The 144,179-nt window shown below is 37.9% G+C and overlaps 1 protein-coding gene and 1 pseudogene across 1 annotated transcript; both read left to right on the top strand.

Annotated features, from left to right (window-relative positions):
- Positions 1 to 4,904: 4,904 nt before the first annotated feature.
- LOC149194647 (ABC transporter C family member 10-like) lies at positions 4,905 to 111,414 on the top strand. Its single transcript, XM_089407747.1, is given in 15 exon segments — positions 4,905 to 5,460; positions 11,482 to 12,311; positions 12,939 to 13,245; positions 87,301 to 87,563; positions 87,791 to 87,823; positions 87,947 to 88,227; positions 90,477 to 90,771; positions 92,473 to 93,066; positions 93,193 to 93,357; positions 93,459 to 93,753; positions 110,001 to 110,215; positions 110,314 to 110,617; positions 110,716 to 110,781; positions 110,893 to 111,126; positions 111,284 to 111,414. Coding segments are annotated over 15 exon segments (4,569 nt in total).
- Positions 104,446 to 105,377, top strand: LOC149194648 (putative sugar phosphate/phosphate translocator At1g12500 pseudogene; annotated as a pseudogene).
- Positions 111,415 to 144,179: the final 32,765 nt, after the last annotated feature.

The raw sequence follows: 144,179 nt of genomic DNA on the forward strand, positions 1-144,179 counted from the left end.
TTGAATTGATTTATCAAACCCAGAGCTCTGGAGCAATTTTTGTGGGCCCCCAAATTCGTCGCCCCCTGCCCAAAACTGTGAAGAGAGCTGCGGTTTACCCCTATCTTTCAGCTCTGAATTACTACACACCTTCCTTTTTTCCTCGTGCAACAAACGTGCTCTGATCACAATCATATATTTTGTCTTCTTGCTGACATTCTGGTCCATTATTCTCATCAACGGGGCCAGGCGGAGAAGCTTACTGAGAAAAGTGAGACCTCAAAAGCCATTTCGCGAATGTGTTGCAGTGATAAATATTATATTGGGTGCGATTAATTTGGGATTGGGGATTTGGTTTTTACAAGAGAAATTAGGCAATGGATCTCATTTAACTCCCTTGCATGAATGGCTTGTACTTTTAGTACAAGGATTAGCATGGTTTACTCTCGAATTGACAGGCACAAGAGGGTTAAAACGGTCCATGACGAGATTTGTGCGTGTTTGGTGGATCGTGTTATTTTTGCTTGGAACAGTGGACGGTGTTTCAGCTGGGCTGAATTTCATCAATGATAGAGAACTTTCTTATGGGACCATTCTCTCCCTTCTTTCGTGGCCAACATGTTGTTTGATGTTCATTGGTGCTGTGAAAGAGGATTTGAAGTATTCAGAGGGTGGTATTCTGTCAGAAATTTTTCTAAGTAGGATTTACCGAAATTATGGGCCTCTCTATTCCAGCCAAAGGTTTTCTGAGGAAAATCAGATGCTGTTGAAGTTAAATTCCAATGTGACTCCTTTTGCCAAGGCTGGATTCTTCAGCAGGATGACATTTTGGTGGTTGAATTCTCTTTTGTCCCAAGGAATAAAGAGGCCTCTAGAAGAAGATGATTTTCCTTGTGTGTATGGAGGTGATCAAGCACAGAATAGTTATACAATATTTACAGAAGAACGGGCAAGGAAAAAACAGAAAAACCCATCTGCCACTCCAACCGTTATACAATACTGGATTCGACCGGTTGACTTGTTGACTTCTTGATGGAATAGGGGCAATTAATTATGTCTCAATGTTCCTGTCAGATTTAGCCCCACGAGCCTGATTCTTGTTGCCCATCTTGGAGAAGATTATATTCAGACACACATTAGGCATCTTTTAACTATATCTTAGGCATTAAATGTTTCTTGATTGTAGGTACTAGTTGGTCCCATTTACTTCAAGGCAGAGCATATGAGTAGGAAATTCAATGGATATGTACATGGTAGCTAGCTTTCAGGGAAATTTTAATTTTTATCTCAGTGCTTATAACATAAATTTTGAGTAGATATGTTTCAGTGGGTCTATGTTTCAGTGGGCCTAAAGGTTAAGAGCATGTATTTCTTCTTAAAAGGTTACAGATTCAAAATCAGAGGGTGTAGAGTATGTATGTACCCTGAGTAGACTAGCAGTGATGGGTTCCTTATCCCACAAACAAAAAGGCTCATACACCAATTTGATGCCTACCTTGGTTGTAGCTTATATTATTATTATTATTAAATTTATATAATGATGAAATATAATTATTTGGAGTTTCATTAACCAGCATTGATACAGTAAATGTGGTGATGAAGAGGAATAAATGACGTGAGCAAACGTGTTGATGTTCATCCCACTTTAGACGTGCATTTCAAAATCGACATCGACACGGTTAAAACTTGACAAAGTAATTTGGAACGTGGTCATGTATTGTGGCGGTTATAACTAAAATTGTTATTTTCATGCGAATTTCAGGACGACAGTATGCAGCACAAATCCAGGGGATATAAGTTATTCGTTTGAAGTTAAAACAAAAATTATAATGCTCATAAAATAAATTTATGAGCTCCCCACACCGTTTACTCACTCTGGCCGGCAGCAATGACATTTGGTGACATCAGGCCGTGAAATTCCTCCGTGACAGAAGAGTGATGTTTTATTATGGAGTTGTTTATAATGTGATTTTTTGGAGATTCCGGTGACGGAATCCGGCGGAAGAAATTGAGGTTAAATTTTGATTTGTTTCAGTTAAAATGGTTTTTTAACTGCATATTTGGAATCAGCACCCTGAAAAACCCCTGCCACGTTTTCATTGTGCAGAAACTAGCTATCAAACTTGTGATTCCAATAAATCCTGCCGGATTTCGACCGGAAAAACCCACCAAAAAAGCTTCAAAAAGTCGCGTTATGATTGATGAATCGAGCTTATCCGGTTTGCAGAATTTCCGGGAAGCTGCAATATGGATGCGTATTAATTATCAATTAGGCCATTGCCTCGACTCAGAGTTGAATTTGAAAACATATTCGTTACTGAAATGTGGTGGTTTTCACATCTTACCGCTTTATTTTTACAATTTCAAAAAAACTTCAACAATTTTGTAGAATTTCAAACTCCATCAAATTCCATCCTCTACGAATCAATCTACAATCTACCGCCTTGATGTGATGTTCATGAAATTTCTGTGCAGCCGCGCACGGCCCACTGATATATTTTATTGGTTGACCACGCAAACTGATATATTTTATTGGTTGACCACTGAAATAAGTTAAAAATTACGGATTCATGGAGATAACGAGTCTGAAGGTCCTGTTGCTTTCAGCTACAGGAATAATACATAGGAATAATAAATCTCCCGTAATTAAAATTGCTTTTGACGCGTAATTTTTGCTGAGCAATTCTCTGACGTGCTAGAGGGGTCTTGACTGAACACTCATTGGGCATGTCTTTGATCGAAAGCTTTTGGGTTTTTAAATTTGCGGCATGTCTCTTGCGAAGGCAGCGATAGGAAATATAACAGGTCGGGTCCATGTAAGCAAGAAATGAAATGGAATATCTATGTTCTCAGTCAAGATGCTGAACCTATTTTGGTAGTAAGTTTTTGGAATATCTTGAATCCTGGACTGTAGTGAGGTTAATTAATTCCACAATATTTTTTAAATCTGCAATCAAGATAAAGATCCGAATCAAGAAATGTTTCCAAACTACTATTATCATTCACAGCTTCATCAACTTCTTGTTAGGGATCTCACATAATCTTCACAGCTTCATCAACTTCTTGTTAGGGATCTCAAATAATCTCCATTGCTTTTGTGCAATAGAGTTGCAACTAGCAATTGGAAGTTATGATAGAACAATGGACAATGGAATCAAAGTTGATTGACAATCTGCACTGGTTTTGGGCAGCAGAGTTGCAGCATGCCAATGGCAGTTACCATGGAACGATAGACAATCTTATCAAGTTGATAATAAAATGGTGTGTAGCTCATTTCGGATTGAAATCCAACTGAGTTGGTAATGTTTACTTTTAAATAAAAAAATTAACACGATAATTTGAATTAAAATAGAAATAAATAAAACATTTAACAGTGTTTTAAATTGATTGTCTAACTATTACAAGTTTTGGCTTTTTTCTTTTAATTGATTGTCTAACTACTACAAGTTTTGGTTTTTTGTTTTTAATTGATTGTCTAACTATCACAAGCTTTGGCTGTTTTTTGGTGATGATCTCAATTTTTGTCTGACTTGTGAATTCTTCTTGTTTTTGTATTTCCAAGACAAATCATCACCCATGACATCTCACGGCAGTAATTTTTTACTCTGTTTTCGTTTATCCAATCACCTGCCAGGAAGAGCCCTCCACGTTCCCTTCAAGATCTATTATAATTTATTTCCTTTAAAAGAAAATAGGAGTGATTATTTCAACGAAAGCTTCAGGGTTAGCACTGTTTTAAGTGGGAATATTCGGATCTGCTGTGGCGTGCTTCATAACACTGCATTGGATCAGTGCATTTTTTCCTGTATAAAATAATATCACTGCATTAAAGTGATCAGTATAGAGGCTGGAGAAACCTGCTGTGGCTGACTTGAATAATGTGTGAAAGAGTATGGTTTCTAGTCTGATTCGGCTAAGTTCAATTCTTTTAGCTGATAAGTGTTTTTCCCAGTGGGCTAATTGTCTTCAATAACCGATTAGGAAACTCGGGGAGCATACAGAATACTGCAGAAGTAGGATCTTCATGAACTGAACAAATGAAAGAGCTTACCAATTCCTGCAGTGAATGGTGTACTCATTTTACGAGCTCTTCCGAGGAGACTATGATACGCTAAACGCATTAATAATACGTAAGCAGCCAGTGCAGACCTCCTCAGCAGCCACAGTGAGAACGTGGGTGAGCCGGTTCTAAATCAAAATCCATCAAGTATATGTACTAGAACCTGGTTTAGAAAACAAGGATGGCGATATTTACAGGTAAGTTCATTAATTTGATTATATTTTTCATTTAACAACTATCTTTGTTTGTTTTTTATTGTGTAAAAATCACAAGGATTTCACAATAAAATGTTAGGATCACTAAAAGAGTAATGGTGGTGTTTAAAAACATCATTGCTGGGATCCCACTCGAGTATCAATTTATCTGGAGCATGAAAACGACCAATAACTTAACCAACTCAATTTATCTGTTCAGTGATTTTGTTTTGGAATTTACTAGAAAATTCCCAACAGGGATTTGGTTTTTACCAGAGAAATTAGGCAATGGATCTCATTTAATTCCCTTGCATGAATGGCTTGTACTTCTAGTACAAGGATTAGCATGGTTTACTCCCGGATTAAAAGTCACAAGAGGGTTAAAACGGTCCATGATGAGATTTGTGCGTGTTTGGTGTATCCTGTCATTTTTGCTTGGAACAGTGGACGCTGTTTCAGCTGGGCTGAATTTCATCAATGATAGAGAATTTTCCTATGGGACCATTGTCTCCCTTCTTTCGTGGCCAGCATGTTGTTTGATGCTCATTACTGCTGTGAAAGAGGAATTGAAGTATTCAGAGGGTGGTATTCTGTCAGAAATTTTTCTAAATAGGATTTACCGAAATTAAGGGCCTCTTGATTCCAGCCAAAGGTTTTCTGAGGAAAATCAGATGCTGTTGAAGTTAAATTCCAATGTGACTCCTTTTGCCAAGGCTGGATTCTTCAGCAGGATGACATTTTGGTGGTTGAATTCTCTTTTGTCCAAAGGAATAAAGAGGCCTCTAGAAGAAGATGTTTTGCCTTGTGTGTGTGGAGATGATCAAGCAAACAATAGTTATACAATATTTACAGAAGAACTGGTTAGGCAAAAACGGAAAAACCCATGTGCCAGTCAAACAGTTTTCTGGGCTCTGGTTAGTTGTCACCGGAAAAATCTGGCAAGGACTGGGTTCTCTGCTATTCTCAATATAGTTACTCTGTCTTCTGGACCACTTCTTCTGAACGCCTTTATTGGATTTTGAGAAGGTAGACAATCATTCAAATACGAAGGTTTTATTTTGGTAGGAACACTCTTTATTGCCAAGGCAATAGAGTCCATATCTCAAAGGCAATGGTATTTTGGCACTAAACGGATTGGTCTGCAAATGCGCTCTTCAATCATTGCAGCAATCTATCAAAAACAACTAAAGTTGTCCAATGAAGTTAAACAAGTGCATGCAGCAGGAGAAATCTGTTGAAAATGTAATTTCAACGCAGTCGTACTGCGCTCTCCAAAACCGCCAGACTGAAAACCACAAAACCGCCCAGAGCTCATCGCACCGCCATCCATGAAAAGTGGTTTCCGTATTGTTGAGCTCCGATGCGTTTTGGTGCAGGCACGTGGCTCTCGCCTGACGTAGGCAACTTTGACCCATCGGGAGGTAAAGCTCAGCAACAAGGTGGCTTCCGATATTGATCTCCGCCGTCCGATCTGCTTCGGCGCTCTCCACCATTGATTGTCCAAACCTGCATACGGGCAACATTAAACACTTACGTGGAGTAAAAAAAACAAGTCTAGTTGACCGCCACTCCTGCCTGCAAAAGAGTCAAATCAAATTTAAGAAAGTGGGTAAGCCATTTAAGTTTATACGGCATGCATTGTTTTGCTTTGGTATACACGTTATGTGTTATGTTTTAATATATGGCATACACATTGAAAAATGTCAAGTTTTTTTTATTGTGTTGACCACATTTTTTGTAAAACGAGAGCGGGCGGAGGTTGTAAAAAGAACATGGAAAGAATGTGGAGAGTGTGGTAACATTTGGCACGCGGGAAGAAAAAGAACCTGGTTCGCTGCAGCGAAAAACAACCAGAGGAACAAAAAGGATGAGTGCATATGTTTGAAGTAAGTTTTTTTTATGTATGTTGACTAGTGTATTTCATATAAGGCACAGTGCAACAAAAGGAACCAGGGAGGTGTAAAATTATTTTTACAGAAGGATGTGTAAAATTTTATTACACCATCATATGGAAAAACTGTGGAGCACATATATATATTTTCTTTGAGTTAACATTGTATCATGGGAGATATGTAAGAGCGCAGCAGCGAATAGTGTGAGCCAAATGAAAAGGGCTCGTGGGTTAAATTTTTGAGTGAAGCACTGTAAAATGAAGATGCAGTAAAAGCCAAAAACCATGTGTGGTTTTGCACAGCAGTGCATAAAGAAAATGGTTGAGCGAATTTTTTTTTGTAAGTCTGTGTAAATTTTGTTTTTACAGCAGTAAGTTGTTTTTCACTGGAGTGAATGTAAGAATGGGTTTTACAGCAGTAAACCCAGCTTAGTAATTTCTAAGGGTGAAAACAGAGTTTTTGTTTAATATCGTTTTTGGTGAATTCCTCTCAGCAAAGAGGATGAATGTTTGTATGAGGCTTTATATCTTAATCAATAGAAATATTTTTATGCTGTGTAATGGACTGTTATGAGTATATTTGATTTAAAGCTTCCCTGTGCAAAGATCCTGGAACAAAGAAAACAGAGCATTGGCTCTGTGGTATCTGTTTGTTTGGTTTTGGTATTTTCCCCATTTAAAAAAAAAATACCCAACAGTGGTATCAGAGCTAGTCCAGGCTCTTTGATGGTGACAGAGCTGGTTCAGGCTCTTTAAAAGTGTCAAAGAAGCTGAAGGAAGGTGTTGTTGCAGCAGCAGTTCCAGCAGTGTGAAGCCTCAGCGAAAGAGATTCAGGTATTTTTCAAGTTTTTGTGTTACTGTTAAAGGAACAGTCAGTGATTTAAAAGAAAACACAGTCAAGTATTTGAAGCCTAGATAAGAATGGCAAGGTCAAAGAAGAAAGCCTCCAGGCCTGCTAAAAATGTGTCTCCCTCCTCTACTAAACTAGAAGGGAATCTATTTGAAAGCATTGTATTTGAGGTTCCAAAGTTTGATGGAAACTTTGATGTATGGGAAATAATGATAAGGGCTTTCCTAATGTCTGAGGGGATTGAAGTCTGGGAGTCAGTGATTGATGACAGCCAGAAGGATAAAGAATCCATGGAGTATGATGCACAAGCAGCAAAGACTATATTGGATGGTCTTCCTGATTCAGTGAAGAAGAATCTAGGGAAATATTCATCAGCAAAGGAGATATGGGATAGACTGCATGACCTTCATGCAAAGGGAGCACTGACCATGACAATGAGTCAAGAAGAAAGTTATGAACCCATCATAGAAGCTGAGAATGAGAAGCTTGACCTCATCAAGCTTCAAGTAAGAGAAAGGGATGAAGAGCTTGCCAAGCTCAAGAAGGAGCTTGATCAATGCAAGAGGAAACACCATGAAGAAGTCATATCCATGACAAATCAGCTGAATGAAGCAAAGAAGCAGGAAGGTGCCTTGACAAGTCAACTTGAACAAAGACACAAGAAAGTGAATAAGCTTGTGGAAGAGATTGGACAGTACAAGGTAGAGGTCTCCTCCCTTAAGTCCGAACTACAAGAAGCCAAGAAGCAGGCACAAGGAGCTGAAAAGAAAATGAAGAGCAGTCAAGCAAAAGATGAAGAAATCTCCAAGATGAAGTCTGACATTATCTCCTTCAAAATAGTAGCAGCTGAAGCTACTCGTAGCAAGGAAGAAACTGAGGGACAACTAGCAAAGAAAAATAATGAATGTGAAAAGTTAGAAGAAGAGATTGTCCTCCTCAGGAAGAAGGTTGAAGGGATGAACAAGATCATGAAGAGCTCTCAAGCTCTGGATGACATGCTCAGCTATCACAGATCTCCATTTGATAAATCAGGACTTGGGTATGTAGGTGAATCCTCAAACAAGGATGAGGATGCTTTAAGCAAAGGAGATGTGAAGAAGCCAGAAAGAGATGGTGATGCTCCTAGTTCCAGCAAAGGCAAGGAGAAAAATGAAGGCTGCAATAGAAGAAATCCAGCTCCAAGAAGAAATGTAGCTGATGTCAAAGAGGCAAGAGGCAATGGTGATCATCAAAGGATCTCAAGGCAGCAAGGCTTCAGAAGTACATCAAGGAAACCTCCATCTCCCAGGTACCAAAGTTCATTTTATGGTTATTGTTATGCTTGCTCAAACTTTGGTCATATGGCAAAAGACTGTAGAGCATTTCATGGAAATAGATGTTGTAGTCTCCAACAACCTCCAAGAAACAACTTTGCAAGAAGGAATCATGAAATCTTATTCATGAACAATGTTAAATGTTTCAAGTGTCATAACACTGGGCATATGGCACGAGATTGTAACTTAACATGGGATCTTACACAAGCTAGACCCATGCAAAAGAAGAAAGTTACACAAGTATGGAGAAGGAAGGAAAGGCAATCTGAAAACCCCTTGAACTCCCCAGTGGATCTAAATTTGTTTTGAGAAGAGTCTGCCAAAAGAAGACAAGCACACATTAAAGGGGAGCTTGAAATTTTTTGTTTGCTGAACTGTATTAACAGTCATTTGTTGATGGAGGATGTATTGCAGCGCAGCAGTTGCAAATGAAATCTTTGTTAATCCCTCTGAAAGGTAATATGCAGCAGTGATGAAATCAGCAATGTTTTTGCTTTGTGTTTATGCAATATGCACAGAAATGCATAAAGAAGAAAAGATGGCAGCGCTGAAATGTAAAGAGCAGCAGCGCAAGAAGAAAAGTATGCAGAGCTTGGAGACCCTCACAGCAGTGGGAAGATAGAACATAAGACAGCAGTTTTGAAATTTTTTTTTGGAGCACATGGATTAGAATGAATAGCAGTTTTGAATTTTTTCATGGCAATGGAAGGTAGTTTCCTTCTATGTAATGTGAGAAAACATACTCACAGCAGAGTGAGTATAATACACAGCAGTGAAAAATGTAATGTTTTTCTTCATATGCAATGTAGCATGCAAAGAACCGCATAAAGAAAAACAAGGACATCAGATTTTAATGCACACTGGATGTATAAGAATGTGTGTGGCAGCAGAAAGCCAAAGGAATTGCACAATAGTGCATTGTGTAAAAAAAATGAAGACTAAGATTGTGTGAAGCAAGGGTGCATAAGAAAAGGTAGCAGCCTGTGTTATTTTTTTTGTGTGGAGAATGAAGTGCCAAGAGTATGGGCACAGCAGTATGATGAAACAAAAAGCAGCGACAATGCAAATTGCAGAGGCAATGCAGCAGCAAGAAGTTATGGACAGCAGCATGATGGCAAGAAGGAGAAGCACACAGCAATGCAAATAAGAAAATGCAGCAGCATGAAGTTTTGTTGAAAAAATGAAAGCAGTGAGTGTAAGAAATGTTTACACACAGCTGTGTAAATTCGTAAATTGGGACAGTGTAATTGTTCCAGAAAAGACAGAGTATTTTGTCTTTGAAAAGTGCAGAAGCAGTGCAAGTGTAGACACAGCAGTGTGGGGTAGACGCAGTAAAGAAGATGGCACAACAGTGCAGCAGAGAATATGCATCAGCATAAGAGAACATTGTAATGAGTTTGCACACACAGCAGTGCAATGATTGTTTGTTTTGGAACTGCATTTGAAGCAGTCATTTGGTCAATCCCTCTATCAAGAGGATGATGCTTTTCAGCATAGTCATTGGTGAATCCCTCCGTGAGAGGAAGATGCTCTTTAGCATAGTTTGGTAAATCCCTCTGTCATGAGGAAGGTGCTCTTCAGCACATTGTAATGGTGAATCCCTCTGTCATGAGGAAGGTGCTCTTAAGCACAATTTCAGGTGAATCCCTCTATTAAGAGGAAGACAACTTTGTTTGTTTATGAACTGCAGCAGAAGCAGTTGGTGAATCCCTCTATGCGAGGAAGATTGGTGAACCCCTCTATGTGAGGAAGATATTCTTGTAACAGCAGTTAGTGAATCCCTCCATGTGAGGAAGTGCTTGGGTAAGATTGAATGCCCAGCAGTTGAAATTAAAGGGGAGTGTTGAAAATGTAATTTCAACGCAGCCGTACTGCGCTCTCCAAAACCGCCAGACTGAAAACCACAAAACCGCCCAGAGCTCATCGCACCGCCATCCATGAAAAGTGGTTTCCGTATTGTTGAGCTCCGATGCGTTTTGGTGCAGGCACGTGGCTCTCGCCTGACGTAGGCAACTTTGACCCATCGGGAGGTAAAGCTCAGCAACAAGGTGGCTTCCGATATTGATCTCCGCCGTCCGATCTGCTCCGGCGCTCTCCACCATTGATTGTCCAAACCTGCATACGGGCAACATTAAACACTTACGTGGAGTAAAAAAAACAAGTCTAGTTGACCGCCACTCCTGCCTGCAAAAGAGTCAAATCAAATTTAAGAAAGTGGGTAAGCCATTTAAGTTTATACGGCATGCATTGTTTTGCTTTGGTATACACGTTATGTGTTATGTTTTAATATATGGCATACACATTGAAAAATGTCAAGTTTTTTATTGTGTTGACCACATTTTTTGTAAAACGAGAGCGGGCGGAGGTTGTAAAAAGAACATGGAAAGAATGTGGAGAGTGTGGTAACATTTGGCACGCGGGAAGAAAAAGAACCTGGTTCGCTGCAGCGAAAAACAACCAGAGGAACAAAAAGGATGAGTGCATATGTTTGAAGTAAGTTTTTTTTATGTATGTTGACTAGTGTATTTCATATAAGGCACAGTGCAACAAAAGGAACCAGGGAGGTGTAAAATTATTTTTACAGAAGGATGTGTAAAATTTTATTACACCATTATATGAAAAAGTGTGGAGCGCATATATATATTTTCTTTGAGTTAACATTGTATCATGGGAGATATGTAAGAGCGCAGCAGCGAATAGTGTGAGCCAAATGAAAAGGGCTCGTGGGTTAAATTTTTGAGTGAAGCACTGTAAAACGAAGATGCAGTAAAAGCCAAAAACCATGTGTGGTTTTGCACAACAGTGCATAAAGAAAATGGTTGAGCGAATTTTTTTTTGTAAGTCTGTGTAAATTTTGTTTTTACAGCAGTAAGTTGTTTTTCACTGGAGTGAATGTAAGAATGGGTTTTACAGCAGTAAACCCAGCTCAGTAATTTCTAAGGGTGAAAACAGAGTTTTTGTTTAATATCGTTTTTGGTGAATTCCTCTCAGCAAAGAGGATGAATGTTTGTATGAGGCTTTATATCTTAATCAATAGAAATATTTTTATGCTGTGTAATGGACTGTTATGAGTATATTTGATTTAAAGCTTCCCTGTGCAAAGATCCTGGAACAAAGAAAACAGAGCATTGGCTCTGTGGTATCTGTTTGTTTGGTTTTGGTATTTTCCCCATTTAAAAAAAAAATACCCAACAAAATCATCAATTATATAGCAGTAGATGCTTACCGTATTGGGGAATTTCCCTTCTCGTTTCATCTGACTTGGACTACAGTACTCCAGCTCATATTTGGTTTAAGCATCCTTGTCCATGCAATTGGATGGGCAACACTTTCAGCCTTGGCAGTTATCATCATTACCATGCTTTGTAACTCTCCATTGGCGAAGTTACAACAGAAGTTTCAAACTGAACTCATGTCAGCGCAGGATCAGCGGTTAAGGGCTACCACAGAAGCTCTGGTGTGTATGAAAGTACTGAAATTGCATGCATGGGAGGAAGCTTTCAAAGAAAATATTGAGAAGCTGCGCAAGGTAGAGTTCAAATCTCTCTCTGCGGTTCAGTTTCGAAGAACCTACAGTGCGTTCTTGTCTTGGTCAACTCCCGTTTTGGTTTCAACTGCAACTTTTGTAACCTGCTATTTTCTTAATATTCCTCTTACTCCAAGCAACTTTTTCACATTCATAGCCACCTTGAGCCTCGTTCAAGAACCAATTAGACTAATTCCTGATACAATTGCTATTTTCATTCAAGCAAAGGTATCATTAAGTCGTATCATCAACTTTCTCGAGGCTACAGAATTACAGGATCGGGTGGTTGAGAGGGTATTTCATCAGAACTCCGACAACTCTCTTGGTATCAATTCTGCAACATTCAGTTGGGATTCCAGTTCATCAATGCCCACATTGAGAAACATAAATATGGAGGTCAAACATGGCCAAAAATTGGCAATTTGTGGAGAAGTTGGATCCGGAAAATCAACTCTTTTAGCTGCAATGCTTGGAGAAGTACCGAAGCTGAGGGGCAGAGTGAGTACGGATTTTTTAATTTTTTTTTTTCAAAATTAAAAAAAAAACGCTTTCTTTTCATCAATAAAAAGAGAGCACATTATCTCTTAGATTCCCGGTCAGTGACGGTTTCTATTTTCCCATATTTCTTATAAAAAATTTGTCTCTAATTCCCCTGCCAATGCCTCTGTTTGCATATATTCCCTATCTTATCTATACGACTGTAACTATTTTCTACTTATCAACAAAATAGAAAGAAGTTCCCTCTTCAGTTCTTCTTTATCAATAATTTCACCATATTCCCTATCTTATCTATACGACTGTAACTATTTTCTACTTATCCACAAAATAGAAAACAGTTCCCTCTTCAGTTCTTGTTTATCAATAATTTCACCAGGAACAACCTTTTATCTGGAATGAATTTCCTAATTAGTATTAATATACCCAGTATTCATAAGTCTGTCTTGTACATATGCCACGAAATGATACTTACCTGATTCTGAATCGATTCCCCTCTTTGACAGTACATCAGCAACCTGGTTCTGTTCAGAAATTAAATATGGATTATTTACCTCCTTAACCTAACATTATCAACCATTTATATTAGTGGATTTTTTTTTCTCATTATACTCAACCCTGCCTCTGCAGTTGCAAGTCTGTGGCACCCTCGCATATGTTTCTCAGACTGCATGGATTCAAACAGGAACGGTACGAGACAACATATTATTTGGACGTCCCATGGAGGACAAATATCAGGAGGTTATCCTCAAGTCTTCGCTGGATAAAGATATCCAGAATCTTCCCTTTGGTGATCTGACTGAAATAGGAGAAAGAGGTGTCAATCTCAGTGGTGGCCAGAAACAGCGGATATAGCTTGCCCGTGCTTTATATCAAGATTCTGATATTTATCTTTTGGATGATCCTTTCAGTGCTGTTGATGCTCATACTGCTACCAACTTGTTTAAGGTTAATAGGGTCATTTACATTTGATATAAAATGTTTGAAATTTTTACTTAGTTTTAAGTAAATCAGATGTGATTATCTGAAAGCTAATTACAAAAATAAATATGAATCACAAAAGTCTAAATATGAATCACAAAAGTCTAATGTCAAATACATTTGAAATTATTATCAACTTAGCTACAGGTGAAAAAGTATCTTCATAATCAATTCCTTCCTTTTGTCAATATCCTTTTGCAACTAATCTAGCTTTATACTTATCAATATTTACATCAACATTAAACTTGGATTTATACAACCATTTGCATCATATGGAACTTTTTTTTTAGGCAATTCTATTAATTCCCATGTGTCATTCTTCATTATAGAATTATATTTTTCATTCATTGCATCTCTCCATTCTTCATATTTTTTAGCTTTCTCATAGCTTGAATGTTCTACAACATTCATAACAAGAGACATTAACTTGTAATCTTTATAGCTTATAGGTACCTAACTTTGACGCGATCAAATTTTTGGAGTTTTATTGTTTTCATCTTTCTTTCTGCTTTGCGGAGTCTCCTCTCCTCTTCTTGGAGTGTCACGACTACTTGATGCTCATCGCTCTTAAACTTGTATCTGTTCCTGCACTTGTTCATGTTCATGTTCAACAGTTGTGTCTATTTTGACATAATCACCAATATCATGCCATACACCAATATTATTCATTTTATCACCTTCACCTGCATTCTCATGAAACACCACATCCCTATTTGCGATCAATCTATGAGAATTGGGATCACACGACTTGTATGTTTTTGTATTATCACAATAACCAACAAATATACAGTTAATTGAATTTGCATCAAGTTTTTTTCTTTCATCTTTTGCAATATGAGAAAAAACCCTGAAATGACTCACTTTTGGTTTATTCCCATAAAATGCTTCAAATGGTGTTTTAAGCTCTAAACTTTTGGTTGGACTCATATTTTTCAAATAAACAACAACATTAATGGCTTTAGCCCAAAGACCATTAGAAATATTTTTACCTTGAAGCATACTACATGCAAATTCTACTAGTGTTCTTTTTTCCTCTCAACAACTCCATTTCGCTGAGGTGTATGTGGCACTGTAAATTGTTGTCGAATCCCATTGATTTTACAATATTGATTAAATTCCCTTGATTTATATTATCCCCCCTAATCAGAAGTAATGATTTTGATGCACTTGTTAGTTTGCTTTTCCACCATACTCTTGAACTCTTTAAAGTACTCAAAAACATCACTCTTCTTTCTTATGAAATAGACCAATGTATACCTAGATCTATCATCAACAAAAATAAGAAAATACCTTGCTCCACCAAGAGATTTAGTTTGCATAGGTCCACATACATTAGTATGAATTAATTCAAGTATTCCCCTCTACCTTTTTTCTTTATGTATAGTAAATTCATCCCTATGTTGCTTGCCAAGTACACATGGTTCACATTCAACATGATCATTCTTCATAATAGGAAGACCTTCAACCATTGTGTTCTTTTGAAGTAACATTAAATCATTCTGATTTAGATGCCCATACCTTTGGTGCCATAATTCTACTATTAACATTGTTGTAGATGTTAATGCTTGATGATTTGTCTTGGTCACATCCAACTTATACAACCCTCCAACTTTGGTCCCTGTGGCAATAACCTTGTAGTGATATTAAATATCTTTAACAAATTCCACCTTCAAATCTTGTTCAGCAATAGTAGAAACATAAATTATTATTTTTTTAATACTAGGAACATACATCACATTATGGATGTGTTTTTCTTGTCCATTATGAGAATTCACACTTATTACTCCATAACCTTGAACTTTAAGTGATATGTTATCTCCTGGATAAACATATGTTCCATCAATGTTCTCATAATATTAATTAAACCAATCCTTATTACAAGCCATATGAAGTGATGCACCAGAATGAATGAACCAAGCATTCACATCATCAGTTCAATTTAAGATTTTTAAATACATCACTGATTGATGTGTCTTTGTAACAAAATTTCCATTATGCCTTTTGTTTCTTTGTCTGGACTCATTATATTTCCTTTTATAGCAATATTTAGAGTGATGCCCATGTTTTCCACAATAATAACAATCATCATTTCTCTTATCATGAGTTGGAAATTTAGATTGTGCCATACCTTTTTATTTTGCTTGAAACTTGCCTCCTTTTTTCTTGTCCCATGTCGTGCCTCCATATGGTTGTTTACCCTTGGCTTCCAACACCAAATCTAAACTATTGGATCCCAAATTAAATCTCTTCATCCTTTTCTCCTCTTGTAGAAGAATTCATCAATTCATCAAATGTAGGGGGCTTCTCTCTAACTGAAAAACTTGAAACAAAAATTTCCTAATCTTGCACTAATCCATTTAATGTGATGGTGACTAAGTCATTGCTAGACACCTTTTCACCAATATCTCCTAACTTATCACTTAAATCTTTGACACGAGATATGAAATTCATTATATTTTCATTTGCCTCGATTTTTAGAGATAAAAACTTGGTGTTCAAAAACAAGATCCAGTTTGTATTTGTTGTTTCATACAAACCCTTGAGCACATCCCATGTTTCCTTAGATGTCTTGCAATCTCTAACGTGAGGAATAATGATTTTCCCTTATGGACATATGCAACAACACCTTTGCTTTTGTCTCTCGTTTCTCCCATTGTGGAACAGAAGCTACAACATTGGGTTTGGGTTCATCCCCACTCACAATGGACCAAAAATTATAACCCTTTAAAATTGTCAGCAACTTGAATTCCCAATTCACATAATTTTCTCCATCAAGTTTGGTGGATTCATTCAAGTAAGTATCAATAAGAGATTTGACATGATGACAACAAATCTTTCTCCAATCAACAAAATGCAATCAAGTCCACTTGATTAAAGCCAAATGCACCCAAATTCACCAAATCCAAAGTGATCTCAAAAAAAAAAAATCTTAAACGTAATCACCCTAAAATCTCATTTATGGAATTTTCTTCTCATGAATTTTACACCACAATTACATGAATTTTAAAGCACAATTACCAGAAATAATACCTCCTCATGTTAAACCTCACATTAAAAAGAAAACTCCATTTTCTTTTTAGTAATCTTCTCAGGCTGGCTTTGAGATTTGGAACACTTTGGATCTCGAATTCACAATTATAGAGGGAAGTGAACAACGAGAAGATTGGTAGTTGCTCCTACAACTCACAATAGCTACGAATCTTATCCTTCTACACATAGGATCTTATCCTCCTCACGGTCTTTGACCCTCTGATCTCCACCGAATCTGATACCATATTAGAGATAGAGACACAAAACAAAATATTGAACATTTCATTCCCAAACGCTACATTTTATACATGAATGAGTTGGAGGAGAATCAATTGTGATATCCTATGACTAAAATTTATTTCTTATCGACTCATGTAGACTATTGATTATGAATAATCTAGCACGGACAAAAGAACAATGATAGTAGATATCATGATTAATATTCTAACACTTCATTTCATATGGATATTTTTAAATCGAATTTTTTTTTTTATGCCTATAGACATATATACATAATTGGTTAGGTAAGTGCTAGACGTTGTCCAAATTTAATCGCATGAGATGTGCTTCTGGTGAGCTTGCCCTTTTTGATGTCTACCTTCATTTTTGTAAATGTCTAAAAGATAAATATCTTCTCATTGTTTTACTACTATGATAATGGTTCTTTTAATACTATATTTAATTCATGATCTATGTATTTGGATGTTGCTATGAATGTTTAATTTATTTGCATGTTTAAAAAATATGTTGGTTGCATGTGCATATCTATGGTGTGTTGCAGACCTAACTATGATCTAGATACATTACAAAAAGCATTTAGTAACATGTGTTTGTTACATTAATGGTGTGAATGTTTGTTATGTGTTGGGAAGTAATGGTAGATGGATAAAATACTTAGATTAATGGATATATCTTAATATATTTCCAATGCATATTAATTAGAAAGTATGTGTTATATCTATAAATTCATTGACAAATGCACAATAAATATGTAGTACCCATCAAAGTTAGGAAAGAATTACGAAACTAGTTAAATCTTCTCATGCTGCAAGTACCCAATGGTCAATCTTATGTTAGAGGTGTTAGAGGTGTTGCATGGTTTCAGTGGTGGTGAATTTGATAACAATTGCTTTGTAGTAATGTGTAATAGTAATGTTAGTGCTTTGAATCAAATTCATATTAATAGAAAAGATTTATCTTAATATCCATGGTTATGATATGTGAACTATGAATAATGGATCACCTTCACTAAACATAATTGCTATAATTACTATCATGGAGCTATTATAGATCACTTGGTCTCATCGGTGCAATTTGTCTTTCCATCCATGGATGCATAGTATACACCTACTTGTTTTGAATAAGATCTCTTAATTATTTATTCCTGACCTGTGGATCTAAGCAAGAGTGAGAAGCATTTCACAACATTCTGTATCATTTCTGCATTCATTAGGTTTGTTATAACATAATTGCATATGATTTATGAAGGATATCTAGTAATTTGTTGATAATACGACGCATGCTTCGATGATTGATGGTCAATAGAGGAGTTATAATGAAAGTTTAATAATTTTGTGATAAGAATTATAACATTTTTTATAAAAGAAATGTCAAAAACCAATATATTAATATCAATGTGTATAAATTAGAATAAATCTATCTTAAGTATGGACCTACCAAGCATTGAGAGGGACCAAATCTTTTGATATGCAAATCTCTTTTTAAAATGAAAAAAATTGTAAAAAGGTTTACACATTGAGAGATTTGATCCCTTTTAATGCTCTCTCTCTCTCTCTATCGATATATATATATATATATATATATATATATATATATATATATATATATATATATATATATATATATATATATATATATATATATATATAAGATTTAAAAAAAAAATATTTTATCTCTGTAAAGTTGATATCAAATTATATTATTTAAAAAAGACATTGAAATATTTTTACCACATCTCTTTTAGTAGATTGTAATATTAACAATGAACCAAGTGAGCATAACGAGAATGAGATTATTGATTATGTATCATGCTTTTAATTAAAACTAACCAACTAGCTGATATTGTTTTTCTATTTCTAGAGTATTTTTCCTTTTTAAAAATGGGCCAACTCCACATTGAGCACAAACGAAATCACACATCGCTTTCATATCGGGTTGTAGAATGCGCCTCTTGGCACAAAGAGACAATATTATTAGAAAAAAATCCCACATTAATATTTATACAAACATTCAAAGAGTTTTTTTATATATATTTCTATGTAGATTCCTAAATATCAATTTTTAAATTAACTTTGACATATTTGTAATTGTAGATAAAATAATCATCATTAAATTTGAAAAATAAAATTATTTTATTTTATTTGTAATATAATATAAATTTAGAAGAAGTATCATATTGTAAATAACTCAGAATTGAATTTTGTCACAAGTTAAATTGGAACTACAATTTTATTTAAAAAATTAATGAAAGTTGAGAAGATTATCAAAGGTTGAATGGCTTTAGGAAAAAGGAGAAGGTCCTCTTCAATACTCTTGTCATCCTCGTCATTCTATATGGTTGTGAAGTTTTAGGACCATATTTTCTAGGAGATTTGAAGGGAAATTGATTAAATCCAAAACAATTTATAATAATAACTTAAAATTAAAAGTAATTACTATACACCTTATCTTAACTTCTTATTTTGAATTTTAGTTTCCACCCATTGAGAATAATGTGATGATGAGGGATCTAAAATACACGAACAATTTTATAATGATGAATAATGAGATGCTTCCTATAATTGTATCAAACATAAATAAAAGTCACTTGAGTATAAAAGGAGGTTGCATTGGAGACATATATTCTTGGTTAAAACATTTGGAGATAACGGAGGACAAAACCTTCAAAATATATCAATATTTCTGAAAATGCCATCAAAACTATGTTTAGAAAGAAAAATTAATGTTGTTCAAAGTCTAAGAGTAAGAGAAAGTCAAATGATTACAAAGAAATTACTAACCTCAAGATAGAAGATCAAAACTATCTTTCCATCATTGCAAGGTTGAGAAATAAAATAAATATTGCAAAGGTTCCTTGGACAATGTACATATGGTTATACACATGAGATCCATCAATTATCCCTAACTTCATAATGGGATCCACATTCATCTCAGATGTCTATGACTCCCTAAAGAGGGATTATCTCATGGTTTCTAGGTATTTTTCATGGTGCTTGAGATAGATAACATACAATATTGCTTAAGGCTATTATTTCTGCCCTTGACCATGTTTGTATCTTGAAACACATTTCTAGTTCACAATTCCTCTTCATGGTGTCTATATTCCACATAAAAACTTGTATCATGTTCTCCATGAGTAATCTCACAATAGTTCCAAATGTCTAACACATTAAATTCTTTTTGCAACCAACTAAACCATTAAAGTACATGAGCATTTTGAACTAGCCCATGCAACCATTTGACAAAATTCAATTTTTATCCATATGTATATCTCTCTCCTTCAAGTGACTCTAAAACATTTGAAATCATTGTTGTACATAATGTACTATCTTAATTTTATTATATCCTTTAATTCTTTATCATGCCATACATTCTCCCTAAATTTAGATGTAATTATTTTTAATTTATCACTATATATAGAATGATTTCTTGTCTTCCGAATTATTTATACAAGACTTTTCATCCTTATGCCATTTGTACCTCAGTCGTTGATGATTTTGGTTGGAGTTTGAAGTAATTTTGAGGAGCCTCTTATTGTCTAGGTTATTTGTATTGTTCTTGTTCATTAAGAACCTAATCATAGTTTTGTTATTATTGGGGCAAGGGATTTCTTCAATTAGGAGGATATTATATGGTGCATTTCCTTTATTATTGAGATTATAAGTTATAAATTTATTTTGGATTTACTCATTTATCATTTTCTCAATGCTATAATTTGAATTGAGCTTAAGATGAATATTGATTATGAGATATTTGTAAGAAGGAATTTTCCCCAAGCTATTATTCTTAGATACAAATGTATCATAACTGATCCTTTTGATTTTGATTACCAAAACTTTTGTTTTATTAGTGTTCACAGTCATACCCATACTATAGCATAAGTCATTAAGGATTCTTATTTACTCAATAAGGTCCTAGGGATTTTTCATCATAAGAACAATATCATTGGCATAAAAAAGAAGGATGATCAAACTATAATTTTTTTGGATAAAAACAATACGAGACAGATAATGATAAAAATCACACATACCAAAAATACAAATAAACTATGCACACCATGATTTAACCTAGAAAACCCCAATTGGGGAAGAATTAGCCAACAATAGATCTAATATTACCTTATTCCTTCAAAAAACATGCCTCGAATTAGATGTAGCCAAGTCATGACTTAAAAGTAGCCAAGCTAGCTAACATCTTGGTCTTCCCAAGTGAGACCTCAACTCAAATCAAACACATTTCAATGGATAATCCTCAAACCTTTTAAAGGATTCATGACATGTAATCCATGAGGTCTAATACCATGACCCACCAAAACCATGTGCCCAAAACCAACACTATAAACCTAACAACGCCGACTCTTTGATCGAGTTAAGTTTACCCTAAAATTCCCCCTTCTAACATTAAATAGGGAAATCTACATGCTCTCCTCCCCTATCACCTAGGTTTAATCCAAGACCTTACTCACAGACGTAAGCCTGCCTAACCTGATCTTATAGTTGTATATCCATATACATGTAATTTACAAATTTCATTTCCAAAGTAATTTTATTTTCTTTTTTTATTGTTATCTGATGCTGATGTCACCATTCTCTCATGCCCACACACCCTCTCAGACCAGGTGCTCTTCTCAAAAAATCTCTTTTATGTGGTTGCATATCACCTTAGTGGACCATTATTTCCTCTTAGGTAATCTTCATGTATGCAGGTCCAATCTCAATGAAGCTTCGCTAAGTTAGTTTCTACCTCAACATAAAATGTGTTGATATTCAAAATCATCAATTCCTTCTAAAGGTTATGATCCCTTAGATCTGACGCTCCTTGTTAAAAAATAAAACATTAGAGGACAAAGTTAGCTTAAAAACAAAAACGAGCAAAGATAAACTACAATACGCTAGGTTTACATGCAAAACCATGCAATGAAAAAATGAACCAACAATTATGGCTTAAAATAGATCACCCATTGACCGAAAAGTAACCAAGACGACCAATATATTGCCCTCGTTGAGCCTTCCCCTCAACTTAGGCACATTACAATGGAAAATCCCGAAGCCTTTTAATGGCTTCATCACATATAATCAATGGGCTCTAAGACCATAATCCACTAAAACAATGTGCCGAAACCACCACTATGGACTTAATACCTTTAACTCTTTCATGGATTTGTTTACCCTAACAATACTAATAAAATTCACATTGACACAACCTATTTCTTTAAAACATTGAAAACACCTAAATAAATTCGAGCTTGTAATACAATATAATGATTTTATATAAATTATGGGTTTATTATTAAACTCTTCTATAATTTATTTAATTAATATTTTAATATTTTCATTTTCTTTTCTTTTTTATGTTTTTTAATAGATAATATTAATGGGGGTTGAGATGAGTAGCTATGTCCTTTTTTCTTTTTAATTTAATTAAAAAAATGTCATGTCAATAAGTGTTGTTTTTCTTGTTACATGTTTTACTAAATGTATATATTCTTAATTCATATATTAATTCTTTTTATAATTAATAATAATAATAATAATAATTTCAAAAAAATTATAATTATACGAATGTGTATGTTTTGAATTCTAGAATTTTAATTTAATTATACGTAGTTATGTCGATAGGCATGTCTATTTCGTAATATGGCTTTGATAAAAAAAATTGCAAGCAATCCAAAATTCATTATATTATCATAAATTTACATAAAATATATTCATGGAGAAACATGAGCAGAAAGTGTCCTAGATGAGTTTGTTTTGTCTACAAAAAACTTTCTTGTCCTAAATTAAAATTTAGAGAGACCATCTTCCCCTGGGTGGGAAACCAAATGGTCCCTCTGATATTTCTAAGAATAGTTTTAGACAACATGGAGCCACAACAAAAGTAGATGTAAAAGAAACTGGGTGGACATGGACAACGGAAACTACAAGGAAAATATAGAAGTAATAGAGAGGTAATAGAGGCTAAGTAATCCTTTACTGGAAATGGTTAATGAGCCTAGCCATGTTGGGCCTAGTTGTGTTAAGCCTGGTCATGTTGGATCTAGTCATGTTGGGCCTAGTCACACCATGCTTGGTCCTATTGGTTGAGATATTGGAAGGGATCACCATAGCCTTATGTTAACCATGGAGGGAATTGCCACTCAAAAAACACTACCCCTGTACTGGTTTTGGCCTCCTTCTAAGAGGTTTCACCCTTGGTACATCAACTCCCTTATTGGCCAAATTTTGTTCTTGCACCTCATGGCCAGAAGAGGCAAGAATTCCTAATATTTTTTGCTTCTTTTCCTAAGTTCCTGAGTGTTTAGGGTTGGGAGCCTTGGTTCCTTGATCGATCAAGTCTGCAATGTCTAATCCTTCTAGGGAATTGGAGGAAGTTGGAGGAGGGGGGATGGAGGGAATGGGATCCCCATATCTATGGATAGGTTTGTCAAATTTGATCGAGTGTGGACAAGGTATGAACCAATATCTGCAATTATCCTTTCCACCACATTACAGACTTCTTCCTAATCCCTGAGATGGTGGCCAATTAGGTTTCTCACTACCCAATTTCCATTGCTTATGTTCCTACATTATTTTTCTTCCATGGAAATCACTAAGCAGTGGATTTGTACCATGCAAAGGGGGGAGACATCGATACCCTAATCCTCTTCCACCTCTCTTGGAATGTCCCCTTTCATGTACCATGACATTCAAGAAACAAAATCCTCTACCCCTAGCTTCAAGCTTCCTAAACCTCGCCACCCTACAAAAACCACGAAGACCAACCACCTATAGAGGAAATTAAATGAGGGAATGAATGTCCCTTCAAATCTTGATAGCTGAATTCATGTTCTGAGTAGGGAGTAATTACACCGTCCTTAACCAATCACCACCTTCCACTCTAAAGTGAATTAGACCAACTAAGCACATAGACAAGGATCTCCACCCAACCCTAATCATAAATGCCTTCAACTATACTAGCATGAGGAGCCTGCTATCGATCGAAGTGCATGAGGGAAATTGGGTCCGGGGTAGGTTTTCAAGAATTTTAATGTAGTTATCAATAATTATTAGGTGGTGTTGTAGCGGCTACAACCACCCTCCAAAATTTTTGCTTGCATGCAAGTTTCGAAGCCTACCTTGGATCCTAAGATCGATCGTCCTTGGTCACTTGTTGGTAAGCTTATGATCTCAAGCTTCCCCTCCTTAATCTTAAGATTTGTTAATGTTCTCATCTTTATGTAGCATGTATCATATTTGGCCATAGGGGTTGTTGTTTTTCATGCACAGGGAATGCTCGCTTCAAGGGAAAGCAATCAGACATGAGTTATTATCATCACATAGACATGTTTCACACTCACTTCACGCACTCTTGTCACGAAGGTTGTTGCATCAAGAAAAGTATGTCTTATACATTATAGATGGTCTACGGTGTGTCATTAAGTATCTGTGTGCGATCACATTTGAATCCTATCACTGTTCACATTTGTGTCATTATTCTCACAGTTAACCATTTCCCGAACAACCTACCCTCATATAGCTTCTCAGAACTGTGCACTTTGCCTCTGCAACCATCAAGCTTCCTCCCTTTCCTATTGAAACCCTGTAGTGTGCAGAGACCCCAACATCCCTTGGCATCCAAATTTGTGTAGTGGTTCCCTCCAGTGTCCTTCCTCGAGCCGGAACCAACTGTCTTCAGAAAATGTGGAGTGTTGTCCCTCAACTACCCAGCCAGCACTGCTGTCCAGAAATGTGTAAAGTAGTCCGACTACCCTACATTCAAAAATCGCATAGAGGTGTACTTCCAGGACTCCCATCCCATAGCAGTGTCCCATGCCTCAAAATTGCGCAGTGTTGTCCAAGCTACCCTATCTGTCTTGCATTTAAAAATTGTGCAAATGGGCCTCTTATGGCCTCATCCCGGCATTAGTCACTGCCTGTTGAAACAATGTTTATCTATCTCTTAGTGACTATAGGAAAAGGTGACATGTTGAGATCACTCCCAAGTAGTTGAGGAGAAGGAACAAGAGACTAAGTGATAGCAAAATATCGGGACAACATGCAAACTCTATCAGATACATGGTCATCTCGAGGGTAAGTATGGTAAGTAAAGAATACCTTTCATCATACACCTCTTAGTTGAGTTTACAGGATTGCTTGAGATTGTCATATCATCCCGTCTTTAGTAACATGCATGTGTGAAAACACAAAAGGTAATTTCATGTGTTTCCTCTACATGTCTTGCTTCTTTTTTGCTTGTTTGACCAACTGTCATCTTCAACATGTTGATTGCCATGTCATGCTTGAAACCTTGTTCTGGTGATATCGAAGGTTTGTCTTCGTGTGCATGAGTTGTTTCAACCTTAACACCCGTCGCACTCACACACAATGTTGTATGCATGGTCACACAAGTGTCATCATGGTTGTCCGAAGGTCTATCTGAAGTTGCGCACTTACCACTTTCACCATTAGAGAGTCCTGTAGTGAGTCGCATTGAGTATATGTTGTCTTGTTGGTTCGTAGTGTCTTGTCATCAAGTCATGTTGAGTGTGTGTTCGCAAGGTCATGTGTACACAAGTTCACTTGCTCACACACAACCATTTTGCTCAAGATATGCAACTAGAGCATCCTCCATCAGCCAGACCTCCACTGAGTTGTACTGCATAGTCTCAGCCCTCAATGGACAAGCATTGTTTCCCAGAATTACGCAAAGCTTGAGACTGCCTCCTAGGCAGTCTGTGCTGACTAATCTTGGAATTGACCTGGTTGACTGTCACCTAGAACAATGGAGAAGTTTCCCGAGAATCTATCTCAATCTATGCTTCTCGCAATCCTATCCATCAAGCCTCCCATTGGTCAACCAGAGAATTGGAATAAACACTCACCCCGAGCTTCACTCCTCCAAAAACTTGCGGAGAAGCTTTCAACCTTCCTTCCTGAACTGACTGAAGAAATTGCGTAGACAAGAGATACAAACACCCATTGTCTCTCACTGCACTGTCTCTAAAATTTGGCAGTTTTGTCAGTCAGTCTCCCTCCCAATTGGTTTGTTGCTCCTCCTGAAAATTGCACAATTTTCCTGGATTTTTCATGAGCTGCCTAGCACCCCGCTCAACCTAGATAATGCATAGACATGTCTTGCATGAATTCATCACAGACCTGCGCAGTTTTGGCTAGCAAGCTCAAGCAGCCCGCTCCTGACCTCCCATGAAAAACTACACAGTTTTAATTGTCAGTGCTTCCTGCTGCCCACACTACCTTTCCTAGAAAAATTTCATAGTTCTACCTCCTAGCTAAGCCAGACCCCGCAAATGTCACTACTGTCCCATATTGCTCAACCCAACCTCTCAGTGACCTCTACACAATTTGTCTTGATAGTACCTCGAACCCTCGCATCCTGGCCTTAAATGTACTTCGCACAATTTTAGAACCTTGCCTGCTCTCTCATTCACCTGCACCCTAGAATGAAATATGATGCATCATGGTACACTAGGGGATTTTTATATTTGATGTCGTCTCGCCATGAGTAACTACATATATAGGTACATGGATGAGATATTGTGTGACAACGAACGAGATGAATAAGGAGCGCATGCTAGGAGACTTGTTCGCAAACGAACGAACACACAAAGCATACCAAGTAGCAAGCAAAGGGGACACATGCACATGTATGAACCATCAAGCAAACACTAATACTATTGAAGACTCTATGCACTTAGCCTTGTGGAGGTGAAGCTGTGGTACACCATGCACACACTCATCACTTAGCAGCACAACAGCTTGACATGAACAACACAACCATCATGTGCATACCAACAATGTCAGGTCAAGTTGTGCCATGAGTCTTCTTGACCACATCACTACTTTGGGTCATAACTTTGTAATCAATGTAATGTAATGTGGAAGTCCAAGAGACCCACGGTTGAAGTCAAAGAGTCATGTCAGTCGAACAGTCATGAGGTAAGTCGAAAATTCACAAGGATCAATTTCACCCTTGGCTATATATACCTCTCATTTGTACATGAAACAGACTTTTCACCTTGGCTCCTCCTGCATAGCCTTAAGAGTCTATAGTCTTTTCTTTGAGGAGTGAGCACTGGCTCCAACTTCCCTCTATTGGGGCTAGTGATGAATGGTGTAGGATGTGTCTTAGAACTTTCGCTTAATTTAGAAACATGTTAATAGGCCAACACGTTTTCACACATGTATTGTATTCGTTTGTATGACTATTCTTTGGATGCTTGTAATGCATGTTGCTTTAACCTATACTAATATAGTTGAACTATTTCAGTTTTTTTAGTGCATATGCCGTTGGAAATGTGTTGTATCATTTTTTAACGTTGTCTCGCTCATGTGTACTATTCCATTGGACACTCGATAGATTCATTATTGTAAATTTGTTATAATGACTGTTGCACTCATGTGGTCTATTTCGTTGGGTGTTGTACGTGCTAACTGTTCCCTTTGTGTTTGTGACTACCGTATTCATGTGGACTACTCTGTCAGAAGTTGTGCATGTCCTGTTGTGTTATGTGTCTCTAACAAAGTTGGGACTATTCCCTTTCGACTTGAGACTCACTCTCACCTTCTCCCTTTGTAGTGAAAGAAATTAGATAGAAGTTACACTAATCACTCACTAGGCACATGAACCCCACTGTTTGAAGACTAAGTATACCACTCTCATGTGTTGACAAGCAAGAGCTTAGGCATATCTTTAACATAATGGCAACATGTCCATCATACGGGATGGGACTCCTACACCAAATTGTGTGAGGTCTAGTTAGGACTTCATACCAGGGAGATCCCATGAATGCTGGTGGGTCCAGAACCATCAACATTTCTAGCCCTGGAAGGAGGGCCAAATGACAAGCTAAGTCCTCACAATTTGTTTTTAATCTTCACATACTTATCATGACTACGCACAAAATTCTTCCTTCGAAGTGTAGATCAACAGATTATGCAATATACTAAAACACAATGCAAGATCTACTTCTACAACACTTTGCGGAAGGTTAATCGAATTGAGAAAGATCAAGAGAACACATATAACTGAGAATGAGAAATAAATCACACATAACACAGAAGAAATAAACCGGGGCCAGCCTTGGCCTAAAACCCCAACTCTATATTATCATATAAGTGGAAATCTTGTTCAAGTTACAAAAAGTATCAGCTCTCAAGTTATCCTACTCTCTCTGTAAACAAAAGCAAAAATACAGCTCACAGACTGAATAGACACTATATATGTCCTCCTCAAGCCCTCCAAGCCTCCTATTTCCTTGTGCAATTTTTCTTGGGGTCCAGTGAAGCCACATGTGTGAATTGGCCTCATCACACTCACAGAACCTGAAGAAGTAACTCCACAATCCTCTAGGAAATAATTCCTTCTACATGCAAGGAATATTCACAATGGAATATTCTAGCAACTGATAATACACTGCCCCTTAATCTGATCTGAACTAGGTCTCTGTCTGAACTGACATGCATGAGTTATTTATGAGAGAATACTCAATTATCTGAAGTGCAGTTGTTACATGCATGCAAGCATTAACTAACTAAACTTACATTAATTCAACAAACTGTTTGAATTAATCTAACTGGACTTGACTCAGTTAACTAAGCCAACTAGTTACAACTCATCCTTATCTCTTTAACTGATGGATAAATTCCTCAATTAATGGAGAAATTGTTGCATGTCCTCACATAGACTTCATGTTTGATTTTCCTTAACTAATTAACTCAAGATGAATTAATTAATTATTTTACAAACAACTGCTAAGATCAAATTCGAATTTTACTTCACTATTTTAGTTTAGGGACTGACTAAAATAGGAAGGTATCCCGAAATGCTATTTATAGAATGGTATTTTTAGAAATTCCATTTTTCATTCCTGATAGCTATGTTCAACACTGGTTGACCTGCTATTTATAGCAGTGCTATTTTTAGCATTTCTTGTTGCTATTTTCAACACTCCCATTCAACAAGAAAGGAATTATCAGTAACCCCATTCTTGTCTCTGTGGAACTCGAACTTGCATTTTGACAATGCCTTCGTCAAAATATCTGCATCCTGTTCCTCGGTCGAAACATACAGCAACAACATGATCCTCTTGACCACATAGTCTCGAAGATGGTGATACTGGATATCAATGTGCTTGGACTTGTCATGAAAAACTAGATTCTTAGAGAGTTTGATACAACTCTGGTTATCGTAGTAGATCACTATAGGATCCATCCTCTGACCAAACAATCCCACTAGAATATTCTGAATCCAAATGGCCTCACATGTAGCCTAACTAGCAGCCATGTATTCAGCCTCTGCTGAGCTATGTGCAACTGATCTCTATTTCCTGTTGTACCAGGAAACTGTAGCTGAACCAAGGTTGAATATTCCTCCAGAAGTGCTCTTCCAGTCCAATGGACTCCCTGCCAAATCCGCATCTATGAAGCCCTGAAGCTTCACCCCCTCTTTCCGTCTGTACCATAATCTGAACTGAGATGTGCCTTTGAGGTATCTCAGCACATGCTTCGTTGCCTTCCAAAACAACTTGGTAGGTTGAACCATAGCTTGACTCAGCTAGTTCACCGCAAAGCATAAGTCGGGTCGTGTGTTCACCAGATACATAAGTGAACCCATTAGCTGCCGATAAACAATATCAGCTACTATCTCACCTGAAGTAGCATCCTCCTTCCTCCAGTTCCTAGCTAGAGGAGTCTACATGGTCTTTCACTTCTCCATGTGAAAGCATCTGAGTATCTCATTAGCATACTTTCCTTGAGACACAAATACTTCACCATCTTTTTGCCACACCTCCATGCCTAGAAAGTAGTGCATAAGGCCCATGTTCTTCATCTCGAACTCTCTTGCAAGGTCATCCTTGCAAGACTGTATTAGCTGATCATCACCTGTCAAAATCAGATCATCAACATAAAGAAAAATGATCAATGTTTACCTTCTACCATGATGTGGTAAAGGTTCGCATCTGCTTCACTCTTGGTGAAGCCGAAACCGGTTAAATAGTTGTCAATCCTGGTGTACCAAGCACAGGGTTTTTGCTTCAGCCCATACAAAGCCCTCTTTTGTCGGCACACATGCGACTCATGATCAAAGGTCTCGAAACCCTTTGGCTGCTTAATGTACACCTCCTCCTCAATCTTCCCATTAAGGAATGTTTTCTTCACATCCATCTAGTGGATCTTCCACCCCATCTGAGTTGATAGTGCCAACATCAATATAATCGATGAGTACCTTGCTACGGGAGAAAAATTCTCATCGTAGTCGATCCCCTCGACCTGTGAGAAACCTCGGGCAAGAAACCTTGCCTCATGTTTCTCAACACTGCGATCAGCTGCCTGCTTTACCTTGTAAATCCATCTGGAACTCACCCCTGACTTTCCCTGAGGCCTTGGGGCAACATCCCACACACTGTTCTAAATGATAGAGTCGTACTCCTCTACCATTGCATCAACCCAGACTAGTTGTTACACTACCTCCTTGAATGAAGAAGGTTCGGTATCTACACACTCCCCAACCAGGGCCATGTACCTAGTGTACAACTCGGGCAACCTCCTCTATCTACGCTAAGAATATGGTTGTCCCACATTCTCCCATGCATCCAACATCAACCTGTCAGCTTCCCTTGAGAATTTCTGCCCATCTCTGGAAGTATCAACATGAGTGGATGTCTCCACTCCCGAATCCTCTGCATACGGCTGCTTCGCATCAATCTGAGGATCCTCCTCCTTAGGAACTGAAAGTTCCTCCTCTGCATGCAACTTGAGCTCCCTCTCAAGTGACACTTGCATGGCTTTCTGCTCATCAAACTTCAGATCCCTGCATACCATAGTACTCTGAGTGGAAGGTCGGTACACCCCATAGTTGTGGGGTGTATCCGTGTACCCCACAAGTATTCCCAACTCAACTGTTGGGTCTAGCTTCTTCTTAGCATCTCTGGTCACATGAGAGTAAACTGATGATCCAAAGATTCAGAAGTGACTTACATCAGGTCGCTTTCCTGAATAGGCCTCCATAGGTGTCTTCATTCCTAGTATACAGTGCGGGCTTCTGTTCTGAAAGTACACTATTGCGTTGCATGCCTCAGCCCACAAATGCAATGGTATGCTTTGGTCATGCAACATCGCTCGAGCTGCTCCCACAATCGATTTGTTCTTCCTTTCGGCCACCCCATTCTATTGTGGGTTATGGGGTGTCATCAACTCCCATTTAATTCCTTCTGCAGCATATAATTCTTTAAACTGTTGGGAGACATACTCTCCACCATTGTCACTATGCAAAGCTTCTATTTTCTTTCCAGGTTCTTTCTCTGCCAAGGCTTTAAACTCACAAAACCTCAAGAAGGTCTGATCCTTCTTTTGCACAAATTAGATCCACCATCTACGAGAAAAATCATCAATAAAAATAACATAGTACCTTTGTTTAGTGGTGGAGGTTGTAGAGAAGGGTCCACAAACATCTGAGTGTACTCGCTCCAGGATTGCTCCAGCTCTACTATCTTGATCTGAAAATGAAGATTTTGCATACTTACCGAAGGTAAAACCTTTGCATGTAGTTGTCTGCTCAAGTTTTCCCTTGGATAATCCAGTGGAAATCTATTGCATTATCTTCAGGGCTCCATGGTGCAAGTGGCCCAGTCTTCTATGCCATAGCTTGCTAACATCTTGGCTCTGCACCATCTCAGCTTTGGAACTCAAAGCAGCACAGTCATCTACCTCCAGCTCGTAGAGATTCTTGACTCGAATCTATATTCGCTTTGTCTATCCAGTACCGATATGCCTCAGGAATGCCATTCCTTTACTAAATACTACATCATAGCCTTTGTCTTTTAGCATAGTGATAGACACAAGATTCTTCTTCAAACCTAGTACATACTTTACATCAGTCAGCGTGAGGGGAACTCCATGCTCCCTCTTAATCACAACTGTACCTTCACCTAAAACACGGTACTTTCCATCATTTCCCATGTCGATCCACATCTGGAGATCCTTCTCCTCCAAGGTACTGAAAATATTCTTGTCACCTAACATGTGGAATGAAGCTCCACTGTCCAAGTACCACACACATCCCACCATGGATGAAACCATGCATGCAATAAGCGGGAAATCTAACTCAAACTATGAGGCCAATGCCTCACCATCAAATCCCTTTGAGGAACCCTTCTTTGATTTCTTCTGTGGACAATTCGTAGCGTAATGTCCCACTTCATGACAATGAAAGCATCGCACTTTCAATTTTTCAATCTTCTTCCCACCATGGGAAGAACCGGATTTGGGATGGGACGCCTTCCCTTTCCCTTTCCTTGCCTTACTCACTAAGGCTAGATTTTCCTCATCATCTTGCTTCGATGAGGATCCATCTCTGGTGCTTCTTCTTATTTCCTCCTGCATCAGATCCGACCAAAGTCGTTCCTAATCTGGCAGTTTTTCTCTTCCATTAACCGAGTCTTGGTAGCTATGCTAGCTCTTAGGAAGACCGAGGAGTGCAAGACTCACCATGTCATCATCAGCGGTCATGATCCCTACACTTCCAAGCTCATCCCTGTAGGTGGTGAGCTTGTTCAAATATGTAGAGATCGTGTCGCCCTTTTCACACTTGACCTTATGAAGCTTGTGTTTCAGTGCCAGCTTCCTCTTATCGCTACTATTCTGATATAGATCTTTCAATGTTTTCCACATTGAAAATGGTGTCTCCTTCGCATGGAGGCTCGAGACAATGTGGTCTCGAACTCCCTCCAGGAGCATTCTCCTTGCTCTAGCCACACATTTCTTCCATTCCGCTAGTTGAGTAGCATCAATAGGCTTGGGGACTTCTTGATCAGTGAAGTCCTTTAGACCGTTATCCTCTAATGCTGCCTCCATGTGATCCTTCTAGGCTATATAATTCAAGTTGCCATCAAGGGCATACTCAAGTCTTAAACCATTGAACGCCATTGGTGAAATTGAGATGTGATAAGAACTCGATTTCTACATTTAGGAACCAAAAACTTCGAACATCTCCTTCTTTTGTATTGTTCTTCGCCTTGATCACCTTTGCTCTGATACCATGTAGAAATTCTCACTGTATATCAACAGATTATGCAATATACTAAAACACGATACAAGATCTACTTCTACAACATGTTGCAGAAGCTTAATCGAATTGAGAAAGATCAAGAGAACACATATAATTGAGAATGAGAAATCAATCACAAATAACATAGAAGAAATAATCCAGGGAAAGCCTCAACCTAAAACCCCAACTCTATATTATCATACAAGTGGAAATCTTGATCAAGTTACAAAAAGAATCAGCACTCAATCTATCCTCTCTCTCTCTGAAATCAAAAACAAAAATACAACTCACAGACTGAATAGACACTATATATGTCCTCCTCAAGCCCTCCAAGCCTCCTATTTCCTTGCGCAATTTTTCTTGGGGTCCAGTGAAGCCACATGTGTGAATTGTCCTCATCACACTCACAAAACCTGAAGAAGTAACTGCGCAATCCTCAAGGAAAGAATTCATTCTGCATGCAAGGAATATTCACAATGGAATATTCTAGCAACTGATAATACACTGCCCCTTAATCTGATCTCAGCTAGATCTCTGTCTGAACTGACATGCATGAGTTATTTATGATAGAATACTCAGTTATCTGAAGTGCAGTAGTTACATGCATGCAAGTATTAACTAATTGAACTTACATTAATTCACCAAATAGTTTGAATTAATCTAACTGGACTTGACTCAGTTATCTGAGCTAACTAATTACAACTCAATATTACAACTCGTCCTTATATTTTTAGCTGATGGATAAATTCCTCAATTACTGGAGAAACTGTTGCATGTCCTCACATAGACTTCATGTTTGGTTTTCCTTAACTAATTAACTCAAGATGAATTAATTAATTATTTTACAAACAGCTGCTAAGATCAAATTCAAATTTTACTTCACTATTTTAATTTAGGGAATGACTAAAATAGGAAGGTATCCCGAAATGCTATTTATAGAATGTTATTTTTAGCACTTCCATTTTTCATTCCTTATAGCTATGTTCAACACTGGTTGAACTGCTATTTATAGCAGTGCTATTTTTAGCATTTCGTGTTGCTATTTTCAATGCCACGTCTCTTCCATAATGTGTCCCTCTAGGTGCTCAGTTGGTTCTTGTCACTTTTTCCTTAACTTCCTGACTTCACCACTCTCTAGAGTTGGTAGAGATCAACTATGGTGGCTTGTCACAGTGCAAAAGTAGAGATTTTCCTGGTAGTCCTTCATAGTATGACCGAGTGGAGGTCCATGCTGAGCCATTAATTCTTCATGAGTTCCATACCTCCAGTTACTCTCTGAATACGTGCAAGCGGAGCAGTCAAATTCATTCCTGTGGCTATTGTCATCTTGGTTTTCCTGTTACACAGGCTTGCACAAGATCAACCCATATCTATTTCCCACTGCTCCATGCCTTCATTCAATGCCTCAGTTGTCGACCCATTCGCCTTCAAATCTTTGCACAATATTATCGTAACATCACTGCATCGAGACTTTTAGTCTCAAAACATTACAAATGAGTGAGCTTCAATGTCCCTTGGGCCCCTTTGGATTAACGCCTTATTGCATTTCTCATCATCTGAGCAAGGGTTGTGACCTAGTTCTTAGCCGTGAGGCACTAAGACCTTTTGTTTTGTCCAGTGGGCTATTCTTCCTTTGTAAATGGTTTAGCGCCCCTCATCCTTTAAGTTCCTCTTGCATGAGGGCCAGCCCTTAGAACGGAGCCCCTCAATTGGCGTTTTCAAATCAGGAATTTAACTTGGACTGATGTGACATTTTAATTTCTCCAATCACCCTTTGTGCTTAGCCCTTGGTTTCTTTGTCTCTTTATGTGACTACGGGCTAGCCCTTGTATCAGAGCCCCTTTATCGTCGAATCACAATCAAAGCTTTTACTTTGATGTAACAACATGCCCCAACTTGTGAACGCCGATCTACGATCTCTGATGTGACTGTAGAAATTTTGAATAATTTAACACATATTCAATGGAGATTATCCTGATCATGTACTATTGCAGAATACATACACAATACATAAGCTCCTCTACGTTGATCATCAATATAGCAACATCAATAACAATAAAACATCAAGAGCATTCACACATTAACACAGTATGTAACTCGGGGAAAGCATCTTGCTAAAAACCCCACACTATCTGTATATTAATGATTGAGACCATGTAACATTACAAAGTACAATGCTTATCAAAAGCAATCCAGTACCATCTCCACCTGTTACACACAATACAGCTAAGATCTGATCTCCAAATCTATTCCACTGCTTGCCTGCCTCCACTACTCTATACCTGCTCAAGAATGAATGAGAATGGTCTACCAAACTCGTATTTCACCTCCAAGAATCACTCACAATGTGTAAGACGTGAGCAGAAGCTACAAACTGGGCAAATACATGAGCAAACTCATTGGCATACTCAATCTCTTGATTGTGCAAGATCTGATGCACAACTATAGTCACAACTGATAGCAATCTGATTCCCTAACACCTGTCCCTGCTGAACTGAACGTGCACTGACATGCAACTCAGTTAACTGATGTATTCTATAGTTGTATTATGAGTTAATAATTAGTTTAAAAACTCATCATTAGTCTATTTGTAGTTAGACTAACTACAACTAGTTTAACCAAGTCAAACTGAACACAACTCCATCAACTCCACCAAACTCAACTGATTGAGTTCTAACTGAAGTCATGCATGCAACAACTCAACTGACTCATAAGAACTTCCTTTTGACAGCTGCATGGGCCACATCTGTAGCTCAAACTGAAGTTCTCTAAGAGAATAAGATCAAGTTTATAGTCCAAATATTATTATGAGACAATAATATTTGACTTTTCTATTTTTGATAGCCAGTCTAAAAATAGACTTTGATCACCCACACTGTGGTCACCCACACTTTGGTCACCCACATTGTGATCAAAAATAGAACTTGCGCCATAATTTGCCTGCGGGCCCACTTAGTGAAGGCGACTCTTTTCACTAAGCTCCATCATCTTGTTGCAATCTCAACACTCCCTCTCGACAAGATATGGATTATCAGCAACCCCTATCCTGCCTCGGTGGTACTCGAATTTGCTCCTGGTGAGAGCCTTCGTCAGAATATCAGCATCCTGATCCTCCGTTGGAATGTATGAAAGAAACATGATCCTCCGCTGCACACAATCTCTGATATGATGGTACCTGATGTCAATATGCTTAGATCTATCATGAAATACAGGATTAGCAGAGAGTTTAATGCAACTCTGGTTATCACAGTAAATCACAGTAGGATCCAAATGAGAACTGAACAAACCAACCAGGATCTTCCTCATCCATATAGCCTCGCATGTAGCCAAACTTGCTGCCATATACTTAGCCTCCGCTGAATTGAGTGCCACGGATATCTGCTTCCTGTTGTACCAAGAAACTGCTGTCGATCCAATATTGAAGACCCCTCTTGATGTTCTCTTTCTGTTCGTTGGGCTCCCTGCCCAATCTGCATCCGTGAAGCCACATAGCTTCACCTCATCCTCCTGTCTGTACCACAAACCATATCCCGATGTGCCTCTCAAGTAGCGCAATACATGCTTGCCCGCCTTCCAGAAGAGCTTGGTAGGCTTAACCATAGCTTGTGAAAGCTGGTTAACTGCATAGAATATATCAGGTCGTGTATTGACCAAATACATCAGCGACCCCACCAACTGTCGATAAACAGTGGCATCCACTTCTTCTCCCGAAGTGGTATCCTCCTTCCTCCAACCTCCAGGAAGAGGAGTATCAACAGGCTTGCAGCCATGCATGTTGAACTTCTCCAGTATCTCCCGAGCATACTTGCCCTGAGAAACAAACAGTCCACCACTGCGCTGCCATATTTCCAATCCTAGGAAATAGTGAAGGAGGCCCAAGTCCTTCATCTCAAACTCTGTAGCAAGATCCTTCTTGCATGACAGTATCAACAACTCATCACTCGTTAGAATCAAATCATCAACATACAGTAGAATGATAAGCAACTTACCCTCCACCACAATCTGGTATAGGTTAGGATCCGCCTCGCTCTTGGAGAATCCAAGTCCTGTGAAATAGCTGTCTATCCGTGTGTACCAAGCACGTGGTGCTTGCTTCAACCCATACATCGCTCTCTTGAGCCTGCACACATGCGACTCGCTGCTGAAGACCTCAAAGCCTTCGGGCTGCTCAATGTACACCTCCTCCTCAATGACTCCATTGAGGAACGCAGTCTTCACATCCATCTGATGAATGTGCCATCCCATATGCGCGGAGAGAGCAAGAATCGTCCGTATGGAAGAATACCATGCGACAGGTGCAAAGGTATCCTCATAATCGATCCCCTCTATCTGTGAAAAGCCTCGGGCAACAAATATTGCCTTGTACTTCTCCACACTCCCATCAGTTGCCTGCTTGACCTTGTAGATCCATCTCGAACCCACCACTGATTTCCCTTCCGGTCTAGGAACAATCTCCCATGCACTGTTTCTGACAATAGAATCATACTCTTCCACCATGGCGTCTACCCATGCGGGATCCTCCACAGCTTCCTCGAAAGAGGATGGCTCAGTCACAACACACTTGCTCATTAGTGCCATGTATCTAGTGTATTGATCAGGTGACTGTCTCTGCCTGCGTTGGGTTGTAGGTGGTCCTACAACTTTCTCTGCATCTTGATCCAGTCGCTCAACTTCTGTCAAGCGCTTTTTCCCTATGATGGTTGGCGCTGCATGAGTGGTTTCTTCCACTCCATGAACCTCGTACTGTGCCTGATCCACGGTCCTGAAGCTCATCTTTAGGAACTAATAGCTCCTCATCTGCATGCAAGTGTAGCTCCCTCTCAAGCAAACACTTCATGGCTTTCTCCTCCTGAAATTTTATATCCCGTCGCACAACAGTTTTACCATTGTCTGGAAAATACACACGATAGTTGTGGGGTGTATCAGTGTACCCCACAAATATCCCAACCTCTGCGGTTGGCTCCAACTTCTTCTTGGCATCCTTTGTCACATGCATGTAAATGTTATCACCAAAAATCCTCAAATGAGAAAGATCAGGCTTCTTACCAGAATAAGTCTCCTTAGGTGTACTCATGCCAAGTATCCTATGAGGACAACGGTTCTGCACATAAACTGCTGTATTGCATGCTTCCGCCCACAAGTGAAGGGGTAGGCCCTGATCATGCAACATTGCCCGTGCAGGACCCACAATCGTTCTGTTCTTCCACTCAGCTACCCCGTTCTGCTGTGGGTTATGGGGAGCTATGAGCTCTCTACGAATCCCTTCTGCCTTGCAGAAATCCTTGAACTCGTTCGAGATGTATTCACCACCATTATCGCTCCTAAGAGCCTTCACCTTCTTCCCTGAATCCTTCTCAACCAGTGCTTTGAATTCACAGAACTTTGAATATGTCTCGCTCTTCTTTTGCATGAAGAAGATCCAGCACTTACGAGAGAGATCATCAACAAAAATCACATAATACCTGTGTTTTATTGTCGAAGCAACTGAGAAAGGTCCACACACGTCTATGTGAATTCTCTCAAGGATTGTCATGGTGTGACTATCCTTCTCGTGAAAGGTGGCTTTCACAAACTTCCCCAAAGTACACCCCTTGCACTGATCTGACTACGCAAGTGTGCCTTTAGGAAGCCCTGTAGTGATCTGCTGCAGTATCTTCATGGCTCCATGGTGAAGGTGACCCAATCTCCTGTGCCACAACTCGCCATCATCCCGGCTCACCAATCCTTCTGCCTTTCCTGCCATTGCTGCGCATCCATTTACATGCAACTGATAAAGGTTCCTCACTCGAACCCCTATCTTCCGGGTCTCAACAGTTGTCTTGCTGCGCAGGAAAGCCTTTCCCTTGGTGAAAACAACATCATACCTCTTGTCTTCTAACATCGCCACTGAGATGAGATTCTTCGTCAATCCTGGAACATGCATGACTTCCTTCAATACGAAGGGTTTACCAGACTCCCTCTCAAAGGAAATGGTACCGATACCGGTCGCACTGTATCTACCATCATCGCCCATCTCGATGTGCACTCCAAGATCTTTGTCCTCCAGATCAGAGAACAAATCTCTATCTCCCGTCATGTGAAAAGACGCACCACTGTCCAAGAACCACACTGATCCCATCACATTTGAAACCAAGCATGCGATCAATGAAAAATCAAGCTCAAACTGTGAGGCTAGAGCCTCTCCTGCTGAAGATCCAGCAGCCTGCTTGTTCTTCTTCTTCTGCGGATAATTAGTGGCATAGTGTCCGTGCTGGTGACAGTGAAAACACTTCACCTTTGACATATCCTGCTTCTTGCCTTTCGCACCAAATTGAGAAGCTTTCTTGCTCTTCCCTTTCTTTTCTTTGGCAGCCAAAGCACAATTCTCTTCATCAGCTCCCTTTGACGAAGATCCATCCATGGTACTCCGCCTGATCTCCTCCTGCACAAGATCTGACCATAGTCTTTCCCATCCTGGTAATTTCTCCCGACCATTGACAGAGTCCTGATAGGAATGCCAACTCTTCGGAAGACCAAGGAGAGCCAAGCTCACCAAGTCCTCATCATCGACAGTAACCCCCACACTTCCCAGCTCATCTCGACACTTAGTGAACTTCGTGAGATACTTGGGAATACTGTCACCCTTCTCGCATTTGATGTTTCTGAGTTTATCTTTGAGCGCCAGCTTCCTCTGATCGCTCTTGCTTTGGAATAATTCTGTTAATGATTTCCACATCAAATATGGAGTAGCCTTTCCATGGAGGCTGGACACAATGTGATCCTTCACGCCCTCCAATAGAATCCTTCGACATTTTGTGGTCTTCTTTTGCCAAACTTCCGCCTCAGCAGCATCAGTAGGCTTTGGGATATCCGTATCTATGAACTCCTTCAGCCCATTATCATCCAATACTGCCTCCATCGTGTCCTTCCATGCAATATAGTTTGAGCTACCCTCAAGAGCATACTCCAATCGCAATCCGTTGAAAGACATTGCTGCGTTGTCACCAAGAAAACACTGCTGCAATTCGAATTCCACCAGCAACCAACTCAACCGCCTCGGATCTAAGATTCGTGAGAACACAATATTTCTCGTACAGAGATTGACTGTATGGGCATTCACCGGATATCTCACCTTCCAAAGGAAGGATGAATCCAGAGGCTACCTGACCCGATTACAGACTCTGCCTGAAGAAATAGAATGTAAACACTTCTTGAATAGTAGATCTGATGATCAACAACTCTGATACCATGTAGAAATTTTGAATAATTTAACACATATTCAATGGAGATTATCCTGATCATGTACTATTGCGGAATACATACACAATACATAAGCTCCTCTACGTTGATCATCAATATAACAGCATCAATAAAAATAAAACATCAAGAGCATTCACACATTAACACAGTATGTAACCCGGGGAAAGCATCTCGCTAAAAACCCCACACTATCTGTATATTAATGATTGAGTCCATGTAACATTACAAAGTACAATGCTTATCACAAGCAATCCAGTACCAGCTCCACCTGTTACACACAATATAGCTAAGATCTGATCTCCAAATCTATTCCACTGCTTGCCAGCCTCCATTGCTCAATACCTGCTCAAGAATGAATGAGAATGGTCTACCAAACTCGTATTTCACCTCCAAAGAATCACTCACAATGTGTAAGACGTGAGAAGAAGCTACAAACTGGGAAAATACATGAGCAAACTCATTGGCATACTCAATCCCTTGATTATGCAAGATCTAATGCACAACTATAGTCACAACTGATAGCAATCTGATTCTCTAACACCTGTCCCTGCTGAACTGAACACGCACTGACATGCAACTGAGTTAACTGATGTATTCTATAGTTGTATTATGAGTTAATAATTAGTTTAACAACTCATCATTAGTCTATTTGCAGTTAGAGTAACTACAACTAGTTTAACCAAGTCAAACTGAACACAACTCCATCAACTCCACCAAACTCAACTGATTGAGTTCTAACTGAAGTCATGCATGCAACAACTCAACTGACTCATAAGAAAAGCATACTTCCTTCTGACAGCTGCATGGGCCACATCTGTAGCTCAAACTGAAGTGCTCCAAGAGAATAAGATCAAGTTTATAGTCCAAATATTATTATGAGACAATAATATTTGACTTTTCTATTTTTGACAGCTAGTCTAAAAATAGACTTTGATCAACCACACTGTGGTCACCCACACTTTGGTCACCCACACTTTGGCCACCCACATTGTGATCAAAAATAGAACTTGCGCCATAATTTGCGTGCGGGCCCACTTAGTGAAGACGACTCTTTTCACTAAGCTCCATCATCTTGTTGCAATCTCAACAGTGATGTCATCCTCTGCCACATGTCACCTTGTGAGCGGTGACACATGTCACCCTGTTTTGGCCCCTTATGACCCTCAAAACATTGGATTTGTGTGCCATGTGTCTATCTTACTGCCACATCATGCTGATGTCCACTGCCCCATGTCCCTTATTGGGAGCAATCATGTGTCACCTTGTGTCATGTATTGGAGCCAATCTTACATTGCCACACATCCTGTTAGAGGAGAGAGAAAAGGCATTGTCCTGCTCTAATTTTGCGAGGAAATTCTTTGTTAATTTTCAATAGGCCCTCCCCAGCTCTTTAAAACTAAAGGCCCAATCCCGTCGATTTAACATTATCAGCGTTTGGAAATCGTAACCTTCTTAAAGTGGTCACTTTGAAAACGTCGATCGCCGATCACCGATATGGCCTGGACCCGTCGACTACTGATATGCCATGTTGCGGGACCTCCAATATGTTGGGACTTTCGATTCGTGGGATCACTGATATGCCTATTGTGCGATTACTAATCACCAATGTGCTTGGACGTTGATCCTCCGATTTTCGATTGTCGGTATCACTCTAAAGCTTTGATATGCTCTTCTTTCATCCTTTTAAAGGAAACCAAACCCTTAAATTTAAATTGGTCATATCGTCTGATCCAAAAGTTCATTTTGGGACCTCCACATACCGTTGGAAATATTATTTCGAGCACGATTTGATGAAAAGGGTTTGATTTAGCTTTGATTGCTTCTATGACTAAGAAGAGGGCTCCAAACTATTCTGCTCTTTTGCACCCTTTGGATAGCTAAAAACAAAATTTTTAGAGGGCGACAACAGCTACAATGATACACAAGGTCTTGCCTTGAGCCTTCCACGTTCAACACCATGTATCGACATGAATCTCCTCATTTGCAAACTAACGTTCAACGATGTTCTATCCTAGATAACACATCTATTAACATTCTTTACTACCTCTTGAACTTACGCTTGCATTAATGACCTTGGGGGAGGGCTGGCCATGTCATTCACATTTATTCTCGGTGTCTTTTACATTTATTTTCGGTGGGAGAGTTGCAAAGGCCTCCCTCACCTATCCCTTCCATGACACCCGATACTGGTGAAAATAAATATAATTGTTAGAAATCGATAGAAATTACAAATGCTTTTACACTCTGGAATTTTTCAAAATCCATTTTGATTGTTAATAAAATGAAAATTAAAGGTGTAATATTTGTGATATGAGTAAGTCCAATAACAGATCGAAAATTGAGGTGTATTATAAATTTCACAATTTCTCTTTTATTAAATAAAAATTAATTAAGTGATTATCATGCCTTGCCTTCCTCTTCGCGGTAGGCAATTCTTAAGGGCCATGCACTAAGCCAATCATTCGGGCTTAGTGCATGACCGTGCACATGATATAATCATAACATGGGATGAGTAATTTATGCGTGCATGTTAGGGTGATGATATACAAATCTATGATGGTGATACACCGTCATGCCCGTTTGACGACGAGAAATAATTCTTGGGAGATTTCTTGACCTATACGCCACTTCCCATTTTTTGGGATGACCACAGGCCTGACGAGTTAATTAAGCAAGGTGGATGTATATGCATTAATGCATGGTGGGTTGAATAGCAAGTTATAATTTAAAAATGCGCCCATACACATTCAAATTTAACTGATTGGTCCATGTTTTTTGTAGCTGGCGCTTTCAATGGAAAAATATGCACGCCTTCACCATTGTTTTTCGTAACCTGCTAGAATTTCTAGAAAAAGATTAGCTTCTAGGTGGCGTCAGTTTCATATGCAGGTTAAGGATTGTAAATTCTGTGGAATGGGAGGTTTGATTATGCAGTGTTAAAGGTTCTCCCCTTTTTTGTGTATAGATTGCAAAATTTCACAGATGAGCTGGAGTGCGTGGTCTGTTTGTCAAAGTTAAAAGGGAATGAGAAAGGTTGGCTTCTGTGCAATATTTCACTTCTGCCCTTTGTAGAACAAGCATCTAACCTAAACAAGTTTTGGGATGCCCTAAAATAGGGCAGATTTCGAAAATATCCATTCTCGTTAATATATGAAAGGTGTTATGTTTATTTTCAAATAATATTAAATTGACGATTATGGTAATGAAGTTTCAAAGCTGAACTTTGTCCTGCATATATAATTTTTCTCTGGATTTATTAGGCATTGCAAGTCTCTATTATTCTTTTATTGAGTTGCTTTGCTTTGCAAATTGTGGGTTGTTTCCATATATTACTTTTCTTTAGATTTATTGGGCATTGCAAGTCTCTATTTGCTTTTATTGAATTGATTTCCACATTGTGGATTCAATTTATTAAAAAATAGAGTGTTTTGAATATTTTAGTTATTTAAATTAATAGAAGTTGATTGATAAATAGAGTGTTTTGAATATTTTAGTTATTTATCATACATTAATTTTAAAGAATGATATTATAATTGAAAATAATAAAAATTTATTAATATTTAAAAATAGTATTGTAATTTTAAATTATATGAATTTTATTAATATATAAAAAAATTTAGGATTATTTTTAAATTTTAAATGCAAGTTTATTATAACATGTTTAAAATAATTATATACCAAACAAATAAATACTAGTTGGTTTTGTGTAAACTATCCCATGTTCAGGGGAAGATTCAATTCCTTTGAGAATGAGGTAGTTGAAACAGATGGAATGAATGACAAACTAACCGGTGGGTCGGGGGTACCATTACCCTAACACCCATCCGAGGAAGAAGAGATGTTGGATTACAGAACAAGAGATCCACAGTGGCAGAGTAACCATGTGTCAAATAGATTGATTCAGTTATGAATCTTTCTCAAGGACAATTGGAAGTCACAATTCGCAAAAGTTTGGTGAAGCAAACCAAGGGGTTCATGAATAAAAGAAAAAATGAGAGTAAAATGTTGGTAAAAGTAAATGTCAACTATCCCATGCCCAGGGGCGTTGCATCTTCCCCCCTTGAGTGAAACACCATCCTTGGTGTTTTTATTTTATTTTATTTCCTAGAACAAATAATGATACGATTTCCACATCCATCCTTCATCTTCCTAGGTAGCATCCTATGGGCTAAAGTGCTTCCACTGCACTTTAACTTGGGTGATGACTCGCCTTCGTAGTATTATTTCTCTCTGCTCGAGAATATGGAGGGGCTCTACCATGAATTCTTTGTCTCGTTCCACCTATTCCACAAGATAATCATGTCGTTAATAATTAATATTATACTATGTTCATTAATCATAAAAAAGAGAATTATTTAACCCTTTCCTGTACTTCTTGTCAGTTAGTAATGTGTGTAGGGTCATATATGTATTTTTTTAATAAGGATACATGAAACACATTGTGAACTTGTATGTGGCTAGTTAGTGCTAACTGATATGCAATAGGTCCAATCCTTTCCATTATTTTGAAGGGCCCACTGTATCTGGGGGCTAACTTTGCACATCATATCCATTGAAAAGTGCTTTCTTGAGGTCGTACCCGAATATAAACATGATCTCCCACCTAGAATTTTTTATACGTTCTTTTCTTTTCCACATATGCCTTTTGTCTATCCTGAGCAGCCTTTAAATTCTGTCAGCTTTCTTCACACTGCTTTCCATTTTTGCTAACATATCAGGCCCCAACATTAATTTGTCCTCTAGGTTGTTCCAATCGATGGGTGTCTTGCATCTTCTTCCATAAAGAACCCTTAATTTCAAAGATTCATGATAACTGTTGTTATAGGAAAATTCCACCAAGTGAAGATATTTCTCCCATTTATTGGGTTGATGCATCACATACATGTGAGGCATATCTTCCAACACTTGGTTTACTCGCTCTGTTTGCCAGTTTGTCTATGGGTGATAGGCAGTGCTAAACTACACTTGAGTACCCAAACTTGTGAAAAGAATTTTCCAAAAAAACAGATGTAAATATTACATCTCGGTTAGAAATCATAACCTTAAGCATACCATGAAGCCTATAAATTTCTTGAATAAAAATGTAAGCAATCTGCCTAGTTTTATAGGTGGATTGAACAGGAATAAAATTGGCTACTTTACTTAATTTATCAACCACTACCATGATTAAATCATTTTTCCTTTAGGTTTTAGGTAGTCTGATGATGAAGTCCAATTTAATTACTTCTCACTTCCATTCCGAAATAGGTAAATGATTAACTAGTCCCACTGGATGTTGGTGTTCAACTTTAACTATATGACACTCCTAGCATTTCGCTAAATATTCCAATATATCCCTTCTCATCCCTGGCCAAAAATAGTTCTTTTTAATTGCAGAAAACAGTTTTTGATACCCCAAGTGGGCAGCATAGTGTCTCTTATGAAATTCATCTAGAATAAATAATTTAGAGCTTACTGATTAGGAACATATATTCTACCTTTGAAAATTAATATATTGTCTTCATTTATTGTGTAATTAACTTCTTGTTTTGAGTTCTTTATCTGATTAGCTTGATGTCATAAAAAATTATATTCTGGATCTTTGTTAGCAGCTTCCCTAATCTGATTTGAAAAATTAAATTCCACTTGATTGTATGATATCTCATATAGGTGATGCGATTTCCTACTCAGAGCATCTGCCACCCTATTTTCTTTTCCCTTAAGATGTTTAATATTGAAATAAAATTCACCTAAATAAGTTGTCCATCTTGCTTCTCATGCATTCAAATGAGGTTGTTTAAAGTAATTGGTTAAACTACTATCGTCTTTCATCAACATAAATTTCTTGCCCAACAGACAATGCCTTCATATCTTTAAGGTATGCACTATCATAGTCAATTCCAGATCATAAGAAGAATATATTTGTTCATGTTCTTTGAATTTCCTCGATTCGCAGGCAATCACTTTTTCCTATTGCATCAACACTCCTCCCACTCCCTCTTGACAAGCATCAGTACAAATCACAAATTCCTTTTTTGGATCTGCGATCTTTAATAATAGGGAAGTGGTTAATAAATGCTTTAATAACCCAAATTTATGTTGACATTCAGCAATCCATTTGAAGTTTTTTCCCTTCTTTTGTAGGGTCATTATAGAATAAGATATATGAGAAAATCCCTCGATAAAATGGTGATAATATCTTGGTAATCCCATAAAGGATCGGATGTCTTCAACATTAGCAGGAACCGACCATTCCATAATAATTTTAATTTTCTCTGGATCTACAGATATCCCTTCCGTAGAGATCACATGGTGCAAGTATTGTATTTGATCTTTGTAGAAATCACATTTGTGAATTTGGCATATAATTGATCTCTTAATGTTTGCAACATGATTTGTAAATGTTTCTTGTGTTCCTCTAAATTCCTAGAATATATACGTATATCGTCAATAAAAATTAGAACAAACTTATCAAGGTACAGGTGGAATATACCGTTCATGAGACTCATGAAAGTGGTTGGGGCATTGGTAAGCCCAAAAGGAAAAACCACAAACTCATAGTGACCATAGCTTCTTCTAAAGGTTGTTTTGAGAATATCTTCTTCCTTTACCCTTATTTGATGATTTCCAGACCGCAAATCTATCTTAGAGAACACAATGGATCCCTTAAATTGATTGAATAAATCTTCGATACTTGGCACAGGATATTTTTTTTAATATTTAACTTATTAAGTTGTTTGTAATCAATACATAATAGTAGGGTATGTCCTTCTTCCTGGAGAACAAAACAGGTGCTCCCCAAGGGGACACACTTGGGCAAATATAACCTTTATCAAGTAATTCCTGCAATTGCATTTTAAGCTTTGTTAATTCATGTATACTCATTCAATAACGATTCTGAGACACTAGTGTAGTCCCAGGAACTAATTCTATGATGAAATTAATATCTCATTTAGGAGGTAATCCTGGTATCTTTTCTGGAAACACATCAATGATCTCCTGAATTACTGGTAGGTTGTAGGTTTTACCCCATATAGAAATTACCTGCATACGAATTCTAAAAACAAAAAATAAACAGTGGCAAGAGCATAACACATAAAACAAATATTCACGGCGATTTTCCCCTAGATCCCAAAATCAGGACTACTAGATTGATTTTTCATTTTGTTCCTTTCAATGTTACAGTACATATATATAGATGTCGAAGCATCCATAAACCCTAATCCATTAACCCTAGATTATAACATAATCGTAGTTCCCTTGACTAGATCTACAAAATACCATGGACCGAAATCCATTGCGCCCAAAACCATGTGTGAAATCCGTGCACAAAACCATAGGTAGGTCAGCCCACCTAATATAGGGTCCAAAGAAAAATATTTTGAGCCGCTACCCCGGACCCCATAGAGGGGGGCTACCGCCCCCTAAAAGCCCCCCACAGTGGGGGCTTCCACCCCCCTGTGCTCCCCACACTGCACCTGGTGCAATGAAGGGGGGGCTCTGTCCCCATCTCTAACCACTTAGTTTAACTAGTGGGGCTAGTCGTGGGAATAATAAAACATAACCCAACACATTTTTACTAAGGGGGATGATTTATCTTTGGATTTAGTGAATCCAACTTGGAACAGGCATATATCAGACATCCTTTATGAATAAACTTGCCCAACTGAGAAGTAGTGATAGGTCGTAGGACCATGGACCTCTTTATTCCTTGTAGTTATTGTCTAACTCCCTCCTTGTTAAGGTAGCTGGCAGTTTTATGTTTGCAATTTAGTAAGGACCAATGGTCCTCCAACTAGTCTATCCCTATCAAGACGTCATAAGACCCCAAAAGGTAACACATTTAATCTTATATCAATGGGTTTGCTTGCTATTTCAATGGGGCAGTTATCTACCTTGGTCGTCACTCTTCTCTTCGCCCCAATAGCTATTTGGACCAACCATGAATTTTTAAACTTAATGGTTTGTAAATGACATTTTTCAACAATTCTAGGACTGTCATAACTTAAACTAGCTCCTAGGTCTATTAGAATTTAAATAGCATGATCGAACATGTTACCTTCCAACTTGATCTTGATAGGTTGATACTCTGCTTGATGATCATCCAAGGTGACATTAAGCTTGGGTATGTTTTGCACCACCTCTCCAACCATTGAAGCCTCCTGAAAGGTAGTAGTTTGTTCCGTTCTAGTATGATGAGGGCAATTTTTGTAATAATGCGGCTCTCTACAACCTAAACACTGCAATGGAAGGTTTTGTAATTGACTCGATTCAGGCCTACTAGAGACCTCCATCTGTTTTTATTCATTCTAGTTTTTAAATTTTTGTTTCCCTTTTCCAAAAGCCTTCTTTGATTGATTCTTGTATATATGTTTGGTATTTACCCTTTTTGTTCCTTCCAGGTTCTGAAAGATTTTGGATGTCTTTTTGTTAAGCCAAGACTTACAACATTCCCCCTTTCTCTTCATTTGTTGGTAATAGATTTGTGCCTTCCTAATAGTCTCATCCATGGTTTTATGATTATCAAATTCTAAGTGTTCCTTCATAAAAATGGGTAGGCTACTCAAGAATCATTGTACCTTGGCCTTTTCCTCCCTAATATAAGGTACATATCACAACAAAGAGGTAAATTTGGCCACAAAATCATTCATAGAAAGTTTTCCCAGTCGTAGATCATGAAAATCCTTTCCCTTATCGTCATAGAATCACTCAGTTAAATACTGTTCCTTAAAATATATTTGGAAATCCCCCCAATTCACCTTTTCTCATCAACTACGTGTCCGACCTTAACCTCTTCCCACCACAATGTGGCCTTATTTTGCAGCTGGTAAATCACCAATCTTCCTTTAATATTATCATCGTACTCATAGATCTGAAAATATTTATTAATGTTAATTAAGAACGCTTCAACAACTTCCTCCATTTCTCCATAAAAAATTGGAGGTTTTATCTTCCGAAAGTCTCCTTTTAACCCAACATTTTGTTTCTTATTTTTCAGATGGTCCGACACATTGTTAGATCCCTCTTTATTACCACCCTTATCCTTCTTTGAATGTTGAGTGTGACTTCCTTCTGACGTAGTTTCGCCTCCCTGTCTGGGCCCCTCATTCCACTCCTCATTACTAGAACTGGGTATAACAGTTCTATGATTTTGACGATTTGATAAAATCTTTAGTATTCTCTCCTCATCCCACATTAGTCTCTAACTGTCCACTGTTAATCCTTCCATTTCAATTCTCAGTTATTGAACTATTTTCATAACCATGGCAGTGGGATTTTTATGCCTCCCTTCTAACTAGACCCATACTTTTGGGTTGGAATCCACACTAGATGCATGGCTGGGTTCTACTAATGTTCAAATGGGTTGTGTACTTCTTGTTCCCCTATGCATCATGGTTCACTTGCTAAAGTATTATTCCCTGCTCTACTCTGTGGTCACAACACACAAACTGTCAATCAATTGCCCAATCTGGCCACAATGTTGTAACTTGGGCTCTAATACCACTTGTCACATGTTCAAAGTAACTATATACAAAAAAAATAAAAAAAAATACAATAGCAACAGTAAATTTTTTTATTATTACTTTGGGTTTATACTTGATGGTTATACATTGCATGATTTTCGATCCTATGTAAGGTCTTTAACCCTACGATGGTATATACTACACAGGTTCACTTAGATATCACGTTGGTTGTAGATTTATTGAACTCATGTTGATATGGAATGGTATTAACATTACACTTAATGTACCTTAATTAGGTTAAGCCGATACATATGTATATGTTTATGAATTCAATTTTTATGAGCCATTTTCTCGCATCGTAAATATCTTAGATTTTAATAGAATTATGGTTATGATTTATGCATGTGCTTATTGGTTTGCTTCACCAAATTTTCGCGAAGTGTGACTTCCAGCTCTCCTTGGGACAAATTCATAACTGGACCAGTCTGTTTGACACATGGTTACTCTCCCGTCATGGATCTCTTTCTCTCTAATCCAACGACTCTTCTTCCTCGGATGGGGGTTAGGGTAAGGGTACCCCTCCCAACCGACTGTTTGGTTTTTAGTTCATTCCCTTCATTTCTCTAGGCGAGCTCTGCAACACTTTGGAAATTTTGGTGCTTTTATGTAGAATGGCCAAGGTTACCCTGACGTCGATGCTCAAGTATCTTTCTTACTATAATGTTGAACCCCAAGAATTATGGTGTTACGTTTTCATTGCACATTTAGGTCTCTCAGTTTGGCTTTGCATGCAAGGTTATTCACCCAACAAAATGGGGTTTCTCCAGTCCCGGTGGCTGCCAATGAGTAAGTCACTCCCTCAAGGTATCGCCTTCCTTGTAGTCACAATAACAATTTTCCCTTTTTCCTATGTGGGTATTATTTCATTCCAGTGATAGTGTTTGTTTACATGAATGCAAGTTGCAACTTCCATTGTGGAGTGAACTTCTCGTTCCGGCATCCGACTCATTCACCATTCCAGGCTCCCTTTGAAAAACCTAAATAGTTCTCAAGACTTAACTATTAAGGGTTTGATTGATTTTACTGAGGGTTGGATGAATTGTTGTTCCATAGTCTTTAATTAGATTTATTCAATCCAGAATGTATTTAAGATTTTTCCCGCATAGGGTTTACATCTTGTAACTCAGTTACTGTAAATATTGCAGTCCTAGTAGTGAATAGATATGTTAATTATTATACAATGGCCCGACCACTTTTGAGCATCCTTAGCATGAATACGATCTTATTTATTATTCAGAACTTAAAGATATAATTTTCGTGTTAAATATTTGGGGTTTGAGTGAGCAGTTTTGATTGCAATTTCTGGGTTTTTTCTTTTATCAATTCCATCCCTACAAGATTGGTATTTTCATTAATGTATGTCTTTCGTGTCCGATAGAGAGACCCTTGCATCCAACAGGGTTGTTTCTATGCCCCCATGTTGTTTTAATATTAGATTATTTATCACACGTTTGGACTGTTCTGGGAGAACACCTCTATGTCGTCTCGAACTAACCAATGTTACAGTCAAATAATAAATATATAACCATTTTTATTATCGCAAGGTAAATTCTTCTTTACAGGAAATTTTTATCGTTACATAATTCCCTTATAGTTTGGCTTGCACTGATTTTACATGATTGTGGTTCAACCTATGTCATTCTAAATGGTTAATCGACTTTGTCTATTCTGGTTCTTTTTTTTATATATTTTTATTATAGGCTAAGATATACACGAGAAGGGTTTTATGCATTCAATGAATTTTTTATATTCGGTGACCCTGCTTGTAATTTACAGTGTAGTAATACATTATGACTTGCCACTTATACTAGTTAAAAAAAGAAAGAATACTCTTTATGTCTTTTCCAGTTACTTAACCTCTTCTATACCTCGTGATATTCCTACAAAATATTCATATGCTATTGGGACAGGAGGTTTAACTAGTATATCAAGATCTATGTGCAAACAGAGTAATAATCTCACATTTAGAAACTGTACAACATAGATATAATTTTGTAATTTGAATACTTAAAACACATAAATAATCTAGATAATTAATCTTGCATTTTAGTCTTTAAAGAAAAACAAAGAACATATATATGATAGAGAAACAATCTTGCATAAAGCTAATACTTATCTATTTAGCCCTGTTTGTTATGGAATTTCACAAGGAAATTCACTTGTGAGTTTGGCAATCATGTCGAGACCCCCCGAGCTCGTTAAGATGTTACAGGACCTCTGGACTCTAATCTTGTCTAAACTAATGTTCTTCAGGGTTTCCACTAATTACCACTAGATCTAGAAGACCCTTCTCAACAATTTCTTCTCCCTCCTCTCTCCGCAGAGAGCAATTTTCTTTTTCTTCTTTTCCTTTTATCTTCCCTCAAGAAATAGGTAACTATTTCCAAAATCCTCATTCAAGTTTTCTTTTCTTATCTTTCTTTAACTAAACAGAATTTAACAACATTTTGAAAAAAAAACAAAAAAACGTTCTTCTTTCCTATATTCTTTTCGCAATGTCTTTAACTTAATACTAATTTATTTAATATACTCAAATTAAAAAAAAAGAAGAAGAAGTAAACGTGGGTAGAAGTAAATGTCAATTGTCTTGTGATGAAGGATGTTAGATTTACGATAGTTAATTTAACAGAATGTATTAATATTTTTTTAATTAACATTTAGAAGTCAATAGATAACTCAAGTTAAATCTAATTCACTAAAATTTCAAAAAACGTCAGTTTTAAATGATAATTTTTTATTAATATTTTAAATGAATATTATAGCTTTAAGTTATGTAAACTTTTTTTGCATCTTCCTTATTTAAAAAGCAAGTTTACACATTAAAAAAAACTTATTAATACTTTAAAAAAATATTGTAATTGTAATTTATATTAATTGTGTTTTACACATTAAAAAACTTATTAATACTTAAAAAAAAATATTGTAATTTTAAGTTATATTGATTGATGTATAGAATATTTTTGAAATTGTAAAAGGCTAATTACAATAAAATTAAAGGAATATATTTATTAATATTTAAAATATTGCTTAATTTTTAAATTAGTTGGAATCCATTAAATTTGAGAAGGTCACAAATTCTAACTCTTTTATTAGGGGAGAATTTTTTTAATAGATAAGTTTTATTAATATATAATATATTTAATTTTTTATTTTTATTTTTATTTTTGATAGGAATTTTTTTTGGATGAGATTCTTAGTTTTTAATAGGAGGAATTTTATTAATATACAATTTATAGGGTTTTTGTGTAGAAATATCACCTGTAGAACTAACCGATATATGCAATGTCCTAAAGCATAATACTTGTTCTATTTCTACAAAACATTAAGCATAAGCATAATCGAAATCATGAGCAACATCAAGTAGAAACATGCATAACTGATCAAGAGAATTAATCACACATAACACAAGATATATCTAGGGGAAAGCACCAGCATAAAACCCCAACCATGTACTATCAATCAAGTGGAAATCCTTTCATAATACAAGAAGAATTAGCTCTCAAGCTATTCAGTTCTCAATGAACTATAAAGATATGAAGATATGTCTCATGAACCACCTAAGCCCTGTTTATATAGGCTTTCCCTATGGTCCTTACATAGTTTTCTTAGGAAATAATAGCAAAAGAACATGCTATTAATTCCAACAAACCAAAAACAACCAATGGTCCAACTACGTATTCCTTGAGAACACTAGTTCCTCAACCATGCAAAAACTACATACTAGAAATAATTAAGCATCTAATAGTACACTGTCCCACATCTGATCTCAACTGGGTCTCTGACAAAACTGACATGCAACAGTTATACATGAGTGAATCCTCAGTTATCTAAAATAATAGTTGTCACATGCATGCAAGCATTAACAAACTATATTTTATTATCTTAACAACTTGTTAAAATAATCTAACTGGACTTGACTAGTTAGAACTAAGTCAACTTATTCTCTCATTATAGAGCTAAACCTTATCTCCTTTAATCAAGGGATAAATTCCTAAATCAAGGGAGAAAATAATTGCATGATCTCACAAAGACTTCAAGTTTAATTTTTCATAATTAATTAACTCATGGAGATTAATTAATTAATATTTTAGACTGTTGTTAGGACCAAAATTAGTTTTACTTCCTATAGATAGACTAGGGACTGCTATAAATAGGAAGGGACCCAGAAATGCTATTTTTAGAACTTTCTATTTTTAGCAGTTTCACCTCTCACCAAATGTGGCCAATGACCTCATTGACCAAACTACTATTTTTATACATGCTATTTTTGACAGGTCTATTTTTAGCACATTCTAAATTTAGCATTTTGTTGCACACATTTCAACACTCCCTCTCAATAAGAAAGGGATTATCAGCGACCTCGATCCTGTATCTACAGAACTCAAACTAGCCCTTTGACAATGCCTTTGTCAAAATATCTGCATCCTGTTCTTCGGTCGAAATATACTGCAACATCATGATCCTCTTGACCACAAAATCCTGTAGATGATGATAGTGGATATATATATGCTTGGACCTGTCATGAAACACTAGATTCTCAGAGAGTTTAATGCAACTTTGATTATCATAATATATCACCGTCGGATCCATCATCTGACCAAACAATCCCACTAGGATCTTCTGCATCCAGATGGCCTCACATGCAGCCTAACTTGCTGCCATGTACTCTGCCTCCGCTGAGCTAAGTGCAACTGATCTCTGTTTCCAGCTATACCAAGAAACTGCAGCTGACCCAAGGTTGAAGATCCCTCTAGAAGTGCTCTTCTTGTCTGATGGACTACCTGCCCAATCTACATCTGTGAAGCCTTGGAGCTTCACTCCCTCTGTCCGCTTGTACCATAATCCATACTGTGTAGTGCCTCTGAGATATCTCAGCACATGCTTTGCCGCCTTCCAAAATAACTTGGTTGGCTGAACCATAGCTTGACTCAGCTGGTTCACTGCAAAGCACAAATCTGGTCATGTGTTCACTAGATACATGAGTGAACCCACAAGCTGCCGATAAACTGTAGTAGCTACTACCTCACCTAAAGTAGCATCTTCCTTCATCCAGTTATCTGCTGGAGGAGTCTCCATGGGCTTGCACATATCCATGTGGAAGCACCTCAATATCTCATTGGCATACTTGCCCTGAGAAACAAATACTTCCACATCTCTCTGCCACACCTCCATGCCTAGAAAGTAGTGCATGAGGCCCATGTCCATAATCTCAAACTCTCTTGCAAGATCCTTCTTGCAAGACTTGATCAACTCATCATCACCTGTCAAAATCAGATCATCAACATAAAGTACAATAATCAATAGCTTACCATCTACAATGATGTGGTAGAGGTTCGCATCTGCTTCACTCTTGGTGAAGCCCAACTTGGTGAAATAGTTGTCGATCTTGGTATACCAAGCATGGGGTGCTTGCTTCAACCCATACAATGCTCGCTTGAGCCGACACACATGTGACTCATGATCGAAGGTCTCAAATCCTTCGGGCTGCTCAATGTATACCTCTTCCTCAATCTCCCCATTGAGGAAATCTGTCTTCACATCCATCTGATGGATCTTCCAACCCATCTGTGATGATAGTGCTAGAATCGATCTGATCGATGAGTACCTTGCAACAGGAGCAAAGGTATCATCATAATCAATCCCCTCAACCTGTGAGAAACCACGGGAAACAAATCTTGCCTTATGTTTCTCAATACTGCCATCAGCTCCCTACTTTACCTTGTAAATCCATCGGGAAGTAACCACTGACTTGTCCCCCAATCTAGGAACAACATTCCATACACTGTTCTTCATGATAGAATCATACTCCTCTACTATCGCATCCATCAAAACTAGTTGTTGCACTGCCTCCTCAAAAGAAGAAGGCTTGGTCATTACACACTCCCCAACCAGGGCCATGTAGCCAGTGTATCTATCGGGAGATCTCCTCTGCCTATAATGAGAGGATGGCTGCCCCACATTCTCTCTCACATCGTGCATCAATCTGTCAGCTTCCCGAGAGCGTTTTCACCCTCTTTAGAAGACTCTCCAGTAGTGGTAATCTCCACCATCGGAATCTCTGCATGCAGCTGCTCTGCATCATCAGGAGGCTCCTCCTCCTTAGGAAGTAATAGTTCCTCATCATCACCATGCAACTTGACCTCCCTCTCAAGTGACTCTCACATGGCTTGCTGCTCATCGAACTTTACATCCCTACGCACTACTGTCCTCTGACTGGCAGACAGAAACACCCGATAGTTGTGAGGTGTATCCGTATACCCCACAAGTATTCCCAACTCCGCTGTTGGGTCTAGATCCTTGCGAGCATCATTGGTCACATGACAGTAAACTGGCGATCCAAAGATACGGAAGTGACTTACATCTGGCTGCTTGCCTGAAAAAGCCTCTATAGGTGTCTTCATCCCCAAAATACGATGAGGACTTCTGTTCTGAAGATACACTGTTGTATTGCATGCCTCAGCCCACAGTTGAAGTGGTAGGATTTGGTCATGCAGCATCGCTCGAGTTGCTCCCATAATAGATCTATTCTTCCTTTTAGCCACCCCATTCTGTTGTGGGTTATGAGGTGTCGTGAGTTCCCGTTTAATTCCTTCTGAAGCACAGAAGTCTTTAAATTGCTGGGAAACATACTCTCCACCATTATCACTCTGCAAGGCCTTTTATCTTCCTCCCTGATTCTTTCTCTGCCAAAGCTTTGAACTCACAAAGCTTCAAGAAGGTTTGAATACTTACCCAGAGTACAACCTTTGCATGTGTTTATCTGCTCCAATTTGCACTTGGGTAATTCGGTAGAAATTTGTTACATGATCTTCAAGGCCCCATGATGCAAGTGGTGCAGCCTTTTATGCCATAACTCGCCAATATCTTGGCCATGCACCTCTTCTGCCTTGGAACTCAGAGCAGCACAATATTCTACCTGTAACTTGTAGAGATTCTTAATTTGAATCCCAATCTGTTTGGTCTATCCAGTGTCGATATGCCTTAGGAAAACCTTTCCCAAACTAAAGACTACATCACAGCCTTTATCCTCAAGCATAGCAATAGACACAAGATTCTTTTTCAGCCCTGGTACATACATAACATTAGAAAGAGTTAGGGGAGAACCATGCTCCCTCTGAAACATCACCGTACCTCTACCCAAGACACAGTACTTTCTGTCATCGCCCATCTCAATCCGTATCTGGAGATCCTTCTCCTCCAAAGTGCTAAACAGATTCTTGTCACCTGACATGTGGAAAGAAGCTCCACTGTCCAAATACCATACACATCCCATGCTGGATGAAACCATGCATGCAATAAGCAAGAAATCCATCTCAAACTGTGAAGCTAGTGCATCACCATCAAATTCCTTGGAGGAACCTTTCTTCTTGGACTTCCTCTTTGGGAAATTATTAGCATAATGACCCAACTCATGACAATGAAAGCATCTCACCTTCCACTTGTCAAACTTCTTCCCTCCTTGAGAAGACATGGAATGGGATGTCTTCCCTTTCCCTTTCTTAGCTTTAGAAGGTAAAGCCAAGTTCTCTTCATCATCATGTTTTGATGAAGAAGCTCCATCCCTGGTGCTCCGTCTGATCTCCTCCTGCATCAAATTCGACCATAGTCGTTCCCAATCTGGCAGTTTGTCCCTTCCATTCACCGAGTCTTGGTAGCTATGCTAGCTCTTAGGAAAGCCAAGGAATGCTAGACTCACCATATCCTCATCAGCTGTAGTGACTCCTACGTTTGAAAGCTCGTCTTTGCAGGTGGTGAGCTTATTCAAGAATGTAGAAATAGAGTCACCCTTCTCACACTTGATCTTTCGAAGCTTGTCCTTTAGTGCCAACTTCCTTTGATCACTGCTATTCTGATATAAATCTTTCAATGTTTTCCACATTGCAAACGGAGACTCCTTCCCATGGATGCTTGAGAATATGTGATCTCGAACACCCTCCAAGAGAATTCTCCTAGCTCTAGCCACACACTTACCCCATTCCACCAGCTCAGTCTTGTCAGTAGGCTTAGGGACTTCTTGATTAATGAAATCCTTAAGACCATTATCTTCCAAAACTGCCTCCATGTGATCCTTCCAAGCTATATAGTTTGAGCTGCCATCAAGGGCATACTCAAGCCTCAAACCATTGAATTCCATCGATGAAATAGATGTGATAAGAACTTGAGATCTATATCAAGAATAAGAAATTTCGAATTCCTCCTGCTAGTATATTGTTCTTGCTTGATCACTTGTGCTCCAATACCATGTAGAAATATCACTTGTAGAACAAACCGATATATGAAATTTCCTAAAGCATAATACTTGTTCTACTTCTACAAAACATTAAGCAGAAGCATAATGGAAATCATGAGCAACATCAAGTAGAAACATGCATAACTGATCAAGAGAATTAATCACACATAACACAAGATATATCCAGGGGAAAGCACCAGCATAAGACCCCAACCATGTATTATCAATCTAGTGGAAATCCTCTTTACAATACAAAAAGAATTAGCTCTCAAGTTATTCAGTTCTCAATGAACTATGAAGATATGAAGATATGTCTCATGAACCACCCAAGCCCTGTTTATATAGGCTTTCCCTATGGTCCTTACGTAGTTTTCTTAGGAAATAATAGCAAAAGCACATGTTGTTAATTCCAACATACCAAAAACAACCAATCGTCCAACTACGTATTCCTTGAGAACACTAGTTCCTCAACCATGCAAAAACTACTTCCTAGAAATAGTTAAGCATCTGATAGTACACTGTCCCACCTCCGATCTCAACTGGGTCTCTAACAGAATTGACATGCAACAGTTACCCATGATTGAATCCTCAGTTATCTAAAATAATAGTTGTCACATGCATGCAAGCATTAACAAACTATATTTTATTATTTTAACAACTTGTTAAAATAATCTAACTGGACTTGAATAGTTAGAACTAAGTCAACTGATTCTCTCATTATAGAACTGAACCGTATCTCCTTTAATCAAGGGATAAATTCCTAAATCAAGGGAGAATATAATTGCATGATCTCACAAAGACATCAAGTTTAATTTTTCATAATTAATTAACTCATGGAGATTAATTAATTAATATTTTAAACTGTTGTTAAGAACAAAACTAATTTTACTTCCTATAGATAGACTAGGGACTGCTATAAATAGGAAGGGACCCAGAAATGCTATTTTTAGAACTTTTTATTTTTAGCAGTTTCACCTCTCACCAAATGTGGCCAATGACCTTACTGGCCAAATTGTTATTTTTAGACATGATATTTTAGCAGGTCTATTTTTAGCACATTCTAAATTTAGCATTTCTTGTTGCACACTTTTCAACATTTTGTAGTTTTTAATGGTAGATTTAAATATTATATTGATAATGTATATAAAATATAGAGTTTTTAGATTTTTTTTAATAGGTTTACAACACTATAGTTAAAAGAAGAAATTCATTAAATTAATTAATATTTGAAGACAGTTCCAAGGACCATAGAGATGCACTAATTTAAATCCATTAAGATTTCAAAGGATGACTAATTCTAACACTTTTACTAATGAGAGGATTTTTTTTAATAAATAAGATTCTTTGTTTTTAACTTGGGAATTTCATTAATATAAAATATATAAAGTTTTTGTATGATTTAATGGTAGGTTTAAATACTAAATTAATGATGTATAACATATAGAGTTTTTTTTTTTAAATAGGTTTACAACATTGAAGCTAAAAGAAGAACTTCATTTAACTAATTAATATTTGGAGATAGGTCCTTGTATAATGGTTATTATGAGTGTCTTGCTTGCTTAATCATTTTTTAATATTTAATTGAAAGTTATAGTAGTCCAAATTTGCCCTATATCATGAAACTCTTTATATAATGGTCATGAATAGCAAGTTAATTTTATTGTAATTTTTTAAATTAGAAAAATAATAGTTCAAACAAATATTCATTGATATTTAAAAAGAACTTTTTAATCTTTTTAATTAAATAATTTATTTAGTTCATGGGGTCTTTTGATAGACCAATGCATTGTTAAGGCATTCCTAGATGTTAAAGTCACCAATTTAATTCCATGCCATATTTAAGTGTTATTCTTAAACATGACTTAAAAAAACTAAATAATTCATTTCAAACCTTTTTTTTTTAAATAAACGCCTATATTATTTTAGAAAGATGGTACATATATACAAATGAGTTGTTATTTGTCTGCATAAATTTAGAATTTTAAAGTTGTAAAGACTCCTCTTAGGTTATCAGATTGGCAAGATGATAGGCATAAGATTATAGGCGTGAGATACAAGAAAAGGATTATCTGACAAAAAAAAGTATGAAGCAAAATTGTAGTCCCACTGCATAAAGCTTATTAAGGATGGGAGTTGTCCGTGAAACCTTGCGCATTTACACCCGCCATGGGGCAGAACTCTTTCTGAGGATAGAGTTGGCAAGTTGATCACAATATAAGAGGTATGTTTTGATCCCAAGACACGTCCAAAGATGATTCTCCAATGCTAATACCAAAATTTGCAAATTTTTCCACGACTTTATTTCTCTCACACCGAACATGAATCAACCAGGGAGCTTCGATGAGAGATAAAATGGAGGCAAATTTCACAATTCTGGTTGCAAGATGCCAACTGTAAGAGACTTTGGAAGAATTGGTGTCACATTGAATTTTTCGAAAAATGGAGATGATAAGTTAAGAGTCTCCCTCAATGATAAGCTTATGATACCTATTGTGAATGGGAAATAAAATACGATGCTCCACATCCCATATCTTTGTTGTGTTGTTGGCATTATGTTTGATTACTCAAATCAATCTACAACCCTGATGTGATGTTCATGAAATTTCTGTGTGATGTTCATGAAATTTCTGTGAAGCCGTGCGTGGCGTTCATGGAGATGAACATGCAAATAAGTTAAAAATTAAGGATTCATGGAGATGGCAAGTATGAGGGTCCAGGCTTTCAGATACAGGAATAATAGATAGGAATAATAAATCCCCCATACTTTTCAGAAATGTCCGGTGGACGAGTAGCCCTGTTGGAAATTTCTGGGAATTTCAAACACAAAAGAAATTGCACGGAGAACAACGCTATGTTTCAATATAGGATCTTAATCACAGAAAAAAAAAAAATGCTACAAAATAGTCTTCCTCTTCAGAGGGGTTACAACAGGGATGCTTCAGTTCCAGAAATCAATTTCACTATCTTAGCACTATTGTGCATTTCAGAAATCACAAAACTCTCTCACTCTTTTTTTCTTACACTGATGTGTCTGCATTTTTATAGTGCATTACATTTTCTGCTTTTTACAGTGCGGGAAGGGGTCATAACTTATCCACCAACCGTGTTAACTTCTCTGATGGGATCTCTGCTGTTATCTGCTGCTCATGATGAACAAAATCTGATCTTTTGCTGTATTTCTCGAGTCGATGGTGTTGAAAACCATGGCTGATAAATGTTGGGACAACCCGAGGGTGGTTCTTTTCACTTTCCATCATTCTTCTCTTTAATGTGTTTGTTGAGAAGTAATGGTGCAGCACTAGTTCTTATCTTTCTCCTTCAGGAACACAAAAACAATTAAAGGACGAAAAGACACCTATGGCGGTGGCGTGAATAAGCCAGAACAAATAATGGCCGTTGGATCAAAATGGATGGACGACTGTGATCATATGCAGGTGAAAGTGCGATCTATGATGGCTCAGGTCGCATCGCAACATCGCAGAGGATTTAACGCGCACTGGAGAAAAATCACGATTTGCGATCTATGATGGATCGTGTCGCAAGATCGCAATCGGCCCAAATCAGAGTTGCAACTGGAGGCAGTGTGGGTAAGGATGCGATATGCGATAAGATCGCATCGCAGGTGGAAAACTGACTGTTTTGCAGACGTTGTTGCTGTTCAACTGTTTATTGTAGTTGAAATTACATTCCAACACTCCCCTTTAATTTTAACTGCTGGGTTTTTCTGCATACCCAGGCATTTCCAGAAGTGATCAAAACTTTTCTTTCCCAATGGTTTTTTCAAGATGTCAGCTAACTATTCCTTTGTTCTGCAGTGCTGCAAAACAATCTCACCATTGTTAACCAATTCATGTATGAAGTGAAATTTGGTGTCTATGTGCTTTTTCCTTTTATGAAAAACAAAGTTTTTAGACAATGCTATTGCCGAGCTATTGTCACAGTAAATGGTTGTGCCCTTTTCTTGTTCATGACACAAATATCTGAAAACTCTTCTCAGCCACATTGCTTGGCATGCTGCTGCTGTTGCTGCCACATACTTTGCCTCTGCTGTTGACAAAGACACAACTGGTTGCTTCTTGGAAGCCCATGAGATGGCTCCCGATCCCATATGAAACACATATCCCGATGTGCTTTTCCTATCATAACCACTTCCAGCCCAATCACTGTCAGTGTAACCTGTCAACATGAAACTTTCAGAAGAGGAGTATAAAATAACAAACCCCTTCGTTCCATTCACATACCTTAGAATCCTCTTGGCTGCCTGCCAATGAGTCTCTTTCGGTCTTTCCATAAATCTGGAGATTAAACTCATAGCGTGCATAATGTCCGGCCTAGTTGCAGTCAAGTACATAAGGCTTCCAACTATGATTTTGTACAATTTTGGATCAAAATCCTTGCTGCTGTCTTCTTTGATTAATTTCAACCCCATTACAGTTGGAGTCATAGCTGCCTTGCTGTTCTGCATGTTAAATCTCTTCAACACTGCTTCTACATATTTAACTTGAGAAATGAAAACACTATTTTCACTTTGGTCTACTTCAATTCCAAGAAAATATCTTAAGAAGCCCAAGTCAGTCATTTCAAATTCACTTTTCATGACTGCTTTAAAATCAGCAATGAGAGAAGCATCATTGCTAGTAAAAATCAAATCATCTGCATATAAAACAACAATAAGAATCTTACCGTCATTCTCCTTTATGTAGATTGTGGGTTCACCATCACACTTATCAAACCCATTCTCAATCAGGTAAGCATCTATTCTGTTGTACCATGCTCTTGGAGCTTGCTTCAGCCCATAAAGAGCCTTCTTCAGTTTGCAGACTTTATGCTCTTGGCCTTCAACTTCATAGCCTGGAGGTTGTTCAACATAAACCTCTTCTTTTAACACTCCATTCAGAAATGCAGATTTAACATCCATCTGATAAATCTTCCATTTGTGTTATGCCACAATAGAAAACATTGTTATGACTGTTTCCATCCTTGCTACTGGTGCAAAGGTTTCATCATAGCCTTTGCCTTGTTGTTGCTTGTAGCCTTTCACAACAAGTCTTGCTTTGTGCCTGTCAATCTTGCCTTCAGCATTACTTTTGGTCTTATAGACCCACTTAACTCCAATGGCATCTTTGCCTTCAGGGAGGTCCACTAACTCCCATGTTTTACTCTTCTCAATTGCACCAATTTCTTCATTCATTGCTTCAATCCATTTATCTTCATTTACAGCATCTTCAAAATGAACTGGGTCATCAACATGAAAATACAAAGTGAATAATGAATTCAGACCGGTATTGTTACTTACCTCTCCTTGTTCATAAATCTCATTCAGATTTCTGAATCTTGGTCTTCTTGGTGTGCTTGAAGTTCCATCCGAACTTGAGGGTATTTCTGATCCCTGTAGTGTGCTTTGAGAAGCACTTCCTTGACTTCTCAAGGCTGTTCGAATTCCAGCTTGTGGTGTGGTTTGTTGTACTTGTTGTGGTGGAGGAGGAGCCACCAAGGAAGGATTATTTGTTGCTGTCCCTTCCTCTTCTTCTTCGTGAGAAACAATTGTCTTCACATTCACTGTCTTCTCTAAGCTTCCATCCCAAGCTTCATCTTCAATGAACTGCACATCTCTGCTTACTATCAATTTCTTGGTGGATGGATTATAGAGTTTGTATGCTTTTGACTCATCACAATAGCCAACAAAGACACACTTATCCCCCTTACTGTCAAGTTTATTCCTTAGCTGATCTGGTACATGTGCATATGCTACACAACCGAATACTCTCATGTGAGTGACATTTTGCTTTTGACCACTCCATGCCTTTTCTGGTATTTTGTTCATGACAGCTTTAGTTGGGAATCTATTCAAGATGTAAACTACGCAAGTGATAGCTTCTGCCCAGTGCTCATGAGGCAAGTGTTTTGTGTTCAGCATACTTCTGACCATGTCAAGAATGGTCCTATTCTTCCTTTCGGCAACACCATTTTGCTGAGGTGTATACCTCGCAGTGAACTGCTTTTGTATGCCATTCTCTCTGCAAAAACGCAAAAAGTATTTGGAGATGTACTCTCCTCCTCTATCTGTTCTGAGCACTTTGATATAATGCCCACACTGCTTCTCAACAAGAGTTCTGAAGTCGCAGAATTTTTCAAACACTTCACTCTTCTGTTTCAGCATATACACCCATGTCTTTCTAGTGTAATCATCAATGAAAGTTAAAACATATTTATTTTCGGCAAATGATGGTATTTGCATCGGTCCACACACATCAGAGTGAACAATTTCCAAGGGTTCTTTTGCCCTTATACTCTTTCCTGCTTGAAAGCTTTCTTTGTGTTGCTTGCCCAAGATGCAGCCTTCACAAAGGCTGTCCGGTTTCTCAATCAATGGAAATCCCTTTACCATTCCCTTTCTGTGCAACAGATTCAAGCCTCTGAAATTGAGATGTCCAAATCTCAAGTGCCACAACCAATTCTCATCTTTCACTTGTTCCTGAAAGACTTCTTGTGTTACAGCTGCAATAGTTCTTCCTTCCTTCAAATCTGCCCTGAGTTTGAGAGGAAACATTCTATTGCTGGTCATCTGCACCTGTGCAATGATCTTCTTACTTGGAGGTATGTCTCTGATTGTACACACATCATCTTTGAAGAACACATTGTAACCTTTGTTAATGAGCTGTCTAATGCTCAAAAGATTACATTACAGACCAGGTACATAGTATACCTCTGGCAAATTCATCTGTTCTCCATTTCTTGCTTGGATACTGACTCTGCCCTTACCCTTGACAGATATCTTACTATCAGTTCCTGTTGTTACCTCATATTTCACATTTTCATCCAGATTTGCATTGCAATATTTCCAGTCATGTGATTACTACAACCTGAGTCTAAGAACCAAAAATCTTCTTGTTTGTCTTGTGCAATGTTACATGTTAACAGCACAATCTTTGGATTCTTATCTTCTTCATTTGCAAAATTAGCATTCTGCCTACTATTCATGTCATTTTGTTTTTTCTTACATTCATTGGCGTAGTGCCCATATTTCTTACAATAATGACATTGGACTTGGGATTTGTCATACCTTTGTCCATGAGCTTGCTGTTTGTTTGAACCTTCATCTTGGTTCTGATTGCAGCTCCTTCCACTTGTGCTTGCAGGATTAGTTCTGCCTTTGTTTTGGCTTCTTCCACAACCTCTGTTATTTTCTCTGCCTCGACCTTTTCCTTTGCCAAAAGACATCTGAGTCTTGAATGCTTGCTCAAAAGAGGAATCTGTTCCTCTACTCTGTATATGTTCATGAGACATAAGAGAAGCACTCAGTTCATCTACTGTGAACTATGAGAGATCCTTTGTTTCTTCTATTGCTACCACAATAGCTTCAAACCTTGAGGGTAAACTTCTCAAGATCTTCTCTACAATCCTTATTTCTTCAAGAATCTCACCATGAGATCTTATCTGAGTTATCAACCCAATAACCTGAGTGAAGAATGAATCTATTGTATCAGATTCCTTCATGCTGAGTGTTTCAAAGTCTCTCCTCAACATCTGCAACTTTGCAATCTTCACCTTCTCCATGCCTTGATAGGCAGTTTTGAGAATATCCCATGCCTCCTTGGATTTTGTTGCTGCTGCAATCCGTGGAAAAACACTTTCATGTACTGATTGGAAGATAAAAAAGAGGGCTTTGGCATCCTTCTTCCTGTCGCTCTTCAACTGGTCTCTTTCTGCTACTATTAAAGCAGCCAATGATGTTGCATCTGCAGGTTCAGTATAGCTAGTTTCAACCAGCTCCCATATTCCTTGAGAAGCAAACAATGCTTTCATTGTTATGGACCAATAAATGTGATTTTTCCCATTAAACTAAGGCAGTTGGGAATTTGTCAAACCAGTTCCAGCATCTGCCATCTTAACCTATATAAGTAAAGAAGAGATACTGACTGTATAACTAAAAACAAGCAAAAAACTTTTTCTGCTGGAGAAAATCTGCTCAATAAGCTTCTTACAACTCCTACAGTGAAAAACAAACTTTGTTTTCGACTCACTGAGTGCCTAGACTAGCTCTGATACCATGTTGGCAATTTCTTGCAATTTCAAACATAAAAGAAATTGCACAGAGAACAATGCTCTGTTTCAATACAGGATATTAATCACAGAAAAAAAAATGTTACAAAATAGTCTTCCTCTTCAGAGGGGTTACAACAGGAACGCTTTAGTTCCAGAAACCAATTTCACTATCTCAGCACTGCTGTGCGTTTCAGAAATCACAAAATTCTCTTACTCTTTTTTTCTTACACTGCTGTTTCTGCATTTTTATAGTGCATTAAATTTTCTGCTTTTTACAGTGCGGGAAGGGGTCATAACTTATCCACCAACCGCGTTAACTTCGCTGATGTGATCTCTGCTGTTATCTGTTGCTCATGATGAACAAAATCTGATCTTTTGCTGTATTTCTCGAGTCGGTGGTGTTGAAAACCATGGCTGATAAATGCTGCGATGACCCGAGGGTGGTTATGTTCACTTTCGGTCATTCTTCTCTTTAATATGGCTGTTGAGAAGTAATGGCGCAACGCTGGTTCTTATCTTTCTCCTTCGGGAACACAAAAACAATTAAAGGATGAAAAGACACTTATGGCGGTGGCGTGACTAAGCCAGAACAAATAATGGTCGTTGGATCAAAATGGATGGACGGCTGTGATCATATGCAGGTGAAAGTGCGATCTACGATGGCTCAGGTCGCATCGCAACATCGCGGATGGTTTAACGCACATTGGAGAAAAAATCGCGATCTACGATCTGCGATGGATCGCGTCGCAAGATCGCAATTGGCCCAAATCAGAGTTGCAACTGGAGGTAGCGTGGGTAAGGATGCGATATGCGATAAGATCGCATCGCAGGTGGAAAATTGATGATGTTACCAATTTTTTTTTTTTTTTTTTTAAAACAGGTAGAAATGAAAATGAAAATTTCTTTTGACGCTTAATATTTGCTGATCACTTCTCTCACGTCGTGCTAGAGAGGTCTTGACGTGCTGTGACGTGTTCAATTTTGAATACTCATTGGGCATGTCTTTGATCGAAAGTTCCAATGGACAGTTGTGAGGTCAATTACTTCCACAATATTTTTGAAATTCGCAATCAAGATAAAGATCCGAGTCAAGAGATCTCTCCAAACTACCATTATCATTCACAGCGTCATCAGTTTCTTGTTATGGATGTCGCATAATCTTCATTGCTTTTGTCCAATAGAGTTGCAACTAGCAATGGGAAGTTATAATAGAACAATGGGCAATGGAATCAAAGTTGATTGATAAGCTGCACTGGTTTTGGGTAGCAGAGTTGTAGCATGCCAATGGCAGTTATGATGGAACGATAGACAATCTTATCAAGTTGATATTTAAATAGTGTGTAGCTCATTTCCGATTGAAATCCAATTGAGTTGGTAATGTTTACTTTTAAATAAAGAAATTAACACGATAATTCTAAATAAATAAATTAACACAATAATTTGAACTAAAATAGAAATAAATAAAACATTTAATAGTGTTACAAATTGATTGTCTAACTGCTTTTTTTTAATTGATTGTCTTACTACAAGTTTTGGCCTTATTTTTGGTGATGATCTCAATTTTTTATGACTTGTGAATTCTTGTTGTTTTTGTATTTCCAAGACAAATCATCACCCATGACATCTCATCCTGCGAGGCAGTAATTTTTTACTCCTTTGTTTTCGTTTATCCAGTTACCAGCCAGGAAGAGCCCTCCACAGCCCCTTCAAGATCTATGATAATTTCTTTCCTTTAAAAGAAATTTGGGACCCAGGCAGCTTAATCAGGTCCCATGACTAGGAGTGATTATTTCACCGAAAGCTTCAGGATAAGCATTGTTTTAAATTGGAATATTCGGATCTGCTGTGCAATTTTTCTTGTATAAAATGGTATCACTGCATTAAAGTGTTCAGTATAGAAGCTGGAGAGACCTGTTGTGGCTGACTTGAATACAGTGTGAAAGAGTATGGTTTCTAGTCTGATTCGGCTAAGTTCAATTCTTTTGGCTGATAAGAGTTTTTCCCAATGGGCTATTTGTCTTCAATAACCGATTAGGAAACTTGGGGAGCATACAGATTACTGCAGAATTAGGATGTTTATGAACTGAACAAATGAAAGAGCTTACCAATTCCTGCAGTGAGTGGTGTACTTATTTTACGAGCTCTTCCGAGAAGAATCTAATACGCTAAACCCATTAATAATATGTAAGAAGCCAGTGCAGACCTCCCAAGCAGCAACAGTGAGAACGTGACTGAGCCGGTTCTAAATTGAAATCCCTCATGTATGTGTACGAGGACCTGGTTTAGAAAACAAGGATGGCCATATTTACAGGTAAGTTCATTAATTTGATTATATTTTTCATTTAACAGCTATCTTTTTTTTTTTGTGCAAAAATCACAAGGATTTTATAATAAAATGTTACGATCACTCAACATGAGAGTCGTGGTGGTGTTTAATATCTTGGAGATCCCACTAAGCACGAGAATCAATTTACATGGAGTCTTTCCCTTTTTAAAATGTTGTAGTTCGTATGAATATTATGAGAAAAACCATGGGTTCTACTAACTTGGAGCCTAAAACCCAATGGTAACTTGTCAGAGTCAAGTTTAGAAAAACAACCCTAACAATCCACCTTAAACTTGACTCACAGAGATTAACGTGGCCCCAATCATTTATCAACGATCTCACCTGAGATCTCACATTCCACCCTCAAGCAAGGATACTAGTACACTTGTGAGTAAGTACCTATCTAATCCATCCATTCCACAACATGATGACTCCATGTGCCATGGCATGACATTTATACCTCATCAAAATATTAAGGCCTTACAACACTCTGTGCTCCTACGCAACATGTATGCTTGAACAACAAGTCTTACAACTGCTTGGGGAAATACACTTGCCTTCGACCAAAACCCTTAGGGTGTTCACACACCACTCATGTTATCACACCACTACGGTTCTCATCACATTGGTTCCTTCACTAAACTTCAATCTATTGACTCAATCTTTGTTTTCTCTTCCATACTACCACTTTTTTGCTACTCATGTTATCACACCACTGCGGTTCTCATCACATTGGTTCCTTCACTAAACTTCAATCTATTGACTCAATCTTTGTTTTCTCTTCCATACTACCACTTTTTTGCTACATCTCTAGCTTTGTTGGTCCATATCTTGACTTGGACTTTCTCGCTATAATATGAGTTGTTAGGATCACTAAACACTGAGAGCAGTGGTAGTCTGTAAAGATACCATAGCTAAGATCCCACTGGTCATGAGGATCAATTTACTTGGAGTCTTTCCACCTTTAAAAGACTAGATTTCATATGAATACCATGAACAAAACCAAGAGTTCTCACAAACCTCGAGCCTAAAAACCATTGGTAATTTGACACAGTCAAGTTTAACAGAACAACCCTAACAATCCCCCCCTTAAACTTGACTCGGGGAGATTAACTTGGTCCCAATCATTCATCAACCATCTCACCTAAGATCTCTCATTCCCCCCTCAAGCTAGGATACTAGTACACTTGCCACTTGGTACCTATTTAAGTGGTACATTCCACAACTTGATGACTCCATGTGCCATGGCACTACATTTATGCCTGGTCAAAATCTTAAGGCCTTTCAAATTACAAAAATCCATGCTCTTGCCCAACATGTATGCATGAACAACACGTCTTACAACTTCATGCGGAAATACACTTACCTTGGAACAAAACCCCTTAGGGTGTTCACACACCATTGGTGTTATCACACCACTGCGGTTCTCATCACACTTGCTCCTTCACTAACTTCAATCCATTGACTCAACCTTCATTTTCTCATCCACACTACCACCTTCTTGCTACATCTCTAGCTTTGTTTATCCATATCTGGACCTGGCCTTTCTTGCTACCAGTTGTTAGGAATCGGGATGACTAAATGCCAAGAACAGCAGTGGTGTCTAAAGACATCATTGCTGGGATCCCACTGGTCACGAGGACCAATTTACCCAGAGCCTTTCCATCTTGAAAAAGTTATATTTCATATAAATACCATGAGCAAAAACATGGTTTCTCACAAACTTGGAGCATGAAAGCTGCTAGTAACTTGACCAAGTCAAGCTTACTATAAACACACTAACCTAAAATGGCTGGCATGGCTCTCCTATTATAGCATATTTATAGTCTAATATCTATATGTTTCTAAGATTGTTTTGATAGTTGAAATATGTTTCTAAGATTGTTTTGATAGTTGAAATTTGTTAAGAAATTCTAATATTTGCTTATTAATTGCCATTCATTGAATTGATTTATCAAACCCAGAGCTCTGGAGCAATTTTTGTGGCCCCCCAAATTCGTCGCACCTTGCCCAAAACTGTGAAGAGAGCTGCGGTTTACCCCTATCTTTCTGCTCTGAATTACTACACACCTTCCTTTTTTCGTCATGCAGCGAACGTGCTCTGATCACAATAATATATTTTGTCTTCTTGCTGACATTCTGGTCCATTATTCTCATCAACGGGGCAAGGCGGAGAAGCTTACTGAGAAAAGTGAGACCTCAAAAGCCATTTCGCGAATGTGTTGCAGTGATAAATATTATATTGGGTGCGATTAATTTGGGACTGTAGGATTTGGTTTTTACAAGAGAAATTAGGCAATGGATCTCATTTAACTCCCTTGCATGAATGGCTTGTACTTTTAGTACAAGGATTAGCATGGTTTACTCTCGAATTGACAGTCACAAGAGGGTTAAAACGGTCCATGACGAGATTTGTGCGTGTTTGGTGGATCGTGTTATTTTTGCTTGGAACAGTGGACGGTGTTTGTTGGGTATTTTACATGGGAAAATACCAAAAACCAAACACACAGACACCACAGAGCCAATGTTCTGTTTTCTTCCAGGACCCTTGCACATGGAAGCTTTAAAAACAAATATGCTCATAACAGTCCATTACACAGCCATAAAAACATTCTCTATTGCTTTTAAAAAAAAAACTATTACAAACTTCATCCTCTGCGCAGAGAGGGATTCACTGGAGAAACTGTCTCCTTCATTTCTGGTCTTCCACTGCTGTGGGTGTTACAAAACAGCTTCAAGCTACCTCTTGCTTTTGCGATGAGCAAGCAATACAATACATCTTTGTTTTAAAATGATTTCCGCACTGCTGTGCGTTCATTACAATTCCATGAGCTCTCGCACTGCTGTGCGTTTAAAACAAAAAAAAATTTACATGCGCACCGAGCGCAGCCACCACACTCACACACTAAAACCTTTCTACATGCGCAGGCACAATACATCAAAACATTTCCATAAAAAAACGCGCAGGCACCACAACTCTAAAAACTACCACGCATTGACTTTTCACTACACTTATGCGTGAGGGCTCAACATAATGTTTTACATAAAACATACATACCAAAAATATTACGCCCCCTCACCGTGCGCAGGCACAATTACTCATAAAAATGCACCTTACAATGACCACCTGCGGGCTTACATAATATATATAAAACATATAAAAATATATAAAACTATACGCCCATACCCATATTAATGGGTCTTCACCAAAACTACGTATATATAAAAAATATATATGATAATGTGCCCATAACCATTTAAAACGGGCCTCCACCAAACAATACGAACAACATTAAAAACCATAAGTTCATCCATCCGGCGGTCAACACAAAAAGACTTCCACTCCACGCAAAATTAATTCGCTGCAGGCCCGTATGCAGCTTCAGAGATCGACGGCAGAGGACGCGCGAGGAGATCGGACGGCGGTGATTGATATCGGACCAGGTAAGATGCACCAACGATAACTCGCGATATTTGACGTTGGCTTATGTCATGCGGGTGACACGCGTCGCCTCCATAGTTTATCGGAGCCCAACAATACGGAAACCACCTTTATGCAAAAGCGGTGCGATATGCCTCAGTGGTTTTGTGGTTTTGATCTGGCGGTTTTGGGCGTAGCGTGCTGGCTGAGTCGGCTGCCCACGTCCGCCTGTAGTCAGCAGTTGGAATTAACATTCCAACACTCCCCTTTAATTTCAACTGCTGGGCATTCAGTTATACCCAAGCACTTCCTCACATGGAGGGATTCCCCAACACTGCTGTTACAAAGACATCTTCCTCACATAGAGGGATTCACCAACTGCTTCTGATGCAGTTCCATACACAACAAAATAGTCTTCCTCTTAATAGAGGGATTTACATGGGAAAATACCAAAAACCAAACACACAGACACCACAGAGCCAATGCTCTGTTTTCTTCCAGGACCCTTGCACAGGGAAGCTTTAAAAAAAAATATGCTCATAACAGTCCATTACACAGCCATAAAAACATTCTCTATTGCTTTAAAAAAAAAAACTATTACAAACTTCATCCTCTGCGCAGAGAGGGATTCACTGGAGAAACTGTCTCCTTCATTTCTGGTCTTCCACTGCTGTGGGTGTTACAAAACAGCTTCAAGCTACCTCTTTCTTTTGCGATGAGCAAGCAATACAATACATCTTTGTTTTAAAATGATTTCCGCACTGTTGTGCGTTCATTACAATTCCATGAGCTCTCGCACTGTTGTGCGTTTAAAACAAAAAAAATTTACATGCGCACCGAGCGCAGCCACCACACTCACACACTAAAACCTTTCTACATGCGCAGGCACAATACATCAAAACATTTCCATAAAAAAACGCGCAGGCACCACAACTCTAAAAACTACCACGCATTGACTTTTCACTACACTTATGCGTGAGGGCTCAACATAATGTTTTACATAAAACATACATACCAAAAATATTACGCCCCCTCACCGTGCGCAGGCACAATTACTCATAAAAATGCACCTTACAATGACCACCTGCGGGCTTACATAATATATATAAAACATATAAAATACATAAAACTATACGCCCATACCCATATTAATGGGTCTTCACCAAAACTACGTATATATAAAAAAATATATATGATAATGTGCCCATAACCATTTAAAACGGGCCTCCACCAAACAATACGAACAACATTAAAAACCATAAGTTCATCCATCCGGCGGTCAACACAAAAAGACTTCCACTCCACGAAAAATTAATTCGTTGCAGGCCCGTATGCAGCTTCAAAGATCGACGGCAGAGGACGCGCGAGGAGATCGGACGGCGGTGATTGATATCGGACCAGGTAAGATGCACCAACGATAACTCGCGATATTTGACGTTGGCTTATGTCATGCGGGTGACACGCGTCGCCTCCATAGTTTATCGGAGCCCAACAATACGGAAACCACCTTTATGCAAAAGCGGTGCGATATGCCTCAGCGGGTTTGTGGTTTTGATCTGGCGGTTTTGGGCGCAGCGTGCTGGCTGAGTCGGCTGCCCACGTCCGCCTGTAGTCAGCATTTGGAATTAACATTCCAACAGTGTTTCAGCTGGGCTGAATTTCATCAATAATAGAGAACTTTCTTATGGGACCATTCTCTCCCTTCTTTCGTGGCCAACATGTTGTTTGATGTTCATTGGTGTTGTGAAAGAGGATTTGAAGTATTCAGAGGGTGGTATTCTGTCAGAAATTTTTCTAAGTAGGATTTACCAAAATTATGGGCCTCTCTATTCCAGCCAAAGGTTTTCTGAGGAAAATCAGATGCTGTTGAAGTGAAATTCCAATGTGACTCCTTTTGCCAAGGCTGGATTCTTCAGCAGGATGACATTTTGGTGATTGAATTCTCTTTTGTCCCCAGGAATAAAGAGGCCTCTAGAATAAGATGATTTGCCTTGTGTGTATGGAGGTGATCAAGCACAGAATAGTTATACAATATTTATAGAAGAACTGGCAAGGCAAAAACAAAAAAACCCATCTGCCACTCCAACCGTTATACAATATTGGATTCGACCGGTTGACTTGTTGACTTCTTGATGGAATAGGGGCAATTAATTATGTCTCAATGTTCTTGTCAGATTTACCCCCACGAGCCTGAATCTTGTTGCCCATCTTGGAGAAGATTATATTCAGACACACATTAGGCATCTTTTAACTATATCTTACGCATTAAATGTTTCTTGATTGTAGGCACTAGTTGGTCCCATTTACTTCAAGGCAGAGCACATGAGCAGGAAATTCAATGGATATGTACATGGTAGCTAGCTTTCAGGTAAATTTTAATTTTTATTTCAGTGCTTATAACATAAATCTTGAGTGGATATGTTTCAGTGGGTCTAAAGGTTAAGAGCATGTATTTCTTCTTAAAAGGTTACAGATTCAAAATCAGAGGGTGTAGAGTATGTATGTACCCTGAGTAGACTAGCAGTCAAATAGCTGCTGGGAGATGGGTTCCTTATCCCACAAACAAAAAAGCTCATACACCAATTTAATGTCTACCTTGGCTATAGCTTATATTATTATTATTAAATTTTTATAATAATGAAATATAATTATTTGGAGTTTCATTAACCAGCATTGATACAGTAAATGTGGTGATGAAGAGGAATAAATGACGTGAGCAAACGTGTTGATGTTCATCCCACCTTAGACATGCATTTCAAAATCGACATCGACACGGTTAAAACTTGACAAAGTAATTTGGAACGTGGTCATGTATTGTGGCGGTTAAAACTAAAATTGTTATTTTCATGCGAATTTCAGGACGACAGTATGCAGCACAAATGCAGGGGATATAAGTTATTCGTTTGAAGTTAAAACAAAAATTATAATGCTCATAAAATAAATTTATGAGCTCCCCACACCGTTTACTCACTCTGGCCGGCAGCAATGACATTTGGTGACATCAGGCCGTGAAATTCCTCCGTGACAGAAGAGTGATGTTTTATTATTATTATCATTGATGAATCGAGCTTATCCGGATTGCAGAATTTCCGGGAAGCTGCAATATGGATGCGTATTAATTATCAATTAGGCCATTGCCTCGACTCAGAGTTGAATTTGAAAACATATTCGTTAGTGAAATGTGGTGGTTTTCACATCTTACCGCTTTATTTTTACAATTTCAAAAAAACTTCAACAATTTTGTAAAATTTCAAACTCCATCAAATTCCATCCTCTACGAATCAATCTACAATCTACCGCCTTGATGTGATGTTCATGAAATTTATGTGCAGCCGCGCACGGCCCACTGATATATTTTATTGGTTGACCACGCAAACTGATATATTTTATTGGTTGACCACGGAAATAAGTTAAAAATTACGGATTCATGGAGATGACGAGTCTGAAGGTCCTGTGGCTTTCAGCTACAGGAATAATACATAGGAATAATAAATCTCCCGTAATTTTCAGAAATGTACGGCGGACGAGTAGCCCAGGGAAGAAAAATTAAAATTGCTTTTGACGCGTAATTTTTGCTGAGCACTTCTCTGACGTGCTAGAAGGGTCTTGACTGAACACTCATTGGGCATGTCTTTGATCGAAAGCTTTTGGGTTTTTAAATTTGCGGCATGTCCCTTGCGAAGGCAGCGATGGGAAATATAACAGGTCGGGTCCATGTACGCAAGAAATGAATTGGAATGTCTATGTTCTCAGTCAAGATGCTGAACCTATTTTGGTAGTAGGTTTTTGGAATATCATGAATCCTGGATTGGTTAATTAATTCAACAATATTTTTTAAATCTGCAATCAAGATAAAGATCCGAATCAAGAAATGTTTCCAAACTACTATTATCATTCACAGCTTCATCAACTTCTTGTTAGGGATCTCACATAATCTTCACAGCTTCATCAACTTCTTGTTAGGGATCTCGAATAATCTTCATTGCTTTTGTGCAATAGAGTTGCAACTAGCAATTGGAAGTTATGATAGAACAATGGACAATGGAATCAAAGTTGATTGACAATCTGCACTGGTTTTGGGCAGCAGAGTTGCAGCATGCCAATGGCAGTTACGATGGAACGATAGACAATCTTATCAAGTTGATAATAAAATGGTGTGTAGCTCATTTCGGATTGAAATCCAACTGAGTTGGTAATGTTTACTTTTAAATAAAGAATTAACACAATAATTTGAATTAAAATAGAAATAAATAAAACATTTAACAGTGCTTTAAATTGATTGTCTAACTATTACAAGTTTTGGCTTTTTTTTTTTAATTGATTGTCTAACTATTACAAGTTTTGGCCTTTTTTTTAATTGATTGTCTAACTATCACAAGTTTTGGCTGTTTTTTTGGTGAGGATCTCAATTTTTGTCTGACTTGTGAATTCTTGTTGTTTTTGTATTTCCAAGACAAATCATCACCCATGACATCTCATGGCAGTAATTTTTTACTCTGTTTTCGTTTATCCAATCACCTGCCAGGAAGAGCCCTCCACGTTCCCTTCAATATCTATTATAATTTATTTCCTTTAAAAGAAAATAGGAGTGATTATTTCAACGAAAGCTTCCGGGTCAGCACTGTTTTAAATGGGAATATTCGGATCTGCTGTGGCAGGCTTCATAACATTGCATTGGATCAGTGCATTTTTTCCTGTATAAAATAGTATCACTGCATTAAAGTGATCAGTATAGAGGCTGTAAAGACCTGTTGTGGCTGACTTGAATACTGTGTGAAAGAGTATGGTTTCTAGTCTGATTCGGCTAAGTTCAATTCTTTTGGCTGATAAGAGTTTTTCCCAGTGGGCTAATTGTCTTCAATAACCGATTAGGAAACTCTGGGAGCATACAGAATACTGCAGAAGTAGGATGTTCATGAACTGAACAAATGAAAGAGCTTACCAATTCCTGCAGTGACTGGTGTACTTATTTTACAAGCTCTTCCGAGGAGAATATGATACGCTAAACCCATTAATGTTGAAATATTAATTTCCCCTGCTGCGTACTGTTTCCAGAAAACCAGTACGCTTCCCAGCACAAATTAAAACAGCAGACACCTGGACAGCAGTTTTGCCAAAGCAACTCTCCTTGGAGCAGATAAAGCCATGCGATATGGATGGGCAGCTGTCCGATTGAATGTACAGGGCCTGCAGCAATGAATTTGACGTGAAGTTGAATCTTCATTGACAGCCAGATTTAACAGTCATGCAATAAATGAAGTTTAATGTGATTGGTAAACGTTGGTAAAAATAGTAAATACCAGGTTTTATTGCGGACATGGGGAATGTACCGCAACATCCAAAACTCTCAGGAATTAGATTTATTTGTCTGCTGCTCCATACCTTGTCTTAATTTCCAGTCTTCTCATAATAATTTTAAGTAGTTTTTTTTTTTGGTGTGCTGTTTTAATGTAATGAGCAGCAGCATAGAAGGAGAGCAGCAGGAGTGTTAATCTCTCAGCAATACAGCGCAGCAGCGCTCAAATGTAATTTCTGTGTTTTTTGAAAGAATGTGCAGCAGCACGAGCTCAAATGAATGAAGCCCTCTTGCACAGCAGTGCAGGGACTGAAAAGTAAGAGAGAGGCGCAGCAGCGTAAGGTTAGAAGAAGTTGTTTTATGCACAACAGTGCAGTGATAAACAGAGTTACTGAGACAGAGCGCTGAGACAACAGTAGAGAGCAAAGGGGAGCACGCAACAGCGTGAAGTTTTGTAGGGCAATACGCTGCAGCACGTATGTGCAAGAGGAAGATGTAATGAACAACAGATCTTTGTGTTCGCTGTGTTTTGGAGCAGCAATGCATTTTACATCAGCGTGTTACAGCAGCGTTTTGAGCTGAAACAAAGTGTTACAGCAACATGTTTTGTAAATGCACAGGAGTGCAGACACAGCAGTGAAAAACAGCCTGTTGATTTTTCAGAGGAGACAGAGTATTTTGGTTTTCTGTAATGTACAGCAGTGCAGACATAGTAATGTATTTTCTGTTTACAGCATGAAGTTTTTTTATGTTTTTGAACTGTCTTTAAAGTAGCCTTGTAGAAATCCCTCTATGTGAGGAAGGCGAATTTGTATCAGTTGGTTTACTGTTTATGAATACAAGTTAATTTTTCCTGTTGCTGTTACACCGTAACTCAAAAATACTTGACGTCAAAAATTTACGTTGCTGCAACACCACGAACAGCGTCGTTGCAACACCAGTTACAACAACTAAAAAAACTGTGTTGCTGAAACACCGTTTCCAGCAAGTGATTTTCTGGGTTTTCTGTGTTAAAACATAGTATAAAAACAGAGCATTTTTTTTGTCTATTATGGAATTTTCATAAATTCCCAACATGGTATCAGAGCTAGTCCAGGCTCTTTGAAGTGTCAAAGAAGCTGAAGGAAGGGTTTATTGCGGTAGCAGCTTCACCAGCAGAGTGAAGACTCAGCCAAGAAAGGATCCAGGTATTTCTCAGATTAATTTTCTGTGTTGTTGTTGAAGAAACAGTCAGTGATTTTAAAAACACAGTCAGGGATTTTAAAAATAGTTAAGAATGGAAAAATCAAAGAAGAAAGTGTCCAAATCCCCTAAGGTTGTGTCTCCCTCCTCTATTAAAATAGAAGACAATCTACTTGAAAACATTCTATTTGAGGCTTCAAAGTTTGATGGAAATTTTGATATGTGGGAAATAAAAATGAGGGCTGTCTTACAGTGTCAAGGGAGTGAAATCTGGGAATCAGTGATGGATGATAGCAAGAAGGATAAAGAATCCAAGGAGCATAATGCAAAGGCAGCAAAGACTATCTTGGATGGACTGCCTGATTCTGTAAAGAAGAATCTAGGAAAATATTCATCAGCAAAGGATATTTGGGACAGACTGCATGACCTTCATGCAAAGGGAGCACTGACCATGACCATCAGTGAAGAAGAAAATTATGAACCCATCATAGAAGCTGAATGTGAGAAGGTTGACCTCATTAAACTTCAAGTAAAAGAAAGGGATGAAGAGCTTGCCAAGCTTAAGAAGGAACTTGATGAAAGCAAGAGGAAACATCATGAAGAAGTCATATCCATGACAAATCAGCTGAATGAAGCAAAGAAGCAGGGAGATGTCTTGACAAGTCAACTTGAACAAAGGCACATAAGAGTGAACAAGCTTGTAGAAGAGATTGGACAGTACAAGGCAGAGGTTTCCTCCCTTAAGTCTGAACTACAAGAAGCCAGGAAGCAGGCAGAAGGAGCTGAAAAGAAAATGGAGAGCAGTCAAGCAGAAATCTCCAAAATGAAGTCTGATATTATCTCCCTTAAAATAGTAGCAGCTGAAGCTACTCGTAGCAAGGAAGAAATTGAGGGACAGCTAGCAAAGAAAAATAATGAATGTGAAAAGTTAGAAGAAGAGATTGTCCTCCTCAGGAAGAAGGTTGAAGGGATGAACAAGATCATGAAGAGCTCTCAAGCCTTGGATGATATGCTCAGCTATCACAGATCTCCATATGATAAATCAGGACTTGGGTATGTAGGTGAACCCTCAAACAAGTATGAGGATGCCTTAAGCAAAGGAGATGTGAAGAAGCCAGAAAGAGATGGTGATGCTCCTAGTTCCAGCAAAGGCAAGGAGAAAAATGAAGGCTGCAATAGAAGAAATCCTGCTCCAAGCATAAAACCAGCTCCAAGAAGAAATGTAGCTGATGTCAAAGAGGCAAAAGGCAATGGTTATCATCAAAGGATCTCAAGGCAGCAAGGCTTCAGAAGTACATCAAGGAAACCTCCATCTCCCAGGTACCAAAGTTCATTTTTTGGTTATTGTTATGCTTGTTCAAACTTTGGTCATATGGCAAAAGACTGTAGAGCATTTCATGGAGATAGATGTTGTGGTCCCCGACAATCTCCAAGAAATAATTTCACAAGAAGAAATCATGAATTCTTATTCATGAATAAAGTTGAATGCTTCAAGTGTCATAACATTGGGCATATGGCACGTGATTGTAACTTAACATGGGCTCCTATGCAAGCTAGACCCATGCAAAAGAAGAAAGTTACACAAGTATGGAGAAGGAAGGAAATACAGTCAGAAAGTCTCTTGAGCTCTCCAGCCGATCTAAGTTTCTTTTGAGAAGATTCTGCTGAAAGAAGATAAAGCATACACTAAAGGGGAGCTTGTAATTTTTTGTTGTTGAACTGTCTTAACAGTCACTCTTTGATGAAGACCTTTTCATAAGGGAAAGATATGAAGTTAAATCTGCCATAGAAGCAGAGAAGAAAAGTATGCAAAGCAAGAAGACCCTCACAGCAGTGGGAAGACAGAACATAAAACAACAGTTTGGAAATTTTTGTTATGGAGCACATGCATTGAAATGCATAGCAATGGAAGGTAGTTTCCTTCTATGTAATGTGAGAGAACATACTCACAGCAGAGTGAGTACAATACACAGCAGTAAAAAAAATGTAATGTTTTTCTTCATATGCAATGCAGCATGCAAAGAAATGCATAAAGAAAAACAGGCACAACAGATTTTTAATGCACATGGGTGAATGATAATGTGTGGCAGCAGAGAAATGAAAGGAACTGCACAGCAGTGCATTGTGTAAAAAAAATGAATGAAGACTAAGATTGTGTGAAGCAAGGGTGTAAAAAGAAAAGGCAGCAGCCCGTGTTAATTTTTTTTGTTGTGTGGAGAATGCAGTGCAAAACAGCGTGAGGATGATTTCTCTCTATGTGCAAGTAATGGAGAGTAAAGAGTTAGTGTATGGGCACACAGCAGTATGATGAAACAAAAGGCAGCCACAGTGCAAATTGCAGAGGCAACGCAACAGCAAATAAAAACCCAGGGATGACAGAGTCTATGGTTATGGGTATGGATAGCAGTGCATAAGAAAAGGCAACAACGTGATGGCAAGAAGGAGAAGCATAGTAGTGCGAAGAAAATGAAACCAGAACTAAGAGAGAATGAAGAAATGTGTTTTTACACAACAATGCAAATAAGAAAATGCAGCGGCATGGAATTTTTGTTGAAGAAATGAAAGGTAATGGACAGCAGCAGATGTAAAAGAAATTTTTTCTTTACAGCAGTAAATGTAAGCATAGTGAATGTGTTGTTCATTGAATTGAAATGCAACATATGCAACAACAGTGAATGTAAGAAATGTTTACACACAGCAGTGTAAATTTGTAAGGTGGGACAGAGTAATTGTTCCAGAAAAGACAGAGTATTCTGTCTTTGAAGAATGCACGTCAATGCAGAGTTTGCAAAGAAATGTAAGTGAAGTGCAACAACACAACAGCAAGTGTAGACACAACAGTGTGGGGTAGATGCAACAAAGAAGATGGCACAACAGTGCAGCAGAGAATATGCAGCAGCATAAAAGAACAATGTAATGAGTATGCACAACAGTGCAATGAATGTTTTGTTTTGAAACTGCATCTAAAAGCAGTGTTTGGCAGTAATCCCTCCGTGAGAGGAAGTGAAGTTCTTAGTAAATCCCTTTGTTAAAGAGGAAGATGCCTTTTAGCATACACATGGTAAATCCCTCTATCAAGAGGATGATGCTTTTCAGCATAGTCACCTTTGAATCCCTCTGTCAAGAGGAAGGTGCTCTTCAGCACATTGTTATGGTGAATCCCTCTGTCATGAGGAAGGTGCTCTTAAGCACAGTCTCAGGTAAATCCCTCTATTAAGAGGAAGACAATTTTAATTGGTTTTGGAACTGCATCAGAAGCAGTTGGTGAATTCCTCTATGTGAGGAAGTGTTTGGGTACGACAGAATGCCCAGCAGTTGAAATTAAAGGGGAGTGTTGAAATATTAATTTCCCCTGCTGCGTACTGTTTCCAGAAAACCAGTACGCTTCCCAGCACAAATTAAAACAGCAGACACCTGGACAGCAGTTTTGCCAAAGCAATTTTCCCTGGAGCAGATAGAGCCGTGCGATATGGATGGGCAGCTGTCCGATTGAATGTACAGGGCCTGCAGCAATGAATTTGACGTGAAGTTGAATCTTCATTGACAGCCAGATTTAACAGTCATGCAATAACTGAAGTTTAATGTGATTGGTAAACGTTGGTAAAAATAGTAAATACCAGGTTTTATTGCGGACATGGGGAATGTACCGCAACATCCAAAAATCTCAGGAATTAGATTTATTTGTCTGCTGCTCCATACCTTGTCTTAATTTCCAGTCTTCTCATAATAATTTTAAGTAGTTTTTTTTTTTGGTGTGCTGTTTTAATGTAATGAGCAGCAGCATAGAAGGAGAGCAGCAGGAGTGTTAATCTCTCAGCAATACAGCGCAGCAGCGCTCAAATGTAATTTCTGTGTTTTTTGAAAGAATGTGCAGCAGCACGAGCTCAAATGAATGAAGCCCTCTTGCACAACAGTGCAGGGACTGAAAAGTAAGAGAGAGGCGCAGCAGCGTAAGGTTAGAAGAAGTTGTTTTATGCACAGCAGTGCAGTGATAAACAGAGTTACTGAGACAGAGCGCTGAGACAGCAGTAGAGAGCAAAGGGGAGCACGCAACAGCGTGAAGTTTTGTAGGGCAATACGCTGCAGCACGTATGTGCAAGAGGAAGATGTAATGAACAACAGATCTTTGTGTTCGCTGTGTTTTGGAGCAGCAATGCATTTTACAGCAGCGTGTTACAGCAGCGTTCTGAGCTGAAACAGAGTGTTACAGCAACATGTTTTGTAAATGCACAGGAGTGCAGTCACAGCAATGCAGAGTGCAGACACAGCAGTGAAAAACAGCCTGTTGATTTTTCAGAGGAGACAGAGTATTTTGGTTTTCTGTAATGTACAGCAGTGCAGACACAGTAATGTATTTTCTGTTTACAGCATGAAGTTTTTTTATGTTTTTGAACTGTCTTTAAAGTAGCCTTGTAGAAATCCCTCTATGTGAGGAAGGCGAATTTGTATCAGTTGGTTTACTGTTTATGAATACAAGTTAATTTTTCCTGTTGCTGTTACACCGTAACTCAAAAATACTTGACGTCAAAAATTTACGTTGCTGCAACACCACGAACAGCGTTGCTGCAACACCAGTTACAGCAACTGAAAAAAATTGTGTTGCTGAAACACCGTTTCCAGCAAGTGATTTTCTGGGTTTTCTGTGTTAAAACAGAGTATAAAAACAGAGCATTTTTTTTTGTCTATTATGGAATTTTCATAAATTCCCAACAATTAATAATACGTAAGCAACCAGTGCAGACCTCCTAAGCAGCCACAGTGAGAACGTGGGTGAGCCGGTTCTAAATCAAAATCCATCAAGTATATGTACTAGGACCTGGTTTAGAAAACAAGGATGGCGATATTTACAGGTAAGTTCATTAATTTGATTATATTTTTCATTTAACAACTATCTTTGTTTGTTTTTTATTATGTAAAAATCACAAGGATTTCACAATAAAATGTTAGGATCACTAAAAGAGTAATGGTGGTGTTCAAAAACATCATTGCTGGGATCCCACTCGAGTATCAATTTATCTGGAGCATGAAAACGGCCAATAACTTAACGAACTCAAGTTTACCAAAACACCTTAACCTAAAATGTCTAGCATGGCTGCATATTTATAATCTGATATCTATATGTTTCTAAGATTGTTTTGATAGTTGAAATTTGTTAAGAACTTCTAATATTTACTTATTGATTTCCATTCATTGAATTGATTTATCAAACCCAGAGCTCTGGAGCAATTTTTGTGGCCCCCCATATTCATCGTCCCCTGCTCAAAACTGTGAAGAGAGCTGCGGTTTACCCTTATCTTTCAGCTCTGAATTACTACACAGCTTCCTTTTTTCCTCGTGCAGCGAACATGCTCTGACCACAATCACATATTTAGTCTTCTTGCTGACATTCTGGTCCATTATTCTCATCAACTGGGCAAGGCGGAGAAGCATACTGAGCAAAGTGAAACCTCAAAAGCCATTTCGCCAATGTGTTGCAGTGATAAATATTATATTGTGTGCGATTAATTTGGGACTGGGGATTGTTGAAATATAATTTCAATTGCCGTGCAGGGAGAGCAACGGCAGCGCAGTTTTTGAAAACCGCTAGTACATTCCCGGCACCGCCTTTGCTGATCTGTGGTATTTCGTGGGGAGGCTTCCATCACACCGACCAGCCGACGCGTGTCCACAGTACGGTTTTTTTTTTATACCACATGGTGAATCGGTAACTGCCTGGCCTAATCTAGGAGAGACCCAGGATCAAACCTCACTGCTGCCACTATAACACCAAGAGCATAACCAATCACCTGCAAATCAGTTATGCTAAGTTCCTATGATTTTAGCAAGAGCAGATCTAGGAGAGACCCAGGATCAAACCTCACTGCTGCCACTATAACACCAAGAGCATAACCAATCACCTGCAAATCAGTTATGCTAAGTTCCTATGATTTTAGCAAGAGCAGACTCAACGGGAAAGGGGAATCCGCTCCTCTAGCTGCCACCACAGCAGGCTAATGTACTCAATGAGATTTGAACTTCGGTCCACCCGGGCTTCGCCCATGTGACTTACCGTCAAACCACACATCACTGTACAAAAGGTAGTGGGCTTGGCCCGGTTCGGTTACTACTCGCCCGGTACGGTTTTAAAACCACCAATCCTCGGCCGGTAAAGTTCGTGCGATTGGGGGCTCCGGGGAATTGCAGTCAACCGTCCGATCAGATCAACGGTCATGGCAGCAGGCTACATGGTTCTTGGTTATCAGGCTGACCTCCGTGCGATTGACGTGAAGTTTTTTGTTGACTGCCAGTTTTTTGTCAGCAAAGAAATAAATGAAAGTTAATGTGAATGGTATTCGATTGGTAAAATTTTTAATTTTATTGTTTTTTATCATGTACGAGAAGTATGGCATAGTAAAGGCATGTAAGTTTTTAATTTTATTGTTTTTTTATCATGTACGAGAAGTATGGCATAGGAAAGGCATGTAAGTTTTTTTTATTGTTGCATATGTAATGTAATATGTTTTTTTGATACGCGTATTGTAATGTAAGAAAAAAAAGGGGCACAGCAGTGCGAAACAAGAACAGAGCAGAGGGCGAATGTAGTTTTGTTAAAAAAAGGAAATGCAATGTAAACGCAGCAGCTTGAGGGAAACATATGCAGTAGTGCATATGTATTTTTGTTGATTGAAATGTAAGGTTAAGAATGGATATGTAAGAGTTTTTTTTATCGCAGTAACTAAAAGAAATTTTTACACAGCAGTGTAAAATTGTTCAGGGACAGAATTTTTTTGTGTGTAATCAAAGTGTTTTTGTGTAAATCTCTCTGTGAGAGTTTGTAACAGGCAGTCTTTTATTAATGAATACAAGTTTATTTTTGGTGTGTGAAACTCTGTTCTTCATCTCCAGCAAACAAAGTTGTGATCTTGTGGCAAAAACAGAGCATTTTCTCTGTTCAGTGATTTTGTTTTGGAATTTACCAGAAAATTCCCAACAAGGATTTGGTTTTTACCAGAAAAATTAGGCAATGGATCTCATTTAACTCCCTTGCACGAATGGCTTGTACTTCTAGTACGAGGATTAGCATGGTTTACTCTCGGGTTAACAGTCACAAGAGGGTTAAAACGGTCCATGATGAGATTTGTGCGTGTTTGGTGTATCGTGTCATTTTTGCTTGGAACAGTGGACGCTGTTTCAGCTGGGCTGAATTTCATCAATGATAGAGAACGTTCCTATGGGACCATTCTCTCCCTTCTCTCGTGGCCAGCATGTTGTTTGATGCTCATTATTGCTGTGAAAGAGGATTTGAAGTATTCAGAGGGTGGTATTCTGTCAGAAATTTTTCTAAGTAGGATTTACCGAAATTAAGGGCCTCTTGATTCCAGCCAAAGGTTTTCTGAGGAAAATCAGATTCTGTTGAAGTTAAATTCCAATATGACTCCTTTTGCCAACGCTGGATTCTTCTGTAGGATGACATTTTGGTGGTTGAATTCTCTTTTGTCCAAAGGAATAAAGAGGCCTTTAGAAGAAGATGATTTGCCTTGTGTGTGTGGAGATGATCAAGCAAAGAATAGTTATACAATATTTACAGAAGAACTGGTTAGGCAAAAACGGAAAAACCCATGTGCCAGTCAAACAGTTTTCTGGGCTCTGGTTAGTTGTCACCGGAAAAACTTGGCAAGGACTGGGTTCTATGCTATTCTCAATATAGTTACTCTGTCTTCTGGACCACTTCTTCTAAACGCCTTTATTGGATTTTCAGAAGGTAGACAATCATTCAAATACGAAGGTTTTGTTTTGGTAGGAACACTCTTTATTGCAAAGGCAATAGAGTCCATATCTCAAAGGAAATGGTATTTTGGTACTAAACGGATTGGTCTGCAAATGCGCTCTTCAATTATTGCAGCAATCTATCAAAAACAACTAAAGTTGTCCAATGAAGTTAAACAGGTGCATTCAACAGGAGAAATCAAGAATTATATGGCAGTAGATGCTTACCGTATTGGGGAATTTCCCTTCTCGTTTCATCTGACTTGGACTACAATACTCCAGCTCATATTTGGTTTAAGCATCATTGTCCATGCAATTGGATGGGCAACACTTTCAGCCTTGGCAGTTATCATCATTACCATGCTTTGTAACTCTCCATTGGCGAAGTTACAACAGAAGTTTCAAACCGAACTCATGTTAGCCCAGGATCAGCGGTCAAGGGCTACCACAGAAGCTCTGGTGTGTATGAAAGTACTGAAATTGCATGCATGGGAGGAAGCTTTCAAAGAAAATATTGAGAAGCTGCGCAAGGTAGAGTTCAAATCTCTCTCCGCGGTTCAGTTTCGAAGAACCTACAATGCATTCTTGTCTTGGTCAACTCCTGTTTTGGTTTCAACTGCAACTTTTGTAACCTGTTATTTTCTTAATATTCCTCTTACTCCAAGCAACGTTTTCACATTCATAGCCACCTTGAGCCTCGTTCAAGAACCAATTAGACTAATTCCTAATACAATTGCTATTTTAATTCAAGCAAAGGTATCATTAAGTCGTATCATCAACCTTCTCGAGGCTACAGAATTACAGGATCGGGTGGTTGAGAGGGTATTTCATCAGAACTCCGACAACTCTCTTGGTATCAATTTTGCAACATTCAGTTGGGATTCCAGTTCATCAATACCCACATTGAGAAACATAAATATGGAGGTCAAACATGGCCAAAAATTGGCAATTTGTGGAGAAGTTGGATCCGGAAAATCAACTCTTTTAGCTGCAATGCTTGGAGAAGTACCGAAGCTGAGGGGCAGAGTGAGTACGGATTTTTTTTATTTTTATTTTTATTTTTTTTCATCAATAAAAGGAGAGTACATTCTCTATAGGTTTCCATACATTATCTCTTAGATTCCCGGTCAGTGACGGTTTCTATTTTCCCATATTTCTTATAAAAAATTTGTGTCTAATTTCGCTGCCAATGCCTCTGTTTGCATATATTCCCTATCTTATCTATACGACTGTAACTATTTTCTACTTATCCACAAAATAGAAAGCAGTTCCCTCTTCAGTTCTTTATCAATAATTTCACCATATTCCCTATCTTATCTATACGACTGTAACTATTTTCTACTTATCCACAAAATAGAAAGCAGTGCCCTCTTCAGTTCTTGTTTATCAATAATTTCACCAGGAACAACCTTTTATCTGGAATGAATTTCCTAATTAGTATTAATATACCCAGTATTCATAAGTTTGTCTTGTACATATTCCACGAAATGATACTTACCTGATTTTGAATCGATTCCCCTCTTTGACAGTACATCAGCGACCTGGTTCTGTTCTCTGATTAAGTATGGATTATTTACCTCCTTAACCTGACATTATCAACCATTTATATTAGTGGATTCTTTTTTCTCATTATACTCAACCCTGCCTCTGCAGTTGCAAGTCTCTGGCACCCTCGCATATGTTTCTCAGGCTGCATGGATTCAAACAGGAACGGTACGAGACAACATATTATTTGGACATCCCATGGAGGACAAATATTAGGAGGTTATCCTCAAGTCTTCGCTGGATAAAGATATCGAGAATCTTCCCTTTGGTGATCTGACCGAAATAGGAGAAAGAGGTGCCAATCTCAGTGGTGGCCAGAAACAGCGGATACAGCTTGCCCGTGCTTTATATCAAGATTCTGATATTTATCTTTTGGATGATCCTTTCAGTGCCGTTGATGCTCATACTGCTACCAACTTGTTTAAAGTTAATAATTTTTAGTTAGTTTTTAGATAAATCATTAAATATGGTTGATGTGATTTATTTTGAAAGCTAATTACAAAAATAAATATGAATCACAAAAGTGTAATATCAAATACATTTGAAATTATTATATAACTAATAATAACTTTGTATATTGCACCTTTCTATAACCATCATTTTAGTTTTCTTAGCTTCCTAATATCCTATTGATCACAAATTTTGATGTGTAGGAATATATAATGGGAGCAATGTCAAAAAAGACAGTAAATATTTTCTGATGGATGTCACATTAAAATATTTTCTACAACATTAACATATTTTTTAATGCTAATAGTTTTGGCCTTCTTTTGTTAGAATTTCTACACTGAATTTTTTCTTTTTTGCAGCTGATGTTGGACGGTGAGATTCATCAAGCTGTTGGAATATTAATTCCAACTGCAGGCAGCGTGGACGCGGACGTGGACAGCAACTCAGCCAGCACGCAGCAACGAAACCGCTCAGCAAAACCACCTGACATTTCAGACCGCCCATCTTGCAATTGTGGTTTCCGTACGCTCTCCTCTGATGCAATCAATTTTGGATGCGTGGTCCTCTGTACGTTCACAAAACCTGCCATATCGGAGCCTAACGTTCAGCAGCAAAAGGCCTCCCGAAATCTCCGTCCACCGTCCGATTGTCTTCATCGTTCTCCGTCGTCCATCAATCAAAGTTGCATACGAACCTGCATTAAATACATTGTGTGGAGTAAATCGAACGTTTGAGTTTGACTGCCGGTTCTGTCTGCAAAGGGAATTAAATGGAATTTAAACCTGGTTCGTAAATGGTTGGTAGAACATTAAATTTTAATTACACCGGAGGTATGGGCATATGCACGTTATGTGTTATATTTTTTTTTGTATGGCATACATATTAAAAAATGGTTAACGTTTTGTGGAGTTGACCATTGTGAAATGTGAGCTCGCGGCAGCGAAAGAAAACAGGGGGAGCGCATATGTTTTAAGAAATGGTTTTTATGAGTCGACCAGTGTGTGAGGCATGTAATGTATCGCACAGCAGTGCGTAGAGTGAAGCAAGGAGTGTTTTGCACAGCAGTGCAATGTGTTAATGCAAACAGAACGAAGATTGAAATGGAAATGTAAGTTTTTGGATGTTGTCCAAACGAAGCAGCAGCGAAAAACAAGTGTGTGCACAGCAGTGCAAGAGAGCGAAGGCGTTAATGAAATAGAAGGAAGACCAACGTGTGAAGCAGGGAGATATTGCACAGCAGTGCATAAAGAAAAACAGGGGCAGCGTATATTTTTAATGCACATGGGATGAATGAGAACGTGTGCGGCAGCAAAAGAACGGGAGGAGATGCACAACAGTGCATAGAATATATGTGTTGATTTATGTACTGAAAAAATTGGTGAAACGCAGCAGCGTAGATAAAATCCAAGCTTTTTGGTATTGTATTTGAAGCAAAGTATATAACGCACAACAGTGCGAGAAGAGAGGAACAGGGGAGCAAGAAAATGAAACCAGAGCTAAGTGAGAATGAAGATATGTGTTTTTCCACAGCAGTCAAAAGGTGAATGAAGCAAGGTTTTTACACAGCAGTGAAAAGGTGAATGAAGTAAGTAAATATTTTTTATTACAGCATATGTGTAAAATTTTTATTTACACAGTAGTCAAAAGGTGAATGAAGCAAGGTTTTTACACAGCAGTGAAAAGGTGAATGAAGTAAGTAAATATTTTTTATTACAGCATATGTAAAACTCTGTTTTTACAACAGTTAATGTAAAAGGGATTTTTACACACCAGCAGTGTAAAATCTCAGGAGGAAAACAGAGTAATATTTTGTTGTTGAAATGTTTTTTTGGTAAATCCCTCTGAGTGAAAGAGGATGAATATGTATCAAGCATTATATTTTAATGAATACAAATCTCTTTGTGTGGGTATGTAATACTCTGTTCTCAGTTATTTTTTTTAAGCTTCCCTGTGTCAAAGATCTTGTGGTAGAAAAACAGAGCATTGCCTCTGTGTGCAGTTTGTTTCTTTGTTTTTGGGATTTTACCAGAAAATTCCCCAACAGTGGTATCAGAGCATTGTTATGGTCTGTTGAATTTTGTTTGGAATCAGCAGAAATTCCCAACATGGTATCAGAGCAGGTTTAGGCTCTTTAAAGGTGTTAAAGAAGTTGAAGGGAGGAGTCTTTTGTTGCAGCAGTAAGTCTTCTCCAGCAGAGTGAAGTCTTAGCCAAAAGAATCCAGGTATTTCTCAAAGTTTTTTTTGTGTAGCTGCTGAAGACAATCAGTTGTTTTTTAAATACAGTCAAGTATTTGAAGCATAGTTTAAAGTGCAAGAAATGGCCAGCGCCAGCACTAGCGTGGGTATGTTTAATACTCAGCTCCCACTATTAAATGAAAAGAACTATGACTATTGGGCAATAGTTATGAGAGCTTTTCTTTTCTCAGAAGATTTATGGGAACTTGTTGAGGATGGTTTTGAAAAACCAGCAAATGATGATGAGTTTAATAGCTTAACTCAGGCAGAGAAAGAGCTGTTGAAGAACTATAAGAAGGAGGATGCTAAGGCCCTCTACTTCTTGTATCGAGCAGTGGATGAGAGTGTGTTTCCAAGGATAGCAGCAGCTAAGACATCCAGAGAAGCATGGGAAACTCTCAAGATAGCCTATCAAGGCATGGAGAAAGTGAAGACAGCGAAACCTCAGTTTATTGAGGAGAAAGATTGTGATGAAAGCTTAGAGAAAACAATGAATAATAAAAACTGTTTGTATCGTGATGAAGGTGATGAGGAGATGGCTGAAGTACATCCCCAAACAGCAGTGCCAACGCAAGGGCAGCAAGAGACACCCTTGAGGAGAAATGAACAAGAGGCAACAAATGAAGGTATGAATTCTTTGTTTGCCTTATCTAGTCATGTTGATGACCCTGTTTATTTAGAAGATGGAGTTAAAAATAAGAAATGCACAGAACCCATGAATGGGAGAAAGGAATTAAAGTTCCTTGAAGATCTGTTTAAAGAATATAGAGTTCGATATGTAACTCTTGCCAAGATGGTTGAGATGGGCTTCACTGCCAACACCCTTATCAATATGACAGAAGAAGAGATTGAAGATTTGATGAAGACCATGGTAGAACTCTATCATATGGATCATCTTATAGGGGAGAGATATGAAATTAAAACTCCCATGAGAGCAGAGAAGGAGCAGGTAGCAGATATTCTGACCAAACCATTGGATCAGAAAAGTTTCAAATTTTTGATGAAATGTTTGGGTATGACTGAACGCCCAGCAGTTGAAATTAAGGGGGAGTGTTGGAATATTAATTCCAACTGCAGGCAGCGTGGACGCGGACGTGGACAACAACTCAGCCAACACGCAGCAACGGAACCGCTTAGAAAAACCACCTGACATTTCGGACCGCCCATCTTGCAATTGTGGTTTCCGTACGCTCTCCTCCGATGCAATCAATTTTGGACGCGTGGTCCTCTGTACATTCACAAAACCTGCCATATCGGAGCCTAACGTTCAGCAGCAAAAGGCCTCCCGAAATCTCCGTCCACCGTCTGATTGTCTTCATTGTTCTCCGCCGTCCATCAATCAAAGTTGCATACGAACCTGCATTAAATACATTGCGTGGAGTAAATCAAACGTTTGAGTTTGACCGCCGGTCCTGTCTGCAAAGGGAATTAAATGGAATTTAAACATGGTTCGTAAATGGTTGGTAGAACATTAAATTTTAATTACACCGGAGGTATGGGCATATGCACGTTATGTGTTATATTTTTTTTTGTATGGCATACATATTAAAAAATGGTTAACGTTTTGTGGAGTTGACCATTGTGAAATGTGAGCTCGCGACAGTGAAAGAAAACAGGGGGAGCGCATATGGTTTAAGAAATGGTTTTAATGAGTCGACCAGTGTGTGAGGCATGTAATGTATCGCACAGCAATGCGTAGAGTGAAGCAAGGAGTGTTTTGCACAACAGTGCAATGTGTTAATGCAAACAGAACGAAGATTGAAATGGAAATGTAAGTTTTTGGATGTTGTCCAAATGAAGCAGCAGTGAAAAACAAGTGTGTGCACAGCAGTGCAAGAGAGCGAAGGCGTTAATGAAATAGAAGGAAGACCAACGTGTGAAGCAGGGAGATATTGCACAGCGGTGCATAAAGAAAAATAGAGGCAGCGTATATTTTTAATGCACATGGGATGAATGAGAATGTGTGCGGCAGCAGAAGAACGGGAGGAGATGCACAGCAGTGCATAGAATATATGTGTTGATTTATGTAATGAAAAAAATGGTGAAACGCAGCACCGTAGATAAAATCCAAGCTTTTTGGTATTGTATTTGAAGCAAAGTATATAACGCACAGCAGTGCAAGAAGAGAGGAACAGGGGAGCAAGAAAATGAAACCAGAGCTAAGTGAGAATGAAGATATGTGTTTTTACACAGCAATCAAAAGGTGAATGAAGCAAGGTTTTTACACAGCAGTGAAAAGGTGAATGAAGTAAGTAAATATTTTTTATTACAACATATGTAAAACTCTGTTTTTACAGCAGTTAATGTAAAAGGGATTTTTACACACCAGCAGTGTAAAATCTCAGGAGGAAAACAGAGTAATATTTTGTTGTTGAAATGTTTTTTTGGTAAATCCCTCTGAGTGAAAGAGGATGAATATGTATCAAGCATTATATTTTAATGAATACAAATCTCTTTGTGTGGGTATGTAATACTATGTTCTCAGTTATTTTTTTTAAGCTTCCCTGTGTCAAAGATCCTGTGGTAGAAAAATAGAGCATTGCCTCTGTGTGCAGTTTGTTTCTTTGTTTTTGGGATTTTTCTAGAAAAATTACCAACAGTGGTATCAGAGCATTGTTATGCTCTGTTGAATTTTGTTTGGAATCAACAGAAATTCCCAACACAAGCCGGGCAATATCAGGAACTGTTAGTCTCAGGTGAGTCATTTAGGGACCTTGTGAATGCACACAAGAACACTGTTGGTTGCAATGAATCAACAGCGACAAAGCCATCCACAAAAGCTGAACCTCTCAAGGAAGAGAGAGATATTCAAAGCAGCAAGTCACAGAAACAACAACTGATTTCAAATATAGCTTCTAATGAGGAACAGCTAGTTAGAAGGGAAGAGAAGGAAGTTGGGGACACTGGCCTGAAGCCATACATTGACTATTTGAAATAGAACAAAGGTTTCTTATATCTTTCATGTGCCTGTCTTAGTAATCTTATATTTTTGTTTGGGCTGCTTTTAGGAAATACTTGGATGGCTGCTAAGGTGCAAAGTCCTCAAATTAGTGCATTAAGGTTAATAATAGTGTACTCATCGATTGAGTTTACATCTGTATTTTTCTTGTTCCTTCGGTCACTCTTCCACATTATTATAGGGCTTGAGGCATCAAAGTCCTCCTTTTTTGAGCTTCTGACTTCTTTATTCCGGGCACCAATGGCATTCTTTGATGCAACTCCGTCGGGAAGAGTACTTAGCAGAGTAAGTCTTTTACGTAATCACCATAGGCTACCTTTTTTCCTTTTCGCACTTTAATAGAAAGTGAAATTTAATATAAATTTAAGGGTAGAAAGCTACTGCCATTTATTTCTTCATTTCCGTTTCCAGGTTTCTTCGGATTTCAGCATTCTTGATGTAAACATTCCTCACAGCTTTATGCTGTGCATGTCATCTACCATGCAATCTTACAACAATCTTGGAGTCGTGGCTGTTGTAACATGGCAAGCTTTGTTTTCCGCGATTCCATTGATTTATTTGGCCTTTCAACTCCAGGTTAACCTCTAATTCACACAAGTTTCGTGGGAAGACTCTTTACTTGACTGTCAATATTCTGAGAAATTATAACTGCTTTTTTATTTGTTCAATTTAATCAGAAATACTATTTTCCTTCTGCTAAAGAACTGATGAGACTGAATGGTACAACGAAATCACCTATTGCAAATCATTTTGGCGAGTCCATAGCAGGAACAATGACCATTAGGGCTTTCAGGGTTGAGGATCAGTTCTTGAAGAAGAACTTAGACCTTATTGACAAAAATTCGAGCGCCTTATTCCATGGTTTCTCAGCCATCCAATGGTTGATTCAGCGTCTGGAGGTGTTTAATGCAACTGTTCTTTTCTCCTCTGCACTTGCTATGGTTCTACTCCCAAAAGGCAGCATCAATCCTGGTATGAACAATGAAACTAAATGTCACCTGTGAGTGATTTCTTCTGTTACTGGTGGTGGAAATTTCTGGTAATTTCAAACAAAATCTGAACAAAAAAAATGCTCTGTTTTTGCCCAGAAAATAATACTTTGTTTTAGTACAGGGAAGCAAAAAAAATTGTTTGCTGGAGAACAGAGTTTTACCACACACATAAAGGATTTCTATTCATTAATAAAATTGCTGATACAATATTCTTCCTCTGCTAGAGGGATTCACCAAGACTGCTTTAGATGCAAAAAAAAAAAATTACTCTTTCTCCTAAAAAAAATACTCTGTCTCTGCTTATGAAATATTACACAGCTGTGTGTAAAATTTTTACTTCTCACATTCACTCCTTACATTTATGTTGCTGCGTATTACATTACCCTTTCAACAAAAACTAGAACATAACCTCCACGGTGCTACGTGTCTCATTACATTTTCAACTCAAAAAAAAAACTCACGCTGCTGCGTATATTACCTTTTTATTGCATACAAAAAAAACTGAACATAACATATATTTGTTTGACTTGTGCCCTAAAAACAAGATCCCGTAAATAATAAAGAAAATATTACAATTAAAAACTTCACCTATATCTACCCACTGAAGTACATTTACATTAATTTGTTTAATTGCTTTATGGACAAAACTAGCGGTCAATAGAACTTTACTTCACGTCACGTAATGGTGCAAACCTGTACATTAAAGCTTGATTCAATCGGACGACCTAAAACCCTGATTTCAATCGAACGGTTGTTGCAATTTCCCCGGAGGTCCCATTTGCACGAACTTTACCTGCCGGGGGATGGGTGGTTTTGCAAAGGACGGCTCAGCCACGTGGTAGCCGATGATTGTGATCGCTGCCTCCTCCAGAAATACCATTGTTGTGTGAAAGGTGGTGTGGGGAAAACCATGGCAGTTTTCTGGAAATAAATGCGCACAGGTGAAATTATATTTCAACACTCCCCTTTAATTTCAATTTCTGGGTTAGCAGTCATACCCAAACATTTCCTCAAAAATTCAAAACTTTTCTACCCCCATGGTTTGGTCAGAATGTCTGCAACCTGCTCCTGAGTTCTGCAATGTTTTAAAACAATTTCTCCATTGTTCACCAATTCCCTGATGTAGTGAAACTTTGTGTCAATGTGTTTCGTTCTCTTATGAAACACCAAATTCTTGGATAATGCAATAGCTGAGCTATTGTCACAAAAAATTACAGTTCCTTTTACTTGCTCTCGGCATAAGCTCCTTAATATCCTTCTCATCCAAACTGCTTGACATGTTGCTGCTGTAGCTGCCACATATTCTGCTTCTGTTGTAGACAATGCTACAATAGGTTGTTTTCTAGAAGCCCATGAAATTGCTCCTGAACCCATGTGAAAAACATAACCGGATGTGCTTTTCTGATCATCTACGCTTCCAGCCCAATCACTATCAGTGTATCCAATTAAATATGAACATTCTGAAGTAGTTTAGAAAATACCAAACCTTTTAGTACCTTTAACGTACCTGAGAATCCTTTTTGCTGCCTTCCAATGTGCTTCTTTTGGCCTCTCCATGAATCTGGAAATCAAACTAACAACATGCATTATATCTGGCCTAGTTGCAGTCAAATACATGAGGCTGCCAACTATGCTCTTGTACAAACTAGGATCAAAATCCTTGCTGTTGTCCTCTTTGCTGAGTTTTAATCCCATCACTGTGGGAGTGATTGCTGCCTTGCTCTCCTGCATATGAAATCTTTCCAACACTTCATTAACATATTTTGCCTGTGAGATAAAAATCCCATTTCCATTTTGTTCTACTTCTATTCCTAAGAAGTATCTCAGCAAACCCATGTCAGTGATTTCAAATTCTTCTTTCATGACTGTTTTGAAATTTTCAATAAGATAAACATCATTGCCTGTGAAAATAACATCATCAACATACAACACAACAATTATTAATTTACCATCCTTTTCTTTGATGTAGAGGGTGGGTTCTCCCTCACATTTTTCAAATCGATTTTCTAGTAGATAGGAATCTATCCTACTGTACCATGCTCTTGGTGCTTGCTTCAGCCCATAAATAGCTTTCTTCAATCTGCATACTTTGTGCTCTTGGCCTTTCTTTTCATAGCCTAGAGGTTGTTCAATGTAGACCTCTTCCTTTAACACTCCATTTAGGAATGCTGACTTCACATCCATTTGGTAAACTTTCCACTTGTTTTGTGTTGCTATGGACAACACTGCTCTCACGGTTTCCATTCTAGCAACCGGTGCGAAAGTTTCCTCATAGTCTCTCCCATACTGCTACTTGTATCTTTGACAACCAGTCTTACTTTGTGTCTTTCTATTTTTCCTTCAATATTACTGTTGGTCTTGTAAACCCATTTAACTCCAATGACTTCTTTTCCTTTTAGTAGTTCAACCAAATCCCATGTCTTGTTCCTTTCTATGGCATTGAGTTTCTCATCCATAGCTTCTATCCATCTCTTATCCTTAATTGCTTCTTTGAAATGAACAGGGTCATCAACATGACAATATAAAGCAAACGAAGAGTTCATACCTTCATTTGCTGCCTCTTGTTCATAAATGTCATTTAAATTTCTGAATTTCTTACCTCTTTCATTTGGTGTACAAGTGCTTGAAGAAGCTCTTGAATTTCCTCCTTGTGGTGTGCTTGGAGAAGCACTTTCATTTCTCCTCAAGGGTGTCCCTTGCTGTCCTTATGTTGGTGCTGCTGTTTGGGGATGTATTTCAGCCATCTCCTCACCATTTTCATCATGAGACATAGAGTTTTTGACATTCACTGTTTTCTCTATGCTTCCATCCCAATCTTTCTCCTCAATGAACTAAACATCTCTACTCACAAAAAACTTCTTGGTGGATGGGTTATACGACCTGTAAGCTTTGGATTCCTCACTGTATCCAATGAAAATACATTTCTCCCCTTTTCTGTCCAACTTTTTCCTTAGCTGATCTGGAATGTGTGCATAAGCCACACATCCAAAAAATTTCATGTGGGTGACTCCTTGCTTTCTCCCACTCCATGCTTCTTCCAACACTCTGTTCATGACTACTTTTGTAGGGCATCTATTCAAAATGTACGTTGCACAGTGTAAATCTTCAGCCCAATAATCATTTGGCAAATGCTTTGCCTTTAACATACTCCTTGCCATGTCCATGATTGTCCTATTCTTCCTTTCAGCAACTCCATTTTGCTGCGGGGTGTACCTAGCTGTAAACTGCTTATGAATTCCATTTTCTCTACAAAAACGTAGAAATTCTTTGGAGATATACTCACCTCTTCTATCAGTTCTTAGAACTTTGATATGCAGCCCACTTTGGTTTTCAAAAAGTGCTTTGAAATTGCAAAATATTTCAAAGACTTCACATTTGTTCTTCAAGAAATAAACCCAATTTTTTCTTGTAAAATCATCAATGAATGTTAATATGTAGTGGCTGCCTGTAAGTGATGGAGTTTGCATCGGTCCACATAAGTCTGAGTGGACAATCTCTAAGGGTGCTTTTGCCCTTATGCTTTTCCCTGATGAAAAACTTTCTCTGTGTTGTTTTCCTAAGATACAACCTTCACAAAGGCTGTCTGGTTTCTCTATCAATGGTAATCCTCTTACCATTCCTTTTCTACTCAACAAATTAAGACCTCCAAAGTTGAGATGTCCAAATCTCAAGTGCCACAACCAATTTTCATCTTTTGGTTCGCTTTGGAAAGCCTCTTGAGTCACTGCTGCAATTACTTCTTTATTTTTTAAATCTGCCTTCATTCTGAGAGGGAACATCCTATTCCTTGTCATCTTTACTTCAGCAATACATTGTTTGCTGGGTGCTCTATCCATGATGGTGCATACATCATTCACAAAGAAAACATTGTAACCTTTTTGAACAAGCTGTCCAATACTTAAGAGGTTACATTTCATTCCAGAAACATAATAAACATCTGCTATGGTTTTCTTTTCACATCTCTTTGTTAAAACTTTTACATCTCCTTTTCCCATAACAGAAACTTCATTATCAGTCCCTAGTGTGACTTGTGACTTCACATTCTGATCTAACATAGAAAACAAGGCTATGTTTCCTGTCATATGGTTGCTGCAACTGGAGTCTAGAAACCATACATCTTCACTCTTTTCTTCAGCAATATTACAGGCTAAAAACAAATTGTTTTGGCTGATATTTTCTTTAGTGAAATTTGCACTAGTTCTATTACTCATATCATGCTGCTTCTTCCTACATTCATTTACATAATGCCCATATTTTTTACAATAATAACATTGGACATTGGATTTTTCATACCTTTGTCCTTGAGCATGATGTTGTCCACTTTGTTGGCTGCTGCCTTGGCCTTGGTTCTGATTTGGATTGCTGCCTCTTCCTTGAGTATTTGCTGGACTATTTCTTCCACCTCTGTTTTGACTTCTGCCTCTTCCTCTCTTGTTTCCTCTGCCTTGACCTTTTCCTCTTCCAAAGGAAATCTGGGTCTTGAAGGCATGCTCTATAGATGAGTTTTCATTCCTACTCAATCTCTGCTCATGTGTTATCAGTGATGCATGATGAGCCCCAAAAATGGACAATTATTTGGGCTCATTCAACCTCCTAATTTGACTTAATCCACCATTCTCATCAGTTTATTGCATGTTTTTGATTATATTTATGTTAATAGAGTGAATTTGGTTAGTCATTATGCCAACAAGTCTAATGGGTACTTTGTGTAGCCTTTTTGGTCAACTTGGAGACAAAATTGAAGGTCTTAATGAGCACTTGGGAGCCAAATTCGTGGGAGAACAAGCTAGAGGATTTGTAGGAAGGTGTCCCCTTCATTTATGGGCCCTTACCTCGAATTCTCCACCATCAGCTCGGAGTTCAAGGGCCACCGAATCAATCAGCACAAGGGCAGCCAAGCAAGTCAAGTAGGACTGCTTTTAACTCCAAGTTTTGGGCAGCCGAGTCCCTAAAGTTTAGGAGGACTGTTGGGTCCTCAATTTGTATAAATAAGAAGGCTTAGGGCCTCATTTTGGTTAGCCAGAGGATGTTAGCTAGTTAGCCAGTAGATAGTAGCTAGTAGTTAGTCATTTCATAGCCTTGTTGTAGTCATTTTGTAATTCGATTTGTAGGCAATAGATTAGCTTTGCTTTCAGCTCATTCTCAAGCTCTTCTTGTGGACAGTTTTGATGTAACTCTTCATTTCTTGATCAATAAAGATGAATCCAGCTTTGCACCAGCTCTAAATCTCTCTTGGGAGGCTGTAGCTCTTGGGGTTGGGCCCATCTCAAGCGCCCAATACCTCCCTTGTTTATCTTTATGTGTGTTCGCTGCATTCTTAAAATAAAATCTGCTATTTAGATTTAGATCTTGCTTCGTTATTTAGATTTCTTTTGATGGTTAAAGTAGCTGTTTGTGGTTAGAATATATTGGTAGGATAATAGCAGGAAAAAGCTCCAAAAACAGGGTCAACAAATGCTTTTGGTTTCACCTCTTCCTTATTGGATCAGGGGCTGGAGTTGAAGTAACCATGTTGTCCCAAACAAAAACACTTTCTTTGCTTCACCATGCAATCATTAGTGTTTGAATCTTGTTCGTAGAACTTGATATCAGTTTGGATGCATGCTTAGGTTTATGATCACTTAGTTTCATAGTTGTTTCACATGGTTTCACTGCAAATAAACTTCTGTTCATTTCCTTTTGCGGTTAGGTCAGATTAGAGTGAAGTAACTAGGTCATAGGTTTTATAACTAGATCTTTGTTTTCTTGCATGTCTTTGTTTGTTCAGTTTGAAAAACCACTTGCAGAGTACCTGTTATCCTTCCTTACCTTCCCATACTCCATCTAACCTACCTGCTTCACCCTTCACTTATAACCCTTACCTTACATTTGTCTCATCCGCTTACTTTGCCATGATTCTCATCTTCTTGTGCAACATCATTTCATCCATCCTTGAACAAATCCAATCGCTCCTTAGCCTCATCCACCAAGTCCTAGACCTCTTCACACCCCTATTTCACCTTCATACTCATTCCTCCATCTTTTTCCCTCCATCCATGCTCCAAAATCCCATTTCGAAACATCCTGTAGAATAATTACAAAACATCTTGTAGAAATCCCTGCAGACTTCCTGTAGAAGTCCATAACCTCGGTTGCATAGCATCCAGACTTTGTGAAACTCTCGGAAAGAATGTTAGGGATCCCTTAGACCCTCTCTGTACCATCCCAACCTTTTCCAAACATTTCTCCTCCTTGATCCACCTCTGCACAGTAAAAATCTAGTTAAAAGCACATGCATGATAATTCTAATAACTAATTCAAAAATACAAAAGGATGTTTTCTTCAGGTAGAGGTAGTCTAGACACATGTATTTTACCTTCATAGAAGTAATGGCATCTCTTTTAGTAGTTTGCATTCTCATCTTTGCATCAGTAGGACTAGCTGGTAGAATTAGGGTTTGCTAGGGTTTGCGTTTCTGTTTGGCTTTCAGTTTCTTTTTGTAATTAGATTAGCTTCCTTCGAGTTAGCTTTCATCCATCAATTAAAAAGCTTCTTCTAAGAGCTCATAGAAGTTGGCTTAAGTTCCTAGTGGACTTGTGCCAGCTGACCAAGTGACAGCTGCGGCAAGAGCTAGTACTTGTGCATACAGCACCGTCGCTTCCAAGTTTGTTACGAACTACCGGGTTGATAAAATTAAAGAAGGGAGTTCCAGGAGTTGTAGCATTATTTCTACAATACTGGAGCCCACCATCTTTTTGGCGCCATTGCCGGGGAAGTGTCAGAGTATTGGTGATTGTTGCTTTTCTTCTATTTTCCACTACAATCTTCTGCTAAGTAGTTTATTTCATTTCCATTATGCAATTTCGTTTATGCAAAAGTAGATTAGCATTTCCCGCTTTCATAGATTAGCATTTCTCGCTTTCATAGATTAGCATTTCAATTCTGCAATTTCATTTCTGCAAGCGTAGATTAGCATTTCAATTCTGCAAGCGTAGCCTAGCATTTCATTCCTGCAATTTCATTTGAGCAAAATAGATTAGTCCTTTCCTGCTTTCATTTCAATTCCGCCTTTTCATTTCAGCAAGATAGTTAGTTGCAGTTCAATCTATTTTAGTTTTGCAGGTACAAGAAGAAAAATACAAAAATCAATCAAAAATATTTCCTTTCATGCCTTGTAGGAGTAGAGATAAGTTAGAAAAATGATTGCACAACACCCCCACTGCTTCACACAGCCAACCTTCTCTCTTCTTCGATGGCTGTGACTAAGAAGAACCCTTGGGTGGACATCAAGACATATCTGAAGAACCTCTAGGGGAGAAGAAGAAGAAAACATTCCTCTGGAGCAAATGGCTACAAGCAGAAATGTTGGGAGCAGTACCTTATCCAAAAATGAATTTGCAAATCAGATCGAAGATTTCAAGAGTGATATGAGGCAGTTTCTTGCCATGCAACTGGATACCTTGCGGATCCAAAAGAAGCAAGAAGAAGCCAAGAGGGCTTTGGCCATTTTTTGTCCTAGGTGCACTAGAAAGCATCCTAGGAACGAATGTCCAATGCACTCTCTAGAAGTGTGTTTCATCTGTGAAGAATACCATCCTACGAATCAGTGCCCTTCCTTGCCTGGACTTAAAGTTGCATATCAAAGAGTTAAAGGAGCCACTGAATCACTCTGTTATATGAACCAAAGGAGGCCACATGGACCCATACCCTACCAGCAGGGAATGCAAGGTACATCCCAGACCTATTATGACCCCTATCAAGCCACTTTCATGCCTTCTTGGGGTCCCCCTGCTCATCCTTCCTGGTTCACACCTCCTCCTTGTTCCTTCACAGATCCATATTATGCCCAACCAGTTGCTCATTCATTTCACTCTTATGCTCAGCCACAGCCTCAGTGGAATGCACCTTATCAGGAGTGGAGGCCCCAGTACAACTCTCATCCCGCTCATTTTCCTCCACCACCTGCTCATCCACAACCATCGCCTCCTCCTCCACCAAGGCAACCCCAAATGCCTACCCAACCACAATGCCATCCATCTCCATCTCAATTTCACACCTCCACTCAACTACCCGTACCATTTCCAAAGCCATACAATGGAGTAGCTCAACCCAATTGCAAAGCTGAGGCACAACATGTGCAAATGACTCCTTTTGAGCTCAATGATGTTCACCAAAGCTCAGGAAGAGTGTTGCAAAACAGAGATTATATTGACAACATTGAAGGACCAAAGGAAAAAGAAGATTCCAAAGAGGAGATCAAAGAACCATGGGCTGCACTTGATGAAGAGAAGAGATCAGAATCAGAGATCGAGAGAGTTCCTTCATGGTTACCATCAAATCTTCCATGTATTCAAGAGAAAGATCAGCAAAAAGAGGAAGATGAGAAAGTCATGCTAGAAGGTGACATGAAACATGATCCAAATCAGCAAAAGAACTAAGGATATCAGAGCTATATTGAGATATGGTTTCAGATGGTCACTAAGTTGCAGCAGTACTCTCTTCCTCAGCTATGTTTGATCCCTTCAAGGTCAGATCATTTTGTCTCTGAGATCTGGATACCTATCCAAGCATGCATTTTGAGCCTCCACATCATCTTGTCTCTAATCTCGATGTGCACATGGCTCCATTGGAAGTATTCTTATACTTGAGAATGAGTTTGTTTTTCAAGTAAGGTAGGGTAGAGAAAAAAAAAGAAAAAAGAAAAAAAGAGAAAAAAGAAAAAGAAAAAATGAAAAACAGAGGAAAATAGAAATCTAAGGTGAAAACCTCCTCGGAGGCACCTTAGATTGGCTCATTGATTGAAAACCTCCATGAGGCGGTCAATGGGTTGAAAAAAAAAGAGAAAAGAGAATAAGATCTTTGGGTGAAAACCTCCCTTGGAGGCACCCAAGGCAGGCAATTAGGGTGAAAACCTCCATGAGGCGCCCTAGTTGTTTTCAAAAAAAAAGAGAAAAAGAAAAAGAAAAATAAAACTAATTCCATTGGCTAATTGTAGGTTGCAAGAAGGACGTTTCATGACAGGAGGAGCACTCAAATCAAGGTTAAAGGAATTTTTCTTGTGCCTTCTACAGGAAGCTATGTATTTCTACAGGAAACATCCTGTAGAACCTTTGGACGAACCAAATTCAAGTCTAAAATGGAATCTGATGGTGGGAATCTGTTGATTAGGCCTACAAGCACTTGTGTGTCCATCCCTTGCCTTTCTCCATCATTTTTTCCACCTCATTGTGCTTCTCATTGTGCTTCTACAGGAACTTCCTGTAGAAATTGTGGGAAACTAGACATGGATTTCAAAAAGTGGTTTGGCGAACATGGTAGCTTCCTCAAGGGTTCAGAAGCCCTCATGCAATCTTCCAACTCCTCCTCCATCATCTCCATACCTGCATCACAGCCCAAGCTCAGTTTTCCCTTCCATGCAAACACATGCAAAGTGCCTTTAAGCAGAAACACCTAGAACAAAATTTGTTTTTTCCATAACTTGAAAACCATGCATCCATTTGACAAACTGTTTTATGGGGAATTGTACAAGGGTGATGGCAACATGCTTGAGAAGTTTCAGCAAATTCCGGTGCACAGTTTCCAAGAAATTAGCCTCCATCATCATCAGCCATTTTTGCATTTTCTCCATAACCGTGCATCTGTTTCAAAACCTATTTCATGGGGATATGCATATGCGTGATGGTAACCTACCCAAGCAGTTTCAGCCGATTCCGATGCCCGGATTCCGAGAAATTGATCTATGAAATCTTTAGCCATTTTCCATTTTTCTCGAAATCTGTGCATCCATTGACCACGATTTTGCTATAGGAGATGCATCATGATGATAGAAACATGCTCAGCAAGTTTCAGATCAATCCGCTTTACCGTTTGGGAGAAATGGCGAAAACAAGTTCTGGTTCTGTGACATTGCAGCAGCAGCAGCTTGAACGTGCAGATTTGAACGTGGAAACAAATGCATGCAGCTTAGATCTGGTCAGAGGACACCTTCACAAGGAAAAACAATAAAAAATCATCAGCCAAGCCCTCATGCAACCAAAGGATCCAAGCATGCAACAGCAGAACATGAGCATGCAGCAGCAAAAAGCTTCACAAGCAGCCGTTTGACTTCAGGTACGTGACTAAACCTTGTTCATCTATTGCATGAATCTAGTCTAAGCATTGCATGAATGAATGGAATGGTGAAATTAAGCCATGAATGTAGCAAGACACCCAGTTCTCTAGCACTCACGAGAAAATCACGCAGCATGCGTGGATAGTCATTCACGTGGAAGTTGAGAAACACAGGCAATGGAAGATTTGTTGAACTTCAGTGCACAGGGCATCAATTGATTAACAAATAGAAGAAGACATCTAGTTCATGATAGCACAACAGTTCATATGGGCCAGCACACGTTTTTGCCACCTCACTCCACCAAAACTCACGCAGAATTAATGAGCGCTCAGCCGAAACTCATAGACTGCTGTTAACTTGCACTTGCATCATGTTTAACTGAAGTGTACATCCTCTGCTTCCTCAAAATGATTAACCTATCATCCTTTGTTGATTGTTTTGGCCTGTTCAAAATTCTCCAGCATACCAAGATTGTGCAGAGGCACAGAGACATCCACATCTGTTTTGGGTCCATCTGAGTCCTACGCAGTATAGACAAGTACCCAGACGATGCTCAGGTCTGGAAACCAATAGGGTCTTCCGAATATTGATCAGATCTGATTTTTCAAGCCCTCTTCAGCTATGGCCGAAACACAAACATGGACGAGGCGGGGCAGTAATCCAAAGCTTGAACAAGAAGTTATTGACATACCTCCAACTCCAACAGGAGAAGGAAAATATGGTGCATTTCCTGTGTCCCAGACTATTACAACAACTCTCATTATTGCAGCTTGGTACTCTTCCAATATTGGTATGCTATTGCTTAACAAATGCCTACTTAGTTTTTTTGATGCAGATACCCAATATTCCTCACAATGTTGCGCATGTGTGCCTGTTCATTTGATGGTTTTCTGGAAATTTCATGGTTAGAGATTGTACCAATGCAGTTCATCGTCTCCAGGAGACAGTTTCTTGAGATATTGGCACTGAGCTTCATTTTCTCCTTCTCGGTTGTTTGTGGCAATATTTCTCTGCGCTATTTGGGGCAACAACTCCCTTCTTCACAGCAATATTTTGCATTTATAATAACATGTAAGAGGGAGTCTTCTGTGGTTTATATGGCCTTGGTGCCTGTGGTATTTGGCACTGTTATTGCAAGCAACAGTGAGCCATCATTCCACCTTTTTGGCTTTTTGGTTTGCCTAGGATCAACTGCTGCCAGAGCATTGAAGTCAGTTGTTCAGGGGCTCCTGCTTACCTCTGAGGCAGAGAAGCTTCACTCTATGAATTTGCTCATGTACATGGCACCAATTGCTGCGCTGTTATTGCTTCCTGTTACTCTTTTTGTGGAGGGTAATGTATTAGCTATTGCTATTGAAAAATCCAGAGAAAACACCTTTATCATATTCCTGTTGCTTGGAAACATGACCATGGCTTATCTTGTGAATTTAACCAACTTCCTTGTTACAAAACATATGAGTGCCCTCACGTTGCAAGTTTTAGGAAATGCCAAGGCCACCATTTCTTCCATATGATTGCATATACTTGCACACTCATAACAAGGCTGAGAATTCACTAGGAAAAGCAGCAAGCAGTGGGAAGAAGAAAAGAAGCATGGTTTCATGACAGAGAAGAGGACATCTATGAAGCAGCTTGAAACAAAACTTGGGAATTCTCATTTTTGGCCTGTTTTGAAGCAAGTTCAGATTGAAGGGAAATGCTGATTCATAGTAGTGATATGTGAGCAAGTCATATTTTCTCTGCCCTTGATCTATCTTATGTTCTGTTCTGCTTTTGTTATCAATTCGTAGCAGAGTTCAAATCCAAGATTAAGAATGCCATTTGATTTAGTTAAAGGCCTGGAAACACTTTTTCCCATCCAGCTTTGGCATGCAATATCTATTCTCGGGCAGTTCATTGTACTTGTGTGCTTTTATAATACATTAGACTTGCCATTTGTGTTGGATTCGTCAGCTTTCAGGCAGTAGCACAGTTCAAGGAGAAGGCACCCCCAACCAACCAAGCAAAGTCAGAGAAAATTGGTTCTACAGGAAGTTAGCAGACTGTTTCTACAGGAAGCCAGCGAACTGTTTCTACAGGAAGTTTGAAAAGAGGGAAGCCAAAGGAGGAATCGGCCGAGATTTTAGCTAAGGAAGCCACCAGGGCTATCAAAGAATGAGGAGACAGATTGGTTGCTCAGAGGATCAGCAACACTTTCAGTAGGGGGGTGATGATGAGCCCCAAAAATGGACAATTATTTGGGCTCATTCAACCTCCTAATTTGACTTAATCCACCATTCTCATTAGTTTATTGCATGTTTTTGATTATATTTATGTTAATAGAGTGAATTTGGTTAGTCATTATGCCAACAAGTCTAATGGGTGCTTTGTGTAGCCTTTTTGGTCAACTTGGAGACAAAATTGAAGGTCTTAATGAGCACTTGGCAGCCAAATTCGTGGGAGAACAAGCTAGAGGATTTGTAGGAAGGTGTCCCCTTCATTTATGGTCCCTTACCTCGAATTCTCCACCATCAGCTCGGAGTTCAAGGGCCACCGAATCAATCAGCACAAGGGCAGCCAAGCAAGTCAAGTAGGACTGCTGTTAACTCCAAGTTTTGGGCAGCCGAGTCCCTAAAGTTTAGGAGGACTGTTGGGTCCTCAATTTGTATAAATAAGAAGGCTTAGGGCCTCATTTTGGTTAGCCAGTGGATGTTAGCTAGTTAGCCAGTAGATAGTAGCTAGTAGTTAGTCATTTCATAGCCTTGTTGTAGTCATTTTGTAATTCGATTTGTAGGCAATAGATTAGCTTTGCTTTCAGCTCATTCTCAAGCTCTTCTTGTGGACAGTTTTGATGTAACTCTTCATTTATTGGTCAATAAAGATGAATCCAGCTTTGCACCAGCTCTAAATCTCTCTTGGGAGGCTGTAGCTCTTGGGGTTGGGCCCATCTCAAGCGCCCAGTACCTCCCTTGTTTATCTTTATGTGTGTTCGCTGCATTCTTAAAATAAAATCTGCTATTTAGATTTAGATATTGCTTCGTTATTTAGATTTCTTTTGATGGTTAAAGTAGCTGTTTGTGGTTAGAATATATTGGTAGGATAATAACAGGAAAAAGCTCCAAAAACAGGGTCAGCAAACGCTTTTGGTTTCACCTCTTCCTTATTGGATCAGGGGTTGGAGTTGAAGTAACCATGCTGTCCCAAACAAAAACACTTTCTTTGCTTCACCATGCAATCATTAGTGTTTGAATCTTGTTTGTAGAACTTGATATCAGTTTGGATGCATGCTTAGGTTTATGATCACTTAGTTTCATAGTTGTTTCACATGGTTTCACTGCAAATAAACTTCTATTCATTTCCTTTTGCGGTTAGGTCAGATTAGAGTGAAGTAACTAGGTCATAGGTTTTATAACTAGATCTTTGTTTTCTTGCATGTCTTTGTTTGTTCAGTTTGAAAAACCACTTGCAGAGTACCTGTTATCCTTCCTTACCTGCCCATACTCCATCTAACCTACCTGCTTCACCCTTCACTTATAACCCTTACCTTACATTTGCCTCATCCGCTTACTTTGCCATGATTCTTATCTTCTTGTGCAACATCGTTTCATCCATCCTTGAACAAATCCAATCGCTCCTTAGCCTCATCCACCAAGTCCTAGACCTCTTCACACCCCTATTTCACCTTCATACTCATTCCTCCATCTTTTTCCCTCCATCCATGCTCCAAAATCCCATTTCGAAACATCCTGTAGAAGAATTACAGAACATCCTGTAGAAACCCCTGCAGACTTCCTGTAGAAGTCCATAACCTCGGTTGCATAGCATCCAGACTTTGTGAAACTCTCGGAAAGAATGTTAGGGATCCCTTAGACCCTATCTGTACCATCCCAACCTTTTCCAAGCATTTCTCCTCCTTGATCCACCTCTGCACAGTAAAAATCTAGTTAAAAGCACATGCATGATAATTCTAATAAGTAATTCAAAAATACAAAAGGATGTTTTCTTCAGGTAGAGGTAGTCTAGACACATGTATTTTACCTTCATAGAAGTAATGGAATCTCTTTTAGTAGTTTTCATTCTCATCTTTGCATCAGTAGGACTAGTTGGTAGAATTAGGGTTTGCTAGGGTTTGCGTTTCTGTTTGGCTTTCAGTTTCTTTTTGCAATTAGATTAGCTTCCTTCAAGTTAGCTTTCATCCATCAATTAAAAAGCTTCTTCTAAGAGCTCATAGAAGTTGGCTTAAGCTCCTAGTGGACTTGTGCCAGCTGACCAAGTGACAGCTGCGGCAAGAGCTAGTACTTGTGCATACAGCACCGTCGCTTCCAAGTTTGTTACGAACTATCGGGTTGATAAAATTAAAGAAGGGAATTCCAGGAGTTGTAGCATTATTGCTACAATACTGGAGCCCACCAATGCATGTAGTTCATCAACTGAAAAGTTTGTGAGATCCTTTGTCTCTTCTATGGTGGTGACAATCACATCGAACTTTGAGGGTAGGACCCTCAATAGTTTCTCCACAATCCTCATTTCTTCAAGAATCTCTCCATGAGACCTTATCTATGTGACCATACCAATCACATGTGTGAAGAATGAGTTGATATTATCTGACTCCTTTATGCAAAGATTCTCAAAATATCTCCTCAGCAACTGTAGTTTTGTTGTCTTTACTTTCTCCATGCCTTGATAGGCTGTCTTGAGAGTTTTCCATGCTTCTTTGGATGTCTTGGCTGCTGCTATCCTTGGAAACACACTCTCATGCACTGCTTGATACAAAAATATGAGGGTTTTTGAATCCTTCTTCTTATAGCTCTTCAATAGATCTTTCTCTGCCTGTGTCAAGTTATTAAACTCTTCTTCATCTGCTGGTTTTTCAAATCCATCCTCAACAAATTCCCATAAGTCTTGTGAGGCAAGCAAAGCTCTCATGGTTATTGCCCAATAGTCATAGTTTTTCCCATTAAACTGTGGGAGCTGAGTATTAAAGATACCCATGCTAGTGTTGGCTCCAACCATTCTTGCACTCTTCAAAATACTTGACTGTGTGTTTAAAATCACTGATTGTCTTCAACACAAAAAAAATCTTGAGAAATACCTTGGATTTTTTACTGAGTCTTCACTCTACTGGAGAAGCTGCTATAGCAAGAAACCCTTCCTTCAGCTTCTTTTACACCTTCAAAGAGCCTGGACAAGCTTTGATACCAGGTTGGAAATTTCTGGTAATTTCAAATAAAATCTAAACAAAACAAAAATGCTATGTTTTTGCCCAGAAAATAATACTTTGTTTTAGCACAGGGAAGCAAAAAAAATTGTTTACTGGAGAACAGAGTTTTAACACACACATAAAGGATTTCTATTCATTAATAAAACTGCTGATACAATATTCTTCCTCTGCCAGAGGGATTCACCAAGACTGCTTCAGATGCAAAAAAAAAAATTTACTCTGTCTTCTCCTGAAAAAAATACTTTGTCTCTGCTTATGAAATATTACACAGCTGTGTGTAAAATTTTTACTTCTCACATTCACTGCTTACATTTACGTTGCTGCGTATTACATTACCCTTTCAACAAAAACCAGAACATAACCTCCACGCTGCTGCGTGTCTCATTACATTTTCAACTCAGAAAAAAACTCACGCTGCTGCGTATATTACCTTTCATTGCATACAAAAAAAACTGGACATAACATATATTTGTTTGACTTCTTCCCCAAAAACAAGATCCCGTAAATAATAAAAAAAATATTACAATTAAAAACTTCACCTATATCTACCCACCGAAGTACATTTACATTAATTTCATTTAATTGCTTTATGGACAAAACCGGCGGTCAACAAAACTTTACTTCACGTCACGTAATGGTGCAGGCCTGTACATTAAAGCTTGATTCAATCAGACGACCTCAAACCCTGATTTCAATCGAACGGTTGTTGCAATTTCCCCGGAGGTCCCATTTGCACGAACTTTACCTGCCCAGGGATGGGTGGTTTTGCAAAGGACGACTCAGCCACGTGGCAACCGATGATTGTGATCGCTGCCTCCTCCAGAAATACCACTGCTACGTGAAAGGTGGTGCGGGGAAAACCATGGCAGTTTTCTAGAAATAAATGCGCGCAGGTGAAATTATATTTCAACAACTGGATGCTTTTGAACTGGTGCAGGTTTCGTTGGGATGGCCTTCTCTTATGGTCTATCATTGAACAGATCGTTTGTTCGAAGTATTCAAAACCAATGTACACTTGCAAACTACATTGTTTCTGTAGAACGCATCAAACAGTACATGCACATTCCTAGTGAGGCACCAGCCGTTGTAGAAGATTACAGACCAACAGATAATCGGCCCTCGCATGGTAAGGTGGAATTACAAGACTTGAAGGTATCTGAGTTGTTGTTTCTAACAAGATGACTGTGTTTAAATCATAAATTTGAATGCTTAATGATGTTTTCAGTCCAACATATTTGATATGTTTGCAGATTAGATATAGATCCAACAGTCCGCTTATTTTACGGGGCATTACATGTACATTTGAAGGAGGGAAAAATATTGGCATTGTTGGCCGAACAGGAAGTGGGAAAACCACTCTCGTTAGTGCTATTTTTCGTTTAGTTAAACCTGCAGGTGGTAGAATCCTTATAGATGGTTTGGATATTAACTCTATTGGACTACATGATTTGCGGTCGCGCCTTGGGATTATTCCTCAAGAGCCAACTCTTTTTCATAGAACTATTCGCTTCAACCTAGATCCATTATCTAAGCACTCAGAGTTGACAATTTGGGAATCATGTAAATTCTATTCAACATAATCTCTAACTGAGTTTATCATATGCAGAGTGAAAAAATAAATACTGCTATGAATTTATTTTCTACTTTGATTAAGGTTCCGAACAAGTGTCAACCTGGAGATAGTGTAAGGGGGAAGGTGGATGGCTTAGATGCACTAGGTAAATTTTGTAGTAAATATATATTTTTGAATGCAATAAAATTCTTTGACCAAGAATTTGGCTGTTAGAATTGGAAGTTTTTTGTGGCTCTAAGAGATCAATAAAATTCAGTGGCCAGTGATGGAGATAATTGGAGTGTTGGGCAAAAACAATTATTTTGTTTGGGACGTGCATTGCTAAGGAAAAGTCGAGTCCCTCTTCTAGATGTAGCAACAACATCAATAGAAAATGCTACAGATGCCATTCTCCAATCTATAATTAGAAACGAATTTGTAGCTGTAATTACTGTTGCACACAGGATACCTACTGTTATGGAGAGTGACATGGTTGTTGCCATCAATGATGGTAAGGCCCTATCATTGTATCTTATTTTTGTGTTGTATGCATGGATTGATTTCGAGTTTCAACTGCATTTGTTGTACTCGAGGAAATGGATGGTAATGAAAGTAGATCAACTCACTTGTACCTAATTTGAATTTATTATGATTTTGAATACATTCAGGTGAGATGGTGGAGTGTGATAATCCATTAAAACTGATGCAGAGGGAAGGATCATTATTCGGGAGGTTGGTGAAAGAGTACTGGTCTCACGCATCAAATGCTCTTCTTCATGCAACAAGTGCTAATGAATAATGATACAGGAGCATTTCGAAAAATTTCTTTTCCACCATTCCATGTTGATATTTGTGCACATAATCTGTTTTTTATGCCTATGTGTGATCATTTTGAAGAATTTCCTTTCTATAAGAGATGGAGACACAAAACAAAATCTTGATCATTTCATTCCCAAACGCTGAATTTTATACATGAATGAGGTAGTGAGTCAATAGTGATCTTTGTCGATTGAAATTTATTTCTTATCGACCTGTGCGAACTATTGATTATGAATCATCTAGCGTTGACTACAGAATAGTGACTGTCGCGGTTGTGATTAATATTCTGACACCTCCCCTTAATCACGACCTACATGTTAACGTGCATGCTGGTCTAAATCTCAGCTAGGCTTACAACATAATTTGAATTTTCTACAACACACAACTTACTTTTACAAATTTCAAATTTAGCTTTTCCAATAGGCTTGGTGAGTATGTCAGCCACATTTTCATTTGTATTACAATATAATAAGTCAATTTCTTTTGATTGCACTTTTTCTCTTACAAAATGATGTTGTGTTTCAATATGCTTTGTCCTTGCATGATATATAGGATTGTTTGCCAATTTGATAGTGCTTTGATTGCCACATCTAATTACTGTATGTTCTTGCTGTATTTCTCCAACATCTTGAAGTATCCTTTTAAGCCATATTGCTTTGCAGGTAGCACTGCTTAATGCTTTATACTCAGCTTTAGTGGATGACAAGGAAACAATTGGTTTTTTCTTGTTGCTCCATGATATTGGTCTTGAACCTATATTGAACATGTATCCAGTAGTAGATTTCCTATCATCTCGATTGCTAGGCCAGTCATAATCAGAATAACTTGCCAACTCAACATCAAATTAATCAAAATATGAATGAGCTAGTGAATCAATAGTGATCTCCCCCGACTAAAATTTATTTATTATCGACTCCTGCGGACTATTGATTATGAATCATCTAGCACTGACTATAGAACAACGATTGTCGCAGTCATGATTAATATTCTAAAACCTCCCTTTAATCACGACCTACATGTTAACTTGCCTGCTGGTCTAAATCTCAACTAGGCTTACAACATAATTTGGATTTTCTAAAACACACAACTTCTACAAATTTCAAATTTAGCCTTTCCAAGAGGCTTGGTGAATATGCTAGCCACATATTCATTTGTATTGCAATATGATAATTCAATTTCTTTTGATTGCACTTTTTCTCTTTCAAAATGATGTTGTGTGTCAATATGCTTTGTCATTGCATGATATATAGGATTGTTCGCCAATCGGATAGTGCTTTGATTGCCACATCTAATTACTATAGGTGCTTGCTATTTTTGTCCAACATCTTGAAGTATCTTTTTAAGCCATATTTCTTCGCAGGTAGCACTGCTTAATGCTTTATACTCAGCTTTAGTGGATGACAATGAAACAATTTGTTTTTTCTTATTGCTCCATGATATTGGTCTTGAACCTATATTGAACAGGTATCCAGTAGTAGATTTCCTATCATCTCGATTTCTAGACTAGTCAAAATTAGAATAACCTGACAACTCAACATCAAATTCATTAGTATACATAATACCAAAATTAAGTGTTCCTTTTAGATATTGAAGAACTTTCTTTGTTGCATTCTAGGGGCTTTCACAAGGCTTAGCCATGAACTAACTAAGTATGTTGACAAAATATGTTATATTTGGCCTGGTAGTGGTGAGATAGCTGATACTTCCCACCAGTTGATGATACAAGGTTCCATTTACCTCTTTTGTTCCATCATCACTGTACAATTTAACATTATGTTTTAAAGGAGTAGATATTGCCCTACATTCAATCATATTGAACATTTTAAGGATTTCCCTTATATATTTTCTTTGTGTGACTAGTGTCTTGCTAGATTCCCTCCAAACTTCAAGACCTAAACAATAATGCAATTCACCAAGATCCTTCATCTCAAATACTTGTGACAACTGAATTTTAATTTATTCAATCAACTTGGATGCATTTCCTGTTATGATAAGATCATCAACATATACAGATCTCAAAACAACATTCCCATCTTCATTTTCCTTGATGTACAAGTTAGGATCATCTTCCCTTCTCATAAAATGAGTCAATCTTCACATACCAATATCTTCGTGCTTGTTTCAAACCATATAAAACTTTCTTTAACTTGCAGACCAAATGCTCTTGTCCTAGTTTTACAAACCCTTCTGGTTGAACGAAATAAACTTCTTCTTTTAACTCACCATTCAAGAAGGCAGATTTGACATCTAACTCACACATTTTCCAATTATGTATTGTAGCTAATGTAATCATGATTCTTATTGTATTCAACTTAGCTACATGTGAAAAAGTATCTTCATAACCAATTCCCTTTTCTTGTGAATATCTTTTTGCAACTAATCTAGCTTTATACTTATCAATATTTGCATCAACATTAAACTTGGATTTATACAACCATTTGCATCATATGGGAACTTCTTTTTTAGGCAATTCTGTTAATTCCCATGTGTCATTCTTCATTATAGAATTATATTTTTCATTCATTGCATCTCTCCATTCTTCATATTTTTTAGCTTCCTCATAGCTTGAATGTTCTACAACATTCATAACAAGAGACTTTAACGCGTAATCTTTATAGCTTATAGGTACCTAACTTTGATGCGATGAAATTCTTGAGTTTTACTATTTTCATCTTTCTTTCTACTTTGCGGAGTCTCCTCTCCTCTTCTTGGAGTGTTACCACTACTTGATGCTCCTTGCTCTTGAACTTGTATCCGTTCCTGCATTTGTTCATGTTCCTATTCAACAATTTTATCTATTTTGACATAATCACCAATATCATGCCATACACCAATATTATTCATTTTATCACCTTCATCTGCATTCTCATGAAACACAACATCCCTATTCGCAATCAATCTATGAGAATTGGGATCACATGACTTGTATGTTTTTGTATTATCACAATAACCAATAAATATGCACTTAATTGAATTTGCATCAAGTTTTCTTCTTTCATCTTTTGCAATATGAGCAAAAACCCTTAAATGACTCACTTTTGGTTTATACCCATAAAATTCTTCAAATGGTGTTTTAAGCTCTACAATTTTGGTTGGATTCATATTTTTCAAATAAACAACAACATTAATGGCTTTAGCCCAAAAACCATTAGAAATATTTTTACCTTGAAGCATACTACATGCACATCTAAACTATTGGATCCCAAATTAAATCTCTTCATCCTTTTCTCCTCTTGTAGAAGAATTCATATCAATTCATCAAATGTAGGGGGTTTCTCTCTAGCTGAAAAACTTGAAACAAAAATTTCATAATCTTGCACTAATCCATTTAATGTGATGGTGACTAAGTTAGTGCTAGACACCTTTTCACCAATATCTCTTAACTTATTACTTAAATCTTTGACACAAGATATGAAATTGCTTATATTTTCATTTGGTTCCATTTTTAGAGATAAAAAGTTAGTGTTCAAAAACAAGATCCAGTTTGTATTTGTTGTTTCATACAAACCCTTGAGCACATCCCATGTTTCCTTAGATATCTTGCAATCTCTGATATGAGGAATAATGATTTTCCTTTATAGAAATATGCAACAACACCTTTTCTTTTGCCTCTCATTTCTCCCAGTGTGGAACAGAAGCTACAACATTGGGTTTGGGTTCATCCCCACTCACAATGGACCACAAATTATAACCGTTTAAAATTGTCAGCAACTTGAATTTCCAATTCACAAAATTTTCTCCATCAAGTTTTGTGGATTCATTCAAATAAGTATCAACGAGAGATTTGACATGATGACAACAAATATTTCTCCAATCAACAAAATGCAATCAAGTCCACTTGATCTAAAGCCAAATGCACCCAAATTCACCAAATCCAAAGTGATCTCAAGGATAAAAATTCTTAAATGTAATCACCATAAAGTCTCATTTATGGAAAAATGCTTAAATATAATCACTATAAAGTCTCATTTATGGAATTTTCTTCTCATGAATTTTACACCACAATTACATGAGTTTTACACCACAATTACCAGAAATAATACCTCCTTATGTTAAACTTCATATTAAAAAGAAAACTCCATTTTATTTTTAATAATCTTCTCACCACTTAGAAAAAAATTATATTACAAAAATCTTATCACTCAAACCATACTTAAATATTACTTGTAGACTCTGATTATTACTCCCTTGCCCCTATTACTCCTTCATAACATCATTTCTTAAAAAAAAATCTTGCTCCTTTTTTTAAATCATAAAAAAAAATTCACAACTTAGCAAGGTTTAATAAAGTTTATATTGTGGAACAACAAGAGTTATGGAATTATACCAAGGTTGAAGGGATCTACAATGCGAAATATTTACCGCGACGCCTACAATGTTTATATGGGAACTCATCACTTCTGCAACTTTCACTCAACAAATCCTCAACACGTTCGTAGCTCTTATGGAATTCACAATTGTGACTTTAGGTCTCACAACACAATGCTCCTACGTTGTCTTTGAGATCTGGAACACTTTGGATCTCGAATTCACAATTATAGAGGGAAGTGTACAACGAGAAGATTGGTAGTTGCTCCTACACCTCACAATAGCTACGAATCTTATCCTCCTACACAGAGGATCTTATCCTCCTCACGGTCTTTGACCCTCTGACCTCCACTGACTCTGATACCATATTAGAGATAGAGACACAAAAGAAAATCTTGAACATTTCATTCCCAAACGCTACCTTTTATACATGAATGAGTCGGAGGAGAATCAATAGTGATATCCTCTGACTGAAATTTATTTCTTACCGACTCATGTCGACTATTGATTATGAATAATCTAGCACCGACAAGGGAACAATGATCGTCGATATCGTGATTAATATTCTAACACTTTCCTCCATTTCATGTTGATATTTTTGCATCGAATCTTTTTTTGATGCCTATATTTCCCTTATGAGACATATATACATAATTGGTTAGATAAGTGCTAGATGTTGTCCAAATGTAATCGCATGAGATGTGCTTCTAGCGAGCTTCCCCTTTTCGATGTCTACCATCATTTTTGTAAATGTCTAAAAGATAAATATTTTCTCATTGTTTTACTACTATGATAATGTTTTTTTTAATACTATATTTAATTCATGATCCATGTATTTGGATGTTGCTATGAATTTTTAATTTATTTGCATGTTTAAAAAATATGTTGGTTGCATATTGATCCGAATTGGATCCATAGAAGACTGTCAAAGAACCATGACTATATCAGGTCGGAACAAATTTCTAAAGAGTCCAAAACAGTGATCAAAAACACCCTGAACCAGTGGCAATGGCAGTGAGCGTGGAATGACGAGGACCTTGGTCAAAGCATGCTAATCGAGGCCCATGGAGACTTCACAGGAGGTCAAAGTAGCCCCTGGGAGCCTTGGACCAAGAAATGGAGGTGATTTTTGTAGCGCTAATCGCACATCGCTGGGTGAACAGGGTCAAAATGGAGGAAGCTCAAGCACTCAGTTGTGTTGGGAACCGGAGAACCGCGGGTGGAAAAGGTAAAAGTGCTAAAGTACAAAGGCAGGACCCGCGCTCTAGAAACCGATGGTATTTATCGGGGGGCCCTTGAATGGTAAGAGGTTTTGGACGAGAGTAGAGCGATTCCATACATCGATCGACGCGTGGCAAGTAGAGGTGAGAGAAAACCGTCGTTGATTGCACGCTATCAGTCGAGCAAGTCAACCATGTGAAATGTGCATATGGCGTCGAATCTGGAGGGCTTAGATCGGACGGCTGAGATCGCACACGATGAAGGAAGCTGAATTGACAAGGGAATACGCTGCATTTTAGAAGGGATTTGGAATCTGTTTGATTGCCATGGTGGAGGAAAGATTCATCCACGACGTAACTGAAGAAACGAACCGATGAAACATGCTGGAGCCGTTTAGAGGAGGACATGTGGCCACTCCCTCCGAGCTGATGATGACGTCGAGCCAGGGAACTCCAAGCGCAGTTGCAGAAGGTGAATTAACAGAGGAGGAAGAGGAACTGAACAGGCATAGGGAACGAAAGGCTTCAAAGCCATGAACAAAGAGGATATAGAAAAAAAATCAGTCATCGAGAGGGACAAAGAACCCCGGAGAGATAGAGAAAGAGACTAGAATCCCAAGAGGAGGACGGAACACAGAGAAAGAAAGCAGTAAAGCAAAGCAGAAGAGGACAGAGGGCCGAGCTGACCAGAGGTAGTATCGAGCACCAAAGGCTTGAGAGATTCGAGCCATCCCAGAGAGGATCTGTTCGGGTTGAACACCACATTGGGCTCTCCCCTGTAGACCAGAAGGTCACAGAGCTGGTAGGAAGAAGAAGTCTGTGTACTCAAGTGGCTTGGGGAATCCATGGACCACCCTGCTAAGTAAAACCTACTTCAGGAGAACTGATATTGAGTCCCTGCATTGTAATTCTCTGCTTAAAGACATAATAAAATAAAGCCACCACTAAAATCTAGACCGGAGATGTAGCCCTGAAGAATAGGGTGAACTCCTTATTAAAATTTCTTGTGTCTTTGTGTTGCTTACTGTATTTCTCTGCTGTCTTTCCATTTAAATGTTTGTGTGTTGGCAATCTAATCAATCTGTTGCTTAAATAACACAGAACACACACCAACACATGAGTCTGTAATAGATTAGTTTAGTAAATCTTTAACTGATGTTGCTTATAGGGTGAATATCAGATCAAGTGGTATCAGAGCTCAAGGTTGTAAGGTTAGACAAGCTTATGTTGGTTTAGCTGTGAATTCTCACAAGATAAAAGCTCAAATTAGGAGAAGGAGAGTTGGTGGAAAGTAATCCTGAAATTGGGAGAGTCTATCCTCGGAAGACAATGACAGAAGAAGGTTCTGTAGGGCCAGACCTTCAATTCATTGAAAGTTTCCTAGCTATAAAGTCTATGGTAGAAGAAATGTATAGAGACTTTAGAAAGCATAATTTTGAAGATTCATCAGGTTCTAAGCAAGATAAAGAAGAATATGAGTCTCACTGCCATGACCACTCCAAAGGAAAGGGGAAAGAGGAAAGCTTTCTCACACCTCCTAATAGCCCTGTGCATAATAAGAAAGCATCTTTGATTAAGCTAGATGTTAAATTCGATTTGCCTATATATGATGGAGAGCTAAATGTTGAAAAGTTAGACAATTGGATTAGACAAATTGATGTGTATTGCAGGGTACAGAACATAAACTCAGACAAGAGTAAGATTTAGTTGGCAAGCCTACGCCTAGGAGGCACCGCTTTGGTTTAGTAGGAAGGCAGAACCCAAGATGATATGAAAAGACATGGTAAGACCATCTCTGTCTAGAGTGACTTTGTTTCTGCAATAAAAAAGCAGTTCTATCCATTCGCCTACATGCAACAAGCCATGATGAGTTGGCAAGCTCTTCGACAGTTGAGGGGGCAAAGTGTACAAGGGTATACTCAAGAATTCAGAAAGAGAGCATTGATGTTGGGTATCTCATTAGACTCACCAGAGACTCTTTTGAAGTACATTGGTGGTCTACACAGCTACATGAGGAATACCATCCTCATGTTTAATCCCACTAGTATAGATGAGGTATCTGTACAAGCTACTCATCTAGAAGCTAGAGGAAAGAATGGAAATCCAGAAGTTGGGGGACCATCCCAACCCACTGTAAGCAAGAGCAAGGAGTAAAGAAAGTAGACGTGGAAAGCAAGGAAGGCTAACAGTGCACAAAAAGTCAATGCTTCATGCACTCACTGTAAAAAGGAGGGGCATGATGATGAGAATTGTTGGATTCTGCATCTAGAGCTAAGACCTAAGAAGTCCGAGGGCAAGAAGAAGAAGACTGCTGCAGCTATTCAGAAAGATTTGGGGTCAGACTCGGGAGATGAAACAACTATAGCAGCCACAGGTGTAAAAGGTAAGAATTTTGAAGCATCTGCTAGTGATTCTGCTTAATTTGTTGTTGATGAAGAAAATGAGAGAAAAAGACATGAGCTTTTCCATATTCGAGTTATTTCCAAAAATCAAAAGATTGATACTTTGTTTGATAGTGGCTCGCAAGTAAATTTGATTTCTGAAGAAATTGTAAAGAAATTGGGATTAGCAACTACACCTCACAAGAAACCATACCCATTAGGATGGTTGAATGATAAAGCACAACTACAAGTGGCTAGATAGTGCAAACTCAAGTTTTCTTTTGGGTCAGCATTTGTAGATGAGGTTGAGTTAGACATAATTCCTTTGGATATATGTGGAATTGTTTTAGGAAGCCTTTACTTGTATGATAGAAAGGCTATTTTCTATAGAGCTGAGAAAAAGTATCTACTTGTTAAATATGGAATCGAATACTTTGTAAGAGTTCATAAGCTCAAGAATAATTACACTCTCATAAACTCAGGACACATGAAAAGAATGATAAATTCATGTAAGCAATTCTTACTGATGGTTGTAAAGGAAAAGAAACCTGATAAAACCAATGTATTTGAGGGTTGTAATGCTGAACAAAAAGTCGACATAGAAGAGGTTGTTTGAGAGTATGATATCTTATTTCAAGAACCTAAAGGTCTGCCACCCAAAAAGGGAATAGTACATGATATTGTTTTGCAGCAAGATGTTCCTTTGCCTAACATTGGGATGTACAGGTTGTCTGCTTTAGAGAATGATGAAATCAAGAAGCAGGTGCAAGAGTTGCTCGAGAAAGGGTTCATCAGGCCTAGCACATCACCATGTGGGTCACCAATTGTTTTGGTGAGAAAGAAAGATGGCTCGTGGAGAATGTGCATTGATTACCGAGCACTGAATAAGATAACAATAAAAAATCATTATCCCCTTCCTCGCATAGATGATATTTTAGATCAATTAAAGGAAGATGTTTATTTCACCAAGTTGGATTTGCACAGTGGATACCATCAGGTCAGAGTTGCAGAGCAAGATGCATGGAAGACTACTTTCAAAACAAAGTAGGGATTGTATGAATGGTTGGTTATGCCTTTTGGCTTGACCAATGCTCCTGCTACTTTCATGAGAATAATGAATGATGTAATCAGTCCTTTTCTTGATGATTTTGTTATTGTGTATCTAGATGACATTCTGATTTTTAGTAAAACGCGGGAAGAACATTTAAAGCATGTTAAGCAGACATTAGATGTTTTGAAAAGAGAAACTTTATGTTAAACTCTCAAAATGTGAATTTGGAAAAACCTCTCTAAGCTACTTGGGTCATATAGTAGGGGGAGGTGAATTGAAAATAGAGCCCTCTAAAGTGGTAGTCATTGTGAACTGGCCTAAACCCGAGTCTGCTACAGAAGTGAGAAGCTTCTTAGGAGTAGCAAAATATTGGAGGAAGTTCATTTATAACTTCTCCTTGATTGCAACTCCCTTACATGCTTTAATAGGATTGAATAAGGTGTTTCAGTGGGTAGGCAAACATCAGAAAGCCTTCGACACCTTGAAAGAGGGAATTAGTACACCACCTGTACTAGCACTGCTAGATTTACAAAGACCATTTGAAATCCAAATTGATGCCAGTGACTATGCCATGGGAGAAGTGTTGACACAGCACAGTAAACCCATATGTTATCATTCTGAGACTTTTAATCCTGCAGTAGTTAACTATCCTACATATGATAAAGAATTGTATGCATTAGTTCAGAGTGTGAAAAAGTGGAAACATTATTTAACGGGCAAAGAGAGTAATACATACTGATCATCAACCACTTCAATATCTACACTCCCAAACTAAGTTGCAGCAATCAAGACATTATAGATGGATGAGTTTTCTACAACATTTTCATTTAGTCATTAGATATAAAAAGGGCATACATAACAAGGTTGTAGACATGTTATCTAGACCCATTATAAATGCATCTACCATACTTAAGCATAATTCTGTGTTGCATGAAATCTATATAGAACAATATGCGTAGGATATGGAATTTAAAGATGTATATGCAACTTTGAGTCAAGGCAAAAGAGTAGAAGAATTGGACTATCTATGAAGGACCGACTCTTATATCATTGTGGGAAACTTTGCATTCCACAAACTGAGAGGATAAAGATAATTAGGGAAGCACACACTTCTATGATATCAGGTCACTTTGGGGTAAGTAAAACAATTGCACAGCTACAAAGGTTCTGCTACTAGCCGAAAATGAATGAGACAGTTTCTAGATATGTAAGAGGGTGTGCCATGTGTGCTAAAAGCAAGCCCAACAACAGAAAACTAGGCTTGTACACTCCATTTCCAGTTCCTTCTCACCCTTGGAAAATTGTTTCCATAGATTTTGTTGGAGGACTGCCTAAGTCTAGAAAAGGTAATGATTATTTATATGTTGTTGTGGATAGGTTTATTAAAATGTGTATTTTGATACCTTGTAATAAACAGATTACAGTTGAACAAACAACAAAATTGTTCTTTGAACATGTATGGGTTCATTTTGGATTACCCACTTCCATTGTATCTGATTGAGAAACCCAATTTGTGGGGAAGTTTTGGTCGAGTCTGTGGGAACTGATGGACACCAAACTAAAGAAAAGCATAGATTTTCATCCACAAACAGATGGCCAGACAGAAGTAGTAAACAAAATAGTGATCCAGTTGCTGAGAGGTTATTGTAGCAAACATCTTAAGCTTTGGGATGAACATTTGTGCTATGTGCAGCATGCTTACAACAGAGCCAAACACTCTTCTACACAGAGATCTCCTTTTGAGACCTGTTTTGGTTTCACGCCAAGGTCTCCTTTGGATTTTGTCTTTGGTAAAGATACCATGGTTGATGGACACAGTGATGTGGACAAGGCAACTAGGTTCATTAAATAGATCTAGTAGATCCCCCAGGCAGTACAGGAATAGCTGGAAAAGAGCCAGGCCAAGTACAAGGCTAGGCATGACAAGCATCAGATGGAGCATAGTTTTCAAGTTGGAGACCAAGTCTGGCTATGTATCAGCAAGGACAGGATGCAAGGTGAAGGTTAAAAGCTAAAGCCTATCAAGTATGGACCCTTTAGGATAATTGAGAAGATTGGTGAAAATGATTTTCGCCTTGATCTACCGGTTTACATGCACATCTACTCAGTCATAAATGCAGATTGCTTGAGATTGTTTGAACATTCAATGATTGAGGACCTTGAAGAGCAGAGTCAATTGCCTTTTATTGATGACCTGCTACATGAATATATTAATGTGTTGTAGGAAGACACACTGCTAGACAAGAAGGTGAGGACAACGTGCAGGGGGGATGTCGAATACCTTAGTATTAGGCTCAAAGGTTCAAAGCCGAGCAGCGCAAAGTGGATTGAGATTGGACAAGTGGAGAAGCAATACCCTCACTTAGTTGATGCTTGAAAACCAACTTTTGGTGGTCCAAAAGCTTTTTCAGTGGGAAGGCCATGATCCGAATTGGATCCATAGAAGACTGTAAAAGAACCATGATTGTATCAGGTTGGAACAAATCTCTAAAGAATCCAAAACAATGATAAAAAACACCTTGAACCAATGGCAATGGCAGCCAGCATGGAACGACGAGGACCTCAGTCAAAGTGCACTGACTGAGGTCCATGGAGACTGCGCAAGGGGTAAAAGTAGCCCCTGGGAGCCCCGGATTGGGAAATGGAGGTGATTTTTGATGCGTTGGGCAAACAGGGCCAAAATGGAGGAAGCTCGAGCACTCGGTCGCGTTGGGAACTGGAGAACTGCAGGCGGAAAAGGTAAAAGCGCTAAAGTACAAAGGCAGGACCCACGCTCTGGAAACCAGCAGTATTGATCGGGGCGCCCTTGAATGATAAGAGGTTTTGGACGAGAGCGGAGCGATTCCATACATCGATCAACACGTGGCAAGTGGAGGTGAGAGAAAACCGTCGTTGATCACGCGCTATCAGTTGAGAAAGTCAACCATGTGAAACATGCATATGGCGTCGGATCTGAGGGCTTAGATCAGACGGCTGAGATCGCGCCCGACGGACGAAGTGGAATCGACAAGGGAATACGCCGTGTTTTAAAAGGGATTTGGAATCCGTTTGAACACCACAATGGAGGAAAGATTCATCCACGACGTAACTAAAGAAACGAATAGATGAAGCAGGCTGGCACCGTTTAGAGGAGGACATATGGCCACTCCTTGCGAGCTAATGATGACGTCGAGCCAGGGAACTCCAAGCGCAGCTGCAGAAGGTGAATCGACAAAGGTAGAAGAGGAATTGAATAGGGATAGGGAACAAAAGGCTTCAAAGCCATGAACAGAGAGGATATAGAAAAAAATCAGTCATTGAGAGCGACAGAGAACCCCAGAGAGGCAAAGAAAGAGACTAGAATCCCAAGAGGAGGACGGAACATAGAGAAAGAAGGCAGTAAAGCAAAGCAGAAGAGGACAGAGGACCGAGCTGACCAGAGGCAACATCAAGCACCAGAGGCTTGAGAGATCCGAGCCATCCCAGAGAGGATCTGTCCAGGTTGAGCACCACATTAGGCTCTCCCCTGTAGACCAGAATGTCACAGAGCTGGTAGGAAGAAGAAGTCTGTGTACTCAAGTGGCTTGGGGAATCCAAGGACCACCCTGCCAAGAAAAACCTGCTTCAGGAGAACACACATTGAGTCCATTCATTGTAATTCTCTACTTAAAGACACAATAAAACAAGGCCACCACTGAAAGCTAGACTAGAGATGCCCTGGAGAATAGGGTGAACCCCTTATTAAAATTTCTTGTGTCTTTGTGTTGCTTACTATATATTTCTCTATTGTCTTTCCATTTAAATGTCTGTGTATTGGCAATCTGATTGATCCTTTGCTTAAATAACACAGAACACACGCCAACACATGAGTCTTTAATACCTTAGTTTAATAAATCTTTAAATGATGTCACTCATAGGGTGAATATCAGATCACATGTGCATATCTATGGTGTGTTGCATACCTAACTATGATCTAGATACATTACAAAAAGCATTTAGTAACATGTGTTTGTTATATTAATGGTGTGAATGTTTGTTATGTGTTGGGAAGTAATGGTAGATGGATATAATACTTAGATTAATAGATATACCTTAATATATTTCCAATGCATATTAATTAGAAGGTATTTGTCATATCTACAAATTCATTGACAAATGCACAATAAATATGTAGTACCCATCAAAGTTAGGAAATAATTATGAAACTAGTTAAATCTTCTCATGTTGCAAGTACCCAATTGTCAATCTTATGTTAGAGCTGCTGCATGGTTTCAATGGTGTTGAATTTGATAACAATCACTTTTTGGTAATGTGTAATAGTAATGTTAGTGCTTTGAATCAAATTCATATTAATAGAAAAGATTTATCTTAAAATCCATGGTTATGATATGTGAACTATGAATAATGGATCACCTTCACTAAACATAATTGCTATAATTACTATCATGGAGCTATTACAGATCACTTGGTATCACCGGTGCAATTTGTCTTCCCATCCATGGATGCATAGTATACACCTACTGGTTGTGAATAAGATCTCTTAATTATTTATTCCTGACCCGTGGATCTAAGCAAGAGTGAGAAGCATTTCACAACATTTTGTATCGTTTCTGCATTCATTAGGTTGGTTATAACATAATTACATATGATTTATGGAGGATATCTAGTAATTTGTTGATAATACGACGCATGCTTCAACGATTGGTGGTCAATAGAGGAGTTATAATGAAAGTTTAATAATTTTGTGATCAGAATTATAACATTTTTTATAAAAGAAATGTCAAAAACCAATATATTAATATCAATGTGTATAAATTAGTATAAATCTATCTTAGGTATGGATCTACCAACCATTGAGATGGACCAAATCTTTTGATATGCAAATCTCTTTTTAAAATGAAAAACTTGCAAAAAGGTTTACACGTTGAGAGATTTAATCCCTTTTAATGCTTGATAAATCTGTGCTCTCTCTCTCTCTCTCTCTCTCTATATATATATAGATATTAGATTTAAAAAAAAAATTATCTTTTTAAAGTTGATATAAAATTATATTATTTAACAAAGACATCGAAATATTTTTACCACATCTCTTTCATAGTAGATTGTAATATTAACAATGAACCAAGTGAGCATAATGAGAATGAGATTATTGATGATTTATCGTGCTTTTAATTAAAACTAACCAACTAGCTGATATTGTTTTTCTATTTCTAGAGTATTTTTGCTTTTTAAAAATGGGCCAACTCCACATTGAGCACAAACGAAATCACACATCACTCTCATATTGGGTTGTAGAATGCGCCTCTTGGTGCAAAGAGACAATATTATTAGAAAAAAATCCCACATTAATATTTATACAAACATTCAAAGAGTTTTTTTTTTTTTTATATATATATTTCTATGTAGATTCCTCAATATCAATTTTTAAATTAACTTTGAAATATTTGTAATTGTAGATAAAATAATCATCATTAAATTTGAAAAATAAAATTATTTTATTTTATTTGTAATATAATATAAATTTAGAAGAAGTATCATTTTGTAAATAACTCAAAATTGATTTTTGTCACAAGTTAATTTGGAACTACAATTTTATTTAAAAAATTAATGAAAGTTGAGAAGATTATCAAGGTTGAATGGCTTTAGGAAAAAGGAGAAGGTCCTCTTCAATACTCTTGTCATCCTCGTCATTCTATATGGTTGTGAAGTTTTAGGACCATATTTTCTAGGGAGATTTGAAGGGAAATTGATTAAATCCAAAACAATTTATAATAATAACTTAAAATTAAAAGTAATTACTATACACCTTATCTTAACTTCTTATTCTGAATTTGAGATTCCACCCATTGAGAATAATGTGATGATGAGGGATATAAAATACAAGAACAAGTTTATAATGATGAATAATGAGATGCTTCCTATAATTGTATCAAACATAAATAAAAGCCACTTGAGTATAAAAGGAGGTTGGATTGGAGACATATATTCTTAGTTAAAACATTTGGAGATAACGGAGGACAAAACCTTCAAAATCTATCAATATTTCTGAAAATACCATCATAACTATGTTTAGAAAGAAAAATTAATGTTGTTCAAAGTCTAAGAATAAGAGAAAGTCAAATGATTACAAAGAAGTTACTAACCTCAAGACAGAATATCAAAACTATCCTTCCATCACTGCAAGGTTGAGAAATAAAATAAATATTTCAAAGGTTCCTTGGACAATGTACATATGGTTATACACATGAGATCCATCCATTATCCCTGAACTTCATAATGGGATCCACATTCATCTCGGATGTCAATGACTCACTAAAGAGGGATTATCTCATGGTTTCTAGTTATTGTTCATGGTGCTTGAGATAGATAACATACAATAGGGCTTAAGGCTATTATTTCTGCCCTTGACCATGTTTGTATCTTGAAACACATTTCTAGTTCACAATTCCTATTCATGTTGTCTGTCTCCCACATAAAAACTTGTATCGTGTTCTCCATGAGTAATCTCAAAATAGTTCCAAATATCTAACACATTAAATTCTTTTTGCAACTAACTAAACCATTAAAGTACATAAGAATTTTGAACTAGCCCATACAACAATTTGACAAAATTCAATTTTTGTCGATATGTATATCTCTCTCCTTCAAGTGACACTAAATCATTTGAAATCATTGTTGTACATAATGTAATATCTTAATTTTCTTATATCCTTTAATTCTTTATCATGCCATACATTCTCCCTAAATTTATATGTAATTATTTTTATTTATCACTATATATAGAATGATTTCTTGTCTTCCCAATTATTTATACAAGACTTTTCATCCTTATGCCATTTGTACCTCAGTCATTGATGATTTTGGTTGGAGTTTGAAGTAATTTTGAGGAGCCTCTTATTGTCTAGGTTATTTGTATTGTTCTTGTTCATTAAGAACCTAATCATAGTTTTGTTATTATTGGGGAAAAGGATTTCTTCAATGAGGAGGATATTATATGGTGTATTTCCTTTAATTTTGAGATTACAAGTTATAAATTTATTTTGGATTTACTCATTTATCATTTTCTCAATGCTATAGTTTGAATTGAGCTTACGATGAATATTTAGTATGAGATATTTGTAAGAAGGAATTTTTCCCAAGCTATTATTCGTAGATACAAATGTATCATAACTGATCCTTTTGATTTTAGTTACCAAAACTTTTGTTTTATTAGTGTTCATAGTCATACCCATACTAGAGCATAATTCATTGAGTATTCTTATTTACTCAATAAGGTACTAGGGATTTTTCATCATAAGAACAATATCATTGGCATAAAGAAGAAGGATGATCAAACTATAATTTTTTTGGATAAAAATAATATGAGATAGATAATGATAAAAATCAGACATACCAAAAATACAAATAAACTATTCACACCATGATTTAACCTAGAAAACCCTAAATGGGGAAGAATCAACCAACAGTAGATCTAATATTACCTTATTCCTTAAAAAAAACATGCCTCGAATTAGATGTAGCCAAGTCATGACTTAAAAGATGCCAAGCTAGCGAACATCTTGGTCTTCCCAAGTGAGTCCTAGACTCAAATCAAACACATTTCAATGGATAATACCCAATCCTTTTAAAGGATTCATGACATGTAATCCATGAGGTCTAATGCCATGACCCACCAAAACCATGTGCCCAAAACCAACACTATAAACCTAACAACGTTGACTCTTTGATCGAGTTTAGTTTACCCTAAAATTCCCCCTTCTAAAATTAAATAAGGAAATCTGCATGCTCTCCTCCCCTATCACCTAGGTTTACTCCAAGACCTTACTCACAGACGTAAGCATGCCTAACCCGATCTTACAGTTGTATATCCATATACATGTAATTTACAAATTTCATTTCCAAAGTAATTTTATTTTCTTTTTTTATTGTTATCTAATGCTGATGTCACCATTCTCTCATGCCCACACACCCTCTCAGACCAGGTGCTCTCCTAAAAAAATCTCTTTTATATGGTTGCATATCACCTTAGTGGACCATTATTTCCTCTTAGGTAATCTTCATGTATACAGGTCCAATCTTAATGAAGCTTTGCTAAGTTAGTTTCTACCTGAACATAAAATGTGTTGATATTCACAATCATCAAATCCTTCTAAAGGTTATTATCCCTTAGATCTTATACTCCTTGTTAAAAAATAAAACATTAGAGGACAAAGTTAGCTTAAAAATAAAAATGAGCAAAGATAAACTACAATACGCTAGTTTTACATGCAAAACCATGCAATGAAAAAACGAACCAACAATTATGGCTTAAAATCGATCATGCCTTGACCTAAAAGTAACCAAGACGACCAATATATTGCCCTCGCCGAGCCTTCCCCTCAACATAGGCACATTACAATGGAAAATCCCCAAGCCTTTTAATTGCTTCATCACATATAATCAATGGGCTCTAAGACCATAATCCACAAAAACAATGTGTCGTTACCACCACTATGGACTTCATAACTTTAACTCTTTCATGGATTTGTTTACCCTAACAATACTAATAAAATTCACATTGACACAACCTATATCTTTAAAACATTGACAACACTCAAATAAATTCTAGCTTGTAATACAATATAATGATTTTATATATATTATGGGTTTATTATTAAACTCTTCTATAATTTATTTAATTAATATTTCAATATTTTCATTTTCTTTTATTTTTTATGTTTTTAATAAACAATATTAATGGGGGTTGCGATAAGTAGCTATGTCCTTTTTTCTTTTTAATTTAATTAAAAAAATGTCATGTCAATAAGTGTTGTTTTTCTTGTTACATGTTTTACTAAATGTATATATTCTTAATTCATATATTAATTCTTTTTATAATTAATAATAATAATAATTTCAAAAAAATTATAATTATATGAATGTGTATGTTTTGAATTCTAGAATTTTAATTTAATTATAACTAGTTATGTCGATAGGCATGTCTATTTTGGAATAGGGTTTAGATAAAAAAATTTGCAAGCAATCCAAAATTCAATATATTATCAAAAATTTACATAAAATACATTCATGGAGAAACATGAGCAAAAAGTGTCCTAGATGAGTTTGTGTTGTCTACAAAAAAATTTCTTGTCCTAAATTAAAATTTAGAGAGACCATCTTCCCTTGGGTGGGAAACCAAATGGTCTCTCTGATATCTCTAAGAATAATTTTAGACAACATGGAGCCACAACAAAAGTAGATGTAATAGAAATTGGGTGGACATGGACAATGGAAACTACAAGGAAAATATAGAAGTAATAGAGGCTAAGTAATCCTTTCCTAGAAATGGTTAACGAGCCTAGCTATGTTGGGCTTAGTTGTGTTAAGCCTGGTCATGTTGGATCTAGTCATGTTGGGCCTAGTCACACCATGCTTGGTCCTATTGATTGAGATATTGGAAGGGATCACCATAGACTTATGTTAACCATGGATGGAATTCCCACTCAGCGAACACTACCCTGTACTGGTTTTGGCCTCCTTTTGAGAGGTTTCACCCTTGGTACATCAACTATCTTATTGGCCAAATTTTGTTCTTGCACCTCATGGCCAGAAGAGGCAGGAATTCCTGATATTTTTTGCTTCTTTTTCTAAGTTCCTGAGTGTTTAGTGTTGGGAGCCTTGGTTCCTCGATCAATCAAGTCTACAATGTCTAATCCTTCTAGGGAATTGGAGGATGTTGGAGGAGGGGGGATGGAGGGAATGGGATACCCATATCTATGGATAGGTTTCTCAAAGTTGATCGAGTATTAACAAGGTATGAGCCAATATCTGCAATTATCCTTTCCTCCACATTACAAACTTCTTCCTAATCCCTGAGATGGTGACCAATTAGGATTCTCACTACCCAATTTCCATTTCTTATGTTCCTACATTATTGTTCTTCCATAGAAATCACTAAGCGATGGATCTGTAAAGAAAAATATTTATCAAATTGCTTCTCTTCGTGACCATACGAAGGGGGGAGACGTCAATACCCTAATCCTCTTCCACCTCTCTTGGAATGTCCCCTTTCATGTACCATGGCATTCAAGAAACAAAAATCTCTACCCCTAGCTTCAAGCTTCCTAAACGTCACCACCCTACAAAAACCACGAAGACCAACCACCTATAGAGAAAATTGAATGAGGGAATGAATGTCCCTTCAAGGCTTGATAGCTGAATTCATGTTCTGAGTGGGGAGTAATTACACCGTCCTTGACCAATCACCACCTTCCACTCTAAATTGAATTAGACCAACTAAGCACATAGACAAGTATCTCCACCCAACCCTAATCATAAATGCCTTCAACTGTACTAGCATGAGGAGCCTGCTATCCATCGAAGTGCATGAGGGAACTTGGGTCCGGGTTAGGTTTTCAAGAATTTAAATGTAATTATCAATAATTGTTAGGTGGTGTTATAGCGGCTACAACCACCCTCCAACATTTTGGGTTGCATGCAAGTTTTAGAGCCTACCTTGGATCCTGTGATCGATCGTCCTTGGTAACTTGTTGGTAAGCTTATGATCTCAAGCTTCCCCTCCTTGATCTTAATAGTTGTTAATGTTCTCATCTTTATGCAGCATGTATTATCTTTTGCCATAGCGTTTGTTGTTTGTCATGCATAGGGAATGTTATTTCGCTTCAATGGAAAGCATGCAGACATGAGTTATTATCATCACATAGACATGTTTCACACTCACTTCATGCACTCTTGTCACAAAGGTTGTTGCATGAATAAAAGTATTTCTTATACATTATAGATGGTCTACGTTGTGCCATTAAGTATCTGTGTGCGATCACATTCGAATCCTATCACTGTTCACATTTGTGTCATTGTTCTCACACTTAACCATTTCCCAAACAACCTAGTGTCATACGGCTTCTCAGAACTGTGCACTTTTCCTCTGCAACCATCAAGCTTCCTCCCTTACCTGTTGAAACCCCGCAGTGCGCAGAGACCCCAACATCCCTTGGCATCCAAATTTGTGCAGTGGTTCGCTTCAGTGTCCTTCCTCGAGTCAGAACCATCTGTCTTCAGAAACTATGGAGTGTTATCCCTCAGCTGCCCAGCTAGCACTGTTGTCCAGAAATCTGCAGAGTAGTCCAACTACCTTGCATTCAAAAATTTCATAGACATGTCCTTCAAGGACTCCCATCCTGCAACAGTGTTCCATGCCTCAAAATTGTGCAGTGTTGTCCAAGCTTCCCTATTTGTCTTGCATTTAAAAATTGTGTAGATGGGCCTCCTATGGCCTCATCCCGGTAGCAGTCACTGCTTGTTGAAACAATGTTGATCTACCTCTCAGTGACTATAGGGAAAGGTGACATGTTGAGATCACTCCCAAGTAGTTGAGGAGAAGGACCAAGAGACTAAGTGATAGTAAAAGATCAGGACAACATGCAAACTCTGTCGGATACATGGTCATCTCGAGGGTAAGTATGGTAAGTAAAGAATACCTTTTATAGTACACCTCTTAGTTGAGTTTACAGGATTTATTGAGATTGTCATATCATCCCGTATTTAGTAACATGCATGTGTGAAAACACAAAAGGTAATTTCATGTGTTTCCTCTACATGTCTTGCTTCTTTTTTGCTTGTTTTACCAACTATCATCTTTGGCATGTTGATTGCCATGTCTTGCTTGCAACCTTGTTCTCATGATATCAAAGGTTTGTCTTCGTGTGCATGAGTTGTTTCAACCATAACACCCGTCGTGCTCACACACAATGTTGTAAGCACGGTCATGCAAGTGTCATCATGGTTGTCTGAAGGTCTATCCGAAGTTTCGCACTTGCCACTTTCACCATTAGAAAGTCCCGTAGTGAGTCGCACTGAGTATATGTTGTCTTGTTGGTTTGCAGTGTCTTGTCGTCAAGTCATGTTGAGTGTGTGTTCGCAAGGTCACATGTACACAAGTTCACTCGCTCACACACAACCATTTTGCTGAAGATATGTCAACTAGACCATCCTCCATTAGTCAGACCTCCACTGAGTTGTACTACATAGTCTCAACCCTCAGTGACCAAGCATTATTGCCCATAATTGCGCAAAGCTTGAGACTGCCTCCTAGGCAGTCTGCGCTGACTAATCCTGGAATCAACCTGGTTGACTGTCACCCAGAACATTGCAGAAGTTTCTCGAGAATCTATCTCAGTCTATGCTTCCTGTAAGCCTATCCATCAAGCCTCCTGTTGTTCAACTAAAGAATTGGAATAAACACTGACCCCGAGCTTCACTCCTCCTAAAAAATGCGAAGAAGATTTCAACCTTCCTACTGAACTGACTGAAGAAATTGTGTAGACAAGAGATACAGATACCCATTGTCTATCACTGTACTATCTCTAAAATTTGGTAGTTTTGTCAGTCAGTCTCCCTCCCAGCTGGTTTGTTGCTCCTCCTGAAAATTGCACAATTTTCCTAGAATTTTCATGAGCTGCCAAGCACCCCGCTTAGCCTGGATAATGCGCAGACATGTCCTGCATGAATTCTTCACGGATCTACGTAGTTTTGGCAAGCAAGCTCACGTAGCCCGCTCCCGGCCTCCTGTGGAAAACTACACAGTTTTCACTGTCAGTGCCTCCTGCTGCCCACACTGCCTTTCTTGGAAAAATTGCATAGTTCTACCTCCCAGCTAAGCCAGACCTCGCAAATGTCACTGTTGTCCCATACTGCTCAACCCAACCTCTCAGTGAATTCTACGCAATTTTTCTTGATAGCACCCTGAACCCTCGCATCCCAGCCTGAAATGTACTTCGCAAAATTTTAGAACCTTGCCCGCTCTCTCGTTCACCTGCACCCTAGAACAAAATATGATGCATCATTGTACACTACGGTATTTTTGTATTTGATGTCGTCTCGCCATGAGTGACTGCAGATATAGGTACATGGATGAGAAATTGTGTGACGATGAACAGGATGAATAAGGAGCGCATGCTAGGGGACTTGTTCGCAAATGAACGAACACACAAAGCATACCAAGTAGCAAGAAAAGGGGACACATGCACATGCATGAACCATCAAGCAAACACTAATACTATTGAAGACTCTATGCACTTAGCCTTGTGGAGGTGAAGCTGTGGTACACCATGCACACACTCATCACTCAGCAGCACAACAACTTGACATGAATAACACAACCATCATGTGTATACCAGCAATGTCAGGTTGAGTTGTGCCATGAGTCTTCTTGACCACATCACTACTTTGGGTCATAACTATGTAATCAATGTAATGTAACGTGGAAGTCCAAGAGACCCACGATTGAAGTCAAAGAGTCATGTAAGTCAAACAGTCATGGGGTAAGTCGAACAGTCACAAGGACCAGTTTCACCCTTGGCTATATATACCTCTCATCTGTACATGAAACATACTTTTCACCTTGGCTCCTCCTGCATAGCCTTAAGAGTCTATAGTATTTTATTTAAGGAGTGAGCACTGTCTCCAACGCCCCTCTATTGGGGTTAGTGATGAATGGTGTACGGATGTGTCATAGAACTTTTGCTTAATTTAGAAACACGTTAACAGGCCAACATGTTTTCACACATGTATTGTATTCGTTTATATGACTATTCTTTGGATGCTTGTAATGCATGTCGCTTTAACCTATACTAAGATAGTTGAACTATTTCAGTTTTTTTAGTGCATATGCTGTTGGAAATGTGTTGTATCATTTGTTAACATTGTCTCACCCATTTGGACTATTCCACTGGACACTCGATAGATTCATTCTTGTAAACTTGTTATAATGACCGTCGCACTCATGTGGTCTATTCCGTTGGGTGTTGTACATGTTAACTGTTCACTTTGTGTTTATGACTACCGCATTCGTGTGGACTACTCTACCAGAAGTTGTTCATGTTCTGTTGTGTTGTGTGTCTCTAACAAATTTGGGACTATTCCCTTTTGACTTGAGACTCACTCTCACCTTCTCCCTTTGCAGTGAAAGAAATTAGATAGAAGTTACATAAGCACTCACCAGGCACATGAACCCCATTGTTTGAAGACTAAGTATACCACTCTCATGTGTTGACAAGCAAGAGCTTAGGCATACCTTTAACATAATGGCAACATGGCCATCATACTGGATGGGACTCCTACACCAAATGGTGTGAGGTCTAGTTATGACTTCATACCGGGGAGATCCCATGAATGTTGGCGGGTCCAGCACCGTCAACATTTCTGGCGCTAGAAGGAGGGATAAATGACAAGCTAAGTCCTCACAATTTTTTTTTAATCTTCACATACTTATCATGACTACACACAGAATTCTTCCTTCGAAGTGTATGTTTTATGGAAATGACTTTGGAATATCGAAGGTGCTATGGAATTCCTTGTCACAAAAGACATATGAAGGTGTAGGAGGAACGGCCTGGCTTGAACATAGAATGGGCATTACAGTTACATGTCAGAATTATAAAATCCATGAAGATTACATGACCTTCTCGTTGTTCATATACACTCTCTGAGGGCACCCATTGGTATGGTGTGCCACGCTGCTCGAGAACTCTATTCACTCTCTCACTCAGTTGATTGTAGAGATAGACCATGCTTTCCATCATTTTGACCATAAATCACTCAATAAAGAAATTCTGGAATTATGGAAAGCACGTGATGAATCCATTGAGAAATTTCACACACGCTTTTGTAATCTTGCGTATCTATTTCTTGAAGATGAAATTGATTAGGAATTACTCGATTGAGGATTTAACTATCTTCTTTACATCTCTAAATATCTTTAATTTTTTGAATCATTCAAACCCCTCCCAGCATACCTCAGTGTTAGAGCTGCCAAATCTAAGAGGGACAAGGACAATTTCATAAATGATTGTCCGTCCTCTCCTTATCAAATAGCTCTAGCTCCGTAGTGTGAGGTGGGAGAAGGTGTGCGCACATATGTTGAACTAGCACATCCTCCCACCCCACCTACCCGCAATGTATGTGCAGTTTTTGATTGCAAGCCTATTTGTTTTCAAGTGGATTAGTTACCTCAATCTCCATCCCCGCATTACATTGATTATTCGGATTATACTGTCTTGTGTTCTTCCATTCTGGACTCCACACTTGTTGTGAACAAGGATCAAGTTGTCGATGAAGTTGGTGTTGTGCAGCTAACCTGCGCTATCATTCATGATAAGTGTGTGTGGGAATCTGAAGAAGGTACCTCGATGAAGGATGACTTCCTTTCATCCGTGCCTCATCTGCTCCATCCTGACATCTCTTGTGATTCTGCCACTTTTGGTTTCCGCTGTGAAAACTCATCTCCAGATGTTTCTACTTCCGATCATTCACATGACACAACTGATGTCAACCTATCATTACATTGCAAAGAGGGCACATATTCCTTTGAAAATCCGTCCCATCTGCGATCTTTAATTTTCGAAAAGACAAAGGGTGAACTTCCTTGTTTCTTAACAACTCCTCTGCATGATTCATCAAATCATGAGGGTGTGGATGAACATCCCAAATTTTCTGATCGTGGTTGTCATGATCTCTATACTTCTTCATTTCGTCATGACGTTGATTCACTCACTATTATTCTTTCTAATCCACTAGTCTCTAACGATCTATCTATTGACAAAGTGGAAATCTCGTAGGCTGTTGAGGCACTTCAGCCTGAACTAATGGTTATGTTAGGCCCTCGCTGTCCTATGGTTAGTTCCACTTTCGATCAGAAAATTTGTGAAACACCCAAGGCTCCTCATCAAACATAGTTACCAATCAAATGAGAGCTATTACCTCAAAATGGATACCCGAGCCCAAAAATACCAAAAAAACATGAAAAAACAACTAAAAAATAAAAAGTGTTGATTCTGCATCACCATTTTTTTTTTCAGAGTAAATTTTCAATATTCTTTAAAAATAACAATAAAAAACAATAAAAGCCATTTTGTTTGGTGAAAAAAACAGCTTGAAATCAAAAAGTGTTGATGCCAAAATAACATCTTTTTTTTTTTTTGGCTAGTGTAGATTTTCAACATTTTTTAATAATGACATTAAAAATAAAATATCATGACTCTGAAAAACTTTAAATTTCCAACGATTTTCAAGCATGATATTAAAGATAAATATCACATCTTTGAAAATCTTTAAAATTCCAACGATTTTTAAACATGCAATTAAAATTAAAATATCACTTCTTTGAAAAACCTTAAAGTTCCAGCGATTTTTATGCACGGTGCTAGGAAAAAATACTTATAACTGTTTTCAACCATATCATTAAAGATAAAATATCGTGACTTAGAAAAACATTAAAATCTTGACAATTTTTCAACCATGGAATTAAAACCAAATTCTATGACTACAAAATAATATTAAGTTTTCAAAATATTTCAAACATGACATTATGGGAAAAATTTATAACTAAAAAAACTTTAACAATAAACACCTGAATGAAAGAGTTATTATACCAAGAGTAGCTAAATGTATAATGATTTTAAAATCTTAGCTTAAGACAACTTGATACATTGCAAAAAAGAAATTAAAAAACATCTATCAAATCGACATGCAGTGTAGGTGAGTCCAACCCATTGTAATGAAAACTCAAAGACCAACCATGAAATTAACACATTGTGGGGTAGACTCGATTCATTATAATGAAAAAATTAAAATCAACTATCAAATTGCACATAATGGGATCGAGTTGCTAGACATGCATTGACACGGACCCTACAAAATAAAATAATATATATATATATATATATATATATATATATATATATATATATATATATATATATATAAGAAAACAAAAAATTCAAATATTGAAAAAAATTAAAAAATAATAACAAGTAATAAAACACAAAAAAACATAGTGTAGATAAACGTCTTTCGGATTAATAACATTTTTAGGATTGCGTCGACGTTTTGAACCAGCCAATTTGGTTCATCATCAGGACAAGGTGGAAAGAATTATATAATCTTCATGAATAAATAGTAAGGATGCATCATTGTCCAGGGTTAAAACTAGCCATTGAAAACTATTGGTTGAGGATTAGCCATTGAGTACTAGCCGTTGGAGATTAGGTAGCTAGAAATCCTAAAAGGGAATTATTTAATATTTATTAGTTATAAATTATATTTAATAAAATATTATAAATATAGTTATAAAATTGGTTTACCAAAAAATAAATTAAATAATAAAGAAAAAAATTATAAATTTAAATTAAAAAAATATTATATTATATGATTTAAATTATAAAAAAAATAAAAATAAATAATCTTCTTCCCTGCGATCTAGAAACCCATCATCATCTGCTTCGATTTCGGATGGACTTGGTCCCCTTCACTTGGCTCATCGCCTTTCCTCCTCTACGAGTCTGATATCTGCGTAAACTTGTCTTTTCATTCTCCTTTGCCGTCGAACTTCTAGTAGATTCTGCTTGCTGTTGTTTTGTTTCATCTCCTCATTCCTTTGCTGATCCCATAGTAATAAATTGAATAATAGTAATAACATAAAATAGTAATAATAAATAAATTGAATAATAGTAATAACATAAAATTAAATAATAATAATAATAATGGAATGAATAATAATAATTTCTCTTCTTCCTTTAAAAATGTTATTAATCTCTCTAGTGAACATTTTGATCCTTCTGTTTTTAATATTTTAAATAAAGGTCTTAATTTTTCCATAGCCCCCAATAAGATTCCCATTAATGACATTATTTACAACATTGAATTTGGCATTAAGGACATGCCTGATAATGTTAAAGAGGTTATAAGGCAGGAATTTGCTGTCATTCTTAGGAAGGCTAAGCCCCCCAAGAGAAACATTAGCAAAGATGAATTTCTTGCCCTTAAAGCCTTAAAGGACAACCCTGACATTGTCACCCTTAAAGTTGACAAAGGCGGTGTAGTTGTCATTCTTTATAAATGAGACTATTTGAACAAAATAATTGATAATCTCTACAATAGTGGTAATTACATCAAGCTTAATAATAATCGTATTAAAAAATTTATCAAAGAAATATTTACCACCATTAATTCTATTAATTCCCTTAAGCCTCTTCGTCAGAAGCTCTTTGAGAGAAATCCCCTTACCCCTAGGATTTATGGTCCGCCCAAGATTCATAAGCTTGGGGTCCCCCTTAGATATATTGTTAATGCAATAGGTGGTCCTACATATATTCTCGCTAAATTCTTAGCTTAGCGACTCAAACCTTTTGTTTGTCACACTGATTCCTTTGTTAAGGACTATGCCTCCTTTGTTAAAGGATTGAAGGATATTAGACTCGAACCTGGTGATTTTGTTAGGTCCCTATAATACTAGTGATTCCACCATTACTATTTTCGTTGTGTCCCTTATTGTTATTGTTGTTCCCCTATTGTCCCCATATTGTTATTATTGTTTCCCATAGAATCCCACTATTATTATTTTTGTGCCTTTATATTATTATTGTTAGGTCGACTTTGGTTATATTGTGACCCCTTAGACTGCTATATAGTAAGGAGGTTTTGTCATTTGAATCATCTAAGAATTGTTTATTTGTGTAATGTAAAGGAGGTCGAACCCTCGAAGAGGCTTATTTCTAAGGTGTTGATCTATCTTTTCTATCTTTTTGTGAGATGGTTTCATAACATTTGGTATCAAAGCTTTGGATTCTAGAGTTTTGCAGCTCCAGAAAGGTCATCGTGGCATTTTCACTAAAACACTTTTTCAGCGACATTTCAGAAGCTAAAAAAAAACCCATTTGAGAATAAGTCTTGCTAGAACTCAGGGCTAAATTTCAGATCTTTTCTCCCTACATTTGCGGATATATAATTTGAGTTAGTTAGTGTTTTTTCGGACCCTCGAATTACATTCCAAACAGGTGACCTTGGGAAAATCATCATAACTTTTGCTCTGAGAATCAGATTGAATTCTCATAAGAAGTTACAGAAAGAGGAGAGACTGTAGTGGTTTTGGATATCAGTTTTAGAACCTAAGGTTGAAACATTGACCTGTGGCATGTCGTACAAGTTCGCTCTATTGTACTAGTCTATACTCAGGTCATTGTGGGAGGTTTGGCATAACTCTTTATTGGAGAATCCAATCTTGATCAGACTTACGGGGTTAGAAATATTACTCAAAGGGTTACTGCAGGAAGAAATTTCAGATCTTGGAGTTCCACAATTACATAGATACATCATATTCAATATCGAGCTCCTACAAAGTGAAAAACGTTGTGTAGTTTCTTTTAAACTTTTGCATAAGTTTGGTTTCAAAAATTAGTTTGAAGGAATTCAAAGGGCATAGTGAATCATTATTATTGGTAATTGATGCCCCGAAGAAAAGAAATGTTAAAACCTAGTAAGCAACCTGAAAGCTCTAGCATGACTCATGAAGAAGAGGAAGAAATGCAACATGATATATCAAAATTACAAGACCAAGTGCAACAAATTTCACTCCCACAAAAAGTAACAGAAGCTAAGATGGATGGTTTAATGAAAGACGTAGAAGCTAAGATGGATGGTTTAAAGAAAGGTGTAGAAGCTAAGATAAATGATGTGGAAGCTAAGATAGACAGCGTGGAGGCTAAGATGGATGGCGTGGAAGCTAAGGTGGATGATTTAAAGAAAGGAAAGGAATATTTGAAGATAGATTTGACAAAGTTTCTACAATAAATGCTTACTAATGGCAAAAGGGTAGTAAAGGAAACTCATGACGAGAAAAAAATAAATGTTAATCATGATTTCATAGACTTTAACGTTGGATCGAAGAACCACCATGTTCCAAATATCAGTATGAGGAAGTTTGATGGCAAGGATCCCTGAACATGGATACTATAGATGGAGTAATTTTTCGATCTCCATAATGTGCAAAACACACAAAAGGTATGCATTGCAACTTTATATTTGGAACCAAATCAGTTTGTATGGTATCGATGGCTTTGCTCTTGTAAACAAATCGTCACTTGGCCTATTTTTGCAGATGAAATGATAGCACATTATGAGGATACAAAAAGCAACACTTTTTTAGCCAATTGATAAATTTCAAACAAAAGGGTTCAGTGATGGGGCACATTGAGGACATCAAAAAATTGAATATAAGGGTAAAAGATATTCTAGAGGAGCATAGGATTGATGTGTTCATAGGGACTTTAAAAGATAACATCCACCATGAGGTTCACCTTTGGGAACCATATTCATTGGAGAAGGCATTGAGGTTGGGAAGAAAAATGGAAAGCAAAATTATGGCAACAAGGAAGCCTACCACTCACAATCATGAAGATGGAAGTGTTGCTACCCCTAGCCATCCACAACCTTCAAGGTTGACAACACAATAATTGGATGAAAAAAGAGAAAAATGGCTTTGTTATAGTTGTGATAGAAAATACACTAAAGGTCATAAGTGTGTTGAGAAGACATTATTTTACATAGATTGTAAAGAGGAGGAAGAAAAGGAACAAGAAATGTCAAAAGAAGAGGATATACACCAGGAAAAAACCCTAGAAAAATAAGAAATGAATACGACCATATCTTGTAATGCATTGGCTAGAATTACCACTCCTCAAGCTATCAAGATAGAAGGGCATATCAAGAAGAAAAATGTAATAGTGTCGATTGATTCGGGAAGTAACCATAATTTTATTCATTGTAAGATAGCCAAGGAATTGAATTGCTTCCTATATCCAGCACTAGAGTGTCAAGTGATGGTTGCAAGTGGAGGAACCATAAATTGCTCAGGAAAGTGCCATAATATCAAGCTATCCATGGGAGAATATGTATTGAATAGCCCAATTCTTTCCATTCCAATGGGTGGTGTTGATGTTGTACTAAGAGTCCAATGGCTACAATCCTTGGGTACAATAGCCTTCAATTTTCAAGAACTTTTCATGAAATTCTCTTTAGAAGGAAAGGAAGTTGAATTAAGGGGTATTGCAGGGAAACCAGAAAAGATAATCAGCTCTAATGGAATGACAAAGATTCTAAAGAAATAACAATGAGGCATAATTTCACAATTATGTTCACTAGAGGTTCCCACATCGAAATCATCCATTTCTCCATATCTCCAAAAAGTCTTGGACAATCATTCTAAGGTATTTGAGACTTCCAAAGGCCTCCCACATATTCGTGATCATGATCATGCTATTAATTTGATTCCAGAAAGTGTTCCTCCAAACATCAGACCTTACAGATATCCCTATGTCCAAAAGAGGGAAATTGAACATATGGTTGCAGAAATGCTAGAGGCTGGTATAATTCAACCTAGTCAAAGTTATTTCTATGCTCCAGTAGTATTGGTTCACAAGAAAGATGGATCATGGTGCATGTGTCCAGATTATTGGGAGCTCAACAAGCTCACTATTAAAGATAAATTTCCCATTTCCGTCATTGATGAATTATTGGATGAATTTCATGGATCAATTTACTTCACCAAGTTGGATCTTCATTCAGGATATCATCAAATCAGAATGAAGACTGAAGACATTCCAAAAACAACATTTAGAACTCATGAGGGTCATTATGAAGTTTTGGTCATGCCTTTTGGCCTTACTAATGTACCTTCTACATTTCAAGGTTTGATGAATTCCATTTTCAAACCCTTCCTTAGAAAATTTGTGTTAGTATTTTTTGATGATATACTAATCTACAACAAGTTTGGGAAGGATCATGTCCAACATGTTGACATGGTGCTCAAACTATTGCAAAAATATCCAAATGTTTCTTTGGAGTATAAGAGGTGGAATATCTGGGTCATATTGTCTCTCATGAAGGTTTTAATGTAGATCCTAAAACAATTAAAACCATTAAGGAATGGAAAATCCCCACATCCATAAAGCATCTACGAGGATTTCTCAGGTTGATAGGGTATTATTGCAAGTTTGTTAAGAATTATGGGAGAATAGCAGCACCTCTAACAACATTATTGAAGAAAGATGCATTTTCATGGACTCTAGAAGCAACGAAGGCCTTTGAATATCTTAAAGAGGAAATGTGCCAAGCACCAACCTTAGCTACACCAGACTTCACAAAAACCTTTATTGTGGAATGTGATGCCTTAGGAAATACTTTTTAGAACAAATATTATATTCAGAAGAGCAGCAAAAATGGGTCACAAAGATGTTGGGTTATGACTTTGAAATCATCTACAAAAAAGGGAAGAAAAATGTTGTGGTAGATGAACTCTCAAGAAAGGATGAGGATGTGGAAACATTTCTTTGTGCCATTTCTATTATCCAACCAGATTGGATAAATGAAGCAAGCGATGAATGGAAGAATGACGAGGAACTGTGGGCACTCATTCAAAAGATAAAACAAGATCCCAGTACATCTGATACATTTAATTGGAAAAATGATTCATTATGGTACAAGGATCAATTATACCTATGTAAGAATTCAGAACTCAAACAAAAGAATCTTAGGGAATTGCAGACCTCTCCCTTAGGAGGGCACTTAGGATTTGTAAAAACCTACCACAGGGTTAAGAAGGCTTTTTTTTTTGGATGGCCTTAAATCGGATTTTCAAAATTTTGTAGCAGAATGTTTGGTTTGCCAACAAAATAAAGTTGAAACAATTAAGACCCCAAGACTATTACAACCTTTATCCATTCCAAGCCAATGTTGGGAGGAGGTTTCAATGGATTTTATCACAGGTTTACCAAAGTCCAAAGGAAAGAGTGTTATCATGGTGGTAATTGACAGACCTACCAAGTACACACACTTTTGTGCATTATCTCATCCATTTAAAGTGAGTATAGTTTCTACTTCATTTATGGAAACAAATCAAAAGATACATGGAAACCCAAAGATTATTGTAAGCGACAGAGATCCCATTTTCACTGGAAATTTTTGGACATAATTATTTTATTGTCTTGGTACTCAGTTAGCTCATAGCTCAGATTATCATCATTAATCTGATGGGCAAACTGAGATAGTAAACAAATGTTTGGAAGGATATCTTCGTTGCTTTGTATCTGATAAACAAACATAATGGGTCAAATGGTTACCTCTAGCTGAATGGTGGTATAAAACTTCCTTCCATACGACAACAAAAATGACCCCATTTATGGGACTTTATGGATATCATCCACCATCTATCACATCACATTTAAGAGAAAATTCTAAGGTTCAAGCAGTGGAAGATCACATCGAGCATCAGCAACAAGTTCTCCAACTCTTAAAGGATAACCTCACCTTGGCCCAGAATAGAATGAAACAACATGTATTTCAACATTGCAGCGAAAGATGTTTTGATGTAGGTGATTGGGTATTCCTACGGTTACAACGATATAGAAAAATGTCCCTCAAGCAAGCTAAGAAGGATAATAAATTATCACCAAAGTATTATGGTCCATACAAGGTGTTGCAAAAGATAGGTACTATGGCATACAAATTGGAGCTTCCTGCATCTTCTCGAGTGCACCTAGTTTTCCATGTCTCATGCTTAAAGAAGGTTATAAGTGACAAGCTTCCAGTTCAAACAATATTGCTAGAACTTGATGAGGAAGGAAAAATCATATTGGAACTTGAAGCAGTCAAAGAAACAAGAACTTGATAGCTACAAAATCGATCAAATTTCAAAGTAGCTCATCAAGTGGAAGAACTTACCCGTTGAAGATTCCACATGGGAGGATGAGAATTTTATACAGAAGCATCCAGAACTACTCAAGTGACGAGGACAACATTTTTTTGAAGGACAGGGGCATGGTAGGTCCCTATAATACTAGTGATTCCCCCATTACTATTGTCATTTTATCCCTTATTGTTATTGATGTGCCCCTATTGTCCCCATATTGCTATTATTGTGCCCCATAGAATCCCATTATTATTATTTTTGTGCCTTTATATTATTATTGTTAGGTAG

Source organism: Pinus tabuliformis, chromosome 2_2 (genome assembly GCF_031772625.1).
Source record: "Pinus tabuliformis cultivar Carrire ecotype Pingquan chromosome 2_2, CPIR1, whole genome shotgun sequence".
Lineage (NCBI taxonomy): Eukaryota > Viridiplantae > Streptophyta > Pinopsida > Pinales > Pinaceae > Pinus > Pinus tabuliformis.